Source organism: Diabrotica virgifera, chromosome 9, assembly GCF_917563875.1.
Source record: "Diabrotica virgifera virgifera chromosome 9, PGI_DIABVI_V3a".
Classification (NCBI taxonomy): domain Eukaryota; kingdom Metazoa; phylum Arthropoda; class Insecta; order Coleoptera; family Chrysomelidae; genus Diabrotica; species Diabrotica virgifera.
In genome coordinates this window covers 40,956,217-41,100,395 of record NC_065451.1, presented here as the reverse complement: position 1 = coordinate 41,100,395, position 144,179 = coordinate 40,956,217, and the positions used below count along the sequence as shown (strand labels likewise).

Genomic DNA, 144,179 nt, shown 5'->3' with positions numbered 1-144,179 from the left:
CTGCTAAGAATATGATTCTCTTGTAGTACTAGATATCAATTAGTTGCAATTACAGATAAACGATGCATTTTATTTATTACTATTCATTTTTTTATTTATTACTAACAATTATTTTATATTTATTTCTAACAATTATATTTTATATGAAAGTTACGGCAGCTAGCACATTATTTCGAAAATTAAATTTTTATTTCTACGAATGCATTTTGCGCCATGCAGTTGGGATTAGTACTGAAAATTATACCTCAGAACACATGCAGAATGGTAATTTTGAGGACGAATATATTTTTATATTTATTACTAACAATTATATGAAGATGACTGCAGCTAACACATTATTTCGACTAAGTAACGTACCTAATTATTCATCATATACTAAAATTCCTGAGAGATTTTTTTTTAGGAATCATTATCACTTCTTGTAACATATAATTTATATCACATATCCATTTTAAAAACTCCGTCCGATGGTCAAAGAAAATATGAAGGTTGCTTTTGCATTAATAGGGGGTATTAAATATAGAACCACATGTTACTTTAGATGTTAGATGAATTTTCAGATATCATACTGCTTTCTATCATGCTTCGATGCACATGTATCCCATGTTGTACTCCAGCGATGAGAGTACAATATTTTTGTACAGCATGTTCAAATTATTTTGGTAAGGATATTTCATCGACGATGTTTGACCCTTTCATTCGAAATAAGTTTGCCGTACACCCCTGCTGTAGGGTGGATGCGCGAATATCCTCGTACGTTTTTACCTGCAGAGGGAGAAGGTATAGTATTGGCGTTGCAGCAGGATTTCCCGATAATTCGCCCCAAAATTCAGATGTTACGATAGAGGGATCAGCTGTTACGTTAGAAGATTCAGTTGTTACGATAGAGGATTAAGATTTTTTAAAGAAATTATTGAGTTTAGAGAGTATAACGCTATTACTCTATAGATAACGTTAAAAATCTAAATACTCAGACAATATTTTTTTTAAAAAGGTGTAAATTTATGTACAGTTATAAATATAGGTTTAATAGAGATACTGATAGAAACCTGGTGCGATATTAAAATAAAAAAAAGTGTTTCCTTTTTTTTTGTTAATTCCTCAACATCAGTTAACTTACTAGTAGAAGGGGGGGCAGCTCGGCCAGACAGTCAAAGTCCAGACGTCGGTAAGCGTTGGATCTGCATTACCGGCCGTAGCTAAGACAGGAACCCGGCTAAGACAGGAACCATCAATCGGCTGTCATAGTTCAGCTTTTAACCGCTAGACGCGGCCATGTTTAATTTTACATGTGGCGACCTCTAGTTCAGCTTTTATCCGCGCGGTCATGTTTAATTTATGTAGCGACCTCTAGTTCAGCTTTTATCCGCGCGGCCATGTTTTCTATCGGCTGTCGTAGTTCAGCTTTTAACCGCTAGACGCGACCATGTTTTAATTTTAAATTTTGTAGCGACCTCTAGTTCAGCTTTATCTGGTAGACGCGGTCATGTTTAATTTTAAATTTTGTAGCGATCTCTAGTTCAGCTTTATCTGGTAGACGCGGCCATGTTTAATTTTAAATTTTGTAGCGACCTCTATAACAGTTCAGCTTGAATGACACCCTCTCTTTTCTTTTACCTCTATGACACACGCATGAAGAGTAGTTGGAAGTAGTAGAAGTTATCGAAGATAGGCGGTATATTTAAAAATTAAAAATATTTCCTGTAGTACTAGATATCAATTATTTGCAATTTACAGATAAAGGATGCATTTTATTTATTACTATCCATTTTATTACTAACAATTATTTTATATTAGTATCGTTCGCGGTAACGATTCCGTACTTGTCCAGGACAGCTACGCATGCGCACTTTAAAAAAGAGAGTTAATCGCAAAATCCCAGATCCCCAGATCCCCAGATCCCATTGATGATGGACCCCCCAGAACACATGCAGAATGGTAATTTTGAGGACGAATATATTTTTATATTTATTACTAACAATTATATGAAGATGACTGCAGCTAACACATTATTTCGACTAAGTAACGTACCTAATTATTCATCATATACTAAAATTCCTAAGAGATTTTTTTAGGAATCATTATCACTTCTTGTAACATATAATTTATATCACATATCCATTTTAAAAACTCCTCCCGATGGTCAGAGAAAATATGAAGGTTGCTTTTGCATTAATAGGAGGGGTATTAAATATAGAACTACATATTACTTTAGATGTTAGATGAATTTTCAGATATCATACTGCTCTGTATCATGCTTCGATGTACATGTATCCCATGTTGTACTCCAGCGATGAGAGTACAATATTTTTGTACAGCATGTTCAAATTATTTTGGTAAGGATATTTCATCGACGATGTTTGACCCTTTCATTCGAAATAAGTTTGCCGTACACCCCTGCTGTAGGGTGGATGCGCGAATATCCTCGTACGTTTTTACCTGCAGAGGGCGAAGGTATAGTATTGGCGTTGCAGCAAGATTTCCCGATAATTCGCCCCAAAATTCAGATGTTACGGTAGAGGGATCAGCTGTTACGTTAGAAGATTCAGTTGTTACGATAGAGGATTAAGATTTTTAAAGAAATTATTGAATTATTGCACTATTGCTATAGAAAACTGAGTTTAGAGAGTATAACGCTATTACTCTATAGATAACGTTAAAAATCTAAATACTCAGACAATATTTTTTTTAAAAAGGTGTAAATTTATGTACAGTTATAAATATAGGTTTAATAGAGATACTGATAGAAACCTGGTGCGATAGTAAAAAAAGTGTTTTCCTTTTTCTTTGTTAATTCCTCTTATCATAACTACTTTTATAATGAATAATAAACAGACTCAGGTTCTAGAAAATCTATATTTAAAAAGTGAACCAGGGTTTAAAAAAAAACTTAGAATTTCATGATTATTTTTATTTCTGAAAAAAACGAGTTTAGAGAGTATAACGTTATTGCTCTATAGATAACGTTAAAAATCTAAATACTCAGACAATATGATTTAAAAGTTGTAAATTTATGTACAGTTATAAATATAGGTTTAATATAGGTAAAATAAAAAAGTTTTGTTAATTCCTCTTATCATAACTACTTTTATAATGAATAATAAACAGACTCAGGTTCTAGAAAATCTATATTTAAAAAGTGAACCAGGGTTTAAAAAAAAAACTTAGAATTTCATGATTATTTTTATTTCTGAAAAAAACGAGTTTAGAGAGTATAACGTTATTGCTCTATAGATAACGTTAAAAATCTAAATACTCAGACAATATGATTTAAAAGTTGTAAATTTATGTACAGTTATAAATATAGGTTTAATATAGGTAAAATAAAAAAGTTTTGTTAATTCCTCTTATCATAACTACTTTTATAATTAATGATAAACAGACTCAAGTTCTAGAAAAACTATATTTATAAGTGAACCAGGGAATAAAAAAAAAACTTAGACTTTCATAATTATTTTTATTTCTGAAAAAAAAAACAAAAGTATTAAAACTATATAAAATCACATTTCTCGAGTAAATACACACCTTGAGGTAACTTAGGGAGGATGCGGGGGTGGGGAGGGCATCTACCTGTGAACAAAAAAAAAAAAATTAAATCTGTATATAAGCACAAAAGCTGTAATTCTTTACCTTAGGATCCATACCACTACACCCCAAATCTCGATTATGAAGTATACGCGATGTCCTCGCACGCTACCTAACCCCCAAGCTTGTAGGGGGATTATCACCCCCTCTACCCCCCATAACAGTAACATGGGGGTTCTCTAAAACAAAAAAAAAATTAGAATTACCTTACATATCTAAGACTCACATGCGAAGCATGGACAATAATGATAGAAAATGTAAAAACAAAAAAATCGAATAAAAATGACAAGTATTCGAAACATACGCAATAATGATAGAACTTGTAAAAACATCAGAATTACCTTACATGTATAGTACAGACATGTGAAGCATGAACAATAACGATAGAAGATATCGAATAAAAATGACAAGTATTCGAAACCACGAACAATAATGATAGAACATGTAAAAATATCTTAATAATAGAAGCATGGACAATAGCGATAGAAGATATCGAATAAAAATGACAAATATTCGAAGCCAAGAGTAATAATGATAGAAGATGTAAATATTTTAATGATAGAGCAAAATATTTCGGGCAAACTGTATCAGCAGAAACCCTCCTTCGCCATGTAAATTTCAAAAGCACGAAAAGAATGATAAACAAAATGTAAAAATATCTTAATGATAGAAACATGGATGATAACGATCGAAAATTTAAAATGATAGAAAATATCGAATAAAAATGACAAGTATTCGAAGCCAAGAGTAATAATGATAGAAGATGTAAATATCTTAATAATAGAACAAAATATTTCGGGCAAACTGTATCAGCAGAAACCCTCGTTCGCTATGCAAATTTCTAAACCACGAAAAGAATGATAAAAACATAAGACAGAAAGCACGGACAATAATGATAGAAAATTTAAAAACAAAAAAAAATCGAATAAAATGACAAGTATTCGAAACATACGCAATAATGATAGAACTTGTAAAAATATCTTAATGATAGAAGCATGGACAATAACGATAGAAGATATCGAATAAAAATGACAAGTATTCGAAGCCAAGAGCAATAATGATAGAAGATGTAAATATCTTAATGATAGAACAAAATATTTCGGGGTAAAACTGTATCAGCAGAAACCCTCGTTCGCTATGCAAATTTCTAAACCACGAAAAGAATGATAAAAACATAAGACAGAAAGCACGGACAATGACAAGTATTCGAAACATACGCAATAATGATAGAACTTGTAAAAATATCTTAATGATAGAAGCATGGACAATAACGATAGAAGATATCGAATAAAAATGACAAGTATTCGAAGCCAAGAGCAATAATGATAGAAGATGTAAATATCTTAATGATAGAACAAAATATTTCGGTGTAAAACTGTATCAGCAGCAACCCTCGTTCGCTATGCAAATTTCTAAACCACGAAAAGAATGATAAAAACATAAGACAGAAAGCACGGACAATAATGATAGAAAATTTAAAAACAAAAAAAAATCGAATAAAATGACAAGTATTCGAAACATACGCAATAATGATAGAACTTGTAAAAATATCTTAATGATAGAAGCATGGACAATAACGATAGAACATATCGAATAAAAATGACAAGTATTCGAAGCCAAGAGCAATAATGATAGAAGATGTAAATATCTTAATGATAGAACAAAATATTTCGGGTAAAACTGTATCAGCAGAAACCCTCGTTCGCTATGCAAATTTCTAAACCACGAAAAGAATGATAAAAACATAAGACAGAAAGCACGGACAATAATAATAGAAAATTTAAAAACAAAAAAAAATCGAATAAAAATGACAAGTATTCGAAACATACGCAATAATGATAGAACTTGTAAAAATATCTTAATAATAGAAGCATGGACAATAACGATAGAAGATATCGAATAAAAAATGACAAGTATTCGAAGCCAAGAGCAATAATGATAGAAGATGTAAATATCTTAATGATAGAACAAAATATTTCGGGGTAAAACTGTATCAGCAGAAACCCTCGTTCGCTATGCAAATTTCTAAACCACGAAAAGAATGATAAAAACATAAGACAGAAAGCACGGACAATAATGATAGAAAATTTAAAAACAAAAAAAATCGAATAAAAATGACAAGTATTCGAAACATACGCAATAATGATAGAACTTGTAAAAACATCAGAATTACCTTACATGTCTAGTACAGACATGCGAAGCATGAACAATAACGATAGAAGATATCGAATAAAAATGACAAGTATTCGAAACCACGAACAATAATGATAGAACTTGTAAATATCTTAATGATAGAAGCATGGACAATAACGATAGAAGATATCGAATAAAAAATGACAAGTATTCGAAGCCAAGAGTAATAATGATAGAAGATGTAAATATTTTAATGATAGAACAAAATATTTCGGGGAAACTGTATCAGCAGAAACCCTCGTTCGCTATGCAAATTTCTAAACCACGAAAAGAATGATAAAAACATAAGACAGAAAGCACTGGCAATAATGATAGAAAATTTAAAAACATGATGGGAAAAATCGAATAAAAATTGACAAGTATTCGAAACATACGCAATAATGATGGAACTTGTAAAAACATCAGAATTACCTTACATGTCTAGTACAGACATGTGAAGCATGAACAATAACGATAGAAAATTTAAAAACAAAAAAATATCGAATAAAAATGACAAGTATTCGAAACCACGAACAATAATGATAGAACATGTAAAAATATCTTAATGATAGAAACATGGACAATAACGATAGAAAATTTAAAAACAAAAAAATATCGAATAAAAATGATAAGTATCCGAAACCAAGAGCAATAATGATAGAACTTGTAAAAATATCTTAATGATAGAAGCATGGACAATAACGATAGAAGATATCGAATAAAAATGACAAGTATTCGAAGCCCAAGAGTAATAATGATAGAAGATGTAAATATCCTAATGATAGAACAAAATATCGAATAAAAATGACAAGTATTCGAAAACCAAGAGCAATGCGTAAACTCGACCACGAAAAGAACGATAGAAAACATAAAATAGAAAAGCATAGCTAGAAAATATGACATAGAAAAACATAGAGCATGGACAATAATGATAAAAGCATGACATAAAAACATGAAATAGAAAGTACGAATAATAATGATAGGGAAATATAAACAACAAAAGACATAGAAAAATCATCGAATGGTATGCAAATTCAAAACAGGAAAAGAATGATAGAAAAACATAAGACAGAAAGCACGGACAATAATGATAGAAAAACATGAAATAGAAAAAATCATAGCATGGACAATAATAACAAAAAACATGACATAGAAAAACATAAGACAGAAAGCATGGGTAATAATGATAGAATCTGAAAAACAAAAAAAAGACATAGAAAATCCATTGATAGCTATGCAAATTCACGAAAGAATGATAGAAAAACATAAAGACAGAAAGCACAGGGCCATATAATGATAAAAGCTGACATACAAAAACATAAGACAGAAAGTATGAACAATAACGAAAGATATTGTAAAAGCTAAATACTGTAGTATTCTGGAATAAAAAAGGATAAAAATTATTACTTACACGCTGGTACTCTGACAGGTGCCTCTTCACCCTCTCAATCACAAACAGCTCAGTACACTCTCGGCAACCTGCAACAGAAAAAGTTTTATAACAAAAATGCTGATAGGGTATTCAATATGTCCTACTTACTCATTATTCTTAAATGTATGTCAAAAACTTCTAAGGGGCACTTTTATACACTCAAATATGCAATTTTACAATAGGCCACTATTAAAACATAATGTTATATTTTGTTATATTATTATTACAGTATAAAAGACATTAACTTATAGCCGAGTAACGTGTTACATTTCAGTTAGATAGTAAAGTATTTGCAACCTGTACAGGTGCTAATAACATTTTAATGAATGATAGAGTATAATGATAAACGTATCAGGTCTTTTTGAAAAACGGGGTGGTTTATAACAACAAGCTGAACTACAAAATAACCAGGATACTCGAATATTTGATGGCATTACTTCTAGTAATAATTAATAAAATAAACACACCTAAAGAAAACAGTATATTAGGAGACCCAAATTTTGTCAACAATACTAGTCACGCATGATACATGAACCGTTCTATTTTAAGTGCAGTGTATTACACGATAACGCATATGGATTTTATTTTCTAACGTTCTGCTAAAACCGCATAGTTAGGAGGCAAAAAAAACATATGGTCATCCGTTAATAGAAGTTTTTCAAAAACGACATACACATTTACCCTTGAACATAATATTTAGTCACAAGCAAAAAATGAAATGCATTTCCGTCTTCCCACAGGAATAAGTTAAAAATTATATGAAAAATTGTACATATTTTCTATTATACACACGAAACCGTGTATACGAGGGAACTTCATAGTTATGGGTCATCTTTTATTACCCCCCAGAGAGACGGTGAATTTTATTCGAATTCAATGATTTCGTCAAGTCAGACTTTGAGGAATAAGTAAAATTATTCTCATATGTATCAAAACTGTTTGGACTGAATTTTATTCGAATTCAATGATTTTAAGTCAGACTTTGAGGAATAAGTAAAATTATTCTCATATGTATCAAAACTGTTTGGACTGAATTTTATTCGAATTCAATGATTTTAAGTCAGACTTTGAGGAATAAGTAAAATTATTCTCATATGTATCAAAACTGTTTGAAATTAAATAGCGTTTATCATCATATGACCTTATACCAATTTTACTTTGTACGATAGAATAGACGTTATGTGCGTTGTGTAGCTGTTTTTCTTTACAATTTTTCCAAACATTCAACATAACCCTCAAATTTAATTTTATTTTTAACATTATATTTAACTACTTTAGATTTTAACGATCTTCCCACTCTGCACCTTATAACTATACATTTTACTTCGAATCTCCACAAAATGTGTCATAATTTTACCGCTGTTTTCATCTTTCATTAGACCCGACACCTTTTTTGTTTTTAGAGGTATTTTTTATATGTTATTTTTAGAATAATTTAAATTTCCAAAAATAGCGATGAAAAGCGACAAAACTCAATCGCATTTCAATCGCTTTTCATCGCATTTTTAACACTTTTAAAAACGTCTATTTATCAATGATTTTACATGTATTTATATGGACTAAACAAGTGCGTAAAGGGAGAAAAACGATCGCTTTTTATCGCTTTTTATCGCTTTTTCATCGCTTTTTATGTACCTAATAAAAATAAAAGACATTTTGATATTTAATAATATTTATTGCATTAAATTTTTAAATATTTTATTAAAACAATACTGTTATTTAAAACCCCCGATTTACAGGGTGGGGAGATAATGAAAAATCTAAAGCGATTAAATTCACATACATTTTTCCTGCTAGTACAGTCATTGAAGCTTTTTAGCTCAGAGATTTTTTACTAAGAATCGATTTACATGAAATTTTTAAATGAGGATTATCCTACACTTAACTTAAAAGTGATATTAACCGACACCGTTTACACCCTCGGTGTGGTTACCACCTCTTTAGGTGCTGAATTTTTTGAAATAACCTCAGATTTCGAAAAGAAGACCTAATTCTAAGCAAAAAAAAATGCTGTATAAAGTTTTTTCAAAACCCAATTCTTTTCAAGTTATTAGCAATTGAAAATTCCGGGGATTTTAACAGTTTTTTACAATAATCTCCAAAATATGCATTTTAACGATAATATTATACCAAAACAAAAAAAAAACTGTAGCAGATAAAAATGAACAAATAGGATTTTTTAAAAGAGTGTTCTAAGCGCAATATTAAACGAGATATTGAGGATCAAAACCGTTTTTTTTATTTTGTGTGAAATTTATTCGATGTAATCAACCTCATCTAGTGGAGACCGAATAAATTTTTTTTTTGCATGCTGTTAAGAAGGGATTTTATACTGCTTAAAATAAGCTCTAAAATGAGCACTGTTAAAAGTCTTTTGTACGTAAAAATGACTGAGCTGTAATGAAAAGAGAGACATCTAATTCTTTTTAAATCAATGGATTTCATAAGTGCCATTTTCACCAATGTAAATTAAACTAGAATAAACTTTACTAAGAAACTCTAGAATAAACTTTAATAAGAAAAGTTTTGATGGATTCTATGAGTTTGCTACTTTTAACACATATTTTTTTTTAAATCATGATATTGGGACAGATGGAATTTACAGAAAAAAATCAGCTTTTCATAATATCTCAAAATAATGGATGATACGTAAAAATAAAAAAGATAAGTTTTTTTTAAATTTGGTTTGCTGTATTTCCTTTTACACACACAAACTGACGAAGATATGATTGCTTAAAGAGCATGCGAACTACAACTGTTCTCGAGCCCTTTGACACTTCACTCACCGTCTCAAAATAAATGGTTTTCGCTACAATAGTGAAAAAGTTGAAAACGTTCTTTTAATTACCTTTCAAAATGGATTTTTATAAGTTGTGATACCTTTTTTAAAATTGAAGTAGTTATGGTCCATAAGGTAATCGTATTTTTCTACTTAGTAAACTAAACATTTCGGAGCCTAAATTTGAAGTCGTTATCCGAATTAAGTAATTTTTAACACATTATAGCCTTATTCTTTAACAATATCATTCTAATACCTTTGTTGCCAAGCAGGTAAATTTTCATTGTATACAGGGTGTACCAATCCAACTGTTTTTTTTTCAATGTTACAGCACTCTGTGGAATATTCTAGGCTTTTATAAAAATATTTTTTGAAATTAAAATCCAACTATAGCCCCAGGTTTTCTGAACATTCTGTTTTTTTTTATTTATTCGCTTATGCTGGATAAAAAAAAGGTAGGTCCTTTAACAACTAGCCATGTTCTTTTATTGGTAGGTTTTAAGAGGCAGGTATTGCGCATTTTGACATACGAATAAAAATTTTATATTTACCACGGGCGTGCATGCGGTTAAGTAAACCCATCAAACTGGGTCGTATATGATTACCCGAGGTGTGTGCGGTAAAAATACTCCTCTTTTAATTTCCTTAAGTTGGCACCTATTTTATCTACCAAAGTAGAGGAACAACTAAATAAACTAGAAAAAAAAACACTAAATGAAGTAAGTACAAAACTGTCAGCATTAGAACCCCCGTAAATTCTAATAAACTGGAAATCACATTTACAAAGGCTAAAATAGAAGATATAGAACAGAAGTTCGGACCAAGTAGTATTAGCATTATAGGACTCAAGAAGAAGAGGGTGAAAATGTATTATCGAAAGTGATGACCATTTTTTAATGACGCCATGAAAATTAAATGTTCACCGTGGGAAATATAATGATTTTAGAATAGACAAAAAAAAGAAAGCGGTAATCCGAGATCAACTATTGTTAAACTTGTATCATTTCTAAAAAAAAGAAAGAGCTACGGCCGTAAAGCGCTCAAAATTCTAATATATTTGTTAACGAAAACAATCTCAATGTTATCAACTTTTTACGTGCTGCTAAGCAAAAATATGGCAATCAGGCAGTTTGGTGTAGGAACGGAAGAATATATACAAGACAGAATAATAATGTTGTGCAGATCACAGACTTAGTTGATTTAAGCTGAAGTGGTAGGAAGCGCTTGGTCGCAAAAACGTGTAAAGTATTTTGTTCTTTTTATGTTAACGGTAAATGTTTTAATGTGGCGGTTTTTTTTTTGCATGTTACGTACTTTTTGTTCCCCACCTTTTAGATGACAGCATCATTATCGATCCAACTATTATGTTTTGTATCAAGACCAAGCCATTTGACGTACATTTTTTTACCTTTACAACGTAAAACTTTTTCAACTAAGTAAATATCAGGATTGGCTGTTTTCTGTAACTCTTCATCGTAAAAGGCTCCTTTGATCGGTGCACCTTGCATGTCTTCGAGCATGTACGTTGCAGGGTAATATTGATTTTGGTAACTTTGAATAATTCTGCTGTCCAACTTGGAACGTATCCCTTGTCGAATAACATTTTGGTTTTGCTGATGCGTACAATATCGCCAACTTTAAATTTTCGGGGACCTGCGATTTTTAAATGCGTAAATTTGTTTTAAAATCTCCTTTTCATTGGTTTTGTCGACTTGTGATGGTTTGTACCCCCGTTTTGAATGCTTGTATTGTTGTATTCAGATGTAACTGTGGGTAATACGTCACTCTAGTTGTAAGTACCGTGTAAGTTTGAAATACTTGTAAAGTTTGGATTTCGACGTTCTTATGACGCGTTCAGCCATGGCTGCTTTCATGGTAGTGAAAACAGAGTAGGGTTTTTTCATTAACTTTTGAAAACCTGTTGAATTTAATCAACATTATATTTTACCCACTACAATAGCGTAATACCAGAAAATTAAAAACTTATAAAATGCATTCTACCCTCAGCAGAAAATACAAAAATATTGCTGTGACATCACCGGATACACATTTCCGATGACTAGTGTTACTCTGGATCGTCGAGAAACACGTGCAAATTTCCTTTTGGTGTGTCTAAGCTTGTTATTCGTAATCTCGAATATTATTTTTGCGTAGAATGCTAGGGATGTTATTTTTAAAAACATGATGTTACAAGATCCTGCAACTGAAATGACGTCATCGGCCCCCACCAACACCCGCAAAGTTACTGCGATAGCTTGTACGCGTCACATCAACTTGTCTATTTAAACAAGTTAACACATTCTGTTATACTTGCAGTCTACAGTCAAACTTGTGAAAGCGTGTTGTGCTACAAGAAAAATTTGTGGTACAAATAAAAATTAAAAAAGTAAGTACTATTTTGAAAATATTTAGAGGACTCGTATTTGATTTTTATACATCACCTATCCATCATTCTTTCTCAGGTTTGATCATATTCTTTTATTTCAGCATTATTTAAAATACGTAATATTATTTTGTAAATAAGGATTAATTTTCTTGTAGAATTAAGGCCTCATTTTAAAAATTCTCGCTTTTGTCTGGATAATGCTTTTTTATTCACATCGTGATTTTATAATGGTAATAAACTTTGTTTACGATCAAATATTGTTGAAAAGTGTTCAGTATGGTATTTTATTAGAACATTTTCTCCAGTAGGTTATTTCAAGAACTGAGTTGCAAAAAAAAACAATTACTTCTAAATTTATTTTTGCTACAGTAATAAAAATATTTTTTCGTATTTCCAGTAGGTATGCTAGAGCCTCTTTAAAATATGTTCTAGTCAATTATCATATTCTTTTATTTTTGCATTATTTAAATACGTAATATTATTTTGTAAATAAGGATTAATTTTCTTGTAGAATTAAGGCCTCATTTTAAAATTCTCGTTTTTGTCTGGATAATGCTTTTTATTCACATCGTGATTTTATAATGGTAATAAACTTTGTTTACGATCAAATATTGTTGAAAAGTGTTCAGTATGGTATTTTATTAGAACATTTTCTCCAGTAGGTTATTTCAAGAACTGAGTTGCAAAAAAAAAACAATTACTTCTAAATTTATTTTTGCTACAGTAATAAAAATATTTTTTCGTATTTCCTGTAGGTATGCTGGAGCCTCTTTAAAATATGTTCTAGTCAATTATCATATTCTTTTATTTTTGCATTATTTAAATACGTAATATTATTTTGTAAATAAGGATTAATTTTCTTGTAGAATTAAGGCCTCATTTTAAAATTCTCGTTTTTGTCTGGATAATGCTTTTTATTCACAGCGTGATTTTATAATGGTAATAAACTTTGTTTACGATCAAATATTGTTGAAAAGTGTTCAGTATGGTATTTTATTAGAACATTTTCTCCATTAGATTATTTCAAGAACTGAGTTGCAAAAAAAACAATTACTTCTAAATTCATTTTTGCTACAGTAATAAAAATATTTTTTCGTATTTCCAGTAGGTATGCTAGAGCCTCTTTAAAAATATGCTGTAGTCAATTTGCTTTTCCTAAAATCACGATAAATATCTACCATTTTTTTATATTCGCCGCTTTTACATAGAAACATTCCTTTTTTCAATGTAAATTCCATTGTTTACAATCAAATATTGTTAAAAAGTGTTCAGGATGGTATTTTATTAGAACATTTTCTTCTCCAGTAGGTTATTTCATGAACTGAATTGTAAAAAAAAAACAATTACTTCTAAAATTTATTTATTTTTGTTACAGTAATAAAAATATTTTTTCGTATTTCCTGTAGGTATGCTGGAGCCTCTTTAAAATATGCTGTAGTCAATTTGCTTTTCCTAAAATCACGATAAATATCTACCATTTTTTTATGTTCGTCGCTTTTACATAGAAACATTCCTTTTTTCAATGTAAATTCCATTTGATGTGGTAGATAATGTTTTGTAATTGCATCTGTTGGGTCGTATACTATTTCATTATGTTCATTCCAAAAATGGGGTGTAATTGTAATTCCATTTGAGTAGAACTTTGTACCTACTACCACGTTTGTAGTTATTCCATATTGTCTGGCAACTTCATGAAAGATTAAACTAGCCGGTAAACAGACACCTGCGTAGTTGGCTCGAATAAATTCTTGCTCGATACATGTCTTAATCAAGTTTAACTGAATGTGCTGGTTCATACTGCTGATGTGATTGCTTCCCCTGTTATTCGATGAATGAAGACTTGTTGGGGTAGTCAAGAGTGTTAGTGATAGAAGTGGTGGAGGGGGTAAGATTTTAGCTGTTTACATGCAAAATCTCATATAAGCTGATATATATGTAACCAAGTTCAATAAATGTCTTAAATGTAACACTTTTACATTGATTCTTATGAAATAATAAGCACAAATCTGTACATTTGAGAAGCCTTTTATAATATCATTCTGTTTCAGATATTCCTAGCGCTCAGACGTGTGCTCTGGTGAGTGATATTTTGAAAAAATTTTGGATTTTGAAAATTTGTAGTTTTTGAAAATTTTTGGATTTCTTATCAGATTTTTGAAAATTTTAAAATTTATAGTCTCGAGTTTTTAGTTCTAAATCGAAAGATTTTTGAAATTTTATTTTTTTTTGTTTTTAGTACTATATTTATCTATATTTTTTCGATTTATACATTTAAATTTATAATGGAAAAATTTCTTATTCTTAAAGACAATGTTAAGAAAATCCGTAAATTCGGCGTCCTGGGGCGAACTCTGGAATTTAAAATTAAAGACATTCCACCAGGAACAGAACCCGTAAGTTGGGTTAAGGAGGCCATCGAGGGTATCATTGTAAGGGGTACTGAGACCGTTCATCCCCATGACCAGGTAGGGTTCACATTCTGCTCAAAAGATTTTGCCAGGGGTGATGGCTGGATGAGGTTCAAGCCGGCCTCCGAGGTAACTTTCGATGATGTTTGGGATAAGATAAGCTCCATATATCAGAGCAATAGTACAGGTCTCAATACCGAGACATTTTGTTTGGGTATTACTACGGTAAAAATGCCCACGGGAAAAGGTAGTCAGAGAGGAAGAGGCTATAACTCCTTTAACGAAGAGTGTTCAAAGCGTAAGGGTATCGTTGTTATCAAAAACAAAGATAACCTTTGCCTTCCTCGTGCTCTTGCTGTTGCTAAAGCTTACGTAGATAAAGACCCTGAGCTTGTAAAAGTACGTAAAGACGTAGGTAAGGTACAACGTGCGAAAGCGTTAAAATTGATGGAGAATGCATGTGTAACTATTCCTGAAGATGGTGCTGGTATTCAGGAATTGCAGCAATTTCAGGAATACATCAAAGATTACAAGATTGTGGTGTACAAATATGGATCTAAGGGACGTGACGTCATTTTCGAGGGTGCTGGTGAAGGTCTTAATCTTAATCTTTTATTTCATGAAGGTCATTATAATGTTATCACTTCTTTGACGGCTGCTTTTTGCTGTAGTTATTATTGTGAGGAATGCCACCAACCTTATAATAATAAAAACGCGCACAGATGTGGTGGTACTTGTTTTGGCTGTTGTCGATCTCCCGCTTGTTCCAAAGACGTTGTAAAAGTTCCGTGTGAGAAATGTGGTCGAAACTTCTACGGTGAGACGTGTTTCAATGCTCATATTGATTCGGTATGCGATAAAATCAAAAGGTGTAAGGAGTGTTACAAGATCTATGCCAAAAATCATGTCTGCGGTGAAGTTTATTGTAAAACTTGTAAGAAACATTGTCCGACAGGTCATCTTTGCTACATACAGCCCGATTCTGGTATGCCTCCGTCAAAAGATTTTCTATTAATCTTTTACGATTTGGAAACTCGTCAGGAAACAGTTTTGCCTGATGGCTCGCTTCTTCAAGAACCAAATCTCTGTGTTTTTAAACAGGTATGTGACGAATGTTTGGACACTAATATTAAAATTTGTAAAAAGTGTGGTGTTCGACTACATATTCTGAAACAAAATTCTGTTGACCGTTTTGTAGAGTTTGTACTGAATCAACGTAAACTTTTTAAAAGAGTCGCTGTCATAGCCCATAACGGTGGTGGATTTGATCATCAGTTTGTCTTAAATTACATCATTACAATGACCGAATTAACCCCCGATCTCATTATGCGTGGTACGAAACTAGTGTCAATGACTGTTGGTAACGTTCGTTTTCTTGATAGTCTTAATTACTTTCCAATGGCGTTGTCTGCTCTACCTAAAGCTTTCGGGTTGACAGAGTTGAAGAAGGGGTATTTTCCACATCTGTTTAACAGAGAAGAAAATCAATCTTATGTCGGATCTATGCCTAATCTTAAATTTTACGACCCCGATAATTTAAAAAATGATGCACGTGACAAGTTGATGGCATGGCACGCTGAAAGAGTTACGGAAGGCTACATTTTTGATTTTCAAAAGGAGATCGTTGAATATTGCGTTAGTGACGTTGAAATTCTGACTCAGGCTTGTCTCACTTTCAGGAAACAGTTGATCGATACGTCAAATGTATGTCCGTTTTTCGAAGCAACAACTGTTGCATCGACTTGCAACAAGGTATTTAGACGTAATTTCTTACAACCTGATACTATAGGTCTTATTCCAAAAGGTGGCTATCGTTTTAATGATAATCAGTCTAGAATCGCTTTACAGTGGTTATTGTGGGAAGAAAAACAGCGGGGTATTTCAATTCAACATTCCGCCAGGGGACCTGAAGCTCATGTTGGAAATTGTAAGGTAGACGGTCTTTATAATATGATTGTATTCGAGTTCCAAAGTTGCTATTTTCATGGGTGTCTCACCTGCTACCCTACAAATAGAACTGCACCCCTCCATGACGACCCTTCCGAATGTATGGAGAATCGCTATGATAGAACGAATGCCAAAAATAAGTATCTTAGATCAGTAGGATACGATGTGGTCGAAATGTGGGAATGCCAGTTTCGTAAAATGTTGACGGCTGACATAAAGTCCTATACCGAGGGACATTCTCTCATAGATACTTTACCTTTGAATCCTAGAGATGCTTTATACGGTGGTCGTACTGGTAATACCGTGGAGTACTATCAGTGTAAAGAAGGTGAAAAAATTAAATATGTCGATGTATGCTCTTTGTATCCTTGGGTATGTAAGTACGGGAAGTTCCCGGTAGGTCACCCTAAAGTGTATATCGGTGATGAATGTCGGAATGTTAATATCTCCAGCTTATCTGGTTTAATAAAGTGTAAGATACTGCCTCCTACACACCTCTATCATCCTGTTCTACCGACTAAAATGAATAGTAAATGTATGTTTGTTCTCTGTCGAAAGTGTGGTGAGGATTTTGTGCAGAGTGAATGTGAGCATTCCGATGAAGAGAGGGCTCTTATCGGAACATGGGTTGCGGAAGAGGTGGTAAAAGCCTTATCTACAGGTTATAAGCTACTGGAAATGTATGAGATATGGTCATACGAAACCCTTGAATTGTCACTAGATCAAAAAGGGCTGTTCTCTGATATGATGAACAAGTTCATCAAAGTGAAACAACAAGCTTCAGGGTGGCCGCGAGGATGTGTATCGGATGAGGAAAAGAATCGATACATCGAGGAGTTTCTCCAGAGGGAGAATGTCAGACTGGAGTTTTCCGACATAACGGAGAACTCGGGTCTGAGGTCATTGGCTAAGCTGATGTTGAACTCTTTCTGGGGCAAGTTCGCACAGCGCGAGAACCTTCCTAAAACGTCCATTGTTAATAAACCTGGTGAATTTTTTGCTATGTTGATCAACCCCTCCATTCATGTTAATACGGTGGTTCCTGTAAATGAGGAGACACTGGTCGTTACGTGGGAGTATGTGAAGGAAGCGTACTCAATGTCTTCTACAGTAAATGTGGTCCTTGCCTCATACGTCACAGCTCTAGCTCGTCTCAAATTATACTCTTATTTGGAGATTATTGGGTCACGGTCAATATATTACGATACAGATTCGTGTATTTACATTTCCAGGATCGAATTACCTGATCTACCTACTGGTGAATGTATCGGCGACCTTACTGATGAGCTAAGTGGTGGATATATTTCAGAGTTTGTTTCTGGAGGTCCTAAAAATTACGCATATAAGTATACTTTACCTATCGGTGAAGAAAAAATTTGTTGCAAAGTTAAAGGTATTTCTCTCAATTATACAACTTCTCAGTTAATAAATTTTGAAAAAATCAAAGCTATGATTCTCGAAAAATCAGAGCCTGTTCAAATCCTGTCTAAACAGATCAGACGCACAACAGAACACCATGTCATCACGCAGGAAATTCAGAAACAATATAGACCAAATTCAACAAAGAGAAAATTTTTCGATGATTTTACTTCTACTCCATACGGATATAAAAAGCCAAAACTTTAAAATATACACCCTGATGACATTATTATAGACCATACCTCAATATGTCATTTCGCATAACGATTTTTTGTTTTATGATAATTCTAATAACTCGTAGCTTTGTATATATATATATATATATATATATATATATATATATATATATATATATATGCAAAAAGAATAAAGCTTCTAGCAAAGCTTGCTATTGCTTTTATGAATTAAAACGCCATAATACATGGCATTGGAGCACAAATTCGTCAAAACTTCCGTGATTTAACTGGCACCAATAGACTGATATATCGATATTTCAAGGTCTCCCTCTCATCAGTCAGTCGAGCTGGTACTACAAATTAAATCACGGAAGTTTCTCTGAACGTATCCAAAAATTTCGCCACTCTGGTGGCAGCTTACAGAGGCGCCATCTCTTTTGATGGCAGGGAACGAAGACGATTTAATAATACCGTCTCCTATCCTCTGAGCTATAAGAATGTGCAAAAAGAATAAAGCTTCTAGCAAAGCTTGCTATTGCTTTTATGAATTAAAACGCCATAATACATGGCATTGGAGCACAAATTCGTCAAATTTTTGGATACGTTCAGAGAAACTTCCGTGATTTAATTTGTAGTACCAGCTCGACTGACTGATGAGAGGGAGACCTTGAAATATCGATATATCAGTCTATTGGTGCCAGTTAAATCACGGAAGTTTTGACGAATTTGTGCTCCAATGCCATGTATTATGGCGTTTTAATTCATAAAAGCAATAGCAAGCTTTGCTAGAAGCTTTATTCTTTTTGCACATTCTTATAGCTCAGAGGATAGGAGACGGTATTATTAAATCGTCTTCGTTCCCTGCCATCAAAAGAGATGGCGCCTCTGTAAGCTGCCACCAGAGTGGCGAAATTTTTGGATACGTTCAGAGAAACTTCCGTGATTTAATTTGTAGTACCAGCTCGACTGACTGATGAGAGGGAGACCTTGAAATATCGATATATCAGTCTATTGGTGCCAGTTAAATCACGGAAGTTTTGACGAATTTGTGCTCCAATGCCATGTATTATGGCGTTTTAATTCATATATATATATATATATATATATATATTATCTCTAAATTAAGTATATTTATCTATAAATTAAGTATATTTATTAAGATTAGCCCATATAAACAAGATGTTTAGTTATGACCACTAAAAAGATATCTGATATGGACCAAGTAGTGAGACGTTCTGGTTAACTCTAGAACCGTTGTTCATGTAGCCTCCTAAGACAATCGATAACTTAATGGTCTTCTTTTCCTGATTTAGTTTTAAGTCTTCGATAGCCTGTCACAAAACAGGAGTCGGAACACACCTTAAGCTTAGATAACCTAGAGTTATCACATTTACCCTGAATAATTCATTCTGAGTAATACAGAATATAGTAACGAATGAATTAACACCAAAGTATCGATGTTTTAACATTAATACCAATAAAAGATGTCCAACAGATCAATAAAAAGATGTCTACTAAACCACTGAGCTGATCTTAGTAAGTTATATCTGTTATTAAATATATTATCATATAATGTAAAAGAATTCATTCATACTAACTGTTTGTCCTATACTAACATAACCTCTCCTGGTAGTTATGTAACCGTACCTTCACGTTGGTGACTACCGTTAAGAACAGATTTTTGCTCGAACCGAATTGGTTACGTTCCTTTCATCTACACATCGCCACTATTTATGTTTTACAGGAATTTTTCAACTATATACAATGTTCCTTTCAGATACCCCTAGTATAATGACATTGTTTGACCCCAGCAGGCCCCTCTGGCATAACGATATTGACCAGTGGTTATGGGATTTAGGGATAAGAAGCGAAGATGATGATGAGGATGACTACGATGAGGACTATGGTGAAGATTATGAAGACTATGGTGAAGATTATGAAGACTATGGTGAAGATTATGAAGACTATGACGAGGACGAAGGTTATTTAGGGATAAGAAGCGAAGATGATGATGAGGATGACTACGATGAGGACTATGGTGAAGATTATGAAGACTATGGTGAAGATTATGAAGACTATGACGAGGACGAAGGTTATGTTGAGGGTGAGAACGAAGACGCAGAGATCGACGATGGTGACGCCAAAGATGATGAAGGTGAAGACAGTGATGAAGGTGAAGACAGTGATGAAGGTGAAGGTGGATAGACATGTTTTTACAATAAAAGAATTTTTTTTTTAAATTATTTTTATTTTGGGCTGAGGACGTTCCTTTTCCTCATGACATCGCTCCTTGACAAAGACCACACCCCTCAGGCATAACAGTAGTATCGTTTGCGGTAACGATCCCGTACTTGTCCAGGACAACTTCGCATGCGCACTTTAAAAAAGAGCGTTCTTCGTCCATCATCAATGGGATCTGGGGATCTGGGGATTTTGCGATTAACTCTCTTTTTTAAAGTGCGCATGCGTAGCTGTCCTGGACAAGTACGGAATCGTTACCGCGAACGATACTAATATAAAATAATTGTTAGTAATAAAATGGATAGTAATAAATAAAATGCATCCTTTATCTGTAAATTGCAAATAATTGATATCTAGTACTACAGGAAATATTTTTAATTTTTAAATATACCGCCTATCTTCGATAACTTCTACTACTTCCAACTACTCTTCATGCGTGTGTCATAGAGGTAAAAGAAAAGAGAGGGTGTCATTCAAGCTGAACTGTTATAGAGGTCGCTACAAAATTTAAAATTAAACATGGCCGCGTCTACCAGATAAAGCTGAACTAGAGATCGCTACAAAATTTAAAATTAAACATGACCGCGTCTACCAGATAAAGCTGAACTAGAGGTCGCTACAAAATTTAAAATTAAAACATGGTCGCGTCTAGCGGTTAAAAGCTGAACTACGACAGCCGATAGAAAACATGGCCGCGCGGATAAAAGCTGAACTAGAGGTCGCTACATAAATTAAACATGACCGCGCGGATAAAAGCTGAACTAGAGGTCGCCACATGTAAAATTAAACATGGCCGCGTCTAGCGGTTAAAAGCTGAACTATGACAGCCGATTGATGGTTCCTGTCTTAGCCGGGTTCCTGTCTTAGCTACGGCCGGTAATGCAGATCCAACGCTTACCGACGTCTGGACTTTGACTGTCTGGCCGAGCTGCCCCCCCTTCTACTCTTACTTTATAATTAATGATAAACAGACTCAAGTTCTAGAAAAACTATATTTATAAGTGAACCAGGGATTAAATAAAAACTTACGACTTTCATAATTATTTTTATTTCTGAAAAAAAAAACAAAAGTATTAAAACTATATAAAATCACATTTCTCGAGTAAATACACACCTTTGAGGTAACCTAGGGAGGATGCGGGGTGGGGAGGGCATCTATCTGTGAACAAAAAAAAATTAAATCTGTATATAAGCACAACAGCTGTAATTCTTTACCTTAGGATCCAGACCACTACACCCCAAATTTCTATAATAAAGTATACGCGGTGACCACCTACACTACCCAACCCCCAAGCTTGTTGGGGGATCATTACCCCCTCCATGCCCCATAAAATTAACATGGGGGTGCTCTAAAACAAAAAAAAAATAGAATTACCTTACATGTCTAAGACTCACATGTGAAGCATGGACAATAATGATAAAAAGGTACAAACATGATAAAAACAAAAAAAATATCGAATAAAAATGACAAGTATTCGAAACATACGCAATAATGATAGAACTTGTAAAAACATCAGAATTATGGAGTGTGTGGCCGCCTGTTACAAGCAAGTCGGTTTGAAAGTGCTCTCTCGGAAAAATTGTGAATTTGGGTATGTACACTTTACATTTAAACTGAAGAACTGTCAACCATATACCAATAGATGCAAAGAAGAGTTTGAGAAGAAAGATTTCAAAAAATAGCATTCTATTCTTCTAATAAAAGGAAAAGTTCAAAATTAGTAAATTATTCCTTAAAATTAAAGTAAAAGTTTTTAGTATAACCAATTTTAATACATTAACTTTTTGCATTTTAAGTAACGTTTTTGTTCAAAACAGTAATTACGGTCTGCTAAAATAAAGGTGACCATACACTAAAATCTACCGAAGAAAAAATATGGAACAGAAAATTGATGCGATCCTTGAAAAACTACTAAAGTTAGACCTACTGGAAAAACAAAACATGAGAATGGAAGACAAAATCGACACAATCACTAAAGAATTGGCAGAACTAACAGAAGAAAATACAGAGTTAAAAGAAAAGAATCAAGAACTTCAAACAATATTGCAAATTCAAGAAAGAAGGGTAGAAGTATTAGAAAGAGAAGTAAGAAAAAAGAATCTGATCATCCAAGGAATAGAAGAGATCGAAAATGAAGACGAAACGCAAATCAAGCATAAGATTTCAGAAATTTCAAGAAAATTGCAAGTAGAACTAAATACAGATCAGGATATTATAGAGATACGAAGACTTGGTATCAAAACTGTTAATAAGAAAAGACCGATCCTCATAGAATTCAAAAATTGGAGTAAAAAAAACGAGGTCCTTAAAGAAACAAAGAAATTAAAAGGTACAGACATATTCATAAATGAAGACTATCCAAAACACATACAAATTCAAAGAAATGAACTTCGCAAATATCAAAAAGAAGCAAGAGAGAAAGGTCAAAATGCAGGTATTCGTTATAACAAATTGCTTCTAAATGGCGAATTATTCACTTTGAGTCAATTGCAAACCTTATCACAAGAAAATGAAGCTATAGTAATAGAAGACCAGAAGACGAATAGAGCTAGAAAATATGGTGATAGATCCCTCTCGGAGGAAGAGTTATCAATGGGCTCTACTACAGAAAGATCAACGAAAATAACGAAAACAGCGTACTCAAAAAACAAGTAACTAAAGCAAGTTGGACGGAGACAAAGAAAAAAGAAAATAGTACGAAAACAGCAATGGAAGAAGACACTACCGAAAACCGAAGAGAGAAAGAAATACTCACTGTCGGTGCGGACGCCTGCAGCGTACTTAATAGTAACAGTAATGTTAAGGTGATTAATTATTATTATGGCGACGGCGTCCGCATTGAGGGTGAAAATAGTAATAGTTATAGGTACAATAAGAGAAATGATGATTTTATGAGAACATTTGATAATTTTGATTTTGTTTTTAATAGTGACGTAGACTTTAATTTTAAGAATAGGGGTAAAGATAACAGAATTGTAAAAGTAGGTCAGAAAAACGAGCAAACTGCAATAATAAACCAAGACATAACTCCTCATACTTGTAATGTTAGGGAAAGTCAGGGCAATAATAGAGCAATAATAGAGCAAAGAGTATTGGAAAGGACCGTCATCATAGGTTGACCGCTGGGGGCACATCGGGGGATTTTCCCAGCTCTAGTCAAATTAACGCAAAAAATCAAAATATAAGTAATGCTGAAATAAAAAGTGGCCTCGATGGCGACATAGAGACTGAATGTACGGAAGAGACTAGAAAACAGGATAAAACAAACAAAAAGGTGAATAAGTACAACAGGAAAAAGAAAAATAAGAAAAGTGGAAAAATTTTAATTGGAACTTGGAATATAAGAACATTAGGAGAAATAGGAGAACTACAAAACCTTATTGAACAAATAAAAATCTACAAAATAGATATTTTGGCGTTGCAGGAAATGAGATGGAAGAACGAAGATATCTGGGAATATGGAAAATATCTAATATGTCATGGTAATTCAAAAGGTGGACAAGGTGGGATGGGCTTCATAATAAGTGAAAGATACAAACATGCGGTAAAAAGCTTTACTAATATAAACGAAAGGATAGCTATTCTGAAAATGAAAGGCAAGTTCTTTGATATTAATTTCATTAATGTGCACGCACCTACAGAGGACAAAGAAGCAGAAGAAAAAGAAAATTTCTATGCCAGATTAGACCAAGAAGTGTCAAATATAAACAATTATAGCGTTAAAATACTTTTAGGAGATTTAAACGCAAAAATAGGAAGAGAGGAATTATATCAGGGAACAATAGGTGCACATAGCCTGCACGAAATAAGTAATGACAACGGGCAAAGAATCATAGATTTTGCAACAGACAAAAAAATGGTGATAAGCAGTACAAAATTTCCACATAAAAATATCCAAAGAAACATGGGTTTCTCCCGATATGAAAACAAGAAACCAGATTGACCACGTCTTAATAGGAGCAAGACATGCTTCAGACATTTCAGATGTGAGAAGTCATAGAGGGGCAAACAGCAGCTCCGATCACCACCTTGTGCTAATTAAATATAAACAAAAAATTACCGCCAAAGAAACAGAAGAAGGTGAAAAAAAGATCAAATGCGCCTCAGATATATTGGCCTCTAATGAGGAAAACAGAGCAAGATATGAAACGAAAATAGAGAACATAATTGAACAGTATGATCAAGTAAATGAAAATCAGGTCAGAAATATCAAAGATAAATGGAGGGTCTTAAAAGAAGCAGTGATAACAGCTGCAAAAGAAGTAGTGGGGGAAAGCAAAGAACCTAGCCAAAAAAGATGGTATGACAAAGACTGCCAGAGACTAATGGAACAAAAAAACCAAGCTAGGCTTAAAATGCTGAACAACAGTACGGAAGAAACCAAAGAGGAATATACTACAAGAAGACGACAATTAAAAAAACATCTAAGATTTAAAAAGAGGAAACACAATAAAGATAAGATTGAAAGGCTAGAAGAATATGAACAAAAACGTGAAATAAAACTATTTTATAAGGAAATAAATCTTGAAAAAAAAGGTTCCAACCAAGAACAAAATTATGCAAAGATAAAAATGGGGACTTAATAGCAGACGAAAAAGGAGTGCTAAAACGGTGGAGAGAACATTTTAATGAACTGTTGAATAAACCAAATCAACGTTACGAAACAGAAGAGCTAAGATTAGTAGGAGAGATTGAAGTAGACCAATATGCACAACAGAAGCAGAAATAAAAGAGGTAATAAAAAAAATGAAAAATAACAAAGCCCCAGGATGCGACACAATAACTGTAGAAATGTTAAAATATGGAGGACATAGAATACAGAGTGAAATATCAAAGTTAATACTAGAAATATGGACCACAGAAATAATGCCGGAACAATGGAAAATTGCAGTGATATGCCCTATACATAAGAAGGGAGATAAGTTAGATTGCAATAATCACCGAGGAATATCACTACTAAATGTTGGATACAAAATATTTAGCAAAATATTGGAATTAAGACTAAATAATATAATGGAACAAACAACAGGGGATTATCAAGGAGGTTTCAGGAAAGGCAGGTCAACTATAGACCAAATATTTACAGTAAGGCAAACGCTGGAAAAATTCTACGAGCGGAATACCGAACTACATCATCTATTTGTAGATTTCAAACAAGCGTATGACTCAATAATTAGAAAGGAATTATATAGCGCAATGCAAGAGTTAAATGTACCAAAAAAACTAATCAGATTAGTAAAACTATGCCTAACCAACACCAAAGCAAAAGTAAGGATCCAAAATCAACTGTCCGATGAATTTAACATTAATGAAGGTCTAACACAAGGGGATGCACTGTCAACAACACTTTTTAATCTTGCGTTGGAACAAGTAATCAGGAAAACTCCTATAGATAGGGATGGTACAATATTTACAAAGCTCAATCAGATCGTTGCCTACGCAGATGATATAGACATAATCAGCTGGACATTAAAAGACCTAGAAAAAATTTATACATATTTTAAAGAAGCGGCACAGACTATGGGTCTAGAAGTTAATGTCTCAAAGACAAAGTACAAGATAACAACTCGGGAAAAAGTACAAACGAAAGGCAACATATCTCTGAGCGGGCAAGTATTTGAAAGAGTGGACCGTTTCAAATATTTAGGATCAACAATAACAGAAGGAAATAAAAACAGTGATGAGGTAACAGCAAGAATTTCGCTTGGAAACAAATGCTTCTACAGCCTACAAAATATCAAAAAGTCAAAATCAGTATCGATTAATTCAAAAGTAAAAATATACACAACAATAATGAGACCTGTAGTAATGTATGCATCAGAAACATGGGCCTTGACTAGTGAACAAGAGGAACAACTTCTTAGATGGGAAAGAAAAATCTTAAGGAAAATATATGGACCTATACTGGAGAATGGCGTATAAGAATGAACCACGAAATAAACAGAGTGTTTAACAGACCTACTATCACAAAAGAAATACGAAGTAAACGACTGAGTTGGTTAGGACACGTAGAAAGGATGGATGATAAGAGAAATACAAAAAAAGTACTTAGAAAAGAATTAAATGGGAAAAGACCGAGAGGTAGGCCTAGAAAGAGATGGATTGATGGTATTAACCAGGATTTGAAAGACCTAGGAATACGAGAATGGGAAAAACAAGCAAAGGAAAGAAAAACATGGGCAGCTATAGTCAAACAAGCAAAGCACACATAACGCCGAAAAGACCTCCTCAAAAAAAAGAAACAAGAAAGTAATATTTTAGATAAATATCGTTTAGAACTTTTGAGGAGTTATGCGTGTGGCTGGCCTCCACACCATGTAAAACTTTAGAGCCTAGAAACCCCAACGGGCGACCATGGCCCTCCATGGGCTGTCAGCGGTCACCGATGATGATGATGATCAGTTAACTTACTTTATAATTAATGATAAACAGACTCAAGTTCTAGAAAAACTATATTTATAAGTGAACCAGGGATTAAATAAAAACTTAGACTTTCATAATTATTTTTATTTCTGAAAAAAAAAACAAAAGTATTAAAACTATATAAAATCACATTTCTCGAGTAAATACACACCTTTGAGGTAACCTAGGGAGGATGCGGGGTGGGGAGGGCATCTATCTGTGAACAAAAAAAAATTAAATCTGTATATAAGCACAACAGCTGTAATTCTTTACCTTAGGATCCAGACCACTACACCCCAAATTTCTATAATAAAGTATACGCGGTGACCACCTACACTACCCAACCCCCAAGCTTGTTGGGGGATCATTACCCCTCCATGCCCCATAAAATTACCATGGGGGTGCTCTAAAACAAAAAAAAAAAAAAAAAAAATAGAATTACCTTACATGTCTAAGACTCACATGTGAAGCATGGACAATAATGATACACATGAAGAGTAGTTGGAAGTAGTAGAAGTTATTGAAGGTGTATTATAGGCGGTATATTTAAAAATTAAAAATATTTCTTGTAGTACTAGATATCAATTATTTGCAATTTCCAGATAAACGATGCATTTATTTATTACTATCCATTTTTTATTTATTACTAACAATTATTTTATATTATTTCTAACAATTATACTTTATATGAAAGTTACGGCAACTAACACATTATTTCGATAATTAAAATAGTCTTCATCGTAGTCATCTTTCGCTTCTTATCCCCCTCAATACTGTTATGCCTGAGGGGCGTGGTCTTTGTCAAGGAGCGATGTCACGAGAAAAAGGAACGTCCCCGGCCCAAAATAAAAATAATTAAAAAAAAATTCTTTTATTGTAAAAAACATGTCTATCCACCTTCACCTTCATCACTGTCTTCACCTACTTCTTCACCTTCATCTTTGTCTTCACCTTCGTCGATCTCTGCGTCTTCACCTTCGTCGATCTCTGCGTCTTCACCTTCGTCGATCTCTGCGTCTTCGTTCTCACCCTCACCATAACCTTCGTCCTCATCATAGTCTTCATAATCTTCACCATAGTCTTCATAATCTTCACCATAGTCTTCATAATCTTCACCATAGTCTTCATAATCTTCACCATAGTCCTCATCCTAGTCATCCTCATCATCTTCGCTTCTTATTCCTAAATCCCATAACCACTGGTCAATATCGTTATGCCAGAGGGGACTGCTGGGATCAAACGATGTCATTATATTAGGGGGATCTGAAAGGAACATTGCATATAGTCGAAAAATTCCTGTAAAACATAAATGGTAGCGATGCGTAGATGAAAGGAACGCAACCAATTCGGTTCGAGCAAAAATCTGTTCTTAACGGTAGTCACCAACTAGAAGGTACGGTTACAACGACTACCGGGAGACGTTATCGTTAGTGTAGGACAAACAGTTAGTATGAATGAATTATTTTACATTATATGATAATATCTGTAATAACAAATATAACTTACTAAGATCAGCTCAGTGGTTTAGTAGACATCTTTTTATTGATCTGTTGGACATCTTTTATTGGTATTAATGTTAAAACATCGATACTTTGGTGCTAATTCATTCGTTACTATATTCTGTAGTACTCAGAATGAATTATTCAGGGTAAATGTGATAACTCTAGGTTATCTAAGCTTAAGGAGTGTTCCGACTCCTGTTTTGTGACAGGCTATCGAAGACTTAAAACTAAATCAGGAAAAGAAGACCATTAAGTTATCGATTGTCTTAGGAGGTTACATGAGCAACGGCTCTAGAGTTAACCAGAACGTCTCACTACTTGGTCCATATCAGATATCTTTTTAGTGGTCATAACTAAACATCCTGTTTATATGGGCTAATCTTAATAAATATACTTAATTTAGAGATAATATATTAATGTGATATTCAAAGATCGGTGTGCTCAAAGCACTTGATTAGATAATTAACTAATTAATTAAATTTAATTTTAATGATGCACTTATGATTTAATCACACTATTTAATGCTCTAATCTCAGGGTTTTATATTCTCGTGCTTCAATATCTCCTTTGCTTTACATATGATAAATAAGGTCAAAGATTAACGGAATAAAACACATATATGGTACAAAAGCATCTATTGAAATAAATTCACCCTCAAAATATCCTCTAAAAATAATATCTCCTATTCTGATTATTGAAATAACCCTACCACTATCTAAAGTACTTATTGAAATTTGCGTTATGAATAATTCTACAAAAAAAATAAAACTGTCTCTCGGATGATGAGTTGTCCAAATTCTTGTCTCTGGTCGCCAACAATTTACTCTTAGCAGCCCCCTATGTAGTCAGCAATCTCGCAACAAATTATTGCAAGCCTATTGTCATTAATGACCCCCTACAGATGCACGTATCTTTCAAAAAACAATGCTAGCCTTTTCTCCTCTCGATAAACTGAATCTATTTCTCGTTCCGGCATGCAACGGTGACTCTTGGAATATAAGTAGAACAATATAACTTACAATGCTTTACGTGATGAGCTTCCGTCAGGACACTTATTTCAACAAACTCACAACTATTCACTTATCTGCCTTACTACTTCAGGAGACTCTTAGAGATCACCACTAGTCGACTTAACGATCATTTAACAACTGACTCTTCTTCCACCCTCTAACATTTCGCTAAACTCCCATTCTTCATACCTAGCCCCTCCTTTTTCCTTCTTCACCAATCCGAGTTCCTCAATTTTATCCCCATCTACCTTTCAGATAACAAACACCAATTTTCCCTACCATTAGAAATTTCCTAAAACTAATTACATGCCAATCGGTTTTTTTTTCCTTTCTTAATATCTAAACAAAGATTACATTCATTTAAATTTCTAAATACAATTGTTCCCTCGCCGCAAAAGTCCATTTGGGAAACCCGGTCTCATTGTCCAAACACATAACCACTTTCTTATCATACTAACTGTACAAAGAAAATACTTAATCCCTATTTAAATTTTGTTTACCTACGGCCATCCAAAGATAATTGACTTTCATTTCTTCGAAATGAATTTTGGTATATTTTTATTATATGTTTTAACTTTTCTAAAATATTAAGATCGAAACCATATTAATTCAAATTTTACATATCTTAACAACTCCCCGCCATTTGATTTGCCGAAAAAATTCTGTTATTTATTTAAATGACACAAGTTTTTTTTAGGATCAAATTATTCCATTATGTTACCAAACTCTACTCATGATACTTATAAATGTCGTGAATGTTAAAAATACCCCGTATCTTGCCTGTCTCTATATGCGCTAATTCATAACTATTTACCCCATTTTCCGTATTGACCCTATATGGACCTTCAAATACCGGCATCAATTTAGCACAAATACCATTTTGTAAATTGGACACCCTCAGTGCCCTCACTAAAACTTTATCCCCTTTCTGGAATGTAACCGGCCTTCTTCTTCGGGTCCTCTCTTGCCTTTGGAGATATTTCTCTCCACTTCGTCTCAATCTTCGTTGAACCACCTCGATCACTTCTTCGTATTGTCTGGGGGCGGTGTCTTCCCACGGTCTCGTAGGCATTGTTCCTTTCATTACATATAAAGGCGTCTCCTTGGTAACCGTATTTGGTGCACAGTTCAAATACGTCTCTATTTCAAACACTTTTCTGTCCCAATGTCGATGATGTTCTTCCGCAGCAATTCTTAGAAATTTTGTGACTTCTTGTATAAAACGCTCTGATGGGTTGCTCTGTGGATGTCGGATGCTTACAAATTTTGTATTTATGCCTCTCTCTCTTAATTCCCCTTTAAAACGGTCATTCCTAAAGTATGTCGCATTGTCCAACAAAATATTGTCTGGTCTTCCCACTGTTTCGATAAAATCGTCTATCTTCCGAAGTATTTCAGCTCCTTTCGTGGTTCTACATGGGTACAGTTTTAAATACTTTGAGAAAACATCCACCATAACTAATATGTGTTTATTCCTCTGTGTTGTTGTTATTAAATCGCTCAACATATCAATGGCGACAATATCCAGTTTCTTCCGAGCTATGACGTTTTTTGTGATGTTTTCGTTTTTGAAATTCTTACTTTTACACTTTTGGCATGTCTCGCAATTTCGAGTCATCTCTTTGGCTATTGTATAGTCCTGTCGACAAATGTAGTTCTCCCTGAACATAAGCCACACCTTCCTGCTTCCAATGTGTCCGTTGTCACAGTGTAATTTTGCTAAAACTTCTTTTGCCATCTGTTCCGTGATTACATATAGTTCTTTACCATCGACCCTCTTAAAATATAAGTTATCTTCTTGTTCGGCCCTTTGCTTTTCTCTTTCATCCAGTTGTTCCTGATTTTCCCTGATCTGAGCCAAAGAAAATAAGCCTGCTTCTTCTCTCATTATGTTCATGCCAACGTGGAGAGTTTTGTGGTCCTCTTTGCGGAATTGTTCATCTCTCGTCAACGCATCGGCCAAGATATTGTCAGTTCCTTTGATATATTTAAATTCAAAATCATACTCTTGAAGTAAAAGAATGCCCCTATGAATTTATTATTTACCAGCCTATTTTTCATTATATGTACCAAAGCTGCATGGTCTGTTTCAACGGTGAATTTTGCCCCTAGTAGGTAAAACCGTAATTTATTTACACAAAATAACACACTGGCGAACTCTAATTCAGTAACGCTGTACTTTCTCTCATATGTTTTGGTTACACGGGAGACAAAACAGATTGGCACCTCTACATCGTCTTGGATCTGTGATAACACCCCTGCGAATTTTGTTATGGAAGCATCGGTCCGGAGAATGAAAGGTTGATCATATCTTGGGTGGTGTACCCTTACAGCTGTGGAGAAAGCTCCTTTTAAATTTTTGAAAGCCATTTCTTGTTGCGTTCCCCATTTCCACCTAACATTTTTCTTAAGTAATGCTATCAACGGTATTTCTTTTGTGCTGATGTCTGGTATTAGTTTTTTGAAATAGTTTACCATTCCCAAAAATCCCCGCAATGTTTTTAAATTGGTTGGCCTAGCGTAGTTATTTATAATTTCGATTCTATCTTCTGCAAGACTAATCCCTTTTGTGTCTAATTTGAATCCTAAATACAGTATTTCCTTTTGGAAAAACTGACACTTTTGAATATTTAATTTCAATCCCGCTTGATCCAGTTCTTCTAGCACAGTGTGAATATGTCGTAGATGGCTTGTTATATCTGGTGAGAAAATTAATAAATCATCTATGTAATGTACAACAAATTCTTCATGCCTATTTAAGATTGTGTTCAATGCGCGAACCAAAGCAGCGCATGCACTCTGTAGGCCAAATGGTACCACCCTAAATCGGTATACCACTCCGTCGATCGAAAAAGCGGTATAATTTCGACATTTCTCTGCCAAAGGTATTAACCAAAAACTATGTTTCAAATCGATTTTGGAAAAAATGTGTGACCCTGTGATTCGTCCAAATATGGCTTCGATGTTCAAAGGCGCTTCGTATTGCGCGATTGTGTGTGAATTAATGTTTCTTGCATCTAAACATAATCGCAAATCACCACTCGATTTTTTAACGCATACTATCGGGTTGATATATGGAGAGTCACATCTTTCTATCACCTTGTCTTCGATCATTTTTTCAATTTCCTGTCCGACGCTTTGCCTGTATTTATACGGGATTGGATATGTCTTTGATTTAAAATTTTCTAAGTTTTTAACTTTAAAAGAATGTTCATAATTTTTAGCCACTCGGCTTTCTTCATTAATCAAATCTCCATAATTTTCTAGAATCTTCTCTACTTCCTTTTCCATGTTTTCTCCACATTTTAATTTTCTTTCATCCTCATTTTGTTCGCATGTGTTCACTGTCCATAATATTTCTTCATAAAATTCTGGATTCTCGTCCATTATTGCCATTTCTTCTCTGTCCTCATCCTTTATTTCTTCTTCTGTTTTTTTTTTATCTTCAATTTCCATTTGGTATCCCGAGCACCATGTTTCTACTGCTTTCATTTCTCTTATGAGAACTTCCTTTTCTTCCTGCTTCCTTTCTGTTTTATCGTCGATTGCCGACAATTCTTCCGTATCTTCGATTTCCTGTCTTTCTCTTGTATCCACCGTGTTTTCCTTCTTTCTTTTTGAACTCTTCTTCTTTTTCTTCCTTCTTTTTTTTTCTGGTTGATTTTTTTCTTGTACTTTCGGTTTTTCCTCTACAGTCATATTGATTTCTTTATGTTTTTCCTGTTCATTTATCTTTTCAACAATTATTTTCCTCTCTATTTCCGTTTCTTCTTCTATGTTGTCTGGTTCTGCTTTGATTTCCAGTTGATTCTCCGAAAAATTTATGGTGATATGTTTTTCACTCAATTCATCAATTCCCGCTATCATATCATGGTTTAAATCTTCGATCACCACACATTGCATAATATAGTATTTGTCTCCCACTCTGATCCGCACTCCCAAACCTTCATTTACTGTCGTCAATTTTTTTTTGTTTGCACCCACTAAAACAACCCTAGGAATTTTATACACAAATCTGTCCAAATTTAATTCTTTTACTAGTTTCTTATTGATTAACGATATCTCCGATCCAGAATCAATCAAAATTTTAATCGCTTTATGTTTTATAAATGCATCTAAGAATATTAAATTTGAATTAGAACTTTGTCTTTCATTTCCCGCCAACTGTATAAACTCTCTCGGATGACAAAATATACCGGAGAGTTGTTTATGTTTGTTCAGTGGATGCTTTATTGAAAATCCTGTCTGGATTCATTGCATACATCTTCTTCCTCGTTTTCTATTGTTACATGATTCATCTCCCTTCTATTTTGTCGTTGGAAATTCTGATTGTTTCTACCGTCCCTTTGTTCGTTCGTATTCCTAGTCGGAGGATTTTGTGCATCTCTGTTTCTGTTGTGATTTTCATATGTTCTATTTTTTGCGTGATTCCTGTTATCATAATTTTGTTGTCTATTGTAATTTTGGTATTCTCTCGGCCTATCTTCGTTTGTTGATTGGGCATGTCGGTTTCTCTGGTCATAATTTGATTGATACCTTCTTGCCGGTCCATTATATTGTTCATGTTGTCTTCTGTTTCGCATTTCTCTTCTTTTTGCTTCCCTTACTTGAAGGAATTGGCACAAACTATCAATATCTTGATAGTTTCTCAAAATCACGTGGTCCTCCAGCGTTTCTTCGAAATGTCTGCTTATCATTTCTACCAGTTGTTCGGTAGAGTATTTGTAGTCTAGATATTTGGAATTGTTATATATCTGCAAAGCATATCTTTCTTCCGATATTCCCATTTTCTCGTGATATCTTCCATTCTGTAGCTCTTGGTTGATTTCCCTCTGTTTAACTTTCCCCCAGAAATAGTTGAGAAATTTATTTTCGAAATCTGTCCAATTTTTAAAAACTCATCTTCTTTACTTTCATACCATAACGCTGCTCCTTCTTTCAGATGGTTTCTAATTGTTTCTTTGCAGTAGTCAAAATATCTAATATGTTGCAATTTGGTTTTCAAATTTTTAACAAATGGTACTGGGTGTGTTTTTCTAATATCCCCTCCAAATTGTATTTTCGCGTCGCTTGTACCAAGGATAATCATTTCCCTTCTTTCTCCACAATTCTGTTGATTCTTGAGTTCCGCAATTTGTTTTTCGTTTTGCTTAAATTTTTCTTCTATTTCTCGCCTTTCTTCTTGTATTGCATTTTCAAATTTGCTTTCTAACTGTTCTAATTCCATCTTCTGCACAGTCTTAATATTCTTCATTTTAGTTTCTATTTCTTCTCGTTGCATCTTCAGTTTCCTTTCTGTTTCTTCTCTAACTTTTTCTAAACAGGCTTTCACTTCATTTTCATATTTTTCCAAACGCTTTTCCAATTTCTGTTCTATTCTCTGTGATATTTCTCTTTGTGTTTCTTCCATTTTTTGTTGTGTTATTTCCATGGCTCGTTTTGCTTCCTGTTGATTTTCTTGCATTGTCCTTTTTGTTTCCTGTTGATTTCTATCCATTTGTTGTGATTGGAGTTGCATCAGTTGCAATAGTTTCTCTATTCCTGTTAATTCCTGTTCTTTTCTCTCCATAATCGTTGTATCTCCTTCATTATCCAATCCTTCTTCAACAATTTTTTCCTCTTCTCTGTTTTCTTGCATTTTGCTTTGCCTCCTTGTGGTCGACGTTGTTTCTTTTCGTTACTGTTTTCTTTGTCCCCGCCAAATGTGAAATTTTACAACACTCTATAAGTTGCAGAACACGACAAATATTTCTCCCCAAATTTAATAAATTTTCTCCACAAATATCAAATATGCAATCAGTAAATTTCAAAATAAATATCAAATGTACGATTGGTAAAAAACAATCAAATAATTCAATGGCAGTAAATATCAAATACCTACGATCAATCCATAAATCAAAATTATTTTTACACCTGGAAAAATTGTCAAATTATCTCTGGATCACCTGTAGTTATTCCTTATCTCTTTCCCTACCATCAAATGCAAAGCTGCGATATTTTTAAGCCACCACGTTCTGGGCTCCAGTTAATGTGATATTCAAAGCACTTGATTAGATAATTAACTAATTAATTAAATTTAATTTTAATGATGCACTTATGATTTAATCACACTATTTAATGCTCTAATCTCAGGGTTTTATATTCTCGTGCTTCAATATCTCCTTTGCTTTACATATGATAAATAAGGTCAAAGATTAACGGAATAAAACACATATATGGTACAAAAGCATCTATTGAAATAAATTCACCCTCAAAATATCCTCTAAAAATAATATCTCCTATTCTGATTATTGAAATAACCCTACCACTATCTAAAGTACTTATTGAAATTTGCGTTATGAATAATTCTACAAAAAAAATAAAACTGTCTCTCGGATGATGAGTTGTCCAAATTCTTGTCTCTGGTCGCCAACAATTTACTCTTAGCAGCCCCCTATGTAGTCAGCAATCTCGCAACAAATTATTGCAAGCCTATTGTCATTAATGACCCCCTACAGATGCACGTATCTTTCAAAAAACAATGCTAGCCTTTTCTCCTCTCGATAAACTGAATCTATTTCTCGTTCCGGCATGCAACGGTGACTCTTGGAATATAAGTAGAACAATATAACTTACAATGCTTTACGTGATGAGCTTCCGTCAGGACACTTATTTCAACAAACTCACAACTATTCACTTATCTGCCTTACTACTTCAGGAGACTCTTAGAGATCACCACTAGTCGACTTAACGATCATTTAACAACTGACTCTTCTTCCACCCTCTAACATTTCGCTAAACTCCCATTCTTCATACCTAGCCCCTCCTTTTTCCTTCTTCACCAATCCGAGTTCCTCAATTTTATCCCCATCTACCTTTCAGATAACAAACACCAATTTTCCCTACCATTAGAAATTTCCTAAAACTAATTACATGCCAATCGGTTTTTTTTTTCCTTTCTTAATATCTAAACAAAGATTACATTCATTTAAATTTCTAAATACAATTGTTCCCTCGCCGCAAAAGTCCATTTGGGAAACCCGGTCTCATTGTCCAAACACATAACCACTTTCTTATCATACTAACTGTACAAAGAAAATACTTAATCCCTATTTAAATTTTGTTTACCTACGGCCATCCAAAGATAATTGACTTTCATTTCTTCGAAATGAATTTTGGTATATTTTTATTATATGTTTTAACTTTTCTAAAATATTAAGATCGAAACCATATTAATTCAAATTTTACATATCTTAACAATATATATACAAAACTATGAGTTATTAGAATTATCATAAAATATAAAATCGTTATGCGAAATGACATAATGAGGTATGGTCTATAATAATGTCACCAGGGTGTATATTTTAAAGTTTTGGCTTTTTATATCCGTATGGAGTAGAAGTAAAATCATCGAAAAATTTTCTCTTTGTTGAATTTGGTCTATATTGTTTCTGAATTTCCTGCGTGATGACATGGTGTTCTGTTGTGCGTCTGATCTGTTTAGACAGGATTTGAACAAATTCTGATTTTTCGAGAATCATAGCTTTGATTTTTTCAAAATTTATTAACTGAGAAGTTTTATAATTGAGAGAAATACTTTTAACTTTGCAACAAATTTTTTCTTCGCCGGTAGGTAAAGTATACTTATATGCGTAATTTTTAGGACCTCCAGAAACAAACTCTGAAATATATCCACCACCTAGCTCATCAGTAAGGTTGCCGATACATTCACCAGTAGGTAGATCAGGTAATTCGATCCTGGAAATGTAAATACACGAATCTGTATCGTAATATATTGACCGTGACCCAATAATCTCCAAATAAGAGTATAATTTGAGACGAGCTAGAGCTGTGACGTATGAGGCAAGGACCACATTTACTGTGGAAGACATTGAGTACGCTTCCTTCACATACTCCCACGTAACGACCAGTGTCCCCTCATTTACAGGAAGCACCGTATTAACATGAATGGAGGGGTTAATCAACATAGCAAAAAATTCACCAGGCTTATTAACAATGGACGTTTTAGGAAGGTTCTCGCGCTGTGCGAACTTGCCCCAGAAAGAGTTAACATCAGCTTAGCCAATGACCTCAGACCAGAGTTCTCCGATATATCAGAAAACTCTAGTCTGACATTCTCCCTCTGGAGAAACTCATCGATGTATCGATTCTTTTCCTCATCCGATACACATCCTCGCGGCCACCCTGAAGCCTGTTGCTTCACCCTGATAAATTCGTTCATCATATCAGAGAACAGCCCTGATTGATCTATTGACAATTCAAGGGCATCGTACGACCATATCTCATACGTTTCCAGCAACTTATAACCTGTAGATAAGGCTTTTACCACCTCTTCCGCAACCCATGTTCCGGTAAGAGCCCTCTCTTCATCGAAATGCTCACATTCACTCTGCACAAAGTCCTCACCACACTTTCGGCAGAGAACAAACATACATTTACTATTCATTTTAGTCGGTAGAACAGGATGATAGAGGTCTGTAGGAGGCAGTATCTTACACTTTATTAAACCAGATAACACCGATATACACTTTAGGGTGGTCTACCGGAAACTTCCCGTACTTACATACCCAAGGATACAAAGAGCATACATCGACATATTTAATTTTTTCACCTTCTTTACACTGATAGTACTCCACGGTATTACCAGTACTAGCATTCCCACATTTCAACCACATCGTATCCTACTGATCTAAGATACTTATTTTTGGCATTCGTTCTATCATAACGATTCTCCATACATTCGGAAGGGTCGTCATGGAGGGGTGCAGTTCTATTTGTAGTGTAGCAGGTGAGACACCCATGAAAATAGCAACTTTGGAACTCGAATACAATCATATTATAAAGACCGTCTACCTTACAATTTCCAACATGAGCTTCAGGTCCCCTGGCGGAATGTTGAATTGAAATACCCCGCTGTTTTTCTTCCCACAATAACCACTGCAAAGCGATTCTAGACTGATTATCATTAAAACGGTAGCCACCTTTTGGAATAAGGCCTATAGTATCAGGTTGTAAGAAATTACGTCTAAATACCTTGTTGCAAGTCGATGCAACAGTTGTTGCCTCGAAAAACGGACATACATTTGACGTATCGATCAACTGTTTCCTGAAAGTGAGACAAGCCTAAGTCAGAATTTCAACGTCACTAACGCAATATTCAACGATCTCCTTTTGAAAATCAAAAATGTAGCCTTCCGTAACTCTTTCAGCGTGCCATGCCATCAACTTGTCACGTGCATCATTTTTTAAATTATCGGGATCGTAAAATTTAAGATCAGGCATAGATCCAACATAAGATTGATTTTCTTCTCTGTTAAACAGTTGTGGAAAATACCCCTTCAACTCTGTCAACCCAAAAGCTTTAGGTAGAGCAGACAACGCTATTGGAAAGTAATTAAGACTATCAAGAAAACGAACGTTACCAACAGTCATTGACACTAGTTTCGTACCACGCATAATGAGATCGGGGGTTAATTCGGTCATTGTAATGATGTGATTTAAGACAAACTGATGATCAAATCCACCACCGTTATGGGCTATGACAACGACTCTTTTAAAAAGTTTACGTTGATTCAGTACAAACTCTACAAAACGGTCAATAGAATTTTGTTTCAGAATATGTAGCCGAACACCACACTTTTTGCAAATCTTAATATTAGTGTCCAAACATTCGTCATATACCTGTTTAAAAACGAGTTTCCAAATCGTAAAAGATTAATAGAAAATCTTTTGACGGAGGCATACCAGAATCGGGCTGTATGTAGCAAAGATGACCTGTCGGACAATGTTTCTTACAAGTTTTACAATAAACTTCACCACAGACATGATTTTTGGCATAGATCTTGTAACACTCCTTACACCTTTTGATTTTATCGCATACCGAATCAATATGAGCATTGAAACACGTCTCACCGTAGAAGTTTCGACCACATTTCTCACACGGAACTTTTACAACGTCTTTGGAACAAGCGGGAGATCGACAACAACCAAAACAAGTACCACCACATCTGTGCGCGTTTTTATTATTATAAGGCTGGTGGCATTCCTCACAATAATAACCACAACAAAAAGCAGCCGTCAAAGAAGTGATAACATTATAATGACCTTCATGAAATAAAAGATTAAGATTAAGACCTTCACCAGCACCCTCGAAAATGACGTCACGTCCCTTAGATCCATATTTGTACACCACAATCTTGTAATCTTTGATGTATTCCTGAAATTGCTGCAATTCCAGAATACCAGCACCATCTTCAGGAATGTTTACAAAGCGTATAAACCAAAAATTCACTAACCAACAGAACTGCTACACTATTAAATGATCAAACCATTAATTATCTTCACCAAAAGAACTTTAATATATCCCAAATTTAACGTGGAAATTCTTTTGTGGAACAAATATATGCCGGTTAGAATCTAACTTTTTGACATGTTTATCGGTCAAAAACTATATTGAGACCCCCGTTCTTTGCAATACAATCTAAATCTTCCCATCGATGTCGAACTAAACTTCGGTTTTTCGTTCGTCGAAGCCAATCACGACTCACGATTTTTACTTGACATTTGAATAGGCCAATGATTGCTTTCTGGTTCTGTCATAATTCTAGAATATGATTATGACAAATACGCAGTTATACACAATACAAGAAGAATGCTTGGAAAATTACCTCCAACACGCATTTCTTCTAAGAATATAACAAGGTATTGTGAAACAGTTCATAGGCGGGTTATAAATTTTTATTTGACTTGAATTTCTATAAAGAACTGACAAAAATATTTGGATTTACTTAGAAACGGATTGTAAAAACTATATAAATTAATATATTTATATTTCCGCTGGTTTTATAAATGTTATAACAGCCTCCTCCGAAAAGAGAAAACTCGGATAGAATATTCAGTTTTCGATAAACTAAACAAGAAATCAACCATGATTCCTTGAGTGAGGCAAACAATCACATAAAAAAAAATTATTATTTTTTTTAGATGATGGCAAGTGGGGATTAAATTAAACAAACAACAAACGTTAGGGATTGGGCTAGCGTACCATCGATCGCCAGACTCTTTAAGTCGAGTAGACTAACATGTTCCGCGACTCTAAAATGAACTGTAGGTGACAAGAGTTTCTGTGTCTTGGGGAAGAAATAAATCTTATGCCGAGTCCGGTACTGATATCGAATAAGCACACATGCTTTTTGATCGATCCTGACAAACTAGTAAATTTAACTTATAAAACCCAATCATAGAATTCTTACACTACGTTAACATCATGTATAATAGTGTTAGTTCAGTGTGTATAGAAAAACATTTTCTGTGAGTACATATTTTTCTATTAATAAGTAATTCATAACCAAAGAATTTTATAAAACCGTCAATAAACAACACCAGTCATTTATCGACACCAGTTTTTTGTCGCTAAAGACAATTACCAAAACCCGAAGCGGAACAGGTCCGTACTTAGGAAAATCAAATGGTGTTGAGAAATGGAATTTGACGTCACTAATCATAGCGATGAATTATTATCGCAATTCACATCACAAAAACCTTTATCTTACTCAGCTGCAGCCAGCAAACAACAAGAAGCGATCTATCCATCCAAGCTACAAGCAGTAGTTTTTAATTCTCTCAATGATGTTAAATTAGAAGAATACTTGTTAGCGGTAGGATCTCTAGTTAGTCCAAAACACATTCTTTTTTCATCAAGAATCACCAACAATCGTATCTGTATTTATTTTTCAACCAAACAAGTCGTAGATGATTTCTTTTCAAACAGTAGAGGTTTCATAAGTGTAAACAATACACAAATTCAAGTCCGTAAACTAATTACTCCAAGTGAAAGACTCCTAATATCCAATGTTTCTCCCACTATCCCGCATAAGGTAATAGAAAACGAACTACGGATCTTAGGGCTAAAACCAACTTCATCAATGTCATTTTTGCGAATAGGAACCAACAATCCTGAATACAAACATGTACTCAGTTTCCGTCGACATATTTACGTATCTCCACCCACAGGCCCAATTCCCGATTCCATTTTGATAACTCATGAAGATACTAACAATCGAATTTTTTTGACACTAGACAACTTATGTTTCCTTTGCAAACAACATGGCCATATTTCCAGTAATTGCTCAGCAAATATAAATCACTCAGACACAGCTGTCCCAACTGCTATACTTTCAAACAGAAACGAATCTACTACGGTAACTTCAACAGAAACGACTACTATTACACCTTCAACAACATGCACCTCTACAAGCATATCAAATTATTCAACGTCACTAACAAAAATATTATCTACAACCAACCTAACATCTCTTGATACATCAACTACAGATAATACGATGCCAGTGATATCCAAACCAAATATACCCACCTCACCAACCCAATCAACTCATACAATCATAACTAAACATCCTTCATCTTCCAGTCTAAACAATATTTCTTGCTCTGTTAATGAAAATAAAGAGAATCCAGCACCACAAGTATTTAGCGTATCCAACGAGGAAAATACATCGAAATCGTCCTCTAAACGAACTGTATCTGAAGCAATATCACCCCCGATTGAGACATCAGCTAGTGACGATGTATTTTCAAAGCCAACTCAGAAACAAAAAAGAATAAAAACAAAAACATCAACAATACCTTTAGAAACGCTAATGCAACCAATTAGAGATTTATTCAATTCCGAAAAACAAATGTTAACTTTCGAGGAAACAGTTGATTTACTTGAGAACACTCATGGAACAAAAGATGTTCTCAGCGTTATAAATAAATATACAGTAGATATTCCAAAACTTAGAAAATTCTTATCTAAAATTCATTCATATACATCCGAGCGCTCATTAAAATTGAAATGTACAAAGTTAAACAAAAAAATTACGAGACAGCTTACAAAAGGCAACTACGAGGATGAAGAACCTGACACGGATACATCGACTGAATTATCCCAGGAGCTGAACATTCAATAATTATAAATATAACATTTAATTTGTTACAATTCAATATAAATGGGTTTTATACCCATTACTAAATATACTTCCATCAACAAACTTTTAAAATTTTCTAAATCCTATCATACTTATATTATACAGACGCTTCTAAAACACCTACTGGAGTTAAGGCAGCTGTCGTTACTCCAAATAGTACACTTGAGTATAAACTACCATCCTTAACCTGTATATATACTAGCGCGCTATACGTTATCTGTCAAGCTCTAGTTTATATTAACTTCAGTAATATATCCAATGCTCTTATAATTACCGATTCCCTCAGTTCAAACAATACCATTAACCAACTGTACACAAAACATCCAATTGCTCTCCTTATTAAAAAAGAAATAAGTTATCACACAGAACAACAACCATACTGTACAATCTCTATAGGTTCCTTCACATCTTGGCCTTCAAGGAAAGGAAGAAGCGGATCGTACAGCCTAACAAGCAAGGAACAGTGAAACCGCAAGTGTAGTGACAAATGTAGTTCTTAATGATTTAAAATCATTGATTAAAGTGACAGTTGAAAATCTGTGGCAAAATCAGTGAGACAGTTCAACATCAAAACTTCGCGAAGTGAAAACATTATTTATAAAACCGTGGAAATCTCAAATTCCCAACAGAACTCATCAAGTCATTGCTACTCGTCTTCGTCTAGGACACATAGTTGTACTTACCACGGACATACAATTGGTCACACTGATCCCATTTTATGTGACAAAAGTAATATTCCACTAAGTGTTAAGCATGTACTTGTAGAGTGTCCAAGATACCAGTTGTAGAGACAGACCAACCACATCATCGGATCAACAAGTGAAATTCTTAGGAGAAAATTGTAAAATCGAACATTTGGTAAAACTCTTTAAAGATATCAATATATTTAACAAAATTTAACATTTGCAAGTAAACCATCTCATGTATATGTATATATGTCGCTAATAACCTCAGAGGTTGATGCGACTATTTGTAAAATAAAAAAAAAAAAAAAATCTTATGCCCTGTGTGGACCTCGCTGACATTCACAACAGTAACACAAGTAATATATATATATATTATATAATATATCATATAATATATACCATATACCAGAGCAGACACAGCCTCATCACCTCGTTGCCTAACCGGGAGTGGTTTTCAAAAACTAAAAAAAAATTATTCGAGCTCTAGGCTCAGCAGATAGGCATCTGCTTCAATTCCACTAAACGCCTAGCGAGTTTCAGGGAATTTTTATTGGCAACGGTTCAGCAAAAGTGAGGATTTAGAATCTCCATTCTAAATACCTCAATGAGACAGAATGTACTCATTTGTCTCAAGTCGAGATCGGTAACTTTACGTTAAACGTCTCACAGGGAATATACTCACTTCAACAACTAGACTAAAAAAGGGTATAAAACAAGGACTAAAGACGACATACTAAAATCAAAGAAGATGTCTATTTCTTATCAAGACTAAGGAAAATAAAAAAAAATTAAGGGGAACAGAGAATAGGGAATCAGGACTAAGGGGATGACACATTATCTTCATCAGATACAAAAGGTTTTAAATCTTTAACATGCCATTTACCAAGATCAGAACCGTTTAAATCAGAGAGACGATACACCACTGGTGATAACTTTTCTCGGACTGTAGCTTCAATGTACCTTGGTGCTAGTTTAGACATAAACTTGTTAGCTGCATTAGACAGGACTTTATTCCTTTTCCATACTTTATCTCCTACTTGGAATTGGACTTCTCTTCTTCGTAAGTTGTAATTTCTAGTGTTACGTTCATATCCTTTTCGAAGATTAGCCCTGACTTTTTCGAAGACTTGACTTAATCCTTTTACTTCTGAAGCGTACATATCACGGTTACCAGGAATAATTTCTAGATCTTGGTTCCATTGATCTTTTTGATCAATACCATAGTAATTTCCACTCAGGGGAACATGACGGCCATAATTAAGGAAAGCTGGGGTATATCCAGTTACTTCATGCTTTGCGGTGTTAATAGCTTGTCTTATCTTTGCTAAATTCTTGTCCCAATCTACGTGGTTTTTTACATACATACGGATTGCTGTTCCAATAGTTTTATTATTCCTTTCCACAAAATTACATTGTGGTGCATACACGGGGCTAAACCATACTTTCTGAACATTATACCTACTACAGAGATTAATTAGAAGAGGGTTGTTCAGATTTGAGGCATTATCACAAATCACATACTGGGGAACACCAAACATCAGGAAGACATTATCTTCCAAAAATTCAACTATACTCTTAGCTGTAGCCTTCCTCAAAGGATGAACTAAGGTATATTTACTAAACCAATCAGCAACCACTAATAACCACGTATAACCTTTTTTAGAACGAACAAAGGGACCAATCAGATCAACGGCAACTATCTGCCAGGGGAATTGAGCTTCTCTTTGCTTACCCATTTTACCTAATGGAGCATGATTTGGTGCTTTCTGAGCACCACACACTCTACATGATCTGACAAACTTACGCACATCACAACGCATTTTGGGCCAATAGTACCTTTCTTGAATACGGGACAAAGTTTTATAGAATCCAAAATGAGCACATGTAGGTGGCTCATGACAAGATTGCATAACTTCTAATCTTTGGGGTTTGGGTACTAAAATTTTCCATTCAACATCATTAGTCTTGAAAGAATTTGGGGATGGGGCATACTTGTAGATAAAATCATTTTCCACTTTCCATTGTGGAAAATTATCAGGGGAACGGAGTATCTTCGATCTTAAATCATCGAACAAGGGTCTATTCTATCAATATCTATTTCTAGATAATTAACATTTTGGGTATCATTGGTATGAGCTCTATTTTGAGTGCAACTGCCGACTGGTTGCACACTACCTAGTCTTTTTTGACACATACAGGAAGAAGTGCTCACACCTCTCTGACCACAATGAGAACAAAATATTTCTCTGTATTTACAATCACGAGAAACATGATTGGGCTTACCACAAAAACAACAAAAAATTTTTCTAGGGCTTCTTTGTGTTTGGTAGGGAGGGGATTTCATCAAAGGAGATGGATAAGAAGAAGACTGATTTCTGTGGGGTGGATAAGAAAAAGAAGACTGATGTCTTTCTGGTGGATAAGAAGACTGATGTCTTTCTGGTGGATAAGAAGACTGATGTCTTTCTAGTGGATAAGAAGACTGATGTCTTTCTGGTGGATAAGAAGAAGATTGATGTCTTTCATCAGTATCTACTGGAGGATTGGGTCTCTCATTTCTCTGTCTGGAATTGGTATTGGATTTCTTAAAAGGACGATCTTGCTTTTCTGGTTTGTCTCTTTTGGGGTTTTCAGGCTTGTCTTGTTTATCAACTACCTGAAGATTCTCTTGGGGTTTCTCTGTATCTTCTAATGAGATACCAGCAAGACCTTTTGTAGTTTGAAGCAGAGGCAAAACATTTTGCTCCAAACGTTTAACAATAGAGACTAAAATTTCTACAGTGGGAAAATCTTGAAGGGCTATGAGTGGAATATAATCCACTAAAATATTTTTTCTTAAGATTTTAACTCGTTGGGCTTCAGATGGGTACTCTTCCAAACGTCTAAAGAGATTCTCCATGATTGAGGAATAAATAGTGATCGACTCAGACTTTTTTTGTTTTCGACTTTTAATATCGTCGAAGAGATTATCATTATAATCTGGGGGTAGGAAAGCAGTTTTGAGTAAGGTTACCAACTCGTTCCAACTGTAAACTGTATTTCTAACACTTCTATACCAAATAGCAGCGTTTCCGTCAAATAAGTCAAAAGCTGATCTAAACAGGACATCATGAGAAATATTTCTGGACCTAGCAGAATCTCTTATTTTTTCTAAAAATGTGGGAAGGGCTTTACTCTCACCATTAAATTTGATATTTAAATCAGAAACTGTAACAGGAGTTGAAACTTGTATAATAGGGGTCGAAACTGAACTAATAGGGGCAACAGGGACTGAAGTTGTATCACTAGTCGATGGGATGGACATATTATCGGATGTCTCTTCCTTTTCCAAGACATCTCCTGTCAACATCAATAAATCCATTTTATAGTTTTGAATAACTTCTTTTACATTTTCACCTACATTGTTAGGGAAATTTTCTAATCTGAAATCCAGATGAGTGGACCTTGTTTTGAAACGAGCAAAGTCAGCTTTTGTTGACTGTGCATCCATCGTTTTTGCAATATTTTGCAAATCTTTGAGTATTGCCTGAATTACAGGTAACTCTTTATCAGGATCGACTACATTTTTAGTAAAATCGATGGCAGATGAGGTAGTCTCTTTACTTAACTGACCTCTCAATAACTTACGTTTTTCCTCAACGTTTTTATTTTGTACCTTAAAACCTCTTATGAACAGTTCATAAGATAACTCTTCTGTTTTCAGATCATTTACCTGGGTAGACTTCATTTTTAAAACTGGGGTGAAAGTAACACGCAAGGGAAAGACAGAAGGGAATAGTAGAAAATATGATTTTCAACAAAGGACCGTTTTTATTTATCAAACGAAAGCAAACGTCACCTGTCCAACGTGACCGGATCCCAAATCACCAGTCTTGTCACAGCTTCTGCTCTTGGCCTACAATCATTCAGTAAATAAAAGAGGGGTCAATGAACTATTTGTCAAAAATTCACACTCTCATACTAACAGGGAACAACAGACTCAAAAATTTTAGACACAACAGGGATATTCAAACACAAACAATATTGAAACTTGCTTCTCGAATGAGCTTACACAGGAAACACCAACAATGGTTCTTGTTCCGATAATTAATGGAAGTGTTCCTAGACAACTAAGCACGCTTCCTCTATCACGAGTATTACACTTGTGATGTATTCTGGTACAAGAAGGGAAAGACAAATATTAATCGGACTGACCAACTCCTTTACTTTACGGGTAGGCTCCGACTAATTCACAGATAGGCTCCAAATAATTTACACGTAAGCTCCAACTAACCTTTGGTATCCTTATGACACTGACAAAGCTAGATTAGTTGAGAAAAAAAATAATGGGACTAAAAGCTCAAAGGGAAACTACCAGACTATACACATATACTCAAACGACGAACAAAAAAAATCACAAAATCAAGTTATTCTGTAAAAAATTGTCATCAATTATGAATAAATGCACAAATATAACAATAAAGTTATACTTTTTAAATAGTTTCAATATTATAATGTTCAACACTACTTATATAGACTACCTGTCTATATTATACTCATCAATATTTAGAAAAAATTCAAATAATGCTTTCACCATGGGTACTGTATCAACATCTACCATAAATACATACATAAAAATAATGTTGATACACTACTATGAGTACATATTTACACCTATTAAAAAATTTATACCACTTCGTAACATTAAAAAAATGTAGGGGCTCTTTCTAGGCTACCGACATAAGTTTTTGGACTAAACTACGTTAGGATACTGATATGATAGTATAATCGATATCAAATCTGGGGCAAAAAAATAATTTAGGTTGAAAAACAGTTGGGACTAGTTAAAAAAATAAACTGTTTGGGAACAACTTAATGATAGGACTGGGGATGAAAAGACGACAGATTTGTAGCTTGATACGTTGGGTGCTATTTGTAGCTCGACACTTTGGGCGCCATTTGTAACAATTTCCAATGGAGCCGGAAGCAGGCTAAAAAAAAATGAGTCGAGCTCACACGTTGGGCGGCATTTGTAACAATTAGAAATGGGGTGGAAGAAGAGTTCTAGTAGGATGAATACTATTTCTTAAATAGAAAGGGGTCTGGAGAAAAATTAGGGGATATTTCTAAAAGCTACTTGCTGCGGCAGCTCATGGTTGTGCGGTGGCAGGTCATAGGTTCGTTTAAGGAACTAGGGAGTATCAACTACTATTACCAAATGAAATAAGAGTACTTACTCAGATATCCTAGGGTGTTTACATAGAAATGATCCTGGATATATTTTGTTTGAGGGCGCCTTACCAGGAGTTTCTTTTATACAATCCAATATTTTCTTAATATGTATACTCTAAAATACTTTTAAATGTGTGGTTAAAATTTTGCTAATAGGTAGTTATAAATAAACAGGACAAATAAAATTACATATTTATTAAAAACTTTTCCTCAAAAAACAAAACAAAATTAGAGTTTATAGGTTACATTGGCGATATTTACCTGTGACTAAAATATATCGACTTTCTATAAAATAGATATGGTGCACCAAAAAATAAGCAAATTTATTGTTTATTGACTTGATATCTGACACATTTAAAATATAGCATTTATATTATTAAAAAGGAAAAATGTTTATTTTTACTGAAACTTGAAAATAACAACTGTCAGTTACGTCACTTGTCAAATATCATTCCAAAAATATTTATGTCTCAATTAATTTTTATATGGTTAAATCACAATTTTGATTTAACAATCATTTTTATAATGATGGAAGCAAATATCTTTCTGATCCAATCAAAAGTTTACTCGCTATATTTTTATTTTTAAATTCAAAAAAAAATTATTTATATTTATCAAAAAAAATTACTTTAATCCTTGAATCTAAATTTTTAATTAAAATAGTCACTATACCTTAAACTTTGAAAATATTCATCTCACAACATTACTTCACCATCGGAAAGTTTTGACAGATCACTCATACGTCACCATACGTCACTCGACGGATGACTGGAAAATTCCACTGGTATGGTGGATATGTAGGTATTATACCATAACAAACAGGAAAATGCTAATTTACCTCTAGTTTTCTAATCCAGGAAACTTAGGTTTAATCCATTACCATGTAACCATAACCAGTATTATTATAACAGCTCACCGGCTTCATAAAGGATTAAATACGCCATACCATAAGTTTACAAAGCGTATAAACCAAAAATTCACTAACCAACAGAACTGCTACACTATTAAATGATCAAACCATTAATTATCTTCACCAAAAGAACTTTAATATATCCCAAATTTAACTTGGAAATTCTTTTGTGGAACAAATATATGCCGGTTAGAATCTAACTTTTTGACATGTTTATCGGTCAAAAACTATATTGAGACCCCCGTTCTTTGCAATACAATCTAAATCTTCCCATCGATGTCGAACTAAACTTCGGTTTTTCGTTCGTCGAAGCCAATCACGACTCACGATTTTTTACTTGACATTTGAATAGGCCAATGATTGCTTTCTGGATCTGTCATAATTCTAGAATATGATTATGACAAATACGCAGTTATACACAATACAAGAAGAATGCTTGGAAAATTACCTCCAACACGCATTTCCTCTAAGAATATAACAAGGTATTGTGAAACAGTTCATAGGCGGGTTATAAATTTTTATTTGACTTGAATTTCTATAAAGAACTGACAAAAATATTTGGATTTACTTAGAAACGGATTGTAAAAACTATATAAATTAATATATTTATATTTCCGCTGGTTTTATAAATGTTATAACATTTTTTTTTTTGGTTTAACTTTTAATTTAGTGAACTAAAGAAATTTATTGAAAAGAAAGATATTAACAGGAAACCTATATCCTACAAACCATGGAGAAATAGGTAGGAGAAAACTGTTTTTAAGTATTGCAAAGCACACGTTCAGATAGTTAGAGATTGAGAAGAACGTGTAAGAAACTCAATCAATTTAATTATGGTCTTGACTATAACATCCCATACTAACGCATCGACCAATGCAGTTTCGCAGATGTTATGTCTTTATAAATCAATCAGATGAATTAAAGTACTCATCTATGACAGTAAGCGGGTATATAATTATTTTTATAACTGTGACAAGCAATTTAACAATGAGTTGCAATATGTTAAAGAACGTGCCTACTAGTTCCAACAGTAGATCGATAAATTTATTAGTGCAAGAACTATCATTTATTTTCTTCATTAAACTATTGTAAGTCTGTTTAGCATTTTCAAAAGATGAATCGTTTTTATTATTAGTTTTAAATTTGTCTCTAAAATAACTACCCGTACATAATGATACCGATGTCATCAACGGCATAGCTCGTGTGTATATGTGCCGCAAAATTCTGGGTCGATGGCTTGACGAACTGACATGTACCGGATAGAACGCCGATCTTCCCGTTCTTCTTATAGTATCTGATATTATCGACATTAAGCACTTCTGCATCATCGAAATATCCGGCAATATCGTACACGTAAATTGGTAATGACAGTTTATCGTGGACACGCTTAGCGAGATCGAGATGAATTTCGAAAGATTTTCTCACAAACGCTGATTGAAATTTTGAAGTTTCGATTTCAGTCATAACTGCTAATATAAACACAATAACAATTAACTTACTTTTGACACTAATAAATGTCATCACCAAATTTTATTCTATAAGTAAAATTATATTTTTCATAAATCCCTTGACAATTAATTTTAATCTTATCCAAATTTTGTTTAAATTTTTGTTCAGAAAGTATATTTTTATTAAAAAGTTCAAGATTTTTAAAATAGTCACCACTCGAAATAAAGTACAGACCCTCGTCTATGCGAGAGTAAAATCCAAATTTATAATAATGAATCTCTGGTAGTGTATTTAAAATAATATAGGAAGAATTTTTCAAAAATTTGTCGAATTTCCGACGCGGTCTGTTAGCAAGTACAGATTTATTACAAATGATATTGTGTCTCTGTACAATATTTTCGAAAGCATTAACAAAGTAGTTCCAATCGGTTGTCTCTTTAATTATGTTCACAGCGTATTCAGTTAAATCGTCATACAACTCGCAAACTTGTGGAACCCTAGATGGTAACTCCATTCAAATCCACAAAATTCCAGTAAAATAGTATAAACACCGTCAAAAGAAACGATGTTTTAAAGACGACATCGACTCCAAACTACACCTGGAAAAATGATTCAATAAAACGTGATTGTGACCTGAGTTACCAGTCCTATCGAACGAATCCACTTCACCATACAATTGGTTATGCAAAGGTTCAAAAGAACGAAACAACCATGATCACACGGTTTGTCATGCTAAACGAAGAGAAGATGCAATGATAAGGTGGGCTATAAATTTTTATTTGACTTGAATTTCTATAAAGAACTGACAAAAATATTTGGATTTACTCAGAAACGGATTGTAAAAACTATATAAATTAATATATTTATATTTCCGCTGGTTTTATAAATGTTATACCTTAACCCAACTTACGGGTTCTGTTCCTGGTGGAATGTCTTTAATTTTAAATTCCAGAGTTCGCCCCAGGACGCCGAATTTACGGATTTTCTTAACATTGTCTTTAAGAATAAGAAATTTTTCCATTATAAAATTTAAATGTATAAATCGAAAAATATAGATAAATATATAGTACTAAAAACAAAAAAAAATAAAATTTCAAAAATCTTCCGAATTTAGAACTAAAAACTCTAAACTCTAAACTAAAGACTATAAATTTTAAAATTTTCAGAAATCTGAATAAGAAATCCAAAATTTTCAAAAACTACAAATTTTCAAAATCCAAAATTTTTCAAAATATCACTCACCAGAGCACACGTCTGAACGCTAGGAATATCTGAAACAGAATGGTATTATAAAAGGCTTCTCAAATGTACAGATTTGTGCTTATTATTTCATAAGAATCAATGTAAAAGTGCTACATTTAAGACATTTATTGAACTTGGTTGCATATATATCAGCTTATATAGATTTTGCATGTAAACAGCTAAAATCTTACCCCTCCACCACTTCTATCACTAACACTCTTGACTACCCCAACAAGTCTTCATTCATCGAATAACAGGGAAAGCAATCACATCAGCAGTATGAACCAGCACATTCAGTTAAACCTGATTAAGACATGTATCGAGCAAGAATTTATTCGAGCCAACTACGCAGGTGTCTGTTTACCGGCTAGTTTAATCTTTCATGAAGTTGCCAGGCAGTATGGAATAACTACAAACGTGGTAGTAGGTACAAAGTTCTACTCAAATGGACTTATAAATACACCCCATTTTTGGAATGAACATAATGAAATAGTATACGACCCAACAGATGCAATTACAAAACATTATCTACCACATCAAATGGAATTTACATTGAAAAAAGGAATGTTTATATGTAAAAGCGGCGAACATAAAAAAATGGTAGATATTTATCGTGATTTTAGGAAAAGCAAATTGACTACAGCATATTTTAAAGAGGCTCCAGCATACCTACTGGAAATACGAAAAAATATTTTTATTACTGTAGCAAAAATAAATAAATTTTAGAAGTAATTGTTTTTTTTTTGCAACTCAGTTCTTGAAATAACCTACTGGAGAAGAAAATGTTCTAATAAAATACCATCCTGAACACTTTTTAACAATATTTGATCGTAAACAAAGTTTATTACCATTATAAAATCACGATGTGAATAAAAAAGCATTATCCAAACAAAAGCGAGAATTTTTAAAATGAGGCCTTAATTCTACAAGAAAATTAATCATTATTTACAAAATAATATTACGTATTTAAATAATGCAAAAATAAAAGAATATGATAATTGACTACAGCATATTTTAAAGAGGCTCCAGCATACCTACTGGAAATAAAAAAAATATTTTTATTACTGTAGCAAAAATAAATTTAGAAGTAATTTTTTTTTACATCTCACTTCTTGAAATAACCTACTGGAGAAGAAAATGTTCCAATAAAATACCATCCTGAACACTTTTCAACAATATTTGATCGTAAACAAAGTTTATTACCATTATAAAAACACGATGTGAATAACAAGCATTAACCAACAAAAAGCGAGAATTTTTAAAATGAGGCCTTAATTCTACAAGAAAATTAATCATTATTTACAAAATAATATTACATATTTTAAATAATGCAGAAATAAAAGAATATGATCAAACCTGAGAAAGAATGATGGATAGATGATGTATAAAAAAATCAAATACGAGTCCTCTAAATATTTTCAAAATAGTACTTACTTTTTTTAATTTTTATTTGTACCACAAATTTTTCTTGTAACACAACACGCTTTCACAAGTTTGACTGTAGACTGTAAGTATAACAGAATGTGTTAACTTGTTTAAATAGACAGGCTGGTGTGACGTGTACAAGCTATCGCAGTAACTTTGCGGGGTGTCGGTGGGGACCGATGGCGTCATTTCAGTTGCATGATCTTGTAACATATTTTATCAATTAAAAATAACAACCCTAGCATTCTACGCAAAAATAATATTCGAGATTACGAATAACAAGCTTAGACACACCAAAAAGGAAATTTGCACGTGTTTCTCGACGACCCAAAGTAACACTAGTCGTCGGAAATGCGTATCCGGTGATGTCACGGCAATATTTTTTGTATTTTCTGCCGAGGGTAGAATGCATTTTATAAGTTTTTAATTTTCTGGTATTACGCTATTGTTGTGGATAAAATATAATGTTGATTAAAATCAACAAGTTTTCAAAAATTTAATGAAAAAACATAAAATAAAACCCCTACTCTGTTTTCACTACCATGAAAGCAGCCATGGCTGAACGCGTCATAAGAACGTCGAAATCCAAACTTTACAAGTGTTTCAGCTTACACGGTATTTACAACTGGATTGACATATTACCCACAGTTACGTCTGAATATAACAATACAAGCATTCAAAAACGGGGGTACAAACCATCACAAGTCGACAAAACCAATGAAAAGGAGATTTTAAAAACAAGTTTACACATTTAAAAATCGCAGGTCCACGAAAATTTAAAGTTGGTGACATTGTACGCATCAGCAAAACCAAAATGTTATTCGACAAGGGATATGGTCCAAATTGGACAACAGAATTATTCAAAGTTACCAAAATCAATATTACCCTGCAACGTACATGCTCGAAGACATGTAAGGTGCACCGATCAAAGGAGGCTTTTACGATGAAGAGTTACACCAAAGAGTCAATCCTGCTATTTACTTAGTTGAAAAAGTTTTACGTCGTAAAGATAAAAAATATACGTCAAATGGCTTGGTCTTGATACAAAACATAATAGTTGAATTGATAATGATGCTGTCATCTAAAAGGTGGGGAACAAAAAGTACGTAACATGCAAAAAAAAACGCCGCATTAAAACATTTTACCGTTAACATAAAAAGAACAAAATACTTTACAAGCTTTTGCGACCAAGCGCTTCCTACCACTTCAACTTAAATCAATTAAGTCTTTGATCTGCACAACATTGTTGTCCTGTCTTGTATATATTCTTCCGTTCCTACACCAAACTGCTTGATTGCCATATTTTTGCTTAGCAGCACGTAAAAAGTTGATAACAGTGAGATGTTAAGTTTTCGTTAACAAATATATTAGAATGAAAGTAGCTTTTTTTTTTTTTTTTTTTTTTTTTTTTTTTTTTTTTTTTTTTTGCCTATTCTAAAATCATAATATTTCCCACGGTGAACATTTAATTTTCATGGTGTCATTAAAAACGGTCATCACTTTCGATAATAAATTTTCACCCTCTTCTTCTTCTTTGAGCCCTATAATGCTAATACTACTTGGTCCGAACTACTGTTCTATATCTTCTATTTTAGCCTTTGTAAATGTGATTTCTAATTTATTAGAATTTACGGGGGTTCTAATGTTGACAGTTTTGTACTTACTTCATTTAGTGTTTTTTTCTAGTTTATTTAGTTGTTCCTCTACTTTGGTGGATAAAATAGGTGCCAGCTTAAGGAAATTAAAAGAGGAGTATTTTTACCGCACACACCTCGGGTAATCATATAAGACCCAGTTTGATGGGTTTACTTAACCGCATGCACGCCAGTGGTAAATATAAAATTTTTATTCGTATGTCAAAATGCGCAATAACTGCCTCTTAAAACCTACCAAATTTCATTTGCATATCTTAAACGATGTTAGAGAAATGAATCGTTTTGTAAGAAAAAAATTCATCATCCCGTATCTCGGGGACGAAGCATTTGCGGACATAGTTTATCAGGCAAACGGTCATTAATTTTTCATGCAGAATTACCCTTGAAAGTTTGTCACACTTATTTAGAAACACCCTGTATTGATAAAAGAACATGGCTAGTTGTTAAAGGACCTACCTTTTTTTATTATCCAGCATAAGCGAATAAATAAAAAAAAATCAGAATGTTCAGAAAACCTGGGGCTATAGTTGGATTTTAATTTCAAAAAATATTTTTATAAAAGCCTAGAATATTCCACAGAGTGCTGTAACATTGAAAAAACAGTTGGCTTGGTACACCCTGTATACAATGAAAATTTACCTGTCTGGCAACAAAAGTATTAGAACGATATTGTTAAAGAATAAGGCTATAATGTGTTAAAAATTACTTAATTCGGACAACAGGTTTAGGAGATACGAGACATCAAAGACGACCAATTTTTTTTGGGTGTCCGTTTTCATTGATTGTGAGAGTATTTAAGAAATTCGTAATGGAAAAAATGGAGCATGCACAGTAGAGCACCAAAATACTTACCTTTCAAATTTAGGCTCCGAAATGTTTAGTTTACTAAGTAGAAAAATACGATTACCTTTTGGACCATAACTGCTTCAATTTTAAAAAAGGTATCACAACTTATAAAAATCCATTTTGAAAGGTAATTAAAAGAGCGTTTTCAACTTTTTCACTATTGTAGCGAAAAACCATTTATTTTGAAACGGTGAGTGAAGGGTCAAAGGGCTCGAGAGCGGTTGTGGTTCGCATGCACTTTAATCAATCATATCTTCGTCAGTTTGTGTGTGTAAAAGGAAATACAGCAAACCAAATTTAAAAAACTTATCTTTTTTTTTATTTTTACGTATTATTTTTGAGATATTATGAAAAGGTGTTTTTTTTTTGTAAATTCCATCTCTCCCAATATCGTGATTTAAAAAAAAATATGTGTTCCAAGTAGCAAAACTGATAGAATCCATCAAAACTTTTCTTATTAAAGTTTATTCTAGACGGAATACAATTAATTTACATTTTGGTGTAAATGGCACTTATGAAATCCATTGATTTAAAAAGAATTAGATGTCTCTCTTTTCATTACAGCTCAGTCATTTTTACGTACAAAAGACTTTTAACAGTGCTCATTTTTAAAGCTTATTTTAAGCAGTATAAAATCCTTTCTTAATAGCATGCATAAAATTTATTCGCTCTCCACTAGATGAGGTTGAGTACATCGAATAAATTTCACACAAAATAAAAAAAAAACGGTTTTGATCCTCAAAATCTCGCTTAATATTGCGCTTAGAACACTCTTTTAAAAAATCCTATTTGTTCATTTTTATCTGCTACAGTTTTTTGTTTTGGTATAATATTATCGTTAAAATGCATATTTTTGGAGATTATTGTAAAAAAACTGTTAAAAATCCCCTGAATTTTCAATTGCCAATAACTTGAAAAGAACTGGGTTTTGAAAAACTTTATACAACATTTTTATTTTATTTTTTTTTTGCTTAGAATTAGGTCTTCTTTTCGAAATCTGAGGTTATTTCAAAAAAATCCACCACCGAAAAGAGGTGGTAACCACACCGAGGGTGTAAACGGTGTTCGGTTAATATCACTTTTAAAGTTAAGTGTAGGATAATCCTAATTTAAAAATTTCATGTAAATCGATTCTTAGTAAAAAATCTCTGAGCTAAAAAGCTTCAATGACTGTACTAGCAGGAAAAATGTATGTGAATTTAATCGCTTTAGATTTTTCATTATCTTCCCATCCTGTAAATCGGGAGTTTTAAATAACAGTATTTGTTTTAATAAAATATTTAAAAATTTAATGCAATAAATATTATTAAATATCAAAATGTCTTTTATTTCTATTAGGTACATAAAAAGCGATGAAAAAGTGATAAAAAGCGATTGCTTTTTATCGCTGTTTAAAAGCGATAAAAAGCGATAAAAAAGCGATCGTTTTTCTCCCTTTACGCACTTGTTTAGTCCATATAAATACATGTAAAATCATTGATAAATAGACGTTTTTAAAAGTGTTAAAAATGCAATGAAAAGCGATTGAAATGCGATTTAGTTTTGTCGCTTTTCATCGCTATTTTTTTGGAAATTTAAATTATTCTAAAAATAACATAAAAAATACCGCTAAAAACAAAAAGGTGCCGGGTCTAATGAAAGATGAAAACAACGGTAAAATTATGACACATTTTGTGGAGATTCGAAGTAAAATGTATAGTTATAAGGTGCAGGGTGGGAAGATTGTTAAAAATCTAAAGTAGTTAAATATAATGTTAAAAATAAAATTAAATTTGAGGATTATGTTGAATGTTTGGAAAAATTGTAAATAAAAATCTAAAGTAGTTAAATATAATGTTAAAAATAAAATTAAATTTGAGGATTATGTTGAATGTTTGGAAAAATTGTAAAGAAAAAAACAGCTACACAACGCTGTATTATATCGTATGCACATAACGTCTATTCTATCGAACAAAGTAAAATTGGTTTAAGTCCGTATGATGATAAACGCTATTTAATTCCAAACAGTTTTGATACACATGAGAATAATTTTACTTATTCCTCAAAGTCTGACTTGACAAAATCATTGAATTCGAATAAAATTCACTCCCAAACAGTTTTGATACATATGAGAATAATTTTACTTATTCCTTAAAGTCTGACTTGACGAAATCATTGAATTCGAATAAAATTCACCGTCTCTCTCTGGGGGTAATAAAAGATGACCCATAACTATGAAGTTCCCTCGTATACACGGTTTCGTGTGTATAATAGAAAATATGTACAATTTTTCATATAATTTTTAACTTATTCCGGTGGGAAGGCGGAAATGCATTTCATTTTTGTTTGTGACTAAATATTATGTTCAAGGGTAAATGTGTATGTCGTTTTTGAAAAACTTCTATTAACGGATGACCATATGTTTTTTTTGTCTCCTAACTATGCGGTCTTAGCAGAACGTTAGAAAATAAAATCCATATGCGTTATCGTGTAATACACTGCACTTAAAATAGAACGGTTCATGTACCATGCGTGACTAGTATTGCTGACAAAATTTGGGTCTTCTAATATACTGTTTTCTTTAGGTGTGTTTATTTTATTAATTATTACGAGAAGTAATGCCATCAAATATTCGAGTATCCTGGTTATTTTGTAGTTCAGCTTGTTGTTATAAACCACCCGTTTTTCAAAAAGACCTGATACGTTTATCATTATACTCTTATCATTCATTAAAATGTTATTAGCACCTGTACAGGTTGCAAATACTTTACTATCTAACTGAAATGTAACACGTTACTCGGCTATAAGTTAATGTCTTTTATACTGTAATAATAATATAACAAAATATAACATTATGTTTTAATAGTGGCCTATTGTAAAATTGCATATTTGAGTGTATAAAAGTGCCCCTTAGAAATTTTTTGACATACATTTAAGAACAATGAGTAAGTAAGACATATTGAATACCCTAACTGCATTTTTGTTATAAAACTTTTTCTGTTGCAGGTTGCCGAGAGTGTCTTGAAATAAACGTTATTGAGAGGGTGAAAAGGCACCTGTCAGAGTACCAGCGTGTAAGTAATAATTTTTATCGTTTTTTATTCCAGAATACTACAGTATTTAGCTTTTACAATCTCTTTCGTTATTGTTCATACTTTCTGTCTTATGTTTTTCTATGTCATCTTTTATCATTATGGCCCTGTGCTTTCTGTCTTTATGTTTTTTCTATCATTCTTTGCATAGCTATCAATGGATTTTCTGTCTTTTTTTTGTTTTTTCAGATTCTATCATTATTTTATTACCCATGCTTTCTGTCTTATGTTTTTCTATGTCATGTTTTTTTTTGTTATTATTGTCCATGCTATGATTTTTTCTATTTCATGTTTTTCTATCATTACTGTCCGTGCTTTCTGTCTTATGTTTTTCTATCATTCTTTTCCTGTTTTGAATTTGCATACCATTCGATGATTTTTCTATGTCTTTTGTTGTTTATATTTCCCTATCATTATTATTCGTACTTTCTATCTTATGTTTTTATGTCATGTTTTTATCATTATTGTCCATGCTCTATGTTTTTCTACGTCATATTTTCTAGCTATGCTTTTCTATTTCATGTTTTCTATCGTTCTTTTCGAGGTTGAGTTTACGCATTGCTCTTGGTTTCGAATACTTGTCATTTTTATTCGATATTTTGTTCTATCATTAAGATATTTACATCTTCTATCATTATTGCTCTTGGCTTCGAATACTTCTCATTTTTATTCGATATTTTTCTATCATGATTTAAATTTTCTATCGTTATTGTCCATGCTTCTATTTTTCTATCATTAAGATATTTTTACATGTTCTATCATTATTGCTCTTGGTTTCGAATACTTGTCAATTTTTTTTATTTGATATTTTTTTGTTTTTAAATTTTCTATCGTTATTGTTCATGCTTCACATGTCTGTACTAGACATGTAAGGTAATTCTGATGTTTTTACAAGTTCTATCATTATTGCGTATGTTTCGAATACTTGTCATTTTTATTCGATATTTTTTTTGTTTTTATCATGTTTGTACCTTTTTATCATTATTGTCCATGCTTCACATGTGAGTCTTAGACATGTAAGGTAATTCTAATTTTTTTTGTTTTAGAGCACCCCCATGTTAATTTTATGGGGCATGGAGGGGGTAATGATCCCCCAACAAGCTTGGGGGTTGGGTAGTGTAGGTGGTCACCGCGTATACTTTATTATATAAATTTGGGGTGTAGTGGTCTGGATCCTAAGGTAAAGAATTACAGTTGTTGTGCTTATATACAGATTTAATTTTTTTTTGTTCACAGATAGATGCCCTCCCCACCCCGCATCCTCCCTAGGTTACCTCAAAGGTGTGTATTTCCCTCCCCACCCCGCATCCTCCCTAGGTTACCTCAAAGGTGTGTATTTACTCGAGTAATGTGATTTTATATAGTTTTAATACTTTTGTTTTTTTTTCAGAAATAAAAATAATTATGAAAGTCTAAGTTTTTATTTAATCCCTGGTTCACTTATAAATATAGTTTTTCTAGAACTTGAGTCTGTTTATCATTAATTATAAAGTAAGTTAACTGATGTTAAGAGGAATTAACAAAAAAAAAAGGAAACACTTTTTTTATTTTACTATCGCACCAGGTTTCTATCAGTATCTCTATTAAACCTATATTTATAACTGTACATAAATTTACACCTTTTAAAAAAAAATATTGTCTGAGTATTTAGATTTTTAACGTTATTTATAGAGTAATAGCGTTATACTCTCTAAACTCAATAATTTCTTTAAAAAATCTTAATCCTCTATCGTAACAACTGAATCTTCTAACGTAACAGCTGATCCCTCTATCGTAACATCTGAATTTTGGGGCGAATTATCGGGAAATCCTGCTGCAACGCCAATACTATACCTTCGCCCTCTGCAGGTAAAAACGTACGAGGATATTCGCGCATCCACCCTACAGCAGGGGTGTACGGCAAACTTATTTCGAATGAAAGGGTCAAACATCGTCGATGAAATATCCTTACCAAAATAATTTGAACATGCTGTACAAAAATATTGTACTCTCATCGCTGGAGTACAACATGGGATACATGTACATCGAAGCATAATAGAAAGCAGTATGATATCTGAAAATTCATCTAACATCTAAAGTAACATGTGGTTCTATATTTAATACCCCCTATTAATGCAAAAGCAACCTTCATATTTTCTCTGACCATCGGAAGGAGTTTTTAAAATGGATATGTGATATAAATTATATGTTACAAGAAGTGATAATGATTCCTAAAAAAAAATCTCTTAGGAATTTTAGTATATGATGAATAATTAGGTACGTTACTTATTTTAAAAAAATATTTAAAAGAATAATTTTTTTCAATTTAATTGTGGCTTATTTCCTATCTAAATAGTTAATTATAAAAATACCACAAGGAGATAGCTTCAGAACAACATTTTTTATGATGTTATTTTGTGTTAATATATTATTTTTTATATCCCAACAACGTTTAATTATTTAGGGGAGTGCATATAGATTTTCACCTTGGAAAAAATCAAACAAGATCTGTATCTTCTATAATTTTTTATTTATAACGCTAAAGTCACCCTTCTCACAAACATTTCACACAATATCGAAAATTGTTATTAAGAAAAGTTGTTTGGAATTAAAAAATTTGTTTTAGTGTTCAATTACATCCTTCTAATTAAAACATTGTGAATAATAAAGGCACTTAACTCTTAAGAAAAATTCATATTTTTTACATACCTCGTATAAAATTAAAAAAGTTTGATATCTGATAGCTGTATCTTAGATTTTAGACCAGGGAGAGCATTTTATGAAGAATAACTTTTTTTCGTAAAAGTGATAATAAAATAGTTATCATATTTGTAATAAAATGATGAGTATCCGTAATTTGAGAAAAAATTGAAATTTTTTTTCGATTAGAATGCTGTAATTGTATGTTTAAACATAATTTTTAATTTCAAACAACTTTTCATAATAGCATTTTTTGATATTCTGGAATATAAAGTTACTTTATTCTTTAACGAAATTCATATTTTTGACATAACTCGTATAAAATTGATAAAATTTGATATCTGATGGTTGAGTTTTAGATTTTTGACTATCCAGAGCATTTTATGAGGAATAACTTTTTTTTCGCAAAATTGATAATAAAAAAGTTTTCCATGTGGTTCCTATTCTAGCTACGCAGACATACTGTATAAGAACTTCTGTATAAGAATTTTCAAATTTGCAATGTCATATTCGGATTCAGCATAATCAAAAACAAAATAGAAACATATTTGATCAAAGTAAAATGATGAATTTAACGATATTTTTAAAATTATTTATACAAAAAAAAATTGTTATTGTTTAAACAATTAATAAACAATTAGCGGCCAAATCTGCGAGTAGAACTTTTTACTTTAACATGTATATAAACTAACAAAAAAAGTTGTAGAAAAATATAAGCTTGTTTGAATTTTTCCGAAACAATGCATATTTTTGTTCTAATATTGCACTCCCCTAATTTATTAATACCTAAATCACTTGTATAACCACTAAAAAAGCTAGCTGCTTTCAACAATCTGGTTCCAAATCTGTTAGTATTTGTAAATGTACTGTTTTTCCAAACCCTAACTGATTTCAACACCCTAGTGTCAACACACGCTAGCATTTGTAAACGTACTGTTTTTCCAAACCCTAACCGATTTCAACACCGTGGTGTCAACACGCGCTAGCATCTGTAAATGTACTGTTTTTCCAAACTCTAACTGATTTCAACACCCTGGTGTCTACACACGCTAGCATCTGTAAATATGCTACCGGGGCCCTGTTAGGGAGACTATACTGAATAATAAAGTATACATTTCAAATCATAAACGTGTCTAACCTCAAAACTTATTGAACAATCTAGTAATTGACATTTTGGGAAAATAACCAAAAAATCTTTCTATATGCAGATGCAGTGATAAATCTGATGCCTTATACATAAATTTATCAAATACTCAAAAATTTCTTCCTCTCCCGTTCGGCAATTTTTTTTTTTAGCCTCGTCATAATTTTCAGTTTTAACGAGTATTAACAAATCTCCATAATCCATTTCAAAATCTGTAAAAAAAATTAATAACAGGTTTTAGTATTGATAAACTTTATATTATTTTAATGCAATTTGCTATTTTAGTTTGGAATAAGCCACAAATTTTGTTTTTGTCTCATTTGCCAAACCTTCGCTTTGGCACCCTCTATGGGGTTGCGCCCGCGTGCCTCGCACGCGTTGCACACCCGGTTACGGGGGCCTTGTCAGGGAGACTATACTGAATAATCAAGTATACATTTCAAATCATAAACGTGTATTTTTCGTGTCGAATCGCAAAACTTATTGAACAATCTAGTAATTGACATTTTGGAAAAATCAACCAAAAAATCTTTCTATATGCGGATGCAGTGATAAATCTGATGCCTTATACATAAATTTATCAAATACTTACTCAAAAATTTCTTCCTCTCCCGTTCGGCAATTTTTTTTTCTTTAGCCTCATAATTTTCAGTTTTAACGAGTATTAGTATTAACAAATCTCCACAATCCATTTGAAAATCTGTAAAAAAAATTAACAGGTTTTAGTATTGATAAACTTTATATTATTTTAATGCAATTTGCTATTTTAGTTTGGAATAAGCCACAAATTTTGTTTTTGTCTCATTTACCAAACCTTCGGTTTGGCACCCTTTATGGGGTTGCGCCCGCGTGCCTCGCACGCGTTGCACGCCCGGTTACCGGGGCCCTGTTAGGGAGACCATACTGAATAATAAAGTATACATTTCAAATCATAAACGTGTATTTTTCGGGTCGAATCGCAAAACTTATTGAACAATCTAGTAATTGACATTGTGGAAAAATCAACCAAAAAATCTTTCTATATGCAGATGCAGTGATAAATCTGATGCCTTGTACAAAAAATCTTTCTATATGCAGATGCAGTGATAAATCTGATGCCTTATACATAAATTTATCAAATACTTACTCAAAAATTTCTTCCTCTCCCGTTCGGCAATTTTTTTTCTTTAGCCTCGTTATAATTTTCAGTTTTAACGAGTATTAACAAATCTCCATAATCCATTTCAAAATCTGTAAAAAAAATTAATAACAGGTTTTAGTATTGATAAACTTTATATTATTTTAAAGCAATTTGCTATTTTAGTTTGGAATAAGTGAACAATATCCCTTCGTTGGCTCAGTGTATATGGTCTTCAAGTTGTGATGGAAACACCAAATAATAGTAGCAGAGTTTATTGATGAGACTTACACTATGGATGTTGACCCGGGGTACTTTGAGTAGAGACTTAAATGATGAGCGTTGAAGACAATCACTCGCGTTAATGAATTAATAATAATCATAATTTCTAGACAAGAGATCTTAGTTTTATATAAGTTTAAATTGGGTCAATGTAAACACGGGCCCCGCGTGATTTTGTGTATCTAATTAAGGTAAATTGTTTATCTTATGTCAGCAACTTTTGGCTGATGTCCAAATTATATTATTGATAATTGACCAAATGTGTATGTAATTTAATTAATTACGTGTGTGTGTTTAATAACAAATAAATGCATTCGATCTACTGGGTGATAAAATGATACTGTCCAATTTCGGATATGAATACTGAATATTTGATATTGGACATACTGCGGAATCGGGCAAAAACTGGCCCAAGTGTCAATACTCAAAGTTTACATATAAGTATTACATAAAATAGTCAAATTAAAACATGTTAATAAATAAATAGTTTAAGAATAATCAACAATCTTCCAACCGTACTCTAGCTATCAATGTCCGACTCTATCTCTAGATTAAAATTAGGGCAATTGGATGAAAATGTGGAGAGTGGGAGGTCGGCCTTTGAAGTCGACGGTACATTGTTATGCCGATTACTACTTAATACAGGTACTTCCTGTTCGTTAGTCTGAGTATGTGGATTCCCTGAACGACATAGTCGTACAACAGGACGGTATTTCCATAACGTGAGTATCCCAATTATTACCATTATAGTAATGGTCCCGGTGGCTACAAAATAATGCCAATTAGATTCTGGAATCGATTGCCACTGCGTATGCGTCATTTCTTGTTCTAGACTTTCCTCCTCAAGTAACGCGTGACGTAGCTCTCCTCCTGGTATGTCCAGGTAGGTGTTTAGAGGCATGTTAAACCTGCGGGGTGTCCTCGCCACCAATTGGGCCACGGGAGTGATTGGCGCCTTCAGGTAGCTTGTTACCGCTCTCTCGATCCCACTGCTAGTGGGGAGTAATGTAATATTTTTCGTTTGGGCGATACATTTGGGTGAAAGTTTCAGGAATGTGACTCGTTCCAGTACTCTTTCGCTCCGATTTCCATCGCAAATAATGGATATGTGTATCGTGACTGGCGTGATAACGAGCCAGAGGTTGGGGGTACCCATCTTACTCCATTGAGCTGTCTGTATTGTCCTGGCTACCACTGGACATGTGCTATCCTTAGATCGCTCATAAATTTCTTCAAGTATGCAGTTTGGTTGGGTATCCATGTTCCTTATAACCGTTGGTGAGCACGCTATCTGCGTCTTTGTCAACAGTAAACATCTTTCCCTATCTTCTGCGGTCAATTCGAAGTAGTGCAGTGTGTTATAATCTACGACCAGTAGATTCCTTGGGGCGACAAATGTGCGCAACACCGACCCCTCAACGTTAAGTGGTATGGCCGTGACTTTCAGCATGCTGTACTTAATTTTCCCTGTCACTATGAAATAGCCGATGACTGTTATATATCTGTCGTCATGACTGACTTCTGTTTCTATAATGGGCTGTCGTCGTATTTCGACCCCTTGTGGCAGTATCTGCCCTGCTTTCTCTATCAATTTGGTTATCTCACCCGGTTTCACTATATCAATGAAGTGTCCGTGGTTATAGTGAAGGTTTAATATTCCCTCGTAAAATTGAGTATATTCGTTTATGAATTCCATAACTTGCAACGCTATCGTTTGTATTCGCAACGTGCTATATTCGGTTTCTAGTCTCTGTGCTTTGTCTTCTACTTCGTTAAGTCCTTTAGATATTTCTTGTAGGCCTGTGATTAGTGCTTTGTTAAACTTGTTCATTTGCTCGTTTATCCTGTTCTCTGTGTGATTGATTGATGTTATTGTTACTAACATTATCTTCGCTTGATGCTGTGATCCCTTTATTAGCTCCTTTTGGTTATTGTCTAATGCTTCAATGTTACTGTAGGCTTCGTCATTGACTCCAAATACTGAGGTTAATATTGTTCCTAATATTCCTCTTCTTTCCCTTGCTTTTATTTCTACTGTCAACCCCTCGCTTACTGATTCCGCCTTTCTTTGTCCTTCCTCTAACTTCCCTATTATATCCTTACAATTCACGATTTTTATATCCTGACACAGTTCTCGTACTCCTTGTATCATATTTCCTATTAGTTGGTGCACTGTTCGAATTCTTCCCTTTTCTAGTAACACCTTTATTCGAAATGTTCCCCGGTCTATAACGACCTCTCCAAGATCTTCTGTGAAAAATCCTGGTTCCGGATTATATATTTTATACGGTTCTGCCTTTATGGGTTTTAACATCGTTAAAAACATAGCTACTAGTATTTTCTTCCATCTTAGTGCTGCTGCCTTCTTCGGCTTTTCCTGTTTCTCTTCTTCCAGTCGTATTAGTTTATGTATGGGTCTTTTTGTCAGTTTCCCGTTCGCCTTTCTCGCTGTTACGACTCTGGTTAGTCCCTCCGCTCCAGGGTGTGTTTCTGTTACCCTCGCTAATGGCCATCTGCCTGGAGGTGTATCTTCTTCTTTTATTATAACTATTTCTTCTTCTTTTATGTTAGAGTGCGCCTTATGCCATCTATTTCTCTGTTGTAATTGGTGCAGGTATTCCTGTTTCCAAATTTTCCAGAAGTCTCTTTTTATTTTCTCCAATAATCTCCACCTCGTCGGCATCTTCAAATAAGTCGTAAGCTCTTCTTCCCGATTTGGTGATATAATTTCTCTCCCTATAAGGAAGTGAGCTGGTGTCAGGGCTATTTTCCCTTCAGGGTCTTCTGATGACCCACATAATGGTCTCGAGTTCATACATGCTTCTATTTGTGTCAGCACCGTACTCAATTCTTCATATGTTAGAACTGTTTCCCCGATGATTCTTTTCAAGTGATATTTCATTATCCGCACTGCGCTCTCCCATAGTCCTCCGAAATGTGGTGCATATGCAGGTATGACATGCCATTGGGTACCTAGTGCCAGTAATCCTTGTTTTATCTCGTCATCTATTTTTTGATTTTCTTTTTTCAACAAATTTGCTGTTCCTACGAATGTGGTTCCGTTATCGCTGTATACGTTGTTGCACTGTCCTCTGCGTGCCGTAAATCTCTTGAACGCCGCGATGAATGCATCCGTAGACATATCGCTTACTACTTCGAGGTGTACTGCCTTCGTTGACAGACACACAAATACTGAGATGTAGCCCTTATAGCTCCTCTGTCCTCTGCCTCTCGTGGTACTTATTTTTATTGGCCCGACATAATCTATCCCTGTGTTAGTAAAGGGATGACTCGGGTTCACTCTGTCTTTCGGTAGATCTCCCATTAATTGTTGTGCTGCTTGGCTTTTATACCTCCTGCACCTTAAGCATTTTCCTAGATGATCTTTCACGGTTCTTCTGCCGTTGATTATCCAGTATTTCCTTTTTATATACTGTAGTGTTTGTTGTAATCCGCTATGTAGATTTTTTGCGTGACTATCTGCTATAAGTAACTTTGTTAATGCACTATCCTTTGGCAAAATTATCGGATGTTTTTCTCCGTACTTTAGATTCGTGTGTCTCAGTCTTCCGATGACTCTTAGAATTCCTTGTCTATCCAGGAATGGTACCAATGACGCTAATTTATTTTTCTTGTCTAACTGCTGTTTCTTCTCCAGCTTCTTTATTTCTTGTTTGAAGTAGGCGTGCTGTGTGTGCTTTATCACCTTTAATAGCGTTTCCTCTAATTCTTGGACTGTCAGCTGACTTTGTCCACTGTCCTTTTTTCTGCATTTGTCTGCAAATCTCCTACAGTATGCAAGTACTCTTCTCATTCTTTCTAAATTTGAGAATCTCTCGCATATGTCCTCCTTTATCGTTGTCGTGTGCACCGTTATTTTCGTTTTGACTTCCTCCTCATTTGTCTCTGGTATTTCTTCTGATTCCTGCGTTAAAGTTTTGTTACTAGTCAGCCAAGTTGGTCCCTTCCACCATAGCTCTGCTTCTAATAATTCTGATGCGGTACTTCCACGTGAGAGGATGTCCGCTGGGTTTTCCTTCGTATCTACCTTATGCCAATTTTTCGGTCCTATAACGCCTCTTATTTCCTCTACTCTGTTGGCGACGAACATTTTCCACCTTTTTGATGATCCTCTTATCCAAGCCAGGGTTATCATTGAGTCTGACCATGCATATACCTCAATGTTTTCCCTATTCAATGCTTGTTGGGTTTTCTTCATTAAATTTGCTAATAGCACCGCGGCACACAACTCGAGCCTCGGTAATGTCGTTTTTCCTTTCAATGGTGCGACTTTCGATTTTGCTATCATTAGATTCGTTTTGATTTCTGGGCCTAACACCCTTGAGTAGATTACCGCTCCATATCCTTTCATAGATGCATCTGCAAATCCATGTAGTTCTACTCTGTTTGTCTTGCTTAAGTTGTTCCACCTGGGCAATGTTATTTTCTCCAGATTTACTAATTGCGCCTGGTATGTATTCCACCTGCTTTGTTGGTTGCTAGTTAATTCTTTATCCCAACTGGTTTTTTGCTCCCATAATTCCTGTATGAACATTTTCGCCTGAATTACTACAGGTGCTATCCACCCTAGTGGGTCGTATAGTTTTGCTACTTCTGACAGTACGTGTCTTTTCGTTATTTTCTTTGCTGTCGTTATCCCTATTTTGAATGTGATTATATCTTCTTTAGGGGACCAGTGTATTCCTAACGTTTTCCGTACTTCTTCTTGTTTGAATGCCTTGGAGTCTACGTTCCTCATTTCCTCCGGTACGTTCTCCATTATTTTTTCTTCGTTGCTCAACCATTTTCTGAGAATGAAACCTCCTTTTCTGAACAGTTGTATTAATTCCTTTTGGGCTATTTCTGCTTCCTGCACTGTCTCCGCTCCTCCTAGTATATCGTCTACATACATGTTTTCTTTTACAATTTTCGATGCCAACGGGAACCTCGCTCCTTCGTCTTCTTGTAATTGCTGTATTGTTCTCAACGCTAAAAATGGTGCTGCTGCCGTGCCGTATGTCACCGTCGTTAAGTTATATTCTTGTATTGGGTCCTTTGTGTCCTTTCTCCACAAAATTTTTGATATGTTTGGTCTTCTTCTGCCATTCTGATTTGTCTAAACATTTTTTTCCAAATCCGCTGAGTATGCTATCTTATTGGATCTCCATCGTAATAGTATATTTGTCAAATCTTGTTGTAATTTCGGCCCTGTGTGCATAATATCATTCAGGCTTACTGCCGATGAGCTTTTACTTGATGCATCAAACACGGCTCTTATTTTCGTTGTAGTACTGTCCTCTTTTCTCACTGGATGATGAGGTAGGTAGTACCCATCTCCCTGGTTTTCTGCTATTACCATATGACCTTGGTTTTCATAATCTTCCATGAATTGTCTGTAATTCGCTTCTAACTGTTTGTCTTTTGCAAACTTCCTTTCTAGTTGCATCAATCTGGCGAATGCCTGCTGCTTAGATTCTCCTAGCTTTGTTACGTCTTCCTTAAACGGAATTCTCACTTCGTATCTCCCGTCTTCATCTCTTTTTACTGTCTGTCGATACATTTCTTCACATTCTTGTTCTTCTACTGATAAACTTGTTTCCTGATTTACTTCTTCTAATTCCCAGAATTTCTTTATTTGTATGTCCATCTCTTGTCTGGATATAATACAGCATACTTCTGCTTTTCTAGTCTCCTTCTCTCGTGCTATCCCCGAAACTATCCATCCTAGTTTGGTGTTTTGACTCAGGAGTCCATGACTTATTCTGTGCATCCCTTCTGTCAATATGTAACTGTATTCTTTTACTCCTAGTAGTAAGTCTATTTTCCCTACCTTGTAATATCTTGGATCTGCCAGTATTGCATTTTTCTCGTTATAGTCCGGTAGAATTATATCCTGTTCCGGTAAATTCCTTGTTATCTTCGGTAATACTAGTGCTTCTATTTCCATCTCGAAGTCACTTTCTTAATGAGTTTCGATTAAAAGTTTCATACTCCAATTGGCTGTTTTTTCTCCTGACGAGCCTATCCCGGATATGGTCGCCTGTATGGGCTTCCTTGTTGTTCCTAGCGTCGTCGCAGCTTGTTCCGTTATAAATGCGCATTGTGACCCTTGGTCGATTAATGCTCTCATTATGTGTGAATCTCCTTTCGCATCTCTTATGCGTACAACAGCTGTCGCTAGTAATGCTTCACCTTCCTTATGGCTTGCACAGTTTACTGAATTCTGCCCTCTTTGGTGGTCGTTGATATTCCTATGCCCATTGGTATCTTGTGTATTTTCTCGCCTTCCGTTATTTTGTTCTCTGGCGTTGTATGGATTATTATTTCCTCCTCTGTACCTATTAGCTTGATACCCGTTTCTTCTATTATTCGAATCTCTTCCATTTCTTTCTTGTGTGTGTGTTCTCCTTTCGTTTCATTGGAGTTTCTTTTGTTGCCTGTGGTTCCTTTCTCATAATGCAACATATGGTGATGGTCTCCGCCACAGTGTCTGCACCTATATTGTACATAACATTGTTTTTCTTTTTTATGTGCTAGGCAGTTTGCACACAATCCTTTTTCTTTTATCATCCTGTTTCGGTCTCTTACATTGAGTTCCTGAAATTCTCTGCAGTTCGGTACTCCGTGATCTCCGTTGCATATCACGCAACGTGTTCTTGGTTTCCTCCCAGATCCTCCTTGCTTCTCTTGTCTTTTTTCTGACTCCAGCAGTTCCAGTGTCTGGAATCTTCGCTGTAAGAATGTTTGTGTCGATTTGTACGTCGGTATCTCTCTACTGTCTCCAACGTGGTTTTCGTACAGCCTCCTGGTTTCATTGTCCCATTTCGTTATGATAATTCGGGCTACCAATGGGCTCCACGCTTCCGTGTCTGTTCCTAACCCTCCTATGGCTTCCAGACTTTCGTGGAAGGTGTCATGTAGTGATTCCAATGCTCTAGCAGAAGATTCCTTTACTTCCTGTGCTAGTAGCATCCTGTCTATCAATTTAAACAATATCATCCTTGGATTCTCATATCTATCTTTTAGCATGTTCCAGGCCACTTCGTAGTTGGCCTCGGATATGTTTAAGTGTTGTATCATTCTGTTGGCTTCCCCTCTTAGTTGAGTTTTTAGGTACTGCATTTTTTCTGCGTTTGATAACTGGTCGTTTTCATGTATTACTTTTGTAAACAGATCGTGGAATGTTCTCCACGTTTCATACCTGCCTTCATACACAGGGATTTTTACCTGCGGTAATGTCACACCGTCCCTCCTCTGTGTGCTTTCTGGCCGTTGCATTCCTGGCCTTATTTTCTTCAAGGTTTCCCTGACTCTCCTCTTTAGTTGATTTATTCTCTCTACTTCTCCATTATCTATAGCGTCTAGTTCCTCATTTACTGCTGCTTCAATTATTAGTGTATTCACCTTTTCCATGTATTCTCTTAACTCTGACTGCAGCTCTTCATCCTCCTGCAAATCTTGTTCATTTTCTGGCCGTAATAATTCCTCGATTCTTTGCTTCCTTATCTGTATCTCCTTTACTTTCGGTGCTTTTCCTCTTTTCAGCACCCTTCCATATTCTTCCAACAGGGTTTTCCCCTCAATATATGTCTTAAATACCTGATCATGGTATTTTGTTTCAAAATATTTTTCTTTCGTTATATCTCCTTCTAGCAGCTTTTCGTGGTTATTCAGAAATTTTGCCCAATATTCTTCTAATTTTTCCTGCCTATCCCGGATGTATTGTTGAGTCCTCCGAGATTGAGAATCCTTTTTAGTATTTGAAACTAGTTTCGCTAATTCTGCTCCTATCTCCGCTTGCTTAACGTATACACTTTCCATGGTTATTTTTATAAAATTTTAAATTCAGCGGTAAATATATTAAACAATATGAACTGTATTTTATTTATTAAGCAATGTACTTAAATATGCCTATAATGTCTGGCTAATTGGCTAGTCCAAGGCCATCAAATTCACACAAAAAAATATCTGCTTATTAACAATTATATTTATTTACTATACCTGTACTATCACGCTCTCTCGTAAGCCAGAATGTATATAAATAAAAATGTAATTGTATGCCCTTGTCAAGTTTGCAATTTTTCAACGTTACCGTAGGTCGCTTGCCTGACTAAGTGATTTCTGTTTGTAAATAAACTGAATAGTATTACGATTTCACTAACGCTAAAATTGAAATTCTTTGGTTGGATAATTTAATGAACCTTTGTATTTATAAAAGATCTGTAAATGATATATGTAATATTAATACTGGAATCTTATTCAAATTTGGCAATTAGATATCTGTGATTAATTTTTACAGAAATAGGTAAAATATTTTCATTTTCTAAAATAGTGAAAATTTAACTGAAATTATTATATAGAGTGGACTTTTATCGTTCTATAAGTTACGTAGTATTTTAATTTTTTCGAAATAAAGTATTTAATTGAAATTAAAGCAAGCTATATGTTTATGAACGTTTCTTTTTTTTCAAATTATTTTTCAAATATATTTTTGTCTCTGTATTATTTATATGGTATACATTCTAAAGTCCATTATTTTACTATTGATAGAGTGGAGATTGTTGTTCTAGATTGTTGAATTATAATAAAAATACAAACTTGTTAAATTGTACGATTGTAACAGTTGGAAGATTTTGTAATTATTCAAAAACTTACGGTTTTTTTTTTCTTAGACGTCTAGGGTCCCTCGCTTCTGGTAGGCTCTGCAATCGGCTCTCGGCTATGGTACTGCTCTTAGCTCTGCAATCGGCTCTCGGCTTTGGTACTGCTCTTAGCTCTGCAATCGGCTCTCGGCTTTGGTACTGCTCTTAGCTCTGCAATCGGCTCTCGGCTATGGTACTGCTCTTAGCTCTGCAATCGGCTCTCGGCTTTGGTACTGCTCTTAGCTCTGCAATCGGCTCTCGGCTTTGGTACTGCTCTTAGCTCTGCAATCGGCTCTCGGCTTTGGTACTGCTCTTAGCTCTGCAATCGGCTCTCGGCTATGGTACTGCTCTTAGCTCTGCAATCGGCTCTCGGCTTTGGTACTGCTCTTAGCTCTGCAATCGGCTCTCCGCTATGGTACTGCTCTTAGCTCTGCAATCGGCTCTCGGCTTTGGTACTGCTCTTAGCTCTGCAATCGGCTCTCGGCTATGGCTCTGCAATCGGCTCTCGGCTTTGGTACTGCTCTTAGCTCTGCAATCGGCTCTCGGCTTTGGTACTGCTCTTAGCTCTGCAATCGGCTCTCGTTCTCCCGGGTCTAGTGGTCTCTCTCTGAGGGTGTTGCTGGTGTGGACTGTATAGGTTTTCTCAAACTTCCTTGAATTATTCTTTTTCTCGATAGGACCATGAACAATATCCCTTCGTTGGCTCAGTGTAGATGGTCTTAAGTTGTGATGGAAACACCAAATAATAGTAGCAGAGTTTATTGATGAGACTTACACTATGGATGTTGACCCGGGGTACTTTGAGTAGAGACTTAAATGATGAGCGTTGAAGACAATCACTCGCGTTAATGAATTAATAATAATTGAATTTCTAGACAAGAGATCTTAGTTTTATATAAGTTTAAATTGGGTCAATTTAAACACGGGCCCCGCGTGATTTTGTGTATCTAATTAAGGTAAATTGTTTATCTTATGTCGGCAACTTTTGGCTGATGTCCAAATTATATTATTGATAATTGACCAAATGTGTATGTAATTTAATTAATTACGTGTGTGTGTTTAATAACAAATAAATGCATTCGATCTACTGGGTGATAAAATGATACTGTCCAATTTCGGATATGAATACTGAATATTTGATATTGGACAATAAGCCACAAATTTTGTTTTTGTCTCATTTACCAAACCTTCGGTTTGGCACCCTTTATGGGGTTGCGCCCGCGTGCCTCGCACGCGTTGCACGCCCGGTTACCGGGGCCCTGTTAGGGAGACTATACTGAATAATAAAGTATACATTTCAAATCATAAACGTGTATTTTTCGTGTCTAACCTCAAAACTTATTGAACAATCTAGTAATTGACATTTTGGGAAAATCAACCAAAAAATCTTTCTATATGCAGATGCAGTGATAAATCTGATGCCTTATACATAAATTTATCAAATACTCAAAAATTTCTTCCTCTCCCGTTCGGCAATTTTTTTTTCTTTAGCCTCGTCATAATTTTCAGTTTTAACGAGTATTAACAAATCTCCATAATCCATTTCAAAATCTGTAAAAAAAATTAATAACAGGTTTTAGTATTGATAAACTTTATATTATTTTAATGCAATTTGCTATTTTAGTTTGGAATAAGCCACAAATTTTGTTTTTGTCTCATTTACCAAACCTTCGCTTTGGCACTCTTTATGGGGTTGCGCCCGCGTGCCTCGCACGCGTTGCACACCCGGTTACGGGGGCCCTGTCAGGGAGACTATACTGAATAATCAAGTATACATTTCAAATCATAAACGTGTATTTTTCGTGTCGAATCGCAAAACTTATTGAACAATCTAGTAATTGACATTTTGGAAAAATCAACCAAAAAATCTTTATATATGCAGATGCAGTGATAAATCTGATGCCTTATACATAAATTTATCAAATACTTACTCAAAAATTTCTTCCTCTCCCGTTCGGCAATTTTTTTCTTTAGCCTCGTTATAATTTTCAGTTTTAACGAGTATTAATTAACAAATCTCCATAATCCATTTCAAAATCTGTAAAAAAAATTAATAACGGGTTTTAGTATTGATAAACTTTATATTATTTTAATGCAATTTGCTATTTTAGTTTGGAATAAGCCACAAATTTTGTTTTTGTCTCATTTACCAAACCTTCGCTTTGGCACCCTTTATGGGGTTGCGCCCGCGTGCCTCGCACGCGTTGCACACCCTTTATGGGGTTGCGCCCGCGTGCCTCGCACGCGTTGCACACCCGGTTACGGGGGCCCTGTTAGGGAGACTATACTGAATAATCAAGTATACATTTCAAATCATAAACGTGTATTTTTCGGGTCGAATCGCAAAACTTATTGAACAATCTAGTAATTGACATTGTGGAAAAATCAACCAAAAAATCTTTCTATATGCAGATGCAGTGATAAATCTGATGCCTTGTACAAAAAATCTTTCTATATGCAGATGCAGTGATAAATCTGATGCCTTATACATAAATTTATCAAATACTTACTCAAAAATTTCTTCCTCTCCCGTTCGGCAATTTTTTTTCTTTAGCCTCGTTATAATTTTCAGTTTTAACGAGTATTAACAAATCTCCATAATCCATTTCAAAATCTGTAAAAAAAATTAATAACAGGTTTTAGTATTGATAAACTTTATATTATTTTAATGCAATTTGCTATTTTAGTTTGGAATAAGCCACAAATTTTGTTTTTGTCTCATTTACCAAACCTTCGGTTTGGCACCCTTTATGGGGTTGCGCCCGCGTGCCTCGCACGCGTTGCACGCCCGGTTACCGGGGCCCTGTTAGGGAGACTATACTGAATAATAAAGTATACATTTCAAATCATAAACGTGTATTTTTCGTGTCTAACCTCAAAACTTATTGAACAATCTAGTAATTGACATTTTGGGAAAATCAACCAAAAAATCTTTCTATATGCAGATGCAGTGATAAATCTGATGCCTTAGTAGTTAAGGGTCACTATACACCAGTTTGACACCACTCTTAAGAAGGGGCGCTGTGTGTGGTACGGGTGGTATGATACGGGGGGGTAGCATGATAGGGGTTGTGGTACGGGTGGTATGATAGGGGTTTGTGTGAGAAGGGTGTGGTTGATAAGGGTTTTAGCATGATAGGGTTGTGATACGGGTTTTGTATGATACGGGGGGTAGCATGATAGGGGTTTGTGTGAGAAGGGTGTGGTTGATAAGGGTTGTAGCGACGGATCGATGGGACAGGTGTATTAAATAAATATGTTGAGGCTGGGACTACTTTTGTGCGGGTGGAAGGGAATGGTTGTGCGATAAGAGTCGTGTATATAGTGTTGTGGTTACGGTGATAAGACATGAAAGGACTAATGATAAAAATATCCATTATTATATTAAACGCATCATGAGTAAGTTGACACTGTATTTGAAAAAATAAAAGTACCTAACAAAAATATGTTTTGCAGATCGACACCAATTAAAAATTGCAAGGCTCGCAAAGCAGCGTCAAATGAAGCAACGAAGGAAAAGGGTAATAGAAAAATAGTCAATATTCAAACAAGAGTCTAAAAATATGTTACAGGTTATATGGTTCTACGTAGACACCCTCTCGGAAGGCAGCCAGTGGCTAATAGATTTGGCGGGCTTTCGAATAGCCTATTGCGAAGGCCGACTAGGTATTCTTGTATTCTGCGCACCTTTATAAACGGTATTTGATAACAGAGGTCGATGTTTGTTATAATCGGCTTCTAACAAATGTACTGTTTTAGAGCAAAAACCCTAAACAGGGGGGACAAAATCCACAAAAAAAAAAGAAAATAAAAAACTAAAATAGAGTGTAAAAGTATATTACTGTATAAAAAAATAACAGCTGATATTAAGTAGTTTTCATAATTTGTATATCAAAAGTGGTGCTATGTAATCCAACAGATTGATCAGAAGTAATGATATCTTCTATTGTTGCTAGTAAATCTGACGTATTGGCTGTACTGGACATAGCTGTGGATACAGGATTGTTGAAGTTGTCATTAAAGGCTACTATACGTATTTTGTCACCAGGTTTATAATTAGCCTGCTTTTTAGCCTGGTGTAAAACATCGTTCAAGGTGTTTTGCAAAGAACCGTATACATCGTGTAACCCCTCTCCTACTTTAACATTTTGGATGAGTTGGTAAGTGGTCATGTGTGTATTAAACTGTTTAACGTGTCGTGTATGCAGAGTATGCAACAACCACGATCCGTTCATGGCAGTAGGTAACCAAAGAAAGCCTGTCAGCAAAAGAAACACGTACTTAAATAGAAAACACGGAGCCTGTTGATATCCTTCGGACATAGACCCCTACAAGTAATAAGGAGAATTATTCGTTAAGAGGAAATACTGAGGGCTCTGTATGCATACAAACAACGTTCGTAAGGTACAAATATTTTTATTTCGTTACATGTAATACAAAAACAAGCGATGGGTTTATTCGTACCCTGAAGATAGTTGTTACAGGTACTGCAAAATACAATATTACATGTTTCATTACAGTGTAGTTGCAACTCGTGTAATATGCTTGTTTCTAACTCGCTAGCCATTTTTAATATTTCGAGATCATCCAGCAATACTTCGCAGTCTTCAATACAATACTCACTACACATAGCTCTGTGTTCTAAAATAAGCGTGAGAAATGTTAAGTAGCAGCACAAAACGTTCAAGAGCATAATGGATAAAATAAGAAGGTCGTAAATATCATAGTGAGAGAGAGGTGTGTAGGCATTTAAAAAAACAAAAGAATGAGGAAAAAAGTATATTCTTATAACACAGCAACTTAACATGAAAAACCCTAAAAACTAGAAAATAACGCTAAAACCTAAAAACTACAAAAAACAAAACTAAAAAGACGAACTATAGCCTCACTTTTAACACAAAACTAACCTAACTTTAACAACAACACTTCCTAAAAACTACAAAAACAAAACTAAAAAGCCTAACTATAGCCTAACTTTTAACACAAAACTAACCTAACTTTAACAACAAAACTTAACAAGACAAAACTAAAAACTAGAAAATAACGGGAAAACCTAAAAACTACAAAACTAAAAAGCCTAACTATAGCCCAACTTTTAACACAAAACTAACCTAACTTTAACAACAAAACTTAACACGAAAAAACCTAAAAACTAGAAAATAAGGGTAAAACCTAAAAAACTGCAAAACAAGAAAAAATAACTTAGCCTGTTACCCACACATAAACAAGGGCATCATTTAAAAAACAATAGTCGGTGGCGCTCACGTTCCGCCTGTCGAAATTTTTTTTTTTTTGCGTTTTCGACATTTTCGGTGGCTGCTCCCTAATAATATTTTTAAATGATGCTGCTGTTTTAATATGAGATAATGGAGACTCATATACTTCATTGTCCCAACACTCGTCTACAGGCACAGACGACTGGTTTGTACAACAGCAATCCAAACACACACACACGAGCAGGCCTTCCGGTCATTATCTACAAGAACAAAAAACGATAAATAAATAGGCTAGGTGATAAAAGCAGAATATTATTAGAAACCCTAGGGTAACGTATCTATTATGTTATGATATTCAGGTAACGGTCTACGTTTGTTATAGTCCATAACCAAAACAGTTTCGTCTAGTTTGTTAGTAATTATATCAACCATAACATCCCTATTTAGAGATAAAGAATTTTCATAATTGAAGGTAAAACCTTTTAGCTTAGTCACTACGTGACCTAGCTGTGTCGTATAATGGTAAGATTTAGGCCCTGATGAAAAAAATTTGGTGATATAGTCATCAACAGCTGATTCGTCAGACCAGTCACCCAGCATCTCACCCGTTTCGACCGTGTTAAGACCATCATCATCAAGAATATATATGACAGAGTCGGTGTCATAATAGACAACAGCTTCACCCAGTTTATCAAGCATGTCGTACAACCTTAAGCGAGCATTGGATGTTGTGAATGCAGCAATAAATACATTTGTGTCATTAGAGTTTTCCACAAACTGCTCTTTCACGCGATATGTTACTTGAACTATGGTGTCTTCAAAGAATAAGCAGTTAGTAATATCTAGTGTGTCGTCCAACAGTATCTCATACCATCGTTTGCTGGTAGTGATATATTCAGACTGAGTCAGAATTAGGCGTTGGCCTAGTTTTCCCCAGAGGCTTACCAGAGACATTTTAGTAACAGCTCTTCTCCCAGGATTTGGCGCTATTTTCGCCAAATCGAGTTCTATGCCTATCTGTTCTTTTACTACCCTAGCATATTCTTCGGATGATTCATACGTATGGGAACTACTTTCTAATTTTATTTTCATAAAATCCTTGACGTATCCTTTAAACAAATCCCTAGACGTTTTCTCGAAATGCCATACCTCGTGAATATTTATGATTTTATAACCTTTTTCCAAAGCTTTCGACATCTCCAACGTTGTCCATGTTCCTGAAAACGATCTCTGAGCCTCTGTGTGAAGACACGTTTCTGGCATGTCTTCTACGCATTGTTTGCAGAGAGGAAACAATAGCTTTGTTGTTCTTAGTGGTAATACATGATGATACAGTTGTCTAGGAGGAAGAACTGTGCACAGAATAAGACCAAACCACGAAGAATCATAAACAGCAGGTTTGTATAGTTTAATAGGGTGCCCCACTGGATAAGCATAATAGAATTGAACAGTTGGATAGAGAGACACGACGTCGATATGACGTAGCTTTTTTCCATATACCAGTAATTTTGTAGCATTTGTTCTACCACCATAAAAAGCATCGCGTGGTTGTAGTGGCTTCACCATGTGTTCAACTTTTTTGTAGTCTACAGAGTTGATCCAATCTAGTTCCCACATCTCCACCAAATTGTAACCTGCACCCCGTATCTGTTGCGATCGTCGTAGAGTGTTCGCATATAGATCACCCATTCGTTCTTTAGTGACAGGGTTGACTGTGTCTGCACTATACACCCTAGGGTCACCATGCCAAAAAGACCCATGGAATTGGTAGGCAGTATTTGTATCTTTGTCAAAACCGTCCACTTTGGATCCACAAATTGTCACTTCTCCCCCGTTGCGTGCGTGGCGTAGGCCAGGAAACAGCGATAACCACGAAATGGCTGCAGAGCTGTACACATCTTGTTTTTCAACAACTGCTATTTGATTTGTGGGTAAATATTTCGATCGGTAAATGGCTAAACATGTGCTAGCTATCGTTACGTACTGAAAACAATCAATATTAGCCACAGCTAAAAATTCTTTACGAAGCTCTAAACAACCACGGCGCAAAATATCGACATCAGCGTCACAGTATTCACGAATTTCTTTTTGAAAATCAAAGATGTAGTTCTCAGACACTTTATCAGCATGCCATTGTAAAAAGCTGTCTCTTTGTGTAGGTTTTATGGTATTTGGACTGTAATTTAACCATCTACAGTATGACCTGCATTACGACCTGCTCGGATGTTTGTAATTTGTCTAGATGTGAAAGTGTAGTTTAGGTAGGATGTTTTATGGTATGTTAAAGCAACGACTATTGCTCTTAAGACACACAAATTATCATTGTTACGAACAACAGTTATGCTACGCTTGGTGTGACGGTTTCTCGACAAATTTAAGATACGGGTGCGACCATTGCCTCTAGGTAATTTCAGTACTTGTATGTCAAACACTGTTTCGTTGATACTAACAGATTCGTCAGATGTCAAGACATCTTCAACGAGATCTAACAAAGTACCAAACGTAGTAGTAGTAGACGTGTTTGTGGAAAGTGGTTGATTAAAGCGAGGGTTACTAGCAATAATTCTAATTTTATCACCTCTTACATAGTTTGATTTTAGTTTTACAGCTTCTAAACAACTATTTAAAGTATTGATCAAGTCCTCTGTGCCATTGTGTGCGGATTTTGTAGTGAATGAGTAAGTATGTAAATACGCGTCATACTTTCGTACATATCGACGATTCAAAAGCGTTATAGTACAGGCCATGTTACTAGAACAAACAATAGGTTCTTGTACCGATTTCTAATAGATTCGACTTAAAAATGGATTAATAAAACGAAAATGTCTGATTGGTTGGGTGGGGGGTTCTGGTTGTTGTAACAATATACAGCACAGGCCTAATAAATAGCATTGAAACATGTGCAACGTTATGAACAAAACATATATCTGAAAGCAACCACGCCAACGTTCGTATACCATTAAATATAAAGTCTTGTTGTGAATGCAATAGGTGCTCTACATATACAACAAGTCTCTTGAACTACAACAGAACAGTCTAAGCACTTCGCCGCATGGCCACAGGGCAACGACACTGTATTAATTTCATTATTTAAGCAAATTTTACAAATAAGACGCCCATTTTGAATAACCTCGTTATTCACAGCAATGTCTTCTTTTACAGTAACATCTATGATTAAACACATGTCTGCTTTTATCACACGACTATCCGAGCCTACATATGTTTGTATATAACCAAACTCTGCAGCTCTTTTAATACTGGCAAGCCGTAGAGGTTTAGATGGTCCGGGTTGCTGTAGGAATGTATCTAATTTAGCAACGTATGTGGTGATATCCTTATTAGTTATATAACGTAGCCCTTCTTCTTTTATGTAGTAAAAACCACAGGATGCAAGCTTTCTAGCTGTTTTGTAACGTGGGGGAAACGTTTTTAGGCGTTCATCGACTGCTAGTAGTTTTTGAGCTTTTTTATAGGCTGCCAGAAACAGGCAACACTCTTTATGTTTATATAAAGGTATGTCACACACAGACCATTTATTGACAACTACCCCGCAGATAGCACACAAGACTTTATCATTTTTACCAGTATAATAAAAACCTGCAACAGCTAGTACTATTGGTTTTATAGGATGGGTTGGTATCCACTCATCAAAAGATTTTAGGCGCTGGACGATTAATGGATATTCCAGATATGAAGGGCTCATTTTTACTAAAATTAAAAAAAACCTTCTTACAAAAAACAGCCCAGAAGAGAGCACAGGAAACAAAAACACAACGAATCTTTATCAGTGACTGTATTGGTAGGTTGAATTTGTGAGATATGCTTCTAATGCTAAAACTTTGAAAGCTTTTTCGAAGCACACACAACATATTACACCATCAATGAAATCTTGGCAAACTTTCAAACCTTGGTTGTACCTTACAGCTTCTTTCTTACATTCTTCGACTGTATAATTTCTAGTTCTTATCATAGCCCGCTCAGCTTCATATTCAAAACCAAACGCTTTCTCTTTAAACATATATAACAAATCACAAATAGCCTCACGCTTTTTCTTTTGATTGTTGACATTCTCTTGTGCTTCTTTGAAATTAAATGGTTTACAAACATGCCCAAGATCCTGAGAACTCATTGTGGCGAGTATTGTGCTAGAATTATATAAAAAAGTTTAAAAGCAGGCGTGTGTGTGGTTTGTGAGAAAAGGGGGAGCGAGAGACAGAGGACGAGAATAGAGAATGAGTCACATACTAACTGCCTAAGACCTGACTATGAGCCGTGAACGATGCGACTGTCGACACAGGATGCGAAATGCCTTGAAAATGACGTGAAAAGACGTGAATGATGTAACATTCAACGTGAAATGACGTGACATTCGACGTTAATGGTGTGACGTACGACGTGAATGACAGGGCCTAACAGAACGTGACGTTCGACGTGAAATGACGTGACATTCGACGTGAAATGACGTGACATTCGACGTTAATGGTGTGCCGTACGATGTGAAATTACGTGATATTCGACGTGAATGACAGTGCCTAACAGAACATAACATTCTACGTATGACGTGAAATGATGTGACATTCGACGTGAAATGACGTGACATTCGACGTGAAATGACGTGACATTCGACGTGAAATGACGTGACATTCGACGTTAATGGTGTGCCGTACGATGTGAAATTACGTGACATTCGACGTGAATGACAGTGCCTAACAGAACATAACATTCTACGTATGACGTGAAATGATGTGACATTCGACGTGAAATGACGTGACATTCGACGTGAAATGACGTGACATTCGACGTGAAATGACGTGACATTCGACGTATGACGTGACATTCGACGTGAAATGACGTGACATTCGACGTGAATGACAGTGTTTAACAGAACGCGACATTCGACGTGAAATGACGTGACATTCGACGTGAAATGACGTGACATTCGACGTGAAATGACGTAACATTCGACGTTAATGACGTGACGTACGACGTGAAATGACGTGACATTTATGTGACAGGCAACGTATGACGTTAAACATTTTGACATAGAGAGAGAGAGATGTATGCTAAAGCATTGGAGGTTTTTTAGCTGACGTTGTGGAACGTTTATTACCCCGTGCTGTGTATTTTTTAAAATGATTCAAACCAACCTCACCCGTTCGACAAAAATTGCATAGAAAATATGCTAGATTATGCGTACAGGGCTGTCCCATACATACTTTATATGTTCTACAATTTACGCATAACAGCACTTTCATAGTGTGGAGAACCGTCACGGCTGCACGACCCATCTGAAACAACATAGGCTTATAGTTTTACGCAAAACATCAGCAACTGTGATATCTGAGAACCACTTCGAGAAGAGAGAGAGAGAAAGAGAGCCTAAGAAGTACGAAGAAGTGCGAGAGTCAAAGAAGAAGAAGATGACGAGGAAGTAGAAGAAGAAGAACGAAGAAGTGCGAGAGTCACGGAAGAAGAAGTGAGAGCATCAAAGAAGAAGAAGAAGACGAAGAAGAAGAAGTGAAAGAGAGGAAAAGAGAAAAAGCTCGTTTGACGTTACTAGCAGATACACGGTTTTTGTCTTTGCATTGCAGTGGTGTGCTTATTACAACGGTCTGTGTATTTTTTAAAATGATTCAAACCTTCCTCACCCGTTCGACAAAAATGGCACCGAAAATTTGCAAGATTATTTGTACAGGGCTGACTTACACATACTTTATATTTTCCGCAATTTCTGCACAATAACACTTTCGTACGGTGGAGCATTTTCATGGCAGACCGGCCCATCTGAAACAACAAAGGCTTATAGTTTTTAGCAAAACTCAGAAACTGTGATATATGCGAACCCCTTAGAGAAGAGAGATAGATAGATATGATGACGGATGACCGTTGACGTTTAATGGCAAGAAGAGTTGACAGACGAAAAGAAGAATTTATAAACGAAAAGAAGAAGCATATAACACTGATCCTACAGCATTGCTATATATTCTATGGGTGTTCTACATAGACAACATGTGGTAAATGAGAACATTCTCGACAAAATGTCGCGTGTCGACATGGCAGAGTAACCGTGTTAATTTCCTTAAGTAAACAGATTTTACAAATAAGACGCTGATCTATCATCTTGTTTGCAACTGTTGCATGTACTACGCTTGCGTCTGCTACATCATTTGTTTCTTGTTCCTCGTTTATGTATACATCAACTATTACACAGTATTTGCTGCTTATCGTTCGATAAAGAGGCCCTGTGTATATAATGCCGTTCTCGGCAGATCTGATATCGTTTTGAACACGCAGAGGAGTACGTTCGCCTGGTTTGTTCATAAAAGTGGCTATTCTAACACTATTTAAAGAAATATCCTTATTCGTTAAAAAGTATAATTCCTCATCTTCTTAAAAATAACCAAACTCAGCGTGTTGTTCAACTGAGGTACACCGATACGGAAAAGTGTCTAACCGTGTTTGGACATCCCGTAATCTTTGAGCTTGTTTATATGCAGCAAGAAAACAACAATCGTCTTTATGTTTATCTAAAGGTATGTCACCCACCAGCCAATTATTAACAACTACACCGCACGCAGCGCACAAGACTTTATCGTTTACCCAGCCACATACAGCTAGTACTATTGGTTTTATAGGGTGGGTTGGTATCCACTCATCAAAAGACTTCAAACGCTCGATGAGTACTGGATATAACAGATGTGTTGTGACCATTTTTCTAAAAATAACGAAAAACACTAGGTAATACAATAAGGCTGTAGCGTTAATACAACAGTATATGTATATGTTACATTGTTGTTAAGAATTACCTTTTTGATGTAACCACGCATGACAGCACACAAGACTTTTATTGCATATGAAGGATACAGAATACGATAGTACGATACACATCTTTTCAAATTTTTTTGATTACTCAACCACTATCATACACCGTCATTACTAACGGCAGTACCTGCGACGTACAGACGGTATCAGAGACATGCTAACAGAAGACACAGACGTACAGATGGTACCTGAGAGGGTTCATTGCACAAATTTCTACCTTTTATCACCCTTTTACATAGCTTGATCTCGTTTTTTAGCCGTGGCCTTGCACTGGCTTACTGTTGCTAAAGGCAGGTTAATGTTTACATGTTTACATACATGATTCAATCTCCCATTAACAGTCTTATATGTTTTTTTGCATCTAGAGCATGTGAGGTGTTGTTTGAGATGCTGCTCCACTTTGACAAAGGGTTTACCACAGAATAAGCACACCTTCACATAAACAACTTTGTGCAGTGTGCATAGCTGATCCATCTATAAAAAGGGATACGTCGTATCATATATAGATACGCATTTGTAACATTATAGGTTTTTTATTTGTATTCTATACTACGACTAAAGTGGTTGTGCAAAAATGGGTAAGAAACATGAAAACCACAATAAATAAACAATGTTTTAAATATGTTTTTTTGTAGAACACATTGAGAAAGACGCGGTAGCTCGAGCTAGGAGTTGGTTGTCTCCCTGGGAACAGGTACGAAACACTTAACTATAATATACTGATGTAGCGAGTATAGTACATAAAGACGAAGGAGAAGAAGAAGAAGAATTCTGAATATCATGTAAAAGAATTCGAAACATTGTTAAGCCCCAACCATGAACATCTTCGTAAAGAGAATGCAGAAATTTAGGCTTACACAACAACCTGCAGAGAAACTGGGGTAGCAGGTGCTAAATAGCATGATGTCGTTTCGATAGATGCTTCTGTCATAATATACAGCGTAAAAAAATACAACATAAAACAACCAGAGATACGTAGCAAAAATATAGCAGCATGAACACAAATTAGGCTTACACAAAAACCTGCAGAGAAACTGGGGTATCAGGTGCTAAATAGCATGATGGGTGGAATGCATAAAACGTAGTACCTGCTAATGCTTCAAGTACGTACTACATTTTTGAAGAATTTGCTACACTTACAAAGCATTTGCTTTCCTCCGTAGCATCTGCTACTATTTACCAGATACATAGAAGGAGGTACTACGCTTTTGAAGTATTTGCTAGTTTAGTAGAATTTGCTTCAGTTTAGGTGAAGTTGGTGGATGAACGACTTCGGCGTAGGTGTTTTTTGTTAAAAAATGGCAGCATTTATGAATGTTCGTCGTAGAAAAATCTACAAACCAGGAAGAAGATACAATAACGATATTCATCGTAAAATATTTAGGTAATTATCATGAGTCGTGCAGTTTTATTCATACAGTGTATAGTAGGCATAAGTGTTACCCCCCATATTAACTCATTTATTTTTAGTATATAAGCAAAACGCTTAGAGAGGTCAATTTTTAAAATAATTATAATATATTATATCATCAATGTTTCGAACTTTACGCAATCCCTCTTCAGATGACAGTCGTAACTTTAATTTTTTTAAATGGGAAAGTACATCATGTGACACCCCATTTAAAAGCTTCTGAAATACTGATTACAAAAATGTATAACACTTGGGCAAAATTTCGGTCAAATGCTTTTTAAATGTATTCATTTTTTTCGAATCTTGATAAAAATTAATGAGTATTTTTGAAAAATTTAAAGGCAGAATGAAATATTACATTATTACCGAGGGCCCAAAGTCCCTTAGAATAAACAAAATGTTTCTTTTGAATGATATATTTGAAATTAAAAGTCATACTAAATTTTCTCTTCGTTTTCACCCCTATAACTTATTTAAATAAACAATATAGAAGTATTTAGGGACTTTCGACCCTCGGTAATAATGTAATCTTTCATTTTGCGTCTAAAATTTTCAAAAATTCCTTATTAGTTTTTCAGGATTAAAAAAAATTAATGCATTTAAAAATCATTGGACCGAAATTTTGCACATTATAAATTTTTGTAATCAGTATTTCAAAAGCTTTTAAATGATCTGTCACATGATGTACTTACTTTCCCATTTAAAAAAATTAAAATTATGACTGGCATCTGAAGAGGGATCGCGTAAAGTTCGAAACATTAATGCTATAATATAATATAATTATTTTAAAAATCGATATGTCCGAGTGTTTTGATTATGTGCTAAAAATAAATAAGTTAACCTGGGGGTAATACTTATTTCAGCGCACTGTATATGTAGGTATATACAGGGTATTTCATTAATAATTGTCCATATAGTAACTGAAGAAAACTTAGCACAAAATACGAAGATTTAACCTAAAACATTTAAAAACTATTTTTGCTTAGCATTTTAAAACTATTCGACGTATCCTTTTCATACTTGGCAGGAAGTATAAGTACTGTACAAACTACTAAATTATGTTAAACAAACGTTTTTGGCTGTTACCAGAGGCGTACGACGGGGGAAAGTGAATGGTTGATCCTTCGGTTTGAGCTTCGGCTGCTTCAATTTGTTTTCGGAAGCAGGTCTTCTGTTTCTGTAGTTCAATCAGCGACTCCTCTTTCGCACTAGGATATTTGGGAGCTCTGCCTGTTAGCTTTTGGCAACCAGAATTGGAGCTAAAAAGAACGTTTTCATCATTATTTTTTATAATGAAACCCCAATCTCCTCTGTTACATCGGCCTGACAAGCACCTGGTATCCTGTGGAAGACTTGATTTTCTCCAACGTTCCATAACTCATAGAATTTTCTTTGCCAGTCAGTACGATTTTTTTGTTACCAGTTTTTTTACTTCAACAATTTTTTTAACATTTGTTGTCATGTTGTTGAATTTCTTCAAAATCTGTTTTAAATCTAGGTTTTTTTCAATTATTTCATTAAAGGCAGCAGTTAGTTTATTCAATGCAGCTTCCTTTTCATTTTTAATTTTTGGGATCATTCTTTTATCAAATAAAATTTGAAAGTTTTCAAGAAGATTAACAAACAATACTTGTTCATTTTTATCCTCGCCTAACCCTTTTGTTGCTTCGGGATCTGAACCACTCATTTTTACTCACTACTCACTTATTCTAATAATAATTAGGTATGTAAAAATGTGAATTCACAAAACACAAAAGCACATGAAAAACTATATAAATAGTTCTAATAACATTGGTGTGATGAGCACAAGGGCACTGCGGCTGGCGCTACGTTTAGTAGTAGATCCTTCAGGTCAGTAGCAGGTACTTCGGTTGTGTAGTAGGGTCTTCTCAACAAAGCACCTACTTTTATGTAAAAGAAAATGCTACAAATTAGATACTATTTGCTGAAGCAATAGCATCTACTACGTTTTATGCATTCCACCCGATGTCTTTTCGATAGATGCTTCTGTCATAATAAGCAGCGTAAAAAATAAACATAAACAAGAAAAGAGATACGTTGCAAAAATATAGCAGCGTGAACACAAAAAGAAGGTAGCTAACATAAAGCCCTGGGGCATGACATTACGATTAGCAGGGAATAGCCAGACTCATGAAATGAAGAGAAGTTTCGATCTTGGGCGAGAAGCATACGGAAAACTGGTTTTTCAAAGTTTGTTTGGACACGCCCTCTAAAGACTAAAACCGGTGAGGATGAAGCGTTTTACATGTCTGCTCATATGGGAACAAGGAAAGACTATCTATAGAGATACTGGGGGGTAAGAATGGGGCTAAAGAAGAAGAAGCAGACACATAAAGCCTCGTTGCGGGACGGCAGCTCATTTGTTGTGCGGGAGCTAGGTCGTAGATTCGTTAGGGAGGGTGAAGGGGTGTTAAGATGACTACACTACCATAACTAAATACATAAGGGTACTTACTCTGACTAGAGGATCTTTCTACTATTTAACAAAAAGGGACGCCGTTTGAAATAAATCCTCTATTTCACCTATGGGTACTTACTGGATACTTTCTTACTTACGGGTACCAATCGGGGGGACAATCATCATTGATTCCTCTTTGGGGTTACATTGGGACAACATCTTTCCTTATTATTGGCTTCTATGCCATATTCTTTCTTTTCTCCTGAACTAAAACTTTCATACAGTTGCATTAGTTTTCTGTTAAAATTTTTCCAAAGGCTACAGAAATGAGATGATAGATACACTTTCACAAACATTTATTTAAAACTTTACGGTGGTTTTTTTTTAAACAAACAAAAAAACTTTTAACAGGAAATGATTTTACAGGACAAAATATCTACAAATCTTTTACATTACAAAAAAAATCTTCAATTTAACATAACAAAAGAATGACAAAAGAACTTGTTGGACAGTGTATGTCAAAACAAAATTTTGACGCAGCTGTCAAAGGTCAAAGTCACTGTCATTTTAATTTACAAGTTGCATCATGAAAGCACAAACAACTATTATTTTTCAAAACTCTTTACCAACAAAAATATTTATCCATTTGGGATCCTTGCAAAATTTAAAAAAATATATCATACCATATTTAAACAAAATCCTTTATCACACGTCACAAACTACACGGAAAGGGGGTTCATCTACAAACAAGCAGGGTCATCGACCTGAGGTGGGCTTCATGGCTTCCTTTTTATTTCGGGGCAATCAACTGGATAAACATCACGGGACTGGAACTCAAAATGTCTACATCAGGACATCAATCGGGACTCGGAAGACTTCATTTAAACAGGAACTTGGACAAGATACAGGGACTTCATACCACGCCGGCGCATAGTACTGCGTCACAACTCAAACACAGTGTAAGAGCACCCAACTTCACTACGGGGTAAAAAAACATCGTGCCCTCACACTAGATCTTCCAGAACGACATACTATACCCTTTACCGGCGGGTAACAAAAGGCACCACGCCCTTTTGGGGTGAGTCGGCAAGCGATCTTCACGCTTGAAGAAATCAAACCGGACTGATCTGCGCTTCGGTCTGAAGCCACAGATCGGGGAAAATACGACGGAAGTACCGAGCGATTTTGATCCTTAGGGATGCTTAGTTGACAAGAACTCAACTTTCAGTTCAAGATTTGTTCTAGAAAGTTCATCTACGCATTAGAACTGTACTTTTGTCAACACTTCTTACAAATTCTGTTTTTGCGTCTCAAATAAACAGGAATCTTGTAACACATTGAAATGTTGCTGCAATACTTCATGGCTGTATACAGGGTCGGCTTGGGATCTTATAATGATATTGAACTTCACAAAATAAATTAAAAAAATAGACATTCTTTTTGGGAATTGGGATATTAAATTAATGTTGGAGTTTTTTCAAACGTTACAAAGCCTCCGCGCAAAAGAGAAACCTGGATAAGATTATCCAGTTTTCGATAACAAACAGAAAAAAATCCAACATGGACATCTTAGGTGTGACAGGACAACAATATCAAAATATTTAGATAATGGCTAGTGGGGATTAAACAAAACAAAAAAGTCGTTAGGGATTGGGCTAGCGTGCCATCAATCGCCAGACTCTTTAAAGTCGAGTAGACTTAAATGTTTCTTGACTCTACAAAGAACTGTAGGTGACAAGAGTTTCTGTGCCTTGGGAAAGAAACTAAACTTGTGCCCTGTGTGGACCTCGCTGACATCCACAGCAGTAACACAAGTGACATACCAGGGCAGACACAGCCTTGTCACCTCGTTGCCTAACCGCGAGCGGTTCACAAAAACTAAAAAGTTGATGTTTGACAGATAAACATCTGCCCAAACTCTGCTAACACCTAGCGAGTTTCACGGGACATTTCGGCAACGGTTCTGCAAAACGAGGATTTAGACAATCCAGTCTAAACACCTCAGTGAGACAAAATCTCACCAACAACTTACTTCAACAACTCATTCAAACAAGACAGGGCTAGACAAAGGGGTATATGACAACAACAAGGGCTAAAATCAAAACAAGACTAACAAGGGGGAGGGGGTATGTGTGACAACAACAAAAGACCAAAAAGACTAGTATACTGGGTTCAAACAGGATATCAAACTTTTTAAACAAGACTAAGGGAAATGAACGCAACATATGATATAGAGAACACTACATCATTACGTTTTCAATCAACAGTCCAATCCAGGACATAAGAACCTTTCATGAACGTTCACTAGACAACTCTCTCATTTTCAAATCACAAGCTGGGGAAAGACTTCATTTTCAAAACAGGGCTACACTTCACTTTTCGAAACAGGGGATAGACTTCATTTTTCAAGACAGGGGGGTTGGGCTTTACTTTTCAAAACTGGGGATAGACTTACTTTTCAAAACTGGGGGCATTTCATTTCTCAAGACTGGGGGTGGACTTTATTTTTCAAAACGGGGGGCTACTTTTTCAAAACAGGGGATGAAAGCAACACGCAAGGGGAAGACCAAAGGGACATTGGAAAGTATGACAGTTCTGACGAACAACCGCTTCCATTTATCGACCGAAAGCAAGCTTCACCTGTACTCAACGCGGCCAGATCCTAACCTCACCAGCCTTGTCACAGCTTCTGCTCTTGGCCTACTTTCAATCAACAAAGAGAAGAGAGGTCAACTAACTATTCGCCAAAAAAAATCAAACTCCAGCACGGACACGGGCTAACAGACAACACGGGCTAATAGACAACACGGGCTAATAGACAATACGGGCTAATAGACAACACGGGCTAATAGACAACACGGGACAACAGACAATGGGCTCTAAAACTTCCAGACAAAACAGGGATAGACAAACAAACAGACAACAACATACTTTTTGACTTCTAGATATACTCAGGGGCTTACAAACACAAACAATATTGAAATTTGGTTCCTATATGAGCTCACACGGGATAAGACATTTCTTGCTCCGACTACTAATGAAAGTGTTCACAGATAGCTGAACAACACTTCCTTCATCACGAGTATTACACTTGTGACATGTCAGATACAAAAAGACATACTTCATTCACGGGGGGACTTCAACTACTTCACTGGGGGGAAACTTCAACTACTACTTCACGGGCTCTTTTTAACTAACCTCTGGCATCCTTTTGACACCTACAAAGATAGATTAGTCAAAAAAAAAAAAAAACAAGGGGCAACACAGACAAGGGGGGGGCTTTTTCAGGGGCTAACTTCTACACTTCAAGACAGTTATTCTCAAACAGTGTCGACAGAGAACGCTATCTTCAAATCTAAAAGTGACAGCTTTTCTCCTGGCTGCTTGAAAAAAACACAGAAGTGGGGGGCCTCTCCACGGTTTCCCTCTTCACTTCTTCACGGGGCCACTTCTCAAGGGGATGACTTCTCAATGGGATGACTTCTCCAACTAACCTGTGGCATGACATACACCAACAGAGATAGGCTTCGCTGGAAAAACAAGGGACTACTCTCACACAGACTATACGGGGCTAAGCTCATACACGGACCATACCAACAACATCACACATCTAATCAAATGACCAAATCAATAAATCACAAAAAACGATTATTCTGTAAAAAAACTGTTGATCTATAGGAATACATGCAAAAAATACAACATACTGTTATACTTCATAATTGGATTCAATATTCAAAATATTTAACGTTACTTTTAATCAAAATTTTCAAAAAAATTTTACGTTACTTTTTTATTCAACTGTTTGTCTATATATTTCATCAATATTTTCAAAAAAATTCAAATCAATGCTTTCATCATGGGTACAATATCAATACAATACAGTTAGTACGCTAAAATAACATACAATTCTGTTCTACGATACATACAATACCAGTATACATATGGGGTTACAAGTTAAATACACTATGATGTATGAAATGGTACATGCCCATACAATCAACAGCACGACCAAATCAACATCACAACAAAATGTGTACTTACTTACACCTCTTTGGAAAAATTATTAACTTTTGCAACAAAAACTACAAAAATGGGCTCTTTCATGGGGACTAACAGACTGAAACAGTTTCGGGGGCACTAAAAGACATGAAACAGTTTCGGGGGGGCAAGACAAGAGGAATCTGGGCTAAACTACATGGGAAGACTGGGGCGATATTTACTCGGGTCAAACTTCAGGGTGTACGTTACAAGTATTACAAGCGTAACACTAAGTGGGGGGGTGGCTAAAGATATTGGGGACTAGTAGATAGGCTAACTACTAGTTGAACATGTCTACAAGCTAGACTTGTAACAATGGGCATACAAAACATGACACGAGTCGAGCTTCCATGTTATCGGAAACACTTGCACCACAAACTGAGATCGGCTACCCAAGACGGGCACTGCCTAACAGTTGTAGTACAAATGAGACCGAAAGGAGGCTAAAGGGATATGGTAGTGGGCACATGCTAATGGGGTCAGGGGGTAGAAATAACACGCCCCACGTTGTCGGGGCCATTTGAAGCATTCAACTGGACAAGACAACTACTGGATACTGAAGGAGGCAGAAAAATGAATCGGCCTCACACGTTGGGCGACATTTGAAGCGTTTTGAGCCCCACACGTTGGGCGCAATTTGAAGCGTTTTACATGTCTGCTCATATGGGAACAAGGAAAGACTATCTATAGAGATACTGGGGGGTAAGAATGGGGCTAAAGAAGAAGAAGCAGACACATAAAGCCTCGTTGCGGGACGGCAGCTCATTTGTTGTGCGGGAGCTAGGTCGTAGATTCGTTAGGGAGGGTGAAGGGGTGTTAAGATGACTACACTACCATAACTAAATACATAAGGGTACTTACTCTGACTAGAGGATCTTTCTACTATTTAACAAAAAGGGACGCCGTTTGAAATAAATCCTCTATTTCACCTATGGGTACTTACTGGATACTTTCTTACTTACGGGTACCAATCGGGGGGACAATCATCATTGATTCCTCTTTGGGGTTACATTGGGACAACATCTTTCCTTATTATTGGCTTCTATGCCATATTCTTTCTTTTCTCCTGAACTAAAACTTTCATACAGTTGCATTAGTTTTCTGTTAAAATTTTTCCAAAGGCTACAGAAATGAGATGATAGATACACTTTCACAAACATTTATTTAAAACTTTACGGTGGTTTTTTTTTAAACAAACAAAAAAACTTTTAACAGGAAATGATTTTACAGGACAAAATATCTACAAATCTTTTACATTACAAAAAAAATCTTCAATTTAACATAACAAAAGAATGACAAAAGAACTTGTTGGACAGTGTATGTCAAAACAAAATTTTGACGCAGCTGTCAAAGGTCAAAGTCACTGTCATTTTAATTTACAAGTTGCATCATGAAAGCACAAACAACTATTATTTTTCAAAACTCTTTACCAACAAAAATATTTATCCATTTGGGATCCTTGCAAAATTTAAAAAAATATATCATACCATATTTAAACAAAATCCTTTATCACACGTCACAAACTACACGGAAAGGGGGTTCATCTACAAACAAGCAGGGTCATCGACCTGAGGTGGGCTTCATGGCTTCCTTTTTATTTCGGGGCAATCAACTGGATAAACATCACGGGACTGGAACTCAAAATGTCTACATCAGGACATCAATCGGGACTCGGAAGACTTCATTTAAACAGGAACTTGGACAAGATACAGGGACTTCATACCACGCCGGCGCATAGTACTGCGTCACAACTCAAACACAGTGTAAGAGCACCCAACTTCACTACGGGGTAAAAAAACATCGTGCCCTCACACTAGATCTTCCAGAACGACATACTATACCCTTTACCGGCGGGTAACAAAAGGCACCACGCCCTTTTGGGGTGAGTCGGCAAGCGATCTTCACGCTTGAAGAAATCAAACCGGACTGATCTGCGCTTCGGTCTGAAGCCACAGATCGGGGAAAATACGACGGAAGTACCGAGCGATTTTGATCCTTAGGGATGCTTAGTTGACAAGAACTCAACTTTCAGTTCAAGATTTGTTCTAGAAAGTTCATCTACGCATTAGAACTGTACTTTTGTCAACACTTCTTACAAATTCTGTTTTTGCGTCTCAAATAAACAGGAATCTTGTAACACATTGAAATGTTGCTGCAATACTTCATGGCTGTATACAGGGTCGGCTTGGGATCTTATAATGATATTGAACTTCACAAAATAAATTAAAAAAATAGACATTCTTTTTGGGAATTGGGATATTAAATTAATGTTGGAGTTTTTTCAAACGTTACAAGGAAATTACTCGGATATTTTCGCCCATACTCGACGAGTACCGAAGAACCTACAATCCGATCAGGGAACCGAATTTTACAACAAAAAATTTCAAAATTTAATGAAAAAACACGAAATTAATCATTACAGCACCTACACGATTAGAAAGGCTGCCATTTGTGAAAGAGTTATTAGAACGTTGAAAGCAAAGTTGTACAAATATTTCAGTTTACACAGATGCCATCAGAGACACGCTAACAGATGACTACACAGGTTACCTGAAACATTCAGATGCCATCAGAGACGCGCTAACAGAGGCTAGCACAGGGTAACAGACGTCATCAGAGACACACTAACAGAGGCTAGCACAGGGTAACAGACGTCATCAGAGACACGCTAACAGATGACTACACAGGGTACCTGAAACATTCAGATGCCATCAGAGACACGCTAACAGATGACTACACAGGGTACCTGAAACATTCAGATGCCATCAGAGACGCGCTAACAGAGGCTAGCACAGGGTAACAGACGTCATCAGAGACACACTAACAGAGGCTAGCACAGGGTAACAGACGTCATCAGAGACACGCTAACAGATGACTACACAGGGTACCTGAAACATTCAGATGCCATCAGAGACACGCTAACAGATGACTACACAGGGTACCTGAAACATTCAGATGCCATCAGAGACGCGCTAACAGAGGCTAGCACAGGGTAACAGACGTCATCAGAGACACTAACAGAGGCTAGCACAGGGTAACAGACGTCATCAGAAACACGCTAACAGATGACTACACAGGGTACCTGAAACATTCAGATGCCATCAGAGACACGCTAACAGATGACTACACAGGGTACCTGAAACATTCAGATGCTATCAGAGACACGCTAACATATAACTACACAGGGTACCTGAAACATTCAGATGCCATCAGAGACACGCTAACATATAACTACACAGGGTACCTGAAACATTCAGACGCCATCAGAGACACGGTAACAGATGACTACACAGGGTACCTGAAACATGCAGATGCCATCAGAACCACGCTAACATATAACTACACAGGGTACCTGAAACATTCAGATGCCGCCACCGACAGGCTACGGAGCCTCCGAAGAAGAAGAAGACGAACGAAAAATGTCTGGACGTTTTTTTAATAAAACGGCAAAGAAAACATATCTAAGACATAATACACAGAGCATGAGATTTTTTATAAAACAGCTAACGCCTAGACTTTTGGTTAAGAGAGTGTTTTGACGTATTTGTACGGCTTCGGGGGTTGCTCAAAGCCCAGACACTCAACGGCTTTAGGAACTGTTAAGGGTGTAAATGTATATCTTTATATAGATCGGGATAAAGATGTTGTACTTATGTGGCTGTTACGTTAATATTTTAATAAAAAATAGTTTAAAAACATACTCTTGAGTACTTACTTTATCTGTCCTTTGTTTCCTTTGAAGATACTGTGGGTTTTGCTTGGTTGTGTTCTGCAGTACACAGCCGCTGGTCCAAGAGAGAAACTAGGAATGGAGATGGCTGCCTGGGTTGTTTTTGCCTGGTCCTTCTGACGTTGTCACGAGAACTAGGAGCGATGCACTTTTGTCGTACGTAGGACTGTATCTGTAATAACGCTTGTGTTAGCCTACTAATTCATAAGTCTACACACTATTAGCATGGTTATTTTTTATGGACAATTGAATATATGCGTAACACTAATAAATACATGGTACAATACACAATAATAAATGAGAGTACTTACCAAATAGTCACTAGAACTTGTGATTTGCAGCCTTTCACACAAGTGGAGGAATGTTTGACGTTCTGTAGCACTCACAGCTTTTGAACCACAGGGTAAGAAGCTGCAGGGGTGTTTTGTTCCAGATCCTTCTGTCTTTTTCACGAGAACTAGGAGAGAGATGCGGGTACTTGTGGCGTGTTCTATGATATAGGACTGTATCTGTAATAACGCTTGTTTTAGCCTACTAATTCATAAGTCTACACACTATTAGCATGGTTATTTTTTATGGACAATTGAATATATGCGTAACACTAATAAATACATGGTACAATACACAATAATAAATGAGAGTACTTACCAAATAGTCACTAGAACTTGTGATTTGCAGCCTTTCACTCAAGTGGAGGAATGTTTGACGTTCTGTAGCACTCACAGCTTTTGAACCACAGGGTAAGAAGTTGCAGGGGTGTTTTGTTCCAGATCCTTCTGTCTTTTTCACGAGAACTAGGAGAGAGATGCGGGTACTTGTGGCGTGTTCTATGATATAGGACTGTATCTGTAATAACGCTTGTTTTAGCCTACTACTTCATAAGTCTACACACTATTAGCATGGTTATTTTTTATGGACAATTGAATATATGCGTAACACTAATAAATACATGGTACAATACACAATAATAAATGAGAGTACTTACCAAATAGTCACTAGAACTTGTGATTTGCAGCCTTTCACTCAAGTGGAGGAATGTTTGACGTTCTGTAGCACTCACAGCTTTTGAACCACAGGGTAAGAAGTTGCAGGGGTGTTTTGTTCCAGATCCTTCTGTCTTTTTCACGAGAACTAGGAGAGAGATGCGGGTACTTGTGGCGTGTTCTATGATATAGGACTGTATCTGTAATAACGCTTGTTTTAGCCTACTACTTCATAAGTCTACACACTATTAGCATGGTTATTTTTATGGACAAATTGAATATACGGGTAACACTAATAAATACATGGTACAATTCACAATAATAAATGAGAGTACTTACCAAATAGTCACTACGACACTAGAACTTGTGATGTGAAGCATTTCATACAAGCACACCCCTTTTATACATGTTTTCAGGGTCTTTTTGGGTTGTTTGTCGTAAACATATTTTTGTTTTGTCAAAGGACCTATTGGTCAATATTGGTTTTTGCTAGTCAATAATAATAAGAATATCAGGGGCCATATGCAAAACATATTTGTGTTTGTCAAAACCATAGAGTCGATTGATTTTATCAGTCACAAACATATTATTCGATCTATTGGCAGACCTATTGCTCAGCAATTAATTACCTTTTTTTGCTACTATTTTTTGGGGGTAAATCTAGCGGGACTTTTTATTGTAAAAAATATTCATACACATTCCTAGATATTTTTATTCAATATTTTTAACCAAAATTAAGTGTAATATTTTTCAATCTTATTATTCACGATTCTTGCGTTTAGTGGTTTTGGCGAAAACCGCTACTGCTGATAACAACCGTGCGCTCGACAGTTTTTGTATTTTCTCGCCGAGAACTTTCGTTGAAGGGTTATCTGTGTTTCGTTGTTTATCACTTGTTTTTCTAACGTATGTGTTCTGTATGTCTGTACCGATTTTTACAAAAACAGTTTTCTATCATACATTCGTACCGTCGTCGTCGTAGAGCGTAGAGTTAGATGTCCACACATTCCGGGCCGCGTCTGTAGTGTATAATGTTTTTTCGACAACTGTTTTTACAATTACAAGTAAATGCTTAACACATATCGGTAGTTTGCTCGGTTATTTACTCCGTTCACTGCCAATATGTTTTTTGTTGTTGCTTGCTTTTATCATCAAACGATATGCTGCATTCTGCTTTTTTTAAGGTATGTTTTTTAGTTATATTTACGTATATTTTTTTATTATGGTTATTTTATTATTCTATGGTTATCACATTGGTGTGTCATTTGTTTTTGCCCACATTTTTTTGCTGTATTCGACACTTGCTGTTTTACACAATTGATATCATTACTTCTGATCAATCTGTTGGATTACATAGCACCACTTTTGATATACAAATTATGAAAACTACTTAATATCAGCTGTTATTTTTTATACAGTAATATACTTTTACACTCTATTTAGTTTTTATTTTCTTTTTTTTGTGGATTTTGTCCCCCTGTTTAGGGTTTTGCTCTAAAACAGTACATTTGTTAGAAGCCGATTATAACAAACATCGACCTCTGTTATCAAATACCGTTTATAAAGGTGCGCAGAATACAAGAATACCTAGTCGGCCTTCGCAATAGGCTATTCGAAAGCCCGCCAAATCTATTAGCCACTGGCTGCCTTCCGGGAGGGTGTCTACGTAGAACCATATAACCTGTAACATATTTTTAGACTCTTGTTTAAATATTGACTATTTTTCTATTACCCTTTCCCTTCGTTGCTTCATTCGACGCTGCTTTGCGAGCCTTGCAATTTTTAATTGGTGTCGATCTGCAAAACATATTTTTTGTTAGGTACTTTTATTTTTTCAAATACAGTGTCAACTTACTCATGATGCTTTTAATATAATAATGGATATTTTTATCATTAGTCCTTTCATGTCTTATCACCGTAACCACAACACAATATACACGACTCTTATCGCACAACCATTCCCTTCCACCCGCACAAAAGTAGTCCCAGCCTCAACATATTTATTTAATACACCTGTCCCATCGATCCGTCGCTACAACCCCTATCAACCACACCCTTCTCACACAAACCCCTATCAACCACACCTTTCTCACACAAACCCCTATCAACCACACCCTTCTCACACAAACCCCTATCAACCACACCCTTCTCACACAAACCCCTATCATACCACCCGTACCACAACCCCTATCATGCTACCCCCCCCGTATCATACCACCCGTACCCGGCCATTAGAAACGGAGATACGATATAGTGCCCTTTTGGCATTGACTTTACGTTTGTTGTTTGTGCTATTGTTACCCCCTTTCCAGCGAGCCACCTAACACCCCGCTCCGACCAATAGAAACAAAGATATGACGTAATGCCTTTCTGGCCTGCTCCGATGCATACAACACATACTATGTTCATCCCCATTTTTCTTCCCCTTTCCAATGATACGATCCGACAAGTCGTCGGCCTCCACCAAAAAAAGCGTCAAAAATGACCAGAATGGACCTTAGATTTTCTTATGGAGATTTACATGTAAAAAAGCGTCAAATTGCGCTAGAACTGTTGCTGCCCCTTTACTCATGTTTATATCCACTGATAACTACACTTGGTTCAAAGTTAAATTCGTGTGCCAAACAAACCGATATATATTTTGTGTTTGATGGATTCAAGTAAAACCGGCGTTCACTTACAAACACGTTAGACTTCTGTATTTTACCACTCATTGTTAAATACTAAATAACACGCACATCACACCGCTTCTTATACGTTTTTTCCAGAAGGGGTGGGGGGCAGATGCAACTTAGTGCCAGGTGTATTCAACTTAGTGGCAGGTGTATGCAAATTAGGGAGCACTTGCTCATTATGCACAGGTGTATGCAAATTAGGGAGCAGGTGTATGCAAATTAGCGAGCACATGGTAATTAGGGCAGGTGGATTGACAGGTGGTGCTTAGGGTATGCAAATTAGCGAGCGTATGGTAATTAGGGCAGGTGGATTGAGAGATGTGTGCAAATTAGGACAGCTGTATGCGGGCAGGTGTGTGCAAATTAGCAAGCACATTTAGGACAGGTGTATGCAAATTAGGGAGCATGTGTGTGCAAATTAGCGAGCACATTTAGGACAGGTGTATGCAAATTAGCGAGCACATGACAGGTGTTTGTAAATTAGGACACGACAGTTGTACGCTAACCCTTTATGTGTGTGGGGGTATGTTAAAAACACATGCTTCCCACTTATAGGAGATATAAGCGGGATGCAAAGGCATTTATTTATAAAATTACCAACTCATTCAGTTAGTATTAGTTTCGCAGATAGTATTATAGAAAAAAATGGAACAAGATGATATACATAGTGACGCATCCACCATAGATCTTGACGAGGTAATTGATAGTGATTTCTTAGAACTTGATAGTTCAGAAATTGATGAGAAAATCCTCAATATTAGTGATATAAATAATAGTTGGTTTTTGGTGAATCAACTGCATCATCCGATATGTGTGACTGAAAATTATTATATGCTGGACAATACCCCGTTATGTATATCATGCTTTTTCAATGTGTTGCAAGGATTACCGAGCTACGTCCATTCTGCCCATGTTAGCCGACATTTTAGTGGGAAATATGGAGAAATATCTGGACAGCATTGTGGGATTTGCGAGATGAAATTATATTCCATAGTGTTTATAAATCAATGTCTTCTTTTGTTTGATGCTTTGTGTGTATATGTGTGTGTTTGTGTGTGTTATGTGGATAAATACATTTCTTGGATTATTTAAAACAAGGCTGAAACTAGGTAAGTTTGCAAAACCATTTGAAGGGAAAAACGATGGATGTCATTTTTTGGTTATTTTTGAACACTTTTGGCAACATGTGACCCCCTCAAGGGAATTCGTGAAGCCCTTTTAGCTTTATTAATGAATTTTAGTTGTCAAAATAACGAGGTCAACGTATTTATCTAATTTTCATTATATTTATGTCAGGCACTTTCTAACTTTCTGTCTTGAATAAGCTCAGAACAGACCAGAAAGTCAGAGAGTACCTAAAGACTTCTCTATTCTCAGTTAAAACAGTTCAATAAATGACAATAGATGAATATTTTCATTTTGGGATCTTTCATCTATTGTCATTTGTTTCGAACTTCTGTCATATGTGATATATTCCTTGTATATTAATATTATACACAGATTATAATAACATATGACACAAGTTCTAAACAAATGACAATAGATGAAAATCCCTATTGTTATGATATATGATAGAATCTTCAAACAAATGGGAATCTTTGAAAAGATATCATGATTACAAAAATGAAATAACATAACATTTTTGTAATCATGACCTCAAGTAGTGTTTGCTGAAATAAACTATTTAAAAAAAAAGACAGAAATTGGGATATATTTTTATTTTTCAGTAAAAGACTTGACACAGTTCACTTTTAAAAATTATAAATAAAGTATACAAGTTTTGCATTTATTTTGAAAACTTCTCAAATGTATAGTGCTTTTTCATGTACACCAAAACTTCTATCAGAATAAAATATAACAGAAGTTTGATATACATGAAAAAAGCACTATTCTAAGAGTATTGAGATGTTGGTATACAAGAACCCAGTAAAAAATCTGGTTAAGTTACTTACTTGTTTTCTTGTATACCAACCAATTACTTGATGTAAGATGTTATAAAAGACTCTTTACATATGTTTTAGTTGATTTTATAAAGAAATTATTTTTTATAAAATCAGCTAAAACATAAGCAAAGAGTCTTTTGTAAAATCTTACATCAAGCAATATATGTTTTCACTGAATGAATATTGAAAATTACATTTTTTTTTCCACTCACAAATTTCACTATTTGAACAAGTCTTGTACTGCACTAAGCTGCTTACTGGTTACTGTGGTGATCGGATACTGGTTAATAATTTCGTCGTTTTTGAAATGTTCTGGTTGATAACTTCCAAACTACGTTTTAGCTCGCTTTTTGCGTTTTTCGTAACTAGAGATTTTATTTAGTATATCTTCTTTCTGCTTCTTATAGGTGCTTAAGAACTTTTCGTTTTTAGTCACAAATTCTGTTAGTACTTGATTAAATTCAGCATCTGAATTTATTATTTTTTGGTCAATACTATCATAATTTGTTGTTCTTCTATTGATCCTTCTAAATCTACTTCTTGAATTTCTAATATATCTTTATCAACACTGGTGTCTATATTGTTTAGTACTGGTTTAGTAGAACAGGTGGGATTTGGCACAAACTCACTCTGTGGGGGAGAACAGGTAGGTTTTGCCACACACTGCACAAGTGGCTGATGCTCATTTATATCACCATCCACCAGTTCAACACTTGTATTAACACTATTCGGAGATTTTCGGAAGTAAGCCATTATTTTTCCACTTTTTTTATTTGGATTCGAAACATCAAATTTTTCATTATCACTACTATCCGAATCACTACTATCCGAATCACTCTTTTCCGTTATATCCTCATATTTCAAATCCCTCAGGTGTGGGGTTGACGAACAATTTGGTACAAAGTTTTTATAACCTAGTGGACGGTGGTCTTTTATGTCGCCATCAACAAACTCAACACTTGTATTAACACTTACAAATTGATCAGAATTAGGACTTTTTCTAAAGTGAGAAATTATTTTCGCGGGTTTCTGTGCAACAGGAACAGAAAACTTGGTTTTCATTTTTAAAAGTAAACTGTGTCAAGTCTTTTACTGAAAATACTAATAATACCATTGAGCAAGAAATGGTTTTATAGGACTCCCTTTTCTACTCCTGTATCCCTCTTAGAATTGCTTAACAACCAATGTTATACAACCAATGAAAAACAAGACTTATTTCTTGGAGCCACCCACTCCCTACTCAACTCTTCCTAAAGACCTGCAAACATATGAACTTTAATAATTATCTTTCTTCTCATCTGCCACCCATATTATTTTGCTAACTACTTTACTTCAGGTGTGAAACTTCACCTATTTACTGATGGTATGTACATATGTACCCATATAACTTACTAATTGAATGAAAAGGTGTATTTCATTTATTGTAAAACTGCAAAGTTTATGCATTTTATACCCCTATCCAACTGCTCAATACTAATTGAAAGAAAAGGTGCCCTATAACTTTAACTATGGGCTGCTGCATACCTCTATGTTAATTTTCAGCCTCTTTCAATTATTTGCAATGTTTGTACCCATATAAAAGCACTAATTGAAAGAAAACCACTTCAATTATTGCAGGCTGCAAAGTTTATGCCACCCATCTCTACCTACATAAAACTACAAATTACTACTTAATTGAAATAAAGGTGTACTCTTAACCACTGTCTTTCAATTTATGCAAGCTATAAAGTTGTACCTGATGCATCTGTACCACTATATGACTACAAATTATTAATTGGAAATACAAGGTGTATACAGATATACTGCAGATATTCATACCCATATACAAGTATAAAAAATTAACATGTTCTCTTGTCTATAGATACAGCTGTATAAAGGTTTCCTTTGTTACAATAAATTCTGTTACCTAAAAAATTGTTTTTTATAAATGTACTTTTTAAAATTAAATTTATTTTATATCTAGTAAAAATTAATATTTTTTGGCTGGGTTTAATATTTTTGAAACCTTATATCAGAAGAGCTGATTTACATGAACAACTAATGGGCCTTTAAAATCACTTTAAAGGATATCAATAAATTAATTCCATTGGCGTACCATAACTTGCCTTATTATTTTGATACTTGTAGGGAAATAAAAAAATGTGATCTCTGTTTTATATCCAGTAAAAATTAATAATCTTTGGGCTGGACCTCTTGAAACCTTTTGTCAGACAACTAATAACATTTAGAATCATTTTAAAGAGTATCTAGAAATTAATTTCATTGGCGTACCACAAGTTGGTATTATTATTTTGATGCTTGATCCAATAGGGATGGGATATTTTACTTTGAGTTGGTTTACCTTTTCCAAGTATTTAAATATTTGGGGGCTGTATGCAAATTAAGGAGCACATGTAAATTAGGGCAGGTGTATGCAAATTAGGGCAGGTGTATGCAAATTAGGGAGCAAGTGATTGACAGCTGTACGCTTATTATGCGCAGGTGTTCCTCCTCCTAGGGACAGGTGGAATGACAGGTGGTAATTAGGGTATGCAAATTAGGACAGCTGTATGCAAATTAGGGCAGGTGTATGCAAATTAGGGCAGGTGTATGCAAATTAGGGCAGGTGTATGCAAATTAGGGCAGGTGTATGCAAATTAGGGCAGGTGTTCCTCCTCCTCCTCCCGATCGGGATCATATAACACCTACTTATCTATCCCCTGTAAAACTTTAGTAACTTTCAAATGCTTAAGGGCTAAATATTACAACAACAGTTTAACTATTTTGCGTTTTTGAACATAAGTTCCGTGCAAAACTGTTGTAACTCTAATGTAACAGAGTTACAACAGTTTTGCACGGAACATTGCAACGGATTCGATAACAAGCAATGAAAAAAGTAAGATATTTGTGATTTTAATCTGTGGTGTTTAATTTTAATATACAGAGCGTCTACGTAATCCATTAACGGCTGAGACAATAAACAAAGTTTTCGAGACCAATCTATTCATGTAAATTTTATGACCTTTGTGTAATACAGTAAAACTTGTCAATAACGGTCACTAAAAATGACAGAAATATTGGCCGATATAAAAAGGTGGCCGCTAATACCAGGTTTTTTAGTCCAAAAATTTTGGTTTGGGGAACTTTGAAGCTGGTCGGCTAGTTCAGGTGGCCGGTTTTGGCAGGTGGCCGTTAACACAGGTTTTACTGTACATAATTGGTTTGGGTAATTTTTAAACTGGCCGTTAGTACAGGTGGCCGTTGTTGGCAGGTGGCAGGTAACACAGGTTTTACTGTAAAAGTAAATGTGTCTACGCTTTTTACAATTTTCTCCGTGCAAAACTGTTGTAACTTTGAAATTCTCATACTAAATGTGTAGTGATTAACAATTTTTTCCGTGCAAAAGTATTTTGAAATTCCTAATTTTTTTTGCGTTAATATTATTTTATTTAAATTTCTATTTTTGGTTAATGTAATATAGGCTGAAAAGCATGCAAAATCATAATTAAATGTTAATTTTTCTTAAAATTTGTGTCTTATTTCAGCGATATTAGCACGAAAACAAACAAAATCGTCTTTATCTCGAAACTTACTTATTTTGACTTACTGCAGTCTTGCACTGAGGGTGCGATATGATCTGTAAGTTTCATCGGTTCAAAGTCCTTATTATTGAAAGGGCTGTAGTTAAAAGGGGTTGAACGAGTCACTGATCCCGAATGTATGCAAATTTAGAAACACCAAATCTTAATCAATTTTTGTCTAACAGAAAAACAAAAAAATACATGATATTCAGAAAAGCAAATCTGACTTTTTTGTTTTTCGAGATTTTTGGTATCTCTAACAATTTCTAAGTTATTTTGAAAAAAAGCATATTTTTAAAAATTTTACTTTCAAACCAAATTTTTTTTAAAAATAAGCACTTTGAATCGATGAAACTTACAGATCATATAAACACAATATAAGCGGTAACGATTAATTTCATTTAAGTTGCTAATTAGGGGGTGGTCTTCCCGATTTTTTTTTGCAAAAACAAAAGGGACCAACTTTATTTTGAGCGTAACTTGCTTAAATTTAATGCTAGGAACTTCTTGTAAAAACAGAAGTAAAGCTTTTTTTAAAGACTTTAAAAAAGTTATAATGAGTTTTCCCCAAAAAGTGCTGAATTTTTTGGATATTTCACGTCGAAATATTCTATTTGAAATTTGGTGAATATGAATCTATTTTTCATTGGCTATAACTCTGGTTCTACGAGATCCAGAGACCTAACGCGTACACCATTTTTTTTACTTTTTTATAGGCTATATTTTTGCTAAGAACGTTTTTTTCGACAATATACTTACTTTTTGAGTTATTTGCGAAAAACCGTCTAAAAATGTGGTTATTTTGTTGCAAAATGAACATATTCACTCGCAAATAACTCGAAAAGTGTTGACTTGGCGAAAAAGCTCTATTGAACAAAAGTTACTTAAAATTAGTCAGTTTACCCATTTCCGTACTTATTTTGGACATATATTTTTTCACCCCCAGGGCAAAAGCACACATCGGCACAATATTACTTTTTTTCTTTGACATGTTAGCTATGTGTGTGCCAAATTTCATGTCAATCCAAGCGGTTCTTTAAAATTTAGAGCAAAAACTGAAAGAATGGACTATAACTTTTGGAATTTTCTTATCTTACTATATTATAAACATCTATTAAAAATTGTTTAACATGCATCTTGATCATTAAACTGATAATATAATAGTTTATTTAATATATCTATACTATCATCTATACAGGGTGTCCCGGAAAATAGTGCGTTCCTTTAAGGTATGGAGAGAATACACAATTTGGAACAAAAAAGTCCTATACCATTTTTTTCTAAAGTTAACCGTTTAAAAAAAAAGTTGACATTGTTTTCCATATACCTGTATTTTAATGTTTGGAAATTTTAATAAACTGGCAACATCGTACGCACTACGGAATAATAACATAATAAGAACTCGTTTGTGATTGTGATTAACAGTATTTAAAATAATCCAACCTAATAGTAGGTAATACTTATGTATTTACTATTTGTTTACTAAATTTTTTTTCTTTTGAAATGTATTGAAATACCTATTGCATAATTTTAAACGAATTACACATCTTTTAACATAAAAACACATCTTTTAACTGAACTAGTATTATGTATTTAGTAAGGTTTAAATGGGTTGAATACTGAGTACTGCTGAGGGCTTTAACTGAATTACATAGTTTTAGTAGTTTACAGTGGAACTTAAATACACCAGATAATGTCTCAGTAATTTGTTTACTTGTGAACTGAAATAACTAAGTTGTACTTACTTGAAAATTATTATTATACCGAATAGATGTTTCAAGTAACCTTTCACAAACACCATTCATAGGTAATAACATAATAGGTAATACACTCACTATTCGAAAACATTTTCGGCATTGACACTAAACAGGATTCTTTAAAACTATCTGTTTATGTACTATCTATCTTCTATCTTTATGGGACTGTCGTATGCTTAAATTTGCGTACCGCACATAGTTGTCAGATTTAAATTTGCCTACCACAATACATTTTAATTTTTTGGTCAAACGGTTGCATTTAGAAAAAAATGTTATAAGAGTTTTTTGTTCTACATGATGCCTTCTACCTATACCTTTAAGGAACGCACTATTTTCCGGGACACCCTGTATTATAATAATAATCTGTAAATATACATCTAAACGCAGCATATAATGGATTATTCGTTTGAGTATAATTATAAATATCAACTACAGTTTTATCAATAAACAAATGGTTATACACATTAAAAACAGATTTAATAAAATTATCACCTGACCAGTAGAATTTCCATGATGAACTAAGCCAAACCGTACTACCAATTATACCTAATAAGGGGCTTGTCGGATATTTGTGGTGCCAAGCCAGGAGTTCTTCTTCCGGACCTCTTTTTTGACGTTTGGAATATTTGTAATTCGCTCTAGGGCTTCCTCGTTTGTTTTCTGAACTAAGGAAAACAGATGGTCTGCACGATTCAGAATCAGAAAGGAAATCCGACTCTTCGCTTGCCTCCACCATTGCGAAAGCACTGTCACGAAAAAGTTAAAATAGTTCAAGCTACTCTTTTAAAAATTAGAAAAATAAATCTTACACAGATTATAAAATAGTACTTACTGTCTCTTTCGGAATTTCTGTTAAAAGTTTTTCCAGCTCAGTCACAACTTTTTCTATTTTTGGTTTTTTAACTTGCACATTTGAATGTATTTTTATGTTTTTAGGCATTGTTTTACTTTAAACTTAGTTTACAGACTGATAGCGTAAAGTACATTTTTGGGCCTTTTATATGTACATACAATCTTTTTTCTTTTTTAAATGTGTCTTTATTAATGTTTTCAGACCTACCTTGAGAAAATATATACATTTATATTCCAAGTGCATTTCCTGAACGACATTTAAGCAAAAGGTCATTAGCATAAATGGTAACATTAAATATGTTTTCGAATTTATTTACGGCCTAAAGTGTTACCTTGGCAACTTTTCAAGAGTATATATAAGCGTTTGTTCTGAAAAAGCTATTTTAGTGTTTTGTGTTATACATCAAATACAGGTAAGTAAAAAATATATATTTAAAAAGATTTTTATTACCAGTTTATTAAAACATTTTTTCGAATAAAAATATTTTTCTGCAATGTAATCTTAGGGTTGTATTGTTTTACACATTTTCGTCCAATGTATGTGTGGTACCTAAAAAGATATATGAATTATTTAATTTGTCTCTGTAAATTAATCTTAAGATGAAACACCAAGTAATATATAGCCATTATTTTTATTACTATAAAGTATGTTATATTTGGGAGCAAAGAAGTGAAAGCGCATAGTGTGTCATGTCACAGAAAAATTCCAATGTGTCTAAACGAAAAATTTTATATAAAAGAAAAGAGTAACAACAAAGACAAATGACAAAATGAGAATGCATAGATGAAAGAGTGGAGTGACTGATAAATTACAATATATTAGAAACTCTAGCTGTGGCTCCAATTGATGCGTAAGATTATAAGTTAAGAGGGTTTGGTCATCTTCTGTCTCTCTCGCTTATAATTGGAACTGTTTTCTCTTCGTGTAATGCTTAATGCGATAAAGATTATAAAGGAGTTGTATTATAAATAGGAAACATTTAAACCACGTTGCCTGATGCAAACTTAAACAATTTTAACTACAGGTTCATGTAAAACATTTTTAGTTATACTGACAAAAGTTTTTTTTTTGACAAGTATTCCGAAAAATTTTTACACATTGTTGCTTGCCTTATAATATTTTTATTTACATTTTTCTGTTATTAAAAATAATGAAGTTATTACAAAGTATTCAGCTTTCCTGGTATATTTCTTATTTAAAATAATAGATTGTTATTATTTGTTACTAATTTTTAGCTTATTAAACCGCACAGCAATAGTATAAAGTATTAATTACGCTTCTTTTAGGTTTCCCTGTACATTTTGGATTTAAATTTAAAAAATTATGATTGACTATTTAATGTTCGTTGCTTTTGATAAAAATAAAAATTTAAGTTAAAAATCTTTTTAAATAAAAGAGCTTTGAAAAATTAATATGTAATTTATATTTTTAAAATATAAATTAGCAAATTAGGTTCGGCTATAAATATTGTGACATGTAGTAATTTAAAATATAGCACTTACCGATATAATTGACACATTTTAGCACGACATAATCATTAAATAAAATTTCTTCACAATTGGTGCAATTTGTTAAATTACGGTCGGTGGTGGTCAAATTTTTTAAAGTTGTTTTCAGCGATTCTATTCTACTCCGTAGTGCTATCTGTTTTTTACTATTTTCTTATTTTTATGTTCACATGCATCTAATCCTTCGTTTAATTAAATATTAAGGTTTAATCTGTTTTTATTTTGTTTTAGAATACGTTGCCGTTCGTTAACTAGATCTGTAACATTTCCCGACAATTTGGTAATTTGTGCTGTTAAATTTTTATTTATTTCTCTTTGTAAACTTATTACTTCTCCCAAAGCTGTCGTAACAGGGTTCCTTTTCACATTTGAGGCTAGTTCTTCGGAATTCAACGTGATTTCATAGGTTTGCGTAGCGTTATGTAGTTGGCATGTGCATCTATTTTTGTTCCTCTATACATGACAAATAGCTATTTTTATACAGCGAAGCCTGATACTAAACAGTGGTTCTCGACCTTTTTGTGGCGACGGAACACTTTTAATTACCGAAAAAAATTGCGGAACACCAAAGCAATAACATGCATATATTGATAAACAGATTAGGATTAGCACATCAATTCTGTAATAAACTTCGTTATACGTACTCAAATTTGTAAAATTTTACTTAAAATATGAAAACGAAAAACATTTTTAAAATTAACAAAAGCGTAATTCTCAAAATACATCATCTGAGTAAATACTTCAAATTAGTGAGACACTTGTGCCTGGTGTCGTTTGCAAATTTGCTCAATATCAGGCCTGATGTGGGAAAGAGCTACTCTCATTTCTTGTTCTAAGTTTAGCAGCCTTTCCCGTTTCTTATTTTTAATGTTTGTTAAAGATGAGAACCCAAATTCACTTAAATAGGACGTTGAAAACTGTATTAAAATACTAATCGCTTTTTTGGCAAGAAGTGGATATTCCTCTTGGACCAAGATCCAAAATTCCTGAACATTCACTTCTGAAAACTTAATTTTCATTCTGAAAACTTAATTTTCAGAGTACGATCAGATGACAACGAAATAAATTCTTCTTGGTTCAGAGAAAACTGGAAATTGGCTGTATTATCTGTGCTAAAAGGACTTCTTATCCAGTCATATTTTTCTACGTTCAGAGATGGAAAATACCTGGCAATTGTCTCCTCTAATAGTGATAAGTGTTCTGTAACTATATGCGTGATTTCTTGTTCTTTATCTTCATCACCTTCATTCTGAAGCAATGGAAACATATCCATTGTATTTGTCTCTAAAATGCGCTTCTTCCAAAATGACAATTTTTTCTGGAATGCTGACAGCTTGTCCGTGGATGTTAAAATATTTTCATTTTTGCCTTGCATACTTGAGTTAACGCCATTTAAATAATTAAAAATATCGGCCAAATATGCCACTTTAGTGCACCATGCATCATTTTCAAAATATGTGGTAAATGTGTCATTACCTTCTTGGAAAAAAGTTAACAGCTCCGTTCTAAGTTCATAAATTCGACATAATACTTTGCCCCTTGACAACCATCTAACTTCGGTGTGCAGCAACAAACATTCATACTTTGATTCCATTGAGATGCAGAGTTGTTTAAAAAGACGGGTTTTTAGCGGTCTTGATTTGATGTAATTCACGACATTAACCACTTGGTCTAATACAGATTTCAAAGGAGCTGGTAGCGTTTTTGAAATTAGAGATTCTCTATACAAGAAACAGTGCGTAGATATGATATTTTCATTTCGCTTTTTTGCAAGGGTACAAAAACCTTTTATGGAGCCTACCATGGAAGGGCCACCATCCGTACAAATTCCTACGCAAAAGTCACATGATATATTTTTTTTCTTTAAATATGACGTTATGGAATCAAATACATCCTGACCTGTTGTACGTGCTGTAAGTCCTCTGCAGCATAAAAACTGATTGACTATTTCACCTTCGTCGACAAATCGAATAAATCCTAATAAATGAGCTTTGCCACTAATATCAGTGGATTCGTTCACCTGCAACGCGAAGTTTTTTTTGTAAAGTTTATTTGTAACTTTTTCCTCAATATCTGCAGATAAATCAACAATCCTCCTTCTTATTGTATCATCCGACATAGGAATTTTCCGTATTTCGTTTTGTGCATCGTTGCCAAACATAATTTTGACCATCTCACAACATGCTGGTAATATAAGAGATTCTGCAACAGTGTGTGGTTTCTATTTCAAAGGAATTAATTCGGCGACCTTACATGAAGCTATTTGTGCTTTGTCGGAAATTGTTAGCGACCTTTCAAATTGTTTCGCTTGTGTCCCGAAAAGTCGCTTGAAATAATCTTTATTTTTTGAAGCTACACTAGCGTGTTTGGTAGTAAAATGGCGTTTTAATTTAGCCGGAGCCATTGCGCTATTAGCGAGTGTCTGCCCACAAACAATACACTTGGGAATTGGACAGTCTTCTTCCCCAGTCCAAATGAAGCCATAATCCAAATATTGCCGGTTCAACATTTTTTTGCTGCGCTTCGATTTGTCATCAACTCCACTTGGTAAAGTTCCAGTATCTCCGCTGGTGCTCGCTTCATCATCATTAATTATGAGTTGTTCCACAGTAGTTTTTCTTTTAAGTTTGAGGAACTTATCCATTTTAATTTATTTCTTCTCTAAACAAAATAATGCGGATGAATGCTTCACATTTTGTATAAAATATGCAATTACTTACCTTTGATAGATAAGCCGTACGTACACGTTACCATAAAAAAACTCACACAGCGATTTTCACGTATTACGTTTGTGCGATGTAACAAATTCAACATTCAGTTGCAGACAGTGTTGCCAGGTCGTAAAAAAATATTGCATGAGAAATAATTCCAGAAAGCATGAGATTTAAAAATAAAAGCATGATATAGGATAGACGATTTGCAGGTTATTTGTTACTAGCCGAATTTATGTCGTAAAATTTAGTATAAAATGAATAATTTGCCTTAAAATAGCAATTTTGAAAAAGAACAATAAAATGTTTTGTACTTACTTGCCCAAGTTGAAATGAAAAGAACTAGTTAGTCTGAAACGATTATTTATTCAATGACTAAAATAACATATGAGATAGGTACGTAAAAATAAAGCTATTGCAAAAACATTAATCAGAGTCTGAGTCATAAATATTTTGATTTAGTTTCTTAATCATTTCTTTTGGTATGAGGAAATTTGAACATATAGCTTTATTTTTATTCACCAAACTTTTTGTGTGGAGTATTGCTGTAAGGGTAGAAGTTTTCAGTCTATTTCGTTGTTTTGTTTTATTTAAATTTACAACGGAAAACACTCTTTCCACAGTTGCGCTTGAAACAGGTAAAGTAAGCAAATTAAAAACGAAATTCGTTAGGTTTGAAAAACGTAACCCATTATGATCTGGAGTTTTTATCGATGCGATATATTTCCAAAATTCACAAATGTCGTTATATTCATCTTTAAAATCGATTACAAAATTTCTTAATGCTAACCACTCATTGTCAATTGTTTGAATATCTACATTAAACAAATTGGGACATAATTTAGAAATATGACCAATAGATCTGATTTTTCGAGATCGAATGACTTCTGGATCCATAAACTCCATCTTTTCAAATAATGAATCTTTCAGGGGAAATCTGGAGCAAATTTGTTGAACACTTTCAATGTAAAAATTCAAACAATTGAGTTTAACCTTTTCTAACCTATTTTTATCTAAACTGCTTGAATTTATTTCTGCTGAGAAATACATATCATCCAGTTGCAAAAAATTTCGGGGATTTTTAAAATCTATTTTATCAATACTTTCAGTACTAATAATGTCACTTTTCATATAAAAGTCTAGAATTATTTTAAGTGTATTTGTTATTTCCTTGTAAAGAATGTGAATTTTTGGGGATTCGCTTTGCATTAATTTATTTAAATCGTTAAAAATAGGTAATGCATGAGATAAAAACTCGAGATATAATCGATTTTCTTCCTTGTTAAGTTTCTCTAAAATTAAATCTGCTTGAGTAATGTTATTAGCAACTTGATCAACAAAATAAAGTTTTAGAGCATTATATTGGTTTAAAAGTCGTTTAATGACACTTTCCAATGAAAGCCAACGTGTTTGACTTGGTTGAAGAATTTTAGCAGGACCAACATTGACAAATTCCTGAAACTCTTTTAGTTCCTCAACTCTTTTTGGGCTATTTGCAAAAAAGTTATAAACCTAAAAATATATTTATTCAAAACGAATTTTTACTTTAATATATTAATATTTACCTCTCTTGTTAGTTGTTCAACTTCTTCTGGCAGCTTTTTGCACGCATAGGAGGCACAAAGGTGAAAACTGGCAAATACATTTGACTGTGAATATGCCTGGTATATTTTCTTGTAGTCTATTGACTAATGAATTTCTAATACCCACCATATTACTAGCTCCATCAGAAGCAAAACCAATAAAATTTGTTTTGTAAGGTATATCGTGTTTTGTGAAAAAATTTATGATTTTCTCATAAAGTACAGCTCCTGTAGTCTCTACTACAGGTATCAGATCTAAAAAGTTATCTTCTACTTTATGGTCAATGGCCATTCTAACCACTAAACACATATGCTTAATACAGGAATTATCTGTCGACTCGTCAGCTATTAAACTAAACTTTTTAGTTTTCATGAGCTCAATCAAATATGTTTTTTGTGATGTTCCTGTAACTTTTTTGAGGACCCTAGTTATTTTGGTTCTTCCTGCTTTCATTTTTTTGGCTATTTCCGAATCTTTACAAACAGCATTGAGGTAATCAATTAAATGTTCCATTAAATTCATTGGAAGATTATGTTCAGCCAAAAGTCCTGCTGTACGTATAATGCCTTCTTTCACATTTTCCTCAACATTTAATTTACTCGTGCTCGCTGAAAACATGTCGGCAATATTTTGCTGCCTTCCACTATTTGCTTCAATATTCTGCACAGATTTTATATGTTTACTGGATTCTGAATGTTTAGAAAGCTGTACTTTTCCTGCAACTTGCAGACTGTTGCAGCTGTACTTTGTGAAAACACTTAACAGTCTGCAACTTGCAGACTGTTAAGTGTTTTCACGATACACAAATACACGGTATGCGTATTGGGTTGCGCGCGTCTTTAGAGCCAAAACCATCGCGCATCGTTCAATGTTCAATAGGCATACGAGGCATACCGTCGTGGGCGATTCAGATTGGCTGTGGCCAGTGCGGAGCTCACTCGGCGCTTATAAAATCCAACGTGTGCACTGTGCCGACGCGGTGTTGTCACGTTGGGCAAATGAACATTTACGCTGCAGAATTTTATTATATTAAAATGTACGTAAGTGGCTATTTTAAAATTTGAAAATATTTATTTGAAAAGAGTAATTGAGCAAAATGGTATGTAGGATTGCGAGTATTTCGCGGAACACCGGTTGAGAACCACTGCTTTATAAGCTCCAATTCTTTGAGTTCGGTAGACACCACTGCGTTTTTTTTTCATAATCCGTAAAGTTACGAACACTTACGTAAATAATTATAGTCGTAAATATACACACTGATTAATAGATTATAAGACAAATCTGCAGTTGTTTTCTTTTTCTAATAATACCGTTAATATTTGGCCTCTTCTGGCTTTAAAAAGGCCTCTTCTGGCTTTAAAAAGGCCTCTTCTTGTTCTGGCAATAATTGGTTTAATTTGGACTGAATACGCATTTTCTTTTTTATTTTGTGGCTAAGGGCAGTGCTATTAACTGTATGGGCACTGTAATGCATTACACAGAAGACAATGATTTATAAACACTATGGAATATAATTTCATCTCGCAAATCCCACAATGCTGTCCAGATATTTCTCCATATCTCCCACTAAAATGTCGGCTAGCATGGGCAGAACGGACGTAGCTCGGTAATACTTGCAACACATTGAAAAAGTGTATATACATAACGGAGTATTGTCCAGCATATAATAATTCAGTCACACATATCGGATGATGCAGTTGATTCACCAAAAACCAACTATTATTTATATCACTAATATTGAGGATTTTCTCATCAATTTCTGAACTATCCAGTTCTAAGAACTCACTATCAATTACCTCGTCAAGATCTATGGTGGATGCGTCACTATGTATATCATCTTGTTCCATTTTTTTTCTATAATACTATCTGCGAAACTAATACTAACTGAATGAGTTGGTAATTTTATAAATAAATGCCTTTGCATCCCGCTTATATCTCCTATAAGTGGGAAGCATGTGTTTTTAACATACCCCCACACACATAAAGGGTTAGCGTACAACTGTCGTGTCCTAATTTTTCTTTGTGCTGTGATTGTGTTTGTGTGTTGTCTTTTTGGATTACTTTTATTTGAACAACATGTAAGTTTTTTATAGGAATTCATGTATTTAATTTTAACATTAATCACACGGGAAATCTTATGATTTTGGCTTTAAAAACAGGTCAAAGAAGAAGGAAATTCTATAGATTCTATAGATAGAGATTCACTGTTCCTTTTTTTATGTCAATAACTTTGTCTTATGTGGTTTTTGAATCTCAGTGTTTAACAATTTATCAAGTCTCATATACACAGGATTAGGTATTTACGAAATATGATTTTACGCATAAATAAAATGCAGAAATTTTTTATATATTTTTATTTTCAGTAAAAGACTAACATATTTCAATTTAAAAAAATTCCGAGATATTGTTAAAAAAGCCCTATTATCCAGATTAATTGCGAATTCTATATCTTCCTTATATGTATATTCTTATCTTAGCATATGTTTTGAGTTAGTTTTATAAAAAATAATTTTTTTATAAAATCAACTAAAAACATATGCTAAGATAAGATTATACATATAAGGAAAATATGTCGCTTACATTGGCACTGAATAAATGTTGTAAATTTACATTTTTTTCACTCACAAATTTCACTATTTGTACCGAAGAAGTCGTGTACTGGTTTTCCATTTTGTTTTTGCTTAGCTGCTTACTGGATTTCCACTTACTGAGGTGATATAAGGTTGGTTAACAGTCTGGATGTTTTTGCAATTTTCTGGTCGACAACTTTTAGACTACGATTAGCTCTTTTTTTTCTTCTTTCGTAGCTGGATAGTTTATTTAATATAATTGCTCTGTGCTTCTGATATGTGTTTAAGAAAGTTTCGTTTTTAGTTACAAACTCTTTCAGTATTTGATCAAATTCAGTATCTGAATTGTTTATTTTTTGATCTATACTATCATAGTTTGTTGTCACATTGAGATTATCACCTTCTTCCACTGAACTTTCTAAATTTATTTCTTCGATTTCTGATTCCTCATCTGTTATATTGTTTGCATCCATTATCTGCGACGAACAGGAGGGTTTTAACACAAACTCACTCTGCGGTTTTGGGACACACTCACTTAATGGATGATGGTTTTCCATTTCACCTCTTACAAACTCGACACTTGTATTAACACTTTGAACCATGCGATTTTTGAAAGTACGCACTAATTTTTCCCGATTTCATTGCTTTCGGAACACTATATTTTTTATTATCACTACTTCCTTCATTCTCACTATCAGAATAACTATCATCCGATACATCATCATATTTTGAATCCCTTATGTCGGGGGTTGATGAACACGAAGGTTTGAAGTCTGTATAATCCAACGGACGATGCTGTTGTAGATCTCCACCCACAAACTCAACACTTGTATTAACACTTATAAATTCATCTGAACCAGGACTTTTTCGGAAATGGGAAATTATTTTGGGTTTTTCTGTGGCTGGAACGGAACACTCGGTTTTCATTTTTAAATTAAAATATGTTAGTCTTTTACTGAAAATATTACTAATACCATTGAGCAAGAAATGCTTTTATAGGGATATCCCTCTCCTACTTGTAACTTAAAGGTACACCCAATGAGAAATAATCCTTCTCCCAACCCACTCCTAAAAGTTAATTTCTGCAAACAAATGCTGCTTTGTATCTTCACTACCACCTGCTCATTGCTTCTTGTTATTACCCTCTTTTACTTATTACACACTGCAAAGTTTATACCCCTATTAATCTGCAACATAGTAATTGAAAGATATTGGTCACTTCTGGCTAGTCCCATCTATACATTTATATTACCACAAATTACTTACTTCTTGTACCAGCATGAGTAGTTAATGATTGCAAGACAATGTGCCACTCTAATTATTGCAGGCTGCATACCTCTATAACAACATGTTAATTGAAAGACATTGACCACTTTTTACACCTTGCATTTGTGTATAATACACTTTGTATCTACATTTCTTGCAGCTTGCATGAGTAGTTTATTATTGAAAGAAAATATGCTACTTTAATTATTGAAGGCTGCACAGTACCCCTATACCAACATATAAATTGATATACCAGCTTCACTTTGTTAGGAATTGCATCTGCAAAATAATAATTGGAAATGTACAAGGTGTATAAACATTAACACATGCTCCTATAGTTATATAGGGTAGCTGTGTGATATATCTTATGTCTTTTTAAGAATATATTTTATAATTGGTATAAATTAAAATTTGGGCACCACAGACATTCGGATACAATTAGCGTCTCTTTGTAAAGACAATGAAGTCATCTTTTCAAAGTAATGTACAATGCCAATGGCCATTAGTTGTCGAGGCATTAGCTAAATTACAAGAAAAATTGTTATGAATGTATTTAAAAAGTATAAATTAAAAATTTGTTTTTTTTTATTAAAATACCTACCTACTTTGGTAATCCTAAAAATTCTACCATAAGTTTTTTTGACACTTGATTCAATTGGGATTTATTCCTGTGACACCTTATGTATAATCTTATGGAGAACTTTACCTAACTAGTATAGCATAAGATGGATTTATTATTTTGAAACTTGATTCAATTGGGATTTTTAAAAATATTTTCAATGGCTTATTTGGGGTGGGAGGTGTATGCAAATTAGGGCAGGTGTATGCAAATTAGGGCCGGTGTATGCAAATTAGGGCAGGTGTATGCAAATTAGCGAGCATATGGGAATTTAATGCAGGTGGATTGACAGGTGTATGCAAATTAGCGAGCACATGGTAATTAGGACAGGTGGAATGATAGGTGGTAATTAGGGTATGCAAATTAGGACAGCTGTACGCTTATTATGCGCAAGTGTTCCTCCTCCTCCTAGGGACAGGTGGTCGACAGCTCTATGCAAATTAGACACAGGTGTTCCTCCTCCTTTTATTAGTGACAGGTGGTCGACAGCTGTATGCAAATTAGGCACAGGTGTTCCTCATCCTATTATTAGTGACAGGTGGTCGACAGCTGTATGCAAATTAGGCACAGGTGTTCCTCCTCCTATTATTAGTGACAGGTGGTCGATAGCTGTATGCAAATTAGGCACAGGTGTTCCTCCTCCTATTATTAGTGACAGGTGGTCGACAGCTGTATGCAAATTAGGCACAGGTGTTCCTCCTCCTATTATTAGTGACAGGTGGTCGACAGCTGTATGCAAATTAGGCACAGGTGTTCCTCCTCCTATTATTAGTGACAGGTGGTCGACAGCTGTATGCAAATTAGGCACAGGTGTTCCTCCTCCTATTATTAGTGACAGGTGGTCGACAGCTGTATGCAAATTAGGCACAGGTGTTCCTCCTCCTATTATTAGTGACAGGTGGTCGACAGCTGTATGCAAATTAGGCACAGGTGTTCCTCCTCCTTTTATTAGTAACAGGTGGTCGACAGCTGTATGCAAATTAGGCACAGGTGTTCCTCCTCCTATTATTAGTGACAGGTGGTCGACAGCTGTATGCAAATTAGGCACAGGTGTTCCTCCTCCTATTATTAGTGACAGGTGGTCGACAGCTGTATGCAAATTAGGCACAGGTGTTCCTCCTCCACCCGATCTCAATCATATAACCCCTACTAATGGCTTCTCTCTCGCACTCAGAATTTACAGCGGCCGCACACGTGCATGGCGCGTATTATTATTACTTAAAAATAACAGCTTAGTAATAAAATAATGACAAACATTTCTTCAGGATCTTGTGGGGGTGGCTTTAAACTTTGATTTAGTCATATATTGACTTTCATAATAATAACAATAACTTTTAACCGAGTTATTAAGCCTTGAAAATCGCCATTTTTCGTTTTTTTCAATTTTAAATTGCTTATAAGTCGAAAACGATCAACTTTAGTGAACAATTATAAGAGACCTTTTTTGTCCAGAATGGTCCAAAAAATTAAAGAAATAATTGTTCGGGCCAAAAATATTGATTCTTGCAATTTGATTAAAAAAAATTGCTAAAAAAAATTGGCCCACTTTTCACGTGGGCGACTTCTTGAACCTTATTCTGGGATATCTCACGAATGTGATTATGCAAAAAAATCTCATGGGAATATTTTTCCCTTCGAACCCGCCGTTTTCACCTTGTCTACAAGTAATTTACACATTAAGATATAAAAATAAGCATTTATATTAATTTTATAGTAATTATCCAGTGAAAGGATTGGAGTTCCTGTAGCAGTATTTTTTTCATTCTCTTTTTTTAATAAAACGGCAAAGAAAACATATCTAAGACATAATACACAGAGCATGAGATTTTTTATAAAACAGCTAACGCCTAGACTTTTGGTTAAGAGAGTGTTTTGACGTATTTTTTTTTTTTTTATTGTAGACGCTACCTATTGTTGTTCAGTACGGCTTCGGGGGTTGCTCAAAGCCCAGACACTCAACGGCTTTAGGAACTGTTAAGGGTGTAAATGTATATCTTTATATAGATCGGGATAAAGATGTTGTACTTATGTGGCTCTTACGTTAATATTTTAATAAAAAATAGTTTAAAAACATACTCTTGAGTACTTACTTTATCTGTCCTTTGTTTCCTTTGAAGATACTGTGGGTTTTGCTTGGTTGTGTTCTGCAGTACACAGCCGCTGGTCCAAGAGAGAAACTAGGAATGGAGATGGCTGCCTGGGTTGTTTTTGCCTGGTCCTTCTGACGTTGTCACGAGAACTAGGAGCGATGCACTTTTGTCGTACGTAGGACTGTATCTGTAATAACGCTTGTGTTAGCCTACTAATTCATAAGTCTACACACTATTAGCATGGTTATTTTTTATGGACAATTGAATATATGCGTAACACTAATAAATACATGGTACAATACACAATAATAAATGAGAGTACTTACCAAATAGTCACTAGAACTTGTGATTTGCAGCCTTTCACACAAGTGGAGGAATGTTTGACGTTCTGTAGCACTCACAGCTTTTGAACCACAGGGTAAGAAGTTGCAGGGGTGTTTTGTTCCAGATCCTTCTGTCTTTTTCACGAGAACTAGGAGAGAGATGCGGGTACTTGTGGCGTGTTCTATGATATAGGACTGTATCTGTAATAATGCTTGTTTTAGCCTACTAATTCATAAGTCTACACACTATTAGCATGGTTATTTTTTATGGACAATTGAATATATGCGTAACACTAATAAATACATGGTACAATACACAATAATAAATGAGAGTACTTACCAAATAGTCACTAGAACTTGTGATTTGCAGCCTTTCACTCAAGTGGAGGAATGTTTGACGTTCTGTAGCACTCACAGCTTTTGAACCACAGGGTAAGAAGTTGCAGGGGTGTTTTGTTCCAGATCCTTCTGTCTTTTTCACGAGAACTAGGAGAGAGATGCGGGTACTTGTGGCGTGTTCTATGATATAGGACTGTATCTGTAATAACGCTTGTTTTAGCCTACTACTTCATAAGTCTACACACTATTAGCATGGTTATTTTTATGGACAAATTGAATATACGGGTAACACTAATAAATACATGGTACAATTCACAATAATAAATGAGAGTACTTACCAAATAGTCACTACGACACTAGAACTTGTGATGTGAAGCATTTCATACAAGCACACCCCTTTTATACATGTTTTCAGGGTCTTTTTGGGTTGTTTGTCGTAAACATATTTTTGTTTTGTCAAAGGACCTATTGGTCAATATTGGTTTTTGCTAGTCAATAATAATAAGAATATCAGCGGCCATATGCAAAACATATTTGTGTTTGTCAAAACCATCGAGTCGATTGATTTTATCAGTCACAAACATATTATTCGATCTATTGGCAGACCTATTGCTCAGCAATTAATTACCTTTTTTTGCTACTATTTTTTGGGGGTAAATCTAGCGGGACTTTTTATTGTAAAAAATATTCATACACATTCCTAGATATTTTTATTCAATATTTTTAACCAAAATTAAGTGTAATATTTTTCAATCTTATTATTCACGATTCTTGCGTTTAGTGGTTTTGGCGAAAACCGCTACTGCTGATAACAACCGTGCGCTCGACAGTTTTCGTATTTTCTCGCCGAGAACTTTCGTTGAAGGGTTATCTGTGTTTCGTTGTTTATCACTTGTTTTTCTAACGTATGTGTTCTGTATGTCTGTACCGATTTTTACAAAAACAGTTTTCTATCGTACATTCGTACCGTCGTCGTCGTAGAGCGTAGAGTTAGATGTCCACACATTCCGGGCCGCGTCTGTAGTGTATAATGTTTTTTCGACAACTGTTTTTACAATTACAAGTAAATGCTTAACACATATCGGTAGTTTGCTCGGTTTTTTACTCCGTTCACTGCCAATATGTTTTTTGTTGTTACTTGGTTTTATCATCAAACGTTATGCTGCATTCTGCTTTTTTTAAGGTATGTTTTTTAGTTATATTTACGTATATTTTTTTATTATGGTTATTTTATTATTCTATGGTTATCACATTGGTGTGTCATTTGTTTTTGCCCACATTTTTTTGCTGTATTCGACACTTGCTGTTTTACACAATTGATATCATTACTTCTGATCAATCTGTTGGATTACATAGCACCACTTTTGATATACAAATTATGAAAACTACTTAATATCAGCTGTTATTTTTTATACAGTAATATACTTTTACACTCTATTTAGTTTTTATTTTCTTTTTTTGTGGATTTTGTCCCCCTGTTTAGGGTTTTGCTCTAAAACAGTACATTTGTTAGAAGCCGATTATAACAAACATCGACCTCTGTTATCAAATACCGTTTATAAAGGTGCGCAGAATACAAGAATACCTAGTCGGCCTTCGCAATAGGCTATTCGAAAGCCCGCCAAATCTATTGGCCACTGGCTGCCTTCCGGGAGGGTGTCTACGTAGAACCATATAACCTGTAACATATTTTTAGACTCTTGTTTGAATATTGACTATTTTTCTATTACCCTTTCCCTTCGTTGCTTCATTCGACGCTGCTTTGCGAGCCTTGCAATTTTTAATTGGTGTCGATCTGCAAAACATTTTTTGTTAGGTACTTTTATTTTTTCAAATACAGTGTCAACTTACTCATGATGCTTTTAATATAATAATGGATATTTTTATCATTAGTCCTTTCATGTCTTATCACCGTAACCACAACACAATATACACGACTCTTATCGCACAACCATTCCCTTCCACCCGCACAAAAGTAGTCCCAGCCTCAACATATTTATTTAATACACCTGTCCCATCGATCCGTCGCTACAACCCCTATCAACCACACCCTTCTCACACAAACCCCTATCAACCACACCCTTCTCACACAAACCCCTATCATACCACCCGTACCACAACCCCTATCATGCTACCCCCCCCCCCGTATCATACCACCCGTACCCGGCCATTAGAAACGGAGATACGATATAGTGCCCTTTTGGCATTGACTTTACGTTTGTTGTTTGTGCTATCGTTACCCCCTTTCCAGCGAGCCACCTAACACCCCGCTCCGACCAATAGAAACAAAGATATGACGTAATGCCTTTCTGGCCTGCTCCGATGCATACAACACATACTATGTTCATCCCCATTTTTCTTCCCCTTTCCAATGATACGATCCGACAAGTCGTCGGCCTCCACCAAAAAAAGCGTCAAAAATGACCAGAATGGACCTTAGATTTTCTTATGGAGATTTACATGTAAAAAAGCGTCAAATTGCGCTAGAACTGTTGCTGCCCCTTTACTCATGTTTATATCCACTGATAACTACACTTGGTTCAAAGTTAAATTCGTGTGCCAAACAAACCGATCTATATTTTGTGTTTGATGGATTCAAGTAAAACCGGCGTTCACTTACAAACACGTTAGACTTCTGTATTTTACCACTCATTGTTAAATACTAAATAACACGCACATCACACCGCTTCTTATACGTTTTTTCCAGAAGGGGTGGGGGGCAGATGCAACTTAGTGCCAGGTGTATTCAACTTAGTGGCAGGTGTATGCAAATTAGGGAGCACTTGCTCATTATGCACAGGTGTATGCAAATTAGGGAGCAGGTGTATGCAAATTAGCGAGCACATGGTAATTAGGGCAGGTGGATTGACAGGTGGTGCTTAGGGTATGCAAATTAGCGAGCGTATGGTAATTAGGGCAGGTGGATTGAGAGATGTGTGCAAATTAGGACAGCTGTATGCGGGCAGGTGTGTGCAAATTAGCGAGCACATTTAGGACAGGTGTATGCAAATTAGCGAGCACATGACAGGTGTTTGTAAATTAGGACACGACAGTTGTACGCTAACCCTTTATGTGTGTGGGGGTATGTTAAAAACACATGCTTCCCACTTATAGGAGATATAAGCGGGATGCAAAGGCATTTATTTATAAAATTACCAACTCATTCAGTTAGTATTAGTTTCGCAGATAGTATTATAGAAAAAAATGGAACAAGATGATATACTTAGTGACGCATCCACCATAGATCTTGACGAGGTAATTGATAGTGATTTCTTAGAACTTGATAGTTCAGAAATTGATGAGAAAATCCTCAATATTAGTGATATAAATAATAGTTGGTTTTTGGTGAATCAACTGCATCATCCGATATGTGTGACTGAAAATTATTATATGCTGGACAATACTCCGTTATGTATATCATGCTTTTTCAATGTGTTGCAAGGATTACCGAGCTACGTCCATTCTGCCCATGTTAGCCGACATTTTAGTGGGAAATATGGAGAAATATCTGGACAGCATTGTGGGATTTGCGAGATGAAATTATATTCCATAGTGTTTATAAATCAATGTCTTCTGTGTAATGCATTACATTAATGTTTAAATATGGTTGTTAGTTTTTGTTATTCTTAATAAATATATATTTAAAAAGTTTTTAACTTTGTTTTTTTCTTGTTCTGGTATATTTTTCAATAATACTTTTCAACAATCACTCAATATTATGTACCTACGAGTACTGTAAAAATTTGGGCCTTCTATTATCTACGGATCCAGAGATATTTGATATGTGCTATCTCAAAAAAAAATCATTTTTAGACTTTGAGCGCATTTAATAACAATTATACGGACACACAACAATATGTCTTCAATTTTCACCTTCGTAAATACTTAATTTTTATAAAAACGTTATTATTTCAAAAATATATGACACACTTAAAATTTCGGTCGCCTCCCGGACTATTAGACTTTTACTTTTAACTCTTGTGTTCCAAATAATACCCGTGGCGCCATCTGGCGAAACTATCCGTTCCAGTATAAAGACTACATTCATAGTACCTTACAGGTTATGATTGTTGTGTATAGATGGCGCTTGCTGTACCATTTTCTTTAAAATTCTTAAATTACCTGTTGCTTTTTCTGATAGTTTAATGTTTGAAATTTAAAATGGCGGCCGGTTTGTTGATATTTTGATAAACATTTTTTTGTTTAGTAATATGGTTTTTGTGAAAATGGCTAAAATTGTGTTGTTTTGTTTGATGCTTTGTGTGTATATGTGTGTGTTTGTGTGTGTTATGTGGATAAATACATTTCTTGGATTATTTAAAACAAGGCTGAAACTAGGTAAGTTTGCAAAACCATTTGAAGGGAAAAACGATGGATGTCATTTTTTGGTTATTTTTGAACACTTTTGGCAACATGTGACCCCCTCAAGGGAATTCGTGAAGCCCTTTTAGCTTTATTAATGAATTTTAGTTGTCAAAATAACGAGGTCAACGTATTTATCTAATTTTCATTATATTTATGTCAGGCACTTTCTAACTTTCTGTCTTGAATAAGCTCAGAACAGACTAGAAAGTCAGAGAGTACCTAAAGACTTCTCTATTCTCAGTTAAAACAGTTCAATAAATGACAATAGATGAATATTTTCATTTTGGGATCTTTCATCTATTGTCATTTGTTTCGAACTTCTGTCATATGTGATATATTCCTTGTATATTAATATTATACACAGATTATAATAACATATGACACAAGTTCTAAACAAATGACAATAGATGAAAATCCCTATTGTTATGATATATGATAGAATCTTCAAACAAATGGGAATCTTTGAAAAGATATCATGATTACAAAAATGAAATAACATAACATTTTTGTAATCATGACCTCAAGTAGTGTTTGCTGAAATAAACTATTTAAAAAAAAAGACAGAAATTGGGATATATTTTTATTTTTCAGTAAAACTCCCGTGAAAAGGAAAAACCTAGTAACTGAGTTTTGATAACTTTTCAGGAAACGAAAAGAAAGAAAAGTATATCGCCGTTTAATAGAATTATATTATTTTTTGTTTTTTTTTTCGTTCAGTGGATTTCAAGTGTATGTCCCTGTAACTGTAACTTAGTTTTTTCCAAATATTTGCAGTTTTTTTAATTCTATGTCACTTACTATTTTTGAAATGCAAAGAAATATTGATTTTGCTGCGGAAAAAGCTAGTATGCTTACTTAGTTCCTAATTCATACTATTTTTGCCAAGGAAAAAACTAGTAGGTACTATATTACACTTGCTAATATGATACTTTATGATTGCTTTAAAACTATGTAAAATCAAGTAGTTAGGTACATTTTGGTTTTTAAAAATAAAAAGTAGGTAAAGTTATAATTTTTACATATATTTTATTAGAAAAATTACAAAAAGTTTTTGAATTCAACATTTAATTACATAAAACAAACAAAAATAATAAAAACTAAACTCGATTATTTAGTAAATCATTTGATGTTTCAGAAACAGGTAGTTTCTCCCAAAAGAATCTTTTTTGGCTTAGCATTGCAGGAAGAAGCTCTGTAATTATTTTTTGTTTTTTTTGAACATTTACACCCCTATCTTCAGTTTTGCTCTCAGGCATTTCCAGATTAAATTTAGGTTTTAAAAAGTCAAAATTAATAAATTCGTTTTCAGTATGACTTTTCTTATAAAACATTTGTCTTGACCCTTTTCTAAATTGTACTACTTTAATCACGTTAAGTTTTGGGAAATTTTCATCTTTTTTTGTTCTTTGTTTTACACCGTCTTTAAAGCGATAAAAATCATCATGTTTCATTAGTAAGGTTTTATTTTTTCTAGAGGCTTTTAATATTAGCTCATTTAAGTCGTTCATTTCATAAATGTTGGATCTCTTTTTCCATAGCTTGCCAATGTTTCCGTGGACACTGTCGGCTCTCATAAAAGAGTGCCCAGCTTCAAAGTATTTTAAAGTAATACTGTTTGGACCCCAGTTAGAATTGACAATTACCACAAATGACGTAAATAATTTCCAGTTTTTATTTTGGGCACTGCAGTTGTCACACCAAAATTCGTAGTGCTCTACGTTAACTGAGGATCTTTGAATAAGCCCGCAATATGCTGATGCCACATCTTCCGCCGAGCGACCACTTATAGCTTCATGCCACAAAACGCAAATATTTTCTTCATCTTTTGTTAACGAAGCAAAAGTTTCATTGAACACAACTAATTTACTAACAAAGACAGATTTTTTTAAAGATAACTTTGGAAGTAGTAACACTTTTTGCATATCCGCGCAATAAACTTTAAATGAGTCTGGATAGTCGTGCTGTCTGTCATTATCATACGCTTTTCTGGCAGCAATATATGCCATATGGTGATCATTAAACGTATTACATTGATCACAAGTCTCTGGAATTGTACATATTTTTTTGTGCTCTTTTTGATGTACGCAAATGTCACACTCATCTTGATTTGGTTGATCAAATCCAATGTTAAGTGAATTAAATTCAGTTCTATATCTGTCATAAGATATTTTTTCATGAGTTTCACAAAAATGTTTCCACATATCAGTAATAGATAGCTCTTGAGATAAATATCTTCTATTGGGAGCATGTTGCAATTTATAGTGTGATATTTGCGGATTATAAGATTCAATATGGTTTCTTATTAGAATGGGATCCTTCTTGTTAGATGGAACAGACGAGCCTCGTTTATCCTTAACCAGTTCTAACCCCATAGATTGTTTATATCTGTTTTTGAAGTCCGTTATCATACCATCAGTTTTCATTCCATGTGTATGTAAATACATTTGCTTACACACATTCATTTCAATACCATCATCCTTGAGCAACGAGTATGTAAGGACGTGTTGACGTTTATTTTCACTATCTACTTTTCTTCTCTTAATACCCCCAATCTTTATACTGGCATTAAAATATTGACTTCTCTCGCCAAAACTCATTTTCCAAAATGACTGGCAAATATTTTGTCTTCTTTCTTCTGATAAAAATTCTCTACATTTTTTTTTACAATTACATGGTTCTAATAACTGATATTTTTCTAGATGCCTCTCAATTTGCTCTTTCGCTGTTCTTGCTCTTTTTTTTCTGTTTTTCTCGTATCCTTCATCGGTTTTATCACTGATTTGTGCTTCTATAAAAAACGTAGATATTAGTTAATTCATGTGAAACACAAAATACAAAGCATTTTTACCTGGCAGAGTTTCCTGGTTTATATCTTTCAATTGTTTATCTACTAAACCTTCATTTTCCATAACAGTGCCAACTACACTTTTTTCATTTTCAGTTTGAAAAAATTTTGCTATTCTCCTTTTTTCTTTGTCTCATAACTTATTTCTTCAGATTCTTGTGGGTCATAACTAGGGTCTAAATCTGAGTCATCGTCAACTGTGTCATCTAAAAAGTATAAGTTTGGTCTAATTGTTTATAATAATTAATATTTTATTTAGTAACCTTTATTATGCTGACAAACGTCTATAACATCAACCGATTTTTCTTTGTGACATTCATTATTAACATCCGTATCATTTTGACTACCATCCTTTGTTCCATCAATTAATGGTAGCGGTTTTAATTCGGTATAAACTTTTGTGTTTTCTTCCTTCCTAATATCTCTTACTAAACATATTGGTTGAATATCATAAAAATGGTTTTCATTAGTAGAGGGGTTATCATTATCACTAAAAATAAAAAAATAAAAATCAAAAATGCTAGCGACAAACGTCCATATTATTATTATCATTGTAATAATACTCCAAACCAAAAGCTTTTGAGTTCGAAGGCTCTTCTGAATAAACTGTTATGCTTAGTTTATTTGATTTTTGTTTATAAATTACTCTAAAAATAATGATAATACACATATTTTAACTTCTGAAGTTTAGAATTAAAAATTGCTACATTTGCTATAAATACACAATGTGTTTAAGAAATACTTTTTAGTATACGAATATGAGCAAGATAATTAAAATAATTTCCACGAAACATAGTCAATAGAAAAATGTTTTGGTAATTGAATATCCACTGCACACAAATATAACGATTTTTGTTACATAAGTAATGGTAACCTAAATATTTATTAACAATCAGCTGACATGCGAATTTTCTAAATATCAACTAAATTAATTTGTTGTAACCTATCACCTTTTACAGTAATAAATAAGTCGGTTCATATTATTTTTTGTTTCAAGAAATGTTGATTTATTCAGAATATGTTAATTTTATAATCAGAAGTCCGTATAAATAAATCTAGAAACCTACTTTTGATTTTGTAAGCCGTCCATCATCAGGTTATCAACCAAATAATCGTCTTTCACAGTATCTTGTATCGATTTCAAACAATCTTGACCAAAGGACGCAAGTTCACTATACCTATAACAAAAAGAATGCATTCGTTACAGCATTTCTTTTGAATTATCTACCATTTTACTGATTGTTTGTTTTTTGAAAATCAAACAAACAAAATTGTACTTTGTTTGTAATGTAAAAACTAATACTCACCGCTTTTCAAGATCACCCACTTCCTGAACACAAACTACTTTATTTTCCTTAGCCAAAGCCATTATAATGTTTTTTCTTTTAGACATAGTTTTCAAAACTTTATATAATTAGATTAAAACAAATTCACCACCAGACGAGTATATGTAGGTATACACAGTTGAGACTGGCTCGACAGACTGAATAATTTAACGAAGTGCATTGGAAGAACATAGTAAAAGATCCTTCGTTTTCGCGCCAAAGCGGAATTAAATTGGAAATACCTAGCATACACACTTTAAAATAATTCGCCGAGTTTAAATGACCGGAAAAAATATGGATATATCTAGTAAATGACTTTGCTAGTTTTTTGTTTAGAAATATGACGTTTTTGTCTTTCGGCTTAAAAATGGTAAGGTATGTTATTAGGAACTTCCAATTTAAAAAAAATATTTATATATACACTTTTCAAAGGAAATATTTAGTAAAAGCCTTTGTTATATTTTTCCTTCTGAAATAAGTAGAAATGTATCGTTCACTGTATAAGTTGCTATGTTTATTCTAAAAAAATAACAAGATGCTAGGTTTTTCCAACCAAATTTATTGAAATTACCATTTTGCTAGGATTTTCCATCTGAAATAACTTTCTTAAAAATGCAAGTATTTACAAGTTTTAAGTACCAGTCGATAAAGAGCTTCATGGGGTTTCACACAATTGATACTAAGCATAAACCTAGTAAGTCACTTTACTAGGTTTTTCCTTTTCACGGGAGAAAAGACTTGACACAGTTCACTTTTAAAAATTATAAATAAAGTATACAAGTTTTGCATTTATTTTGAAAACTTCTCAAATGTATAGTGCTTTTTCATGTACACCAAAACTTCTATCAGAATAAAATATAACAGAAGTTTGATATACATGAAAAAAGCACTATTCTAAGAGTATTGAGATGTTGGTATACAAGAACCCAGTAAAAAATCTGGTTAAGTTACTTACTTGTTTTCTTGTATACCAACCAATTACTTGATGTAAGATGTTATAAAAGACTCTTTACATATGTTTTAGTTGATTTTATAAAGAAATTATTTTTTATAAAATCAGCTAAAACATAAGCAAAGAGTCTTTTATAAAATCTTACATCAAGCAATATATGTTTTCACTGAATGAATATTGAAAATTACATTTTTTTTCCACTCACAAATTTCACTATTTGAACAAGTCTTGTACTGCACTAAGCTGCTTACTAATTACTGTGGTGATCGGATACTGGTTAATAATTTCGTCGTTTTTGAAATGTTCTGGTTGATAACTTCCAAACTACGTTTAGCTCGCTTTTTGCGTTTTTCGTAACTAGAAATTTTATTTAGTATATCTTCTTTCTGCTTCTTATAGGTGCTTAAGAACTTTTCGTTTTTAGTCACAAATTCTGTTAGTACTTGATTAAATTCAGCATCTGAATTTATTATTTTTTGGTCAATACTATCATAATTTGTTGTAGTATTTAGATTGTCACCTTCTTCTATTGATCCTTCTAAATCTACTTCTTGAATTTCTAATATATCTTTATCAACACTGGTGTCTATATTGTTTAGTACCGGTTTAGTAGAACAGGTGGGTTTTGGCACAAACTCACTCTGTGGGGGAGAACAGGTAGGTTTTGGCACACACTGCACAAGTGGCTGATGCTCATTTATATCACCATCCACCAGTTCAACACTTGTATTAACACTATTCGGAGATTTTCGGAAGTAAGCCATTATTTTTCCAGTTTTTTTATTTGGATTCGAAACATCAAATTTTTCATTATCACTACTATCCGAATCACTACTATCCGAATCACTCTTTTCCGTTATATCCTCATATTTCAAATCCCTCAGGTATGGGGTTGACGAACAATTTGGTACAAAGTTTTTATAACCTAGTGGACGGTGGTCTTTTATGTCGCCATCAACAAACTCAACACTTGTATTAACACTTACAAATTGATCAGAGTTAGGACTTTTTCTAAAGTGAGAAATTATTTTCGCGGGTTTCTGTGCAACAGGAACAGAAAACTTGGTTTTCATTTTTAAAAGTAAACTGTGTCAAGTCTTTTACTGAAAATACTAATAATACCATTGAGCAAGAAATGGTTTTATAGGACTCCCTTTTCTACTCCTGTATCCCTCTTAGAATTGCTTAACAACCAATGTTATACAACCAATGAAAAACAAGACTTATTTCTTGGAGCCACCCACTCCCTACTCAACTCTTCCTAAAGACCTGCAAACATATGAACTTTAATAATTATCTTTCTTCTCATCTGCCACCATATTATTTTGCTAACTACTTTACTTCAGGTGTGAAACCTCACCTATTTACTGATGGTATGTACATATGTACCCATATAACTTACTAATTGAATGAAAAGGTGTATTTCATTTATTGTAAAACTGCAAAGTTTATGCATTTTATACCCCTATCCAACTGCTCAATACTAATTGAAAGAAAAGGTGCCCTATAACTTTAACTATGGGCTGCTGCATACCTCTATGTTAATTTTCAGCCTCTTTCAATTATTTGCAATGTTTGTACCCATATAAAAGCACTAATTGAAAGAAAACCACTTCAATTATTGCAGGCTGCAAAGTTTATGCCACCCATCTCTACCTACATAAAACTACAAATTACTACTTAATTGAAATAAAGGTGTACTCTTAACCACCGTCTTTCAATTTATGCAAGCTATAAAGTTGTACCTGATGCATCTGTACCACTATATGACTACAAATTATTAATTGGAAATACAAGGTGTATACAGATATACTGCAGATATTCATACCCATATACAAGTATAAAAAATTAACATGTTCTCTTGTCTATAGATACAGCTGTATAAAGGTTTCCTTTGTTACAATAAATTCTGTTACCTAAAAAATTGTTTTTTATAAATGTACTTTTTAAAATTAAATTTATTTTATATCTAGTAAAAATTAATATTTTTTGGCTGGGTTTAATATTTTTGAAACCTTATATCAGAAGAGCTGATTTACATGAACAACTAATGGGCCTTTAAAATCACTTTAAAGGATATCAATAAATTAATTCCATTGGCGTACCATAACTTGCCTTATTATTTTGATACTTGTAGGGAAATAAAAAAATGTGAATCTCTGTTTTATATCCAGTAAAAATTAATAATCTTTGGGCTGGACCTCTTGAAACCTTTTGTCAGACAACTAATAACATTTAGAATCATTTTAAAGAGTATCTAGAAATTAATTTCATTGGCGTACCACAAGTTGGTATTATTATTTTGATGCTTGATCCAATAGGGATGGGATATTTTACTTTGAGTTGGTTTACCTTTTCCAAGTATTTAAATATTTGGGGGCTGTATGCAAATTAAGGAGCACATGTAAATTAGGGCAGGTGTATGCAAATTAGGGCAGGTGTATGCAAATTAGGGAGCAAGTGATTGACAGCTGTACGCTTATTATGCGCAGGTGTTCCTCCTCCTAGGGACAGGTGGAATGACAGGTGGTAATTAGGGTATGCAAATTAGGACAGCTGTATGCAAATTAGGACAGCTGTATGCAAATTAGGGCAGGTGTATGCAAATTAGGGCAGGTGTATGCAAATTAGGGCAGGTGTTCCTCCTCCTCCTCCCGATCGGGATCATATAACACCTACTTATCTATCCCCTGTAAAACTTTAGTAACTTTCAAATGCTTAAGGGCTAAATATTACAACAACAACAGTTTAACTATTTTGCGTTTTTGAACATAAGTTCCGTGCAAAACTGTTGTAACTCTAATGTAACAGAGTTACAACAGTTTTGCACGGAACATTGCAACGGATTCGATAACAAGCAATGAAAAAAGTAAGATATTTGTTATTTTAATCTGTGGTGTTTAATTTTAATATACAGAGCGTCTACGTAATCCATTAACGGCTGAGACAATAAACAAAGTTTTCGAGACCAATCTATTCATGTAAATTTTATGACCTTTGTTTAATACAGTAAAACTTGTCAATAACGGTCACTAAAAATGACAGAAATATTGGCCGATATAAAAAGGTGGCCGCTAATACCAGGTTTTTTAGTCCAAAAATTTTGGTTTGGGGAACTTTGAAGCTGGCCGGCTAGTTCAGGTGGCCGGTTTTGGCAGGTGGCCGTTAACACAGGTTTTACTGTACATAATTGGTTTGGGTAATTTTTAAACTGGCCGTTAGTACAGGTGGCCGTTGTTGGCAGGTGGCAGGTAACACAGGTTTTACTGTAAAAGTAAATGTGTCTACGCTTTTTACAATTTTCTCCGTGCAAAACTGTTGTAACTTTGAAATTCTCATACTAAATGTGTAGTGATTAACAATTTTTTCCGTGCAAAAGTATTTTGAAATTCCTAATTTTTTTTGCGTTAATATTATTTTATTTAAATTTCTATTTTTGGTTAATGTAATATAGGCTGAAAAGCATGCAAAATCATAATTAAATGTTAATTTTTCTTAAAATTTGTGTCTTATTTCAGCGATATTAGCACGAAAACAAACAAAATCGTCTTTATCTCGAAACTTACTTATTTTGACTTACTGCAGTCTTGCACTGAGGGTGCGATATGATCTGTAAGTTTCATCGGTTCAAAGTCCTTATTATTGAAAGGGCTGTAGTTAAAAGGGGTTGAACGAGTCACTGATCCCGAATGTATGCAAATTTAGAAACACCAAATCTTAATCAATTTTTGTCTAACAGAAAAACAAAAAAATACATGATATTCAGAAAAGCAAATCTGACTTTTTTGTTTTTCGAGATTTTTGGTATCTCTAACAATTTCTAAGTTATTTTGAAAAAAAGCATATTTTTAAAAATTTTACTTTCAAACCAAATTTTTTTAAAAATAAGCACTTTGAATCGATGAAACTTACAGATCATATAAACACAATATAAGCGGTAACGATTAATTTCATTTAAGTTGCTAATTAGGGGGTGGTCTTCCCGATTTTTTTTTGCAAAAACAAAAGGGACCAACTTTATTTTGAGCGTAACTTGCTTAAATTTAATGCTAGGAACTTCTTGTAAAAACAGAAGTAAAGCTTTTTTTAAAGACTTTAAGAAAGTTATAATGAGTTTTCCCCAAAAAGTGCTGAATTTGTTGGATATTTCACGTCGAAATATTCTATTTGAAATTTGGTGAATATGAATCTATTTTTCATTGGCTATAACTCTGATTCTACGAGATCCAGAGACCTAACGCGTACACCATTTTTTTTACTTTTTTATAGGCTATATTTTTGCTAAGAACGTTTTTTTCGACAATATACTTACTTTTTGAGTTATTTGCGAAAAACCGTCTAAAAATGTGGTTATTTTGTTGAAAAATGAACATATTCACTCGCAAATAACTCGAAAAGTGTTGACTTGGCGAAAAAGCTCTATTGAACAAAAGTTACTTAAAATTAGTCAGTTTACCCATTTCCGTACTTATTTTGGACATATATTTTTTCACCCCCAGGGCAAAAGCACACATCGGCACAATATTACTTTTTTTCTTTGACATGTTAGCTATGTGTGTGCCAAATTTCATGTCAATCCAAGCGGTTCTTTAAAATTTAGAGCAAAAACCGTGAAAGAATGGACTATAACTTTTGGAATTTTCTTATCTTACTATATTATAAACATCTATTAAAAATTGTTTAACATGCATCTTGATCATTAAACTGAAAATATAATAGTTTATTTAATATATCTATACTATCATCTATACAGGGTGTCCCGGAAAATAGTGCGTTCCTTTAAGGTATGGAGAGAATACACAATTTGGAACAAAAAAGTCCTATACCATTTTTTTCTAAAGTTAACCGTTTAAAAAAAAAAGTTAACATTGTTTTCCATATACCTGTATTTTAATGTTTGGAAATTTTAATAAACTGGCAACATCGTACGCACTACGGAATAATAACATAATAAGAACTCGTTTGTGATTGTGATTAACAGTATTTAAAATAATCCAACCTAATAGTAGGTAATACTTATGTATTTACTATTTGTTTACTAAAATTTTTTTCTTTTGAAATGTATTGAAATACCTATTTCATAATTTTAAACGAATTACACATCTTTTAACATAAAAACACATCTTTTAACTGAACTAGTATTACGTATTTAGTAAGGTTTAAATGGGTTGAATACAGAGTATTGCACTATCTGTTTATGTACTATCTATCTTCTATCTTTATGGGACTGTCGTATGCTTAAATTTGCGTACCGCACATAGTTGTCAGATTTAAATTTGCCTACCACAATACATTTTAATTTTTTGGTCAAACGGTTGCATTTAGAAAAAAATGTTATAAGAGTTTTTTGTTCTACATGATGCCTTCTACCTATACCTTTAAGGAACGCACTATTTTCCGGGACACCCTGTATTATAATAATAATCTGTAAATATACATCTAAACGCAGCATATAATGGATTATTCGTTTGAGTATAATTATAAATATCAACTACAGTTTTATCAATAAACAAATGGTTATACACATTAAAAACAGATTTAATAAAATTATCACCTGACCAGTAGAATTTCCATGATGAACTAAGCCAAACCGTACTACCAATTATACCTAATAAGGGGCTTGTCGGATATTTGTGGTGCCAAGCCAGGAGTTCTTCTTCCGGACCTCTTTTTTGACGTTTGGAATATTTGTAATTCGCTCTAGGGCTTCCTCGTTTGTTTTCTGAACTAAGGAAAACAGATGGTCTGCACGATTCAGAATCAGAAAGGAAATCCGACTCTTCGCTTGCCTCCACCATTGCGAAAGCACTGTCACGAAAAAGTTAAAATAGTTCAAGCTACTCTTTTAAAAATTAGAAAAATAAATCTTACACAGATTATAAAATAGTACTTACTGTCTCTTTCGGAATTTCTGTTAAAAGTTTTTCCAGCTCAGTCACAACTTTTTCTATTTTTGGTTTTTTAACTTGCACATTTGAATGTATTTTTATGTTTTTAGGCATTGTTTTACTTTAAACTTAGTTTACAGACTGATAGCGTAAAGTACATTTTTGGGCCTTTTATATGTACATACAATCTTTTTTCTTTTTTAAATGTGTCTTTATTAATGTTTTCAGACCTACCTTGAGAAAATATATACATTTATATTCCAAGTGCATTTCCTGAACGACATTTAAGCAAAAGGTCATTAGCATAAATGGTAACATTAAATATGTTTTCGAATTTATTTACGGCCTAAAGTGTTACCTTGGCAACTTTTCAAGAGTATATATAAGCGTTTGTTCTGAAAAAGCTATTTTAGTGTTTTGTGTTATACATCAAATACAGGTAAGTAAAAAATATATATTTAAAAAGATTTTTATTACCAGTTTATTAAAACATTTTTTCGAATAAAAATATTTTTCTGCTATGTAATCTTAGGGTTGTATTGTTTTACACATTTTCGTCCAATGGATGTGTGGTACCTAAAAAGATATATGAATTATTTAATTTGTCTCTGTAAATTAATCTAAGATGAAACACCAAGTAATATATAGCCATTATTTTTATTACTATAAAGTATGTTATATTTGGGAGCAAAGAAGTGAAAGCGCATAGTGTGTCATGTGACAGAAAAATTCCAATGTGTCTAAACGAAAAATTTTATACAAAAGAAAAGAGTAACAACAAAGACAAATGACAAAATGAGAATGCATAGATGAAAGAGTGGAGTGACTGATAAATTACAATATATTAGAAACTCTAGCTGTGGCTCCAATTGATGCGTAAGATTATAAGTTAAGAGGGTTTGGTCATCTTCTGTCTCTCTCGCTTATAATTGGAACTGTTTTCTCTTCGTGTAATGCTTAATGCGATAAAGATTATAAAGGAGTTGTATTATAAATAGGAAACATTTAAACCACGTTGCCTGATGCAAACTTAAACAATTTTAACTACAGGTTCATGTAAAACATTTTTAGTTATACTGACAAAAGTTTTTTTTTTTGACAAGTATTCCGAAAAATTTTTACACATTGTTGCTTGCCTTATAATATTTTTATTTACATTTTTCTCTGTTATTAAAAATAATGAAGTTATTACAAAGTATTCAGCTTTCCTGGTATATTTCTTATTTAAAATAATAGATTGTTGTTATTATTTGTTACTAATTTTTAGCTTATTAAACCGCACAGCAATAGTATATATATATATATAATCTAAACCTTTCTACCTAACGGTGTAAGGTGTTTACAAATACATTTCATACATCTACATCATATATAAATCGTCTCCAATCTTGCTTATTCTTGGCCCTTCGTTTCGCTTCAGTCCACGTTGTATTTTTCGTCCTCAGAATTTCTACCACTTCATCGTTCCAGGTTTTCTTTGGTCTCCCTCTTCCTCTCTTGTTTTGTACTTTTGCCTCCCATATGCGTTTTACCTGTCTATCATCGTTCATTCTACACAAATGTCCAAACCATTTAAGCTTGTTCCTATCTAATATTTGTGTTATTGGTTCGACTTGTAGTTCTTCTCGCACACTGCTGTTTCTTATTCTATCACGTCTTGTAATTCCTTTTACTTTTCTTAGGTACTTCATGTCCATGGAGTTTATTCTGCTTTTCGATGATTGTGTTAGCACCCAGCTCTCACTACCATAGGTAAGGATTGGCCTGAAGATTGTTTTATATACCATCATCTTTGTCCTGCTGCTTACTTCTCTCTTTCCAATGAATGTTCTGTTTAAGCTGTGGTACATTCTGGACGCCATGGTTATCCTTTCGTTGACTTCTTCTTCTGATCTTCCTCCATTCTCTATTTTCACACCCAAGTATTTATATGTTGTTACTTGTTCTAGTTTCTTGTTATTTATCTCTATATTTACTTGTTTATCTTCATTCCCCATGACCATTATCTTTGTTTTCTCCATGTTTATTTTCATATTTCTCTCTTCCAGCTCCTCTTTCCACATTATTAGGTTCCTTTTGAGGTCATCTTCGCTGTGTGCTAGTAACATCAGGTCGTCTGCAAATGCACATACTGAAATTCCTATAGGTTCTAGTCTGTGGTAACCAATGTGTAATTTGCGTGTCTTTGCTTCCATTACTTTTATGATGTCATCCATGAGTACGATGAATAGTGTGGGGCTCAGTACTCCTCCCTGCTTCAGTCCATCATTTATCTCAAAAGTTTCAGAATGGGTATTATCTTTCCTGATGTAGCATTTGTTACGTTTATATAAGCTTTGTATAGCCTGCCTCAGTTTGAGATCAATATCTCTTCGTTCGAGACTTTCCCATACTTTGTATTGTGAAACTTTATCGAATGCTTTTTCTAAATCTATAAATGCTGCATATACTTCAGTTTTAGTAGTTCTCGTTTTTTCTGTTACTTGTTTGATCGTAAAGATGTGGTCTTGGGTACTCCGGCCTTTCCTGAACCCACTTTGTGGTTCTGCTAGGTTGTGTTCAACTATTGAACTAAGCTTTTTGTTTAAAATATATTCGTACGATTTTGACACCACACTTAACAGCGTAATACCTCTGTAGTTACCGCAATTTCTTGTGTCCCCTTTCTTAAAAATGGGCAATATAATTCCTGTTTTCCAATCTTCTGGTACAGTACCCAAGTGCCATGCTTTGTTGAGAATTTCTGTTAGCATCTCTACCCCTGACACCCCTAGATTTTTCAGCATTTCTGGTGTGATCTTATCATGGCCTGCTGATTTTCCTACTTTTAGATGCGAGATGGCTTCCAGTACTTCATTCTTATCGATATTTTCGTCTTCGTCGTCGTGTTCTACGTTGGGGGTGGTCGTTTGTTCATGTGACTCATTACTGGTGGTTGTTCCATTTAGTAGATCTTGGAAATGCTCCTTCCATCTTTTCATAATTTCGTCTTCATCTGTCAGTAGTACATTATCTTTTGATTTGATCTGTCTTATGTTTGGTTGTTTGTCCTTTCGTAGGTTCTTCAAAACTCTGTAGAGTAACTTTTGATTTCCTTGGCTATTTTCTTCTATGCACAGCAATAGTATAAAGTATTAATTACGCTTCTTTTAGGTTTCCCTGTACATTTTGGATTTAAATTTAAAAAAATTATGATTGACTATTTAATGTTCGTTGCTTTTGATAAAAATAAAAATTTAAGTTAAAAATCTTTTTAAATAAAAGAGCTTTGAAAAATTAATATGTAATTTATATTTTTAAAATATAAATTAGCAAATTAGGTTCGGCTATAAATATTGTGACATGTAGTAATTTAAAATATAGCACTTACCGATATAATTGACACATTTTAGCACGACATAATCATTAAATAAAATTTCTTCACAATTGGTGCAATTTGTTAAATTACGGTCGGTGGTGGTCAAATTTTTTAAAGTTGTTTTCAGCGATTCTATTCCACTCCGTAGTACTATCTGTTTTTTACTATTTTCTTATTTTTATGTTCACATGCATCTAATCCTTCGTTTAATTAAATATTAAGGTTTAATCTGTTTTTATTTTGTTTTAGAATACGTTGCCGTTCGTTAACTAGATCTGTAACATTTCCCGACAATTTGGTAATTTGTGCTGTTAAATTTTTATTTATTTCTCTTTGTAAACTTATTTCTTCTCCCAAAGCTGTCGTAACAGGGTTCCTTTTCACATTTGAGGCTAGTTCTTCGGAATTCAACGTGATTTCATAGGTTTGCGTAGCGTTATGTAGTTGGCATGTGCATCTATTTTTGTTCCTCTATACATGACAAATAGCTATTTTTATACAGCGAAGCCTGATACTAAACAGTGGTTCTCGACCTTTTTGTGGCGACGGAACACTTTTAATTACCGAAAAAAATTGCGGAACACCAAAGCAATAACATGCATATATTGATAAACAGATTAGGATTAGCACATCAATTCTGTAATAAACTTCGTTATACGTACTCAAATTTGTAAAATTTTACTTAAAATATGAAAACGAAAAACATTTTTAAAATTAACAAAAGCGTAATTCTCAAAATACATCATCTGAGTAAATACTTCAAATTAGTGAGACACTTGTGCCTGGTGTCGTTTGCAAATTTGCTCAATATCAGGCCTGATGTGGGAAAGAGCTACTCTCATTTCTTGTTCTAAGTTTAGCAGCCTTTCCCGTTTCTTATTTTTAATGTTTGTTAAAGATGAGAACCCAAATTCACTTAAATAGGACGTTGAAAACTGTATTAAAATACTAATCGCTTTTTTGGCAAGAAGTGGATATTCCTCTTGGACCAAGATCCAAAATTCCTGAACATTCACTTCTGAAAACTTAATTTTCATTCTGAAAACTTAATTTTCAGAGTACGATCAGATGACAACGAAATAAATTCTTCTTCTTGGTTCAGAGAAAACTGGAAATTGGCTGTATTATCTGTGCTAAAAGGACTTCTTATCCAGTCATATTTTTCTACGTTCAGAGATGGAAAATACCTGGCAATTGTCTCCTCTAATAGTGATAAGTGTTCTGTAACTATATGCGTGATTTCTTGTTCTTTATCTTCATCACCTTCATTCTGAAGCAATGGAAACATATCCATTGTATTTGTCTCTAAAATGCGCTTCTTCCAAAATGACACATTTTTTCTGGAATGCTGACAGCTTGTCCGTGGATGTTAAAATATTTTCATTTTTGCCTTGCATACTTGAGTTAACGCCATTTAAATAATTAAAAATATCGGCCAAATATGCCACTTTAGTGCACCATGCATCATTTTCAAAATATGTGGTAAATGTGTCATTACCTTCTTCTTGGAAAACAGTTAACAGCTCCGTTCTAAGTTCATAAATTCGACATAATACTTTGCCCCTTGACAACCATCTAACTTCGGTGTGCAGCAACAAACATTCATACTTTGATTCCATTGAGATGCAGAGTTGTTTAAAAAGACGGGTTTTTAGCGGTCTTGATTTGATGTAATTCACGACATTAACCACTTGGTCTAATACAGATTTCAAAGGAGCTGGTAGCGTTTTTGAAATTAGAGATTCTCTATACAAGAAACAGTGCGTAGATATGATATTTTCATTTCTCTTTTTTGCAAGGGTACAAAAACCTTTTATGGAGCCTACCATGGAAGGGCCACCATCCGTACAAATTCCTACGCAAAAGTCACATGATATTTTTTTTTCTTTAAATATGACGTTATGGAATCAAATACATCCTGACCTGTTGTACGTGCTGTAAGTTCTCTGCAGCATAAAAACTGATTGACTATTTCACCTTCGTCGACAAATCGAATAAATCCTAATAAATGAGCTTTGCCACTAATATCAGTGGATTCGTTCACCTGCAACGCGAAGTTTTTTTTGTAAAGTTTATTTGTAACTTTTTCCTCAATATCTGCAGATAAATCAACAATCCTCCTTCTTATTGTATCATCCGACATAGGAATTTTCCGTATTTCGTTTTGTGCATCGTTGCCAAACATAATTTTGACCATCTCACAACATGCTGGTAATATAAGAGATTCTGCAACAGTGTGTGGTTTCTATTTCAAAGGAATTAATTCGGCGACCTTACATGAAGCTATTTGTGCTTTGTCGGAAATTGTTAGCGACCTTTCAAATTGTTTCGCTTGTGTCCCGAAAAGTCGCTTCAAATAATCTTTATTTTTTGAAGCTACACTAGCGTGTTTGGTAGTAAAATGGCGTTTTAATTTAGCCGGAGCCATTGCGCTATTAGCGAGTGTCTGCCCACAAACAATACACTTGGGAATTGGACAGTCTTCTTCCCCAGTCCAAATGAAGCCATAATCCAAATATTGCCGGTTCAACATTTTTTTGCTGCGCTTCGATTTGTCATCAACTCCACTTCGTAAAGTTCCAGTATCTCCGCTGGTGCTCGCTTCATCATCATTAATTATGAGTTGTTCCACAGTAGTTTTTCTTTTAAGTTTGAGGAACTTATCCATTTTAATTTATTCGTCTCTAAACAAAATAATGCGGATGAATGCTTCACATTTTGTATAAAATATGCAATTACTTACCTTTGATAGATAAGCCGTACGTACACGTTACCATAAAATAACTCACACAGCGATTTTCACGTATTACGTTTGTGCGATGTAACAAATTCAACATTCAGTTGCAGACTGTTAAGTGTTTTCACGATACACAAATACACGGTATGCTTATTGGGTTGCGCGCGTCTTTAGAGCCAAAACCATCGCGCATCGTTCAATGTTCAATAGGCATACGAGGCATACCGTCGCGGGCGATTCAGATTGGCTGTGGCCAGTGCGGAGCTCACTCGGCGCTTATAAAATCCAACGTGTGCACTGTGCCGACGCGGTGTTGTCACGTTGGGCAAATGAACATTTACGCTGCAGAATTTTATTAAATTAAAATGTACGTAAGTGGCTATTTTAAAATTTGAAAATATTTATTTGAAAAGAGTAATTGAGCAAAATGGTATGTAGGATTGCGAGTATTTCGCGGAACACCGGTTGAGAACCACTGCTTTATAAGCTCCAATTCTTTGAGTTCGGTAGACACCACTGCGTTTTTTTTCATAATCCGTAAAGTTACGAACACTTACGTAAATAATTATAGTCGTAAATATACACACTGATTAGTAGATTATAAGACAAATCTGCAGTTGTTTTCTTTTTCTAATAATACCGTTAATATTTGGTCTCTTCTGGCTTTAAAAAGGCCTCTTCTTGTTCTGGCAATAATTGGTTTAATTTGGACTGAATACGCATTTTCTTTTTTATTTTGTGGCTAAGGGCAGTGCTATTAACTGTATGGGCACTGTAATGCATTACACAGAAGACAATGATTTATAAACACTATGGAATATAATTTCATCTCGCAAATCCCACAATGCTGTCCAGATATTTCTCCATATCTCCCATTAAAATGTCGGCTAGCATGGGCAGAATGGACGTAGCTCGGTAATACTTGCAACACATTGAAAAAGTGTATATACATAACGGAGTATTGTCCAGCATATAATAATTTTCAGTCACACATATCGGATGATGCAGTTGATTCACCAAAAACCAACTATTATTTATATCACTAATATTGAGGATTTTCTCATCAATTTCTGAACTATCCAGTTCTAAGAACTCACTATCAATTACCTCGTCAAGATCTATGGTGGATGCGTCACTATGTATATCATCTTGTTCCATTTTTTTCTATAATACTATCTGCGAAACTAATACTAACTGAATGAGTTGGTAATTTTATAAATAAATGCCTTTGCATCCCGCTTATATCTCCTATAAGTGGGAAGCATGTGTTTTTAACATACACCCACACACATAAAGGGTTAGCGTACAACTGTCGTGTCCTAATTTTTCTTTGTGCTGTGATTGTGTTTGTGTGTTGTCTTTTTGGATTACTTTTATTTGAACAACATGTAAGTTTTTTATAGGAATTCATGTATTTAATTTTAACATTAATCACACGGGAAAACTTATGATTTTGGCTTTAAAAACAGGTCAAAGAAGAAGGA

General features: G+C 34.3%; 4 protein-coding genes across 5 annotated transcripts; 1 reads left to right on the top strand and 3 right to left on the bottom strand.

Moving 5' to 3' along the window:
- Positions 1–76,664: 76,664 nt before the first annotated feature.
- Positions 76,665–97,807, bottom strand: LOC126890934 (uncharacterized). Its single transcript, XM_050660103.1, has 6 exons — positions 97,767–97,807; positions 97,430–97,655; positions 97,093–97,290; positions 96,756–96,953; positions 96,430–96,616; positions 76,665–77,136 (listed from the first exon to the last, which is right to left on the bottom strand). The coding sequence occupies exons 1-5, from the start codon at positions 97,805–97,807 to the stop codon at positions 96,431–96,433; spliced, it is 849 nt and encodes a 282-aa protein (XP_050516060.1). The 3' UTR covers positions 76,665–77,136; position 96,430.
- On the bottom strand, positions 80,207–122,042 carry LOC126892601 (baculoviral IAP repeat-containing protein 3-like). Of its 2 annotated transcripts, XM_050662169.1 has the most exons (4): positions 121,227–122,040; positions 120,890–121,087; positions 120,564–120,750; positions 80,207–81,732 (listed from the first exon to the last, which is right to left on the bottom strand). In XM_050662169.1, the coding sequence occupies exon 4, from the start codon at positions 81,725–81,727 to the stop codon at positions 80,984–80,986; it is 744 nt and encodes a 247-aa protein (XP_050518126.1). In that variant the 5' UTR covers positions 81,728–81,732; positions 120,564–120,750; positions 120,890–121,087; positions 121,227–122,040; the 3' UTR covers positions 80,207–80,983. The 2 variants fall into 2 exon arrangements, with proteins under 2 accessions (XP_050518126.1, XP_050518127.1); XM_050662170.1 differs by lacking the exon at positions 120,890–121,087 and having other exon boundaries at positions 121,227–122,042.
- LOC126890933 (mucin-1-like) lies at positions 99,167–120,518 on the top strand. The gene is made up of 4 exons (XM_050660102.1): positions 99,167–100,408; positions 118,754–119,403; positions 119,464–119,639; positions 120,375–120,518. The coding sequence occupies exons 2-4, from the start codon at positions 118,830–118,832 to the stop codon at positions 120,516–120,518; spliced, it is 894 nt and encodes a 297-aa protein (XP_050516059.1). The 5' UTR covers positions 99,167–100,408; positions 118,754–118,829.
- LOC126892600 (uncharacterized) lies at positions 112,838–113,831 on the bottom strand. Its single transcript, XM_050662168.1, has one exon. It carries the CDS (start codon positions 113,641–113,643, stop codon positions 112,861–112,863), a length of 783 nt encoding a protein of 260 aa, XP_050518125.1. The 5' UTR covers positions 113,644–113,831; the 3' UTR covers positions 112,838–112,860.
- Positions 122,043–144,179: the final 22,137 nt, after the last annotated feature.

Bases quoted from the DNA above. Each gene is read 5' to 3' on its own strand.
- LOC126890933 (XM_050660102.1), top strand. From the start codon at position 118,830: ATGCAAATTAGGACAGCTGTACGCTTATTATGCGCAAGTGTTCCTCCT. The intron at 119,404-119,463 runs GTGTTCCTCCTC...AATTAGGCACAG, and splicing joins TGTATGCAAATTAGGCACAG to GTGTTCCTCCTCCTATTATT. The intron at 119,640-120,374 runs GCACTCAGAATT...TTTTTATTGTAG, and splicing joins CTACTAATGGCTTCTCTCTC to ACGCTACCTATTGTTGTTCA.
- LOC126892600 (XM_050662168.1), bottom strand. From the start codon at position 113,643: ATGCAAAGCGAATCCCCAAAAATTCACATTCTTTACAAGGAAATAACA.
- LOC126890934 (XM_050660103.1), bottom strand. From the start codon at position 97,807: ATGCTTCACATCACAAGTTCTAGTGTCGTAGTGACTATTTG. The intron at 97,656-97,766 runs GTAAGTACTCTC...AGACTTATGAAG, and splicing joins AGTGTCGTAGTGACTATTTG to TAGTAGGCTAAAACAAGCGT. The intron at 96,617-96,755 runs GTAAGTACTCTC...GCGTTATTACAG, and splicing joins CAAGTTCTAGTGACTATTTG to ATACAGTCCTACGTACGACA.
- LOC126892601 (XM_050662170.1), bottom strand. From the start codon at position 81,727: ATGAGCCCTTCATATCTGGAATATCCATTAATCGTCCAGCGCCTAAAA.